Source organism: Temnothorax nylanderi, unplaced genomic scaffold, assembly GCF_030848795.1.
Source record: "Temnothorax nylanderi isolate EJ_2023f unplaced genomic scaffold, tnyl_v1.0 TNYL_tig0380_pilon, whole genome shotgun sequence".
Classification (NCBI taxonomy): domain Eukaryota; kingdom Metazoa; phylum Arthropoda; class Insecta; order Hymenoptera; family Formicidae; genus Temnothorax; species Temnothorax nylanderi.
In genome coordinates, this window is record NW_027249442.1 from 1 (window position 1) to 144,179 (window position 144,179).

Below are 144,179 nucleotides of genomic sequence, written 5' to 3' on the forward strand. Positions count from 1 at the left end.
AAATACATCTTTAAAAAATCCAAATAGCAATAATGTAAAAAGAAGATAAAATTGAATAAGTTTATCATCCTATATTTGCATTTTAAAGTGCATTTCAATATTCTTGTAGTTTTAATAATATTGTAGATACTGAAAATGTACTAGAAACAAAAAATTGCTTTAACACAGAAGTTAAGAAGCTTTTAGATTAATATAGATACTACGTGATTAATCAATGTTATCATAACTCTTGTAAAGACTCGAAATTTACTCGGAATATTTTGGATCTGCACAAAAAATAGAACATCCAAGAGATCTTGAAATAATAACAAGAAGATGACTAATGATACATGCGTACCTTTTGGCAGGAATGATCTTCTTTAGGATTACATTACCGATCATCATCCAGTCCCAATCTTTCTCCGCATAAGCAGGAAACGGAGAAGCCGAAATGAGAATATTTGGTTGAATTTTAAAAAATTTTAAATGCCCTCCCTTATCATACTCTTTTAATGATTCTGATGTTATCACTGTGTAACGCGTTAACATCATTAGTTTCTAAAAGAAAATGTTGATATATAATATATAGTATAATATTAACTTTTACATAAATATCGAAAAGATTCCTCCAGTAGCAATACTTATATTACGTGTATCGTTGCTGTATAATTATATTGCATTACATTATATTGTATATAGCAAATATTGTATATTTCACTGCAAATCCAAGTGTGTTATTTTAACTGAAGCTCTTATTACAGATTTCTTGTCGTTTTAAATGACGTCATTTAACACGGTTGACGTGTTAATTTAACACGCAACAAAACATGTAAAACGAGCTTCAGTCGAATGTGTCATTTTTAAACGTTTATGCGTGTAGAAATAATAACACACTTGGATTTACAGTGTTATTTGCATTATAAATAAAAAGATAAATAAGCATTGCTTAAACAATCGGATTTTATATAACACATTGAGAGAAAAGAAAAATTTAAAAGTAACTTAATTACCCAAGCTTCAGCATCAGTAATCAAGTCTGCTTCTCGTTCGCCGATAATATCATATTCTGCTCGTAATAAACGCAAAGTAGACTTCCGGAAATATCTGCGCAATATATTATTTTAGTGAATATATTATTATTTTTTTTATAGATAATATAAGAACGGGATATTAAAAATTATTAGATACATACTCGTTCATCCAAGCGGCAGCTTCGTCACCGCAATCAACATATCTTATTACAATCCAATGTGTTTTTAGTTCTGCCACAATTTTACCAGTTTTACTGGTTACTTTGTTTAAATCAATGGTTAAATCGGACATTTCTGCAGTATGCATGTTCACTAAGGGTTCGTTTATCTCTGTACATATCAGCAGTATATCTTCCAGATTATCTGAGCTTTGCAATTCTTTGGTTTCCTCATTGTATATTTGGAACATTCTAACAATATGTAATAAAAATTTAACATTATTTTTGGCGAGTTGCGTAATGTACAAATTTCTTTTATCAGAATTGATATAATTATTTTGATACTTTTCAATATAAATAAATTTGTTATTATATTATATTAAAGTTTAAGTTGACTATGTTTCTTCTTTTATATGTTTAGCTGGCTTATCAAAATAATAAGTATAAACAGTAAAAGCAGTTAACAGGTAGCTTAAATTAAATATTGAATATTATATACTCAATACTTTGTACTGACTTATAAGTAAAAAGCGAAATGATATTTTCTACTAACCTATCCCAAATAACCGAGTTTTCTTTTTCCACAATTATCCCATGGTTCGTAAATTTTAATGTAGGATAGGATACTTTTTCACCCGAGTTCAGGGGTTCTATATACAACCTTTCGACATGACCGACTTTGATCCAGTTTGGGTTAGTTAATACGTATGGTTTTCCCAACCAGTTTGGACACAACCATTTTGGACTATGGTGCTGTGAATCGTCTTTTTCTTCCTTTTCGGCCTTGCGAAATATAGCAAAGTTAAACGGCAATTTCTTAAACGTTATCTTCCGTCGGATGAGAAACGTTATAAGTACGCAGCCAGTTATCGTGATTATCGAAGATAAAGTCTAGAATCATAATCATTTACGAATTATTGATAACTTTATCCTATATAATATTATTTGTACATTGTTCATACCTTTAATAGCGTCATTGTAAACTATTTAATGTTACTTTGACTTGCAGTTCTTTGATCTATGTATTCAGCCAAAAAATCCAATCTGCAGTTAACATATATCACATCATCCACGAGGTTTGATCTGAAAATTCTGAATCAATATCTTAATTAACCCATGAAGTCTTATGAGGCTTTTATATGCGTTTTTTTTGTTTTAAATCTTTGCAACTCGGGCCCTATATCAAAATTTTTAGACTACAATTGGTGTTTAGGAATAAAAAAAGTTGTTTTTTCCAAAAATTTAGTCGACAATGGAATAGGAAAAAAATATGAAGGTTAAAATTGGAGGCAAAAGAAGCAAGTGACCTCTGCCTTTTTACTGACAAATATTCAACTAATCAATAATTTTATCTATTCTTTTAGTAGAATTTTTTTAGCTTTGTAAAAGAATAAAGATTGATATATACGCACGTATATGTGTGTATTTATTAAACATTTTCTTCCATTTTCTAAATAACAAACAAAAAATACAATATAATAAGCTTATACATACCGAGTTGGTCTAGTAGCTAAAACTTTAAAAGAAAATTCGACTTTGTCAACTCACGTTGGTTGTATTCGTTTTGCTTATTTACTTCTTATTCTATAGATGGTAGCATTTATAATAGCAAATTCACACACGATATCTAGGATTACAATTTATGTAAAATATTCTCTTTATTAACGAACTTTAATGCTAATCTGGTTCACCTCTCTTCGGTTAAGGGAGCTGTGACAAACGAAACTAAAGTAAACGAGAATCGCCGATCGTGCGTCCTTATTACATATTATCCGACGTTTTTTCTAATGTTTGCGCTTTCCTGTAGCTATACAATGTATACTATGGTTGCGTTTCAAAACCACGCTCTTAACGCTCGAGCGTCGTTCTATCTTTGTTATTACTTACGGAAAGTTGAACAAGGACAGAGCTTATAGGACGCCCATAGCGCTAAGATCGTGGTTCTGGAACGCAGACTATATCATGAGTTAATTATGCACGACTAAACACTTCTGAAGGTTTACAGGCACAAACTTGTGCAAATTGTAAACATTATCGATATTTCGTAAAAGTATTGATCTTAATGGTATCGTCAGATATATTGACAAATGTTTTATGGAGAGAATTTCACATACACGTGAGTCTTAGAAAACTGTTACTTATTTAGGTAGTAAGATCCAAAAGGTTCTGACCCATAAATAAGTCGAATATGAAGTCAGGTACTACTACGTCGGTTATCCCTACCCTAGGTTCTAGTTATGCTGTGTTTGAAATTTGGTACCTGCACTCCTATACTAATACGGTGGAGCCGAGACAAGACCTATTGTTTCGTATTCTAAAATGCACGACAATGCGCCGCTGCATATATTTCCGTTGCTACAAAGGCTGTTTCAATCATATGGTTTTCAAGAACTAAATCGTTCGCCTTACAGCTCCGACTTAGCTCCTAGTTATTTTCTATTTTCAAAGTTGAGGTCTGATTTGCGTGGAAAAGAATTTACTTATATAGATGAAGAAATGATCTCCGCAGTGTTAAACCATTTTAAAGACAAAAATTTAGAATACTTTTTAAGTGGTATAGAAAAATTAATTTATTATTCTAAAAAATGTACTGAAAAAGGGTAATTGTATTGAAAAATAAAAATAGTTGTTTTATTTTATCACTATTTTTATGTTCTTGTGTTGGCAATTTTTAGACCTTATTACGAATGATATAGTTAACATAATTTAACGGCATTTTAATACTATAATTATATATTTTCTATATAGCGTAATACAATTATTCTAAAAAAATTATTCGTATAAAACTCGTAACAGAAAAGATACAATTTATCTACCACTTTTTGATACAATGTTCAAAATTTAGTACGATATAAAGTATTCTAATAATGTGATGTATAAAATTACTAGTTAAAAATGCTACTCAATATTTATGGTATAAGTAATTATATTCCAATATGTTAACTATATGTATTTATAATAATTTGTAATTATTTGTAAATAACATTGCCGATTTGAGCAACTGATATTTTCATTGATTCGATAACTAATTTTCTATCGAAACATGAAATATTAGCTATCTTTGTGATTGGCGGTATCCACGTTGTGGATCATTATAGGCGGAAAATAGTTGATTTAAGTTAGGCAGATAGTAGTCCGGGCAGGTATCATCTTCTTTTTGTGCCTGTTCCAGCGTATCGTATCCCGTGCCGACAAAAAGCTTTATAAATCCGCACATCGAGGCAAACTTCATGTCCTGATTAGCCCTACGTTTATATTTCCGAATCAATAAAATATTTTTTTGCAGTATAGATTCAAAGATAATTTTATGGATGCGACATAATTTTAGTATATAAATTTTGAATAATTATAAAAATTAATTGAATTATAAAATGAAATAATTATAAAAATTTGAAGTAAACAGAAGTATATTTTGTCGTAATTTTCACTCACGTGTCACCGATGAACAAACATCTTTGTGGATCCGTCACGTTGCATTTGTCTAAAATATAATCTTTTAAATTTTGACTAGGTTTGCCACATGAAATTGGTTTTTTTCCGCTCTGCGTGCTGATAATGTTCATCAATGGTCCAGGACCTGAGGATGAGAAAACATGATATTCTTCTTTTCTTTTTCTATCAATTTAAAAAAATATTTAAATATACATTGATTCGTATAATTCTTTTCTCTGCTAAATACACTTATTGTATTTTATTTATAATTATACATCGATAATAATATAAATATTTGTGTAAAAAATATTTTTATTGTTTAACAATACTTACCTAAGATTTTAATTTGAGGTGATACTTGTAACCATTCCTCTGTTATTCCTGTTATATACAGTACGTCCTTACGTTGGAGGCATGATATAGCTAATGCTAGCATTGAGTAATTGCAATTGACATCAAAATCAACAATAACAGCTTTAATGGATGGCCGATCCACCAATTGTTTTAAAGTTGCAGCTGGATCTGTTTGGAAAACTTTTGGCTGCAAAATAAAAAGTTAATCAGAATTGACAAAATAGACGGTTGACCAAAAAATGATTCTAGACAAATTAACTTCTACAATATTTTAGCGTTATTTGCATGAAACTCATTCTATTGAAAGAGTTTATAGAAAAGATGGGGGAACGATTTATTTATTTACTTACTTACTTACTTGCTCTGTTAATCGTATTCCTGCCTCTCTTAACATTTTCTGAGATATATCCGAAACGATAGCGAAAACTTCGTCGCAAAAATTAATCTTCTTTAAGTACCAAATAATTAATTTTATGGTGTTGATTACGCGATCCTATATAATACAACTGATTAATAATTGTTTTTAATGACATTGGTTTTAACATTTTGTAAATTATCTATGGTATTTTACGTTCTACGCGTTGATATGTGTGACTAATTTTATGAAGAATTTATATATTGCTAAAATATAATTATTGGCAGCTATTTTTTAAGTATTTATTATCAATTTATTTAAAAAATTTCATTTAAAAAAATATTTAATATAAATTTTTACGCTTTGCATTGCGTAAGAATAGTCTCAGGGTGGACAAATTAAATTATGACTATACATCTAACTTGAAACATTGATTTTAAATTACAAAAAAAATCTGTAGATGTTTGTCACTAATCCTTTTTTCAAACTTTGCTTAATGGACTATTCATGAATCTTTGAAATAATTTATTTTAATGTATCCTCTCATCAAAATACTCTATTCTTTTCTTTCTCATTCTTATTCTCGTCTTTAAAAAAATTGATTAGGTGATATGAAAAGTGGTTTAAAACTATAATTTATATTTTTTTATAATTCCTATTACTAAAATATATAATTTAACTTTATAATTTTTTTTAACTATTTATGTGTTTATAATGTAAAGTGATAATAATATATAAACTAATCAAATATTTCATTAATACTAAAATATTTACCGAACTTAAATTTAAACCGGCATGTTGAGCACTTTCAATATAATTTTCTAATGTCTTTGTACTGTTATTCGTCACCAGATACACCTGTTTTCCTAGGTTTTGCAATTTCGCTAAAGACTCAGAAGTACCCTCAATAGGTTTATTGAGTTGCCATAGAACTCCTAGAGAATGCATATTGTTAATTTTGCGAAATTTTATTTATTTATAATTTATTTAATCCGAAAAAATGTGTTCACAGGCATAGATGTATATAACGATTATAACGATACTAAAAACCGATTACAGAAATTTATTTTGTAAAACTATTACATAGTTCTACAAATATTTAGTTATTTTTATATATTTTTATAAAATATCTGATATTTTTATCAATGTATTATCAATTTTTTAAATATATCAATTTTTCCAAAATCTGCATAATGCATCAGTCGGTAGCCATATTTTCCATCAAAATTCTTAGTTTTCTAATTTTTAATAATTTTCTAAAAATCAATGACTTATAAATTAACGTAAATACATTCTAAAACGTTTCTACAATTCGCACACGCACAAATTTATTTAAACATTATGAAAAATAGAATTTTATTGCCCACCGTCGATGTCGCACATCACTGTGTCGAACGACATTAGAAACTTCCGCAATTGTTCAGCTGAGAACTTGGTAATATCCTTGGTTTTAGACATGATAGGTTGTCTTGTAAACTCGTTTGATCTTAAGTAAGTTGCTCTTAAAAGTTTGGTTTTCGGTCCTAATCCAAGTGGCGGTCCTAATCCTATTCTGTCAACGATGCGAGACTTCCTGGACGGTCAAACTTTCAGAGGCTACTTTTAAGAACTGTCACACTATATCTAACCGACGTATCGTGAACCTCTTGCAAATGGCAAGAATACGAGTCATAATACTGAGTGTTTTCGATAACATCGTTGACGACCAAGTCTATACGAACACTTATACAACTTTTGCGTTATTTATGTCTGCGACATGCGCGACGTAGATATATTCTTGACGTCACCAACGATAATCTCGCGAGCTAAGTCGAGCTATTACTTGCGCATGCTCCAACAGCGCATGCTGTGGAAGATGTGAATTGCTATAATGAACGAGAGGACACGTAGAAAGATCATAATGTGAGAGAAATATTGGATCTATTTATTATCATTATATCAACAGCGTTATCAACAAATACATATATAATTTGATGATATATGTATCCGTTGATAAATCTATCTATCGATATTGATATAATGATAACAGCAAATCTCGTACATTCACAATGTTCCTCCAACATAAAATTTTTTACTTGTTAAATTTTTATAGCTCATAATACAATTGCTGATAATTTTTGCTGATAATTACTTGAAACGCAAATTTCCATATAAACACAATATACATACATGCGTATACAAGAAAATATGTATACATGTGTATCCCAGGTAGCACATACACGTTTCAGAAATGTTTTATAAGCGTTTTTCCGAAACGTTTTATAACCGATTTCTAGAAACGTTTCTCATGAGTAAAAATGTCTATTCGAAAAACGTTCGATGGAACGTTTCTTTTCCGATAAAATAACGTTTAAAAAACTATTATAGAAACGTTTTATTTTAATGATAAAGACATTTAAAATTCCTACTCTTCACGTTTTTTACGTGTTTATGACGTCTTTGAGACATGCGTGAGAATGTTCTAAAATTGCTTTATGCATGTACCATCTATGACGTCTATTCTTTTTCGAAGAAATTCCTGAACTGGTGCACATTCGTGCAATAAGTTAAAGTGAAACAAAATACTTGTCTCACTCTAACTTAATTGCATTACTGATGTGCACCAGTTCAGGAAGTTCTTCAAAACGGAACACACGTATAAATGTTCTTTCAATGGCCACGTTCAGCAGAACGTTTATTTTCCAACTGTTGGAAGTTTTCTAAGCTCAGATTTGTCCGATGACAAATAGATTAAGACCGGTAGGACAAAATTAATTTAAGTAAATATTTCTGACATAATGCCTTAATTGCCTTATTTTGACTTTTGAACGCTGATAGCGCTTAAACGGTCGATTATTGTGAATCTTGCCCATTATAACTTTCAAACAGCATCATATAAACTATCTATTTCTAAAGTTTCAGCCAATTTCACCGAAATCCATTGTTCCACAATAGTACTGAAATAACACCTTATTTTGACTTTTGAACGCTGATAGTATCTAAACGGTTGATTATTGTGAATCTTGCCCATTGTGACTTTTGATCAGCATCACAGAACTATTTATTTCCAAAGTTTCAGCTAATTTCACCGAAACCCAATTACTATAAGGATATATGGCGGGGTTTTATTAACGCAAATTCAATGCTAAAACAATCATCAATGTTCAGCTTAAGAGATATCGATAGTATTTAATACTATCTCTGCTGCTTTTGGAATTATTGACATTACTAACATAGAATTTTAATAGAAAAATAACTTCCTCCGCCAGTGATTAAAAATCAAAATTATTCCTTTATTCTCGACTAACTGGCAAACATATAAATAATGTGCACTACATTTCGACTCTAGGTTTGAGTCCTTATCAAGTGCAGTCTAATTATCAATATATCAATATTATCTTTTGATTACCACATGACGAGTCAATTTTGATGATTAGACTGCACTTGATAAGGATTCAAACCTAGAGTCGAAACGTAGTGCACATTATTTATATTTTTGCCAGTTAGTCGAGAATAAAGGAATAGAATTTTAGAATTTTAAATTGTTTCGGAGAATTTAAAGGTCTTCGCACAAAGAACCGATGTCGTACTACATCCGCCGTTTTGCAGCGATGTATCTTAAGACTGACATGCATAAGCAGGGACACGATCTATGTAAATCAGTATAGAAAGTCGTAAAGCGAAAATGATGTATTGAGTCGAAATGGTTTACATAGATTACAAACGATAATAATAAATTTTCACGAAAATTGACCTGCTGTATCTTAGATACATCTAATTATAAATAATTAAAAAAATTATTTGCAAATAATTTCAATCGTAGTTCGTACAATACTAGCATGCGGCTTACCTTTCATCTTTTTACTTCTTCATTCCTCGATTTCTTGAGTCATGTTCTGGGGATAAAATATAGGCGTAAATAACAATCGAACGCCTTTGGGTTAATAGAATTTCAATTTATTAAGTTTCTCTTTTCCCTAGCCCTCAGTGTGTCTTGATTCTCATTTACAAAGGTATTATATAGCTGTAGTGATAGTAACTAATAATCGGTAATAATAATCGTAATCATAATAATCGGTAATCGATAATAATAATGACAAGTAATAATAATAGCAATCAATGGCGATACATTAATATGGACAATCGCATCATACGTTTAATCATCGTCCTCGTCGTCTTTCGACGTATGGAAATCATCATCAATTTCGTCCGCTCGCTCGGGCTCTTGACGAACAAAAAAAAAAGGATATCTTACGTATTCACAGCGATAAAAGTGAAATGACTAAGTGACAAATTTGTTTATCCATAACCCTGACTAGACAAGAGATGAACCCCATTATATTCCTACACGGCGCGATTCGCCGCACAGCAATTCGTAGGCTATCGGGTTAACATTGTACACGTACATAGAAACATTCGTCGCGCAACAAGCGTGGAAGCGTGGAGAACGTCGCCGCAATTGATGGATGTGCATTCTGTAAATTATACTTTGGATATTCTTATTACGTAATAAAATATCCCATGCAAAAGAACGAGTCTTTATTGATATATTTCTATAGAAGTGACAATATATTAATAGTTAATAATATTACATTAAATTATTCAAAAGAAAAATTAAAAATAATGAAGTTAGAATATTATCTTAAGTCTTTTTAAATTATTAGGGGACAAAATCAATGTGTATCATGTGCATAAATAACATATTGTATCATCAAAAGCGATTATAACGTGGAAATATTATTAATTCTGATATGTCGTACTTAATCACTAAGAAATAGCGCACATATTTGTAATCGATAAAACGGTAACGATAAAATAAGAATTAATTGAAAAGTAGCGTTGAATTTAAATCAGCGATCATTTTTGTTTCCATCAATTGGCGACGATTACGACACGCTTTTTCACAAAACGCTACGATTTCCATCAATGTTTTGTGAATCCACAATTTATATATCTTTCATAAATTACCTCCCCAGCGCGCGTCAAGCCCGATAATTGTTTTATGTAAATGCAATTTGTAACATCCCAAGCCGGCCAAGGACATTTTGTTTGCCCGAAGAGACTCGTGCGACGTAGGGAGAGATGGGAGAAGGGAGGAGGCTTGAGATCGGTTAACTCTGATAAAGCCTTGCATTGATGATATGACGGACAATTGTCGACAAGGTCGACCATCAACTGGCCGACAAATTCATGTTACTCATGTGAGCGTAAGAATCATTTCGTCACGCAATCGCAAATTATATGAATTTCGCATTATTCTTGAATCTCGATAACGAACAACATTTTTGTTATGTACAAATTATCTTTAATTAAATAATTTAATTTCAGATTAATAAGCTATAATTATTGATGACAGTTTAATTTAATTTTGGTTTCGATTCTACGGAAAATTATTAATCTAACTCTTACGAAATTATTTATACTCCTAATTTTCTTTAAGCAAACTTTCTTATTATATTTCCAGCATAATGTTAAATTTATCGAGACATTTTCGAATGACGTCAGCTTTTCTCTCTTCCTCCCTCTTGCCGACATTATCGAGTTAAAGTGCATCTGTATAAGAGTGACATAGTTTCTTTCTGAGTATATCTTCGCTTTGTTTTTATTTATATGGTTATCCATGATAATCATGATTATAGGTAATCGTCGCGATGGTCGTATAAAGATGACAACGATACATATTTGATATAGTACAGACTAGAACACAACAATGCGCGCACCATTTGTTCTTGAGGGTTCGCATGACAGATTTTTCTCAATATTTAAATAAAATTATGTATTATTAATCTAAATATATTACATTATATATCCCTATAATGGAACGATCGGTCAAAAATTTATCATTGACTTACGCAAAACTTGTACTGAATATATTGATCTTCGCAGTTGAGTTCGCACTTGAGTTCGGATAGTTATCTAGTTAGACATTTTAGATACACGCATTTTTAACATTTGCATTATAATATTGTTGTCTTAACAGAAATGTAAATGTGATCGTCCTCCTACATAAAATGTTAAATGAATTATATCCATTGCGCATTCTGGAGATTTAATTTAATTATAGAGAACATAATACAGAAATATCAAAAGATTTGAAATAGTTGCACAGTTACAAGTAACTAAAGTTAAATATCAGTATACTGGATAAAGCTCGCGCGCTAAGGGCCGTAATCATGTTCACTCGATATACGAATCACTCTATTCATTTTTACAGTTGAGCTACCAATGATCATTGGATAATTGAATTTTTAGATTTACTTGTTTTTTTTAGTTTGTTACGTAGAAAGTATAGAAATTATCATAATTTAAAATGATATTTGAATGCTTAATTTGTACTCATACGTATTGATTATTATTGATAAAAAATGGAATATTTATTAACTCAATTCTACTTGCGGATTTAATTCTGAACAAGGGACAATGAAGTACGCGATAGCGGAATATTCGTGCAGGAAACAATATTACATTTTAATAATCCGCTTTCCAATTTTTCCCGAGGAGATAGCGATCTTGTACTTTGATTGATGTTCTAATGTAACTTAACACGATAAGCGGCATATTAGACCCGGCAGTGATGATAATGCCAATTACTATCAACAAGAGACATTATCTAAATGTCCAGCGGCAATTTTTCTATCTGTGAAATATGTTATTAAATAATAAATAAGTGAAAATGTTATTAAATATTAAGATCCAAGAGATACTTCCAGAGATCTTTTTATGTTCAATTAAGTTTAAGTTTGAAATAATCTCTTCTAAAATTTTGAAACTAAAATCTTCTGGTGATATCTTCGATGCTATTTATTAAATCGAAATTGTTTTAGAACAGTGTTGTTCAGTTTTAACCGTAAAGTCAAATAAATAACAAAATTTTTGTCTCGTGTTTCTTTTTATAGAAAATATCATTTGTTTTTCCAAAATATATTAACTTTATTAGAAAAAAGTTATAACAGTTTTAATTGCAAAAGCAATTTACTTATCTTACGTGTATAATTTATTAATATATAATAAATTATTATATGTAAAATTATTCAAAAGCGATACATTAATTCAACGCTTATTCTAATGTTATATGAATTTCGTCTGAAATATATTTTTGCCGATTACTTCACCGCAACAAATCATGTTTTTAGAGTTGCGATAATTCATGATGCACTTATATGGCATCATACTAGATTTCGTCGTACAGTGATTGTTATCAGCAATATTTACAAAGAGTTTTCTGCGATATCCTATTCTTCGAAAAATATGTAATCAACTTGTTTGAGCTAGCTTCGTAATTAAAAGTACTATAATATTCTTCTAATAATATTTAAATAATTTTGCGAAAACAGAGGGATAAAAATTAGAAATCAACACGGAATAATAATTTTATAATTTTTTTTGGCTTTTTGATCAAAACTAAACAAATTTTAATCTAAATTTTTTCAACGCAGTAAATAAATTCACAAATATTGTGTCAAAAGAAGATCTTAGCTTTGAAATTTTAGAAGGTTATTTCGCCTTCTAAGCTTGCAATTATGCATGCGTAAGGAAAGGACAGAATCTCTTAAATGTTTAATAACATATTTTAAGGGAACAAAATTGGACAAATTGAACAATGTCCCTTGTAAGTATTAGTCTTCCCGTATAATAGAAGACACGATCATTCCCCACTTTGTCAGGATAATGAGAGCAACTTCCATTAGTTTTCTGTCTTAGACAATGTGAAGGTGATAGAAAAGTGAACGAGGAATAGTAGTTCCCGATAGTTGATCTCTTCGCATTGCACAACAAGCGCTTACTGGTAGTCGTTGTAGTAGTTATTTGTGGTACTGATTAGGCATACTATTAATCAAACGTAACAGTATATCTTTTAATATTAAATAGAGCTACGAAATTTCGAACGCTTTCGATTACTGTCAATGCTCAACAGTCTTGACAATCTTGACTATCGAGGCTGTTACCGATTGCGTACAGCTTAATTATTTCGTAATCATAGTGCTTTCCATTTACTGACACAAGTCTCGTCTGTCTTTGTTACTCATTGAATGCCAAGAAAGATAGAACGATGTTTGTGTCGACTTGTGTCACTAAATGGAAACCAGTCAGTAATATTATTCTTGCACTGATAGTAATGTTGATCGTATGAGGCACGCGTAAAGCTTTCACTAGGCTGCACAAATGACTCGAGTTCATCACCGTAAGGTGAAAGGCGAACGGATCAATTTTCCCCTTGAAACGTATCCTCTCTCTCTCTCTCTTTCTATTTATGAAGCCGATTTTTAATACCATTGAGGGAAAAATCTATCTTCGTTATACTTCCGTCCAACCTTCAAAGTGGACCGATTAATAAAATATTTTCGTCGTTTGATTTTTATGTCATCGATTAAGCTACGGCCAAAGATTATATTATTTTATGTAAAACATATTCGTGTAGATTGAGGAATTTTCGGAACGATCTTATTGACTCTTTACATAATACGGTGTCGAGTTCGTGAAGAGCATATTTGTCAAGTCCGTTTAAGGGGTCAAGCTCCAAAATAGGCGATAATGAATGTGTTATGTACATAGAAATTCACTATGATAAGTGAATTTGACTGTCTATCGCCGTCCTGATTTTAGGTACCGATTTATCTATCGATCTACCTACCTGATTTATCTGTCTAAAAATATCACCTTACTAGATGAATTTACAAATTGCTAATCTGAAGAGGCCGACATACTCTCTCAGGTGTAATTCTCATTATGTGAGGTCAACATTTGGTATATGTTTATAATCGAAATTATTATTCGTTATATAGAATTGACTCGAACGTTTGATTGATGTTTTTAAACTTTTGAATACTTTATATCGATGATTTTATTATTTTCTAATGTAATGGTAATTTCTTTCTTTCCAAATAATTACATCCGTGCTAATACACAAATCGAAATAATTATCGCCGTTTGTAGCAACTGTTGATTTTGCACGTATAATTTTCACAAAATTCGCCTTTGATTAAGTATTATATACAAGGAACACATAAGATCTCGAAATCGTACAAAAGGTTTTTCGCGTCTCTTTTTGTCTTGGCGACAAGATTTCCCTCGATTTCTTACTTCGTGGAACAAAGTTATATTGTTTCGAATTGTTTCGAATACACGTCTTTCTTTAACAAGAGGTCGATTTCTGTGTTACTTATTTATTGACTTTATAAAGTATGCAGCACTAATCATTTAATTCTATTGTTCTCCATCGTCAACTATCATTCACCGATAAATTGGCGTTTCGAAAATCATTTACCGTTTATACTTACACACGTATATTGATAATATATTAAGTCACATGTCTACTTAAATTGTAGACAATTGAATATTACTCGAAGGGCATAAGGCAAAAAGAATAAAATATTTTTTCTCTGTAATTAGGATTTACTTCGAAGAGAGATAACATTAAAATATTTGAACGAAATAAAATCGCAATATAAAAGCCAATTATATTAAAAAGTTAATGTCTTAAGATATTAAATTCGTATTGTAAAATAACTTATTTGATATGTTTAATAAATTACGTTTATTGATGCTTAACTATATGTCAATGATATGAAGTAAACCGATTGCGCAGTCAAACGATGATATGATGAATCATGAAATAATAATAAAAATTAAGCGACCTATGATATTATAAATTTCTAACAGAACGTAAGATAATTGATTGTGGCACAAATTACTTAAATATTTAAATTATGGCAAAAAAATATTGTGCTGTATAAAATATCAATTATACTTATGCCCTTCGTGATAAGCATCGGCTACATTGCGCCGTTTGAAACAAAAACGCTTCATCGAAAAGAAGACGATTTTCATAGAAAATAGCCGGAACGCGAACGACATCGTCATACGAAATAACATAACACCGGCAATGATTTAGCGCCTCTTTGACTATTCTCCCTTTCCCATCGTTTGCTCCATACGTAAATTCGTACGATTCAATTTTTTTATCTTGTGTGTAATAGCTAAGAGCATATGATTAATCGTTATCGATCGTTTCGCGCACGTGCGCGCCCTGGTGTATGTGTATTTGTTGTGTATTTAATTAATTATAGTATATATACATATATATATTATATTACATATATGTATACATACTATATATGGAGGGGTTAAAGCCATAGTGGTGTAAGTCAATTTTTTTGACCACTTTTTTTTTCTTCTTTTTTCAACATATCTGCATGTGTAGACTGCATCTATGAACTTAACTCGATAGGTTAAAAAAAGTGACTTACACCACTATGGCTTTAACCCCTCCATATAATATATATTTGTCGCGCGCGCGTTCCTATATGGTACTATAACATTACAGGACTATATACAATCAGAATAACAGTGTTATTTATTGTTATCGTTATATTATTATTAATAATATTAATAATGTTTATTATATTATTATAATTATTATTATACTATTATTTTTCTCATTTTCTTCTAGCCTAATCCTTCTTTTTCAATAGATCGGCGTGTCTGCGTTATCACGCTACGTTGCTCATGCACATGTACGAAGTGCTTAAGGCGCAGAGTACAACCCGTTATATCCCATCATTAAGATTTGTCAGTAAGATTTGTCAGTAGAATCTGATGGAAGTCCGTGAGATTCTATAATATGGATTAGTTGTTTTATAGTTTGCAGACAAATTGTCCTAATATTTTTACGTATGCCGTTACTTAACATATAAAACAAGAATGAAGAAAAATTAAATTGACTCTCTTCTTCGTTTTATTTCTTAAGACACTGGCTCATCTTAATGCATTTCGTATCATCCGATTGAAAAGGTTCATCGCAAAATCTTATACGAGAGTTTGAAAAGAGTGAGATTCTCTATTTTGTTCTACTAACAAATCTATCAGTCTTTCATTGACTGTTCCAATTCCGAAAGAATTTGATTTTGGGACATAATAGCTCATCTCTAGTTTTCAACCGTGTCTATGTGTGTCTATATGTGTTTCGTGTGTCGCTTGCCGTCACTCATATTCTTTCAGCTCGAATTTCTCCCTGATTCGCCTGATCACACTTTGTTTCTTCTCCTTTTTTTTCGTTATCTTTTTCTTCTCTTTCAGAAATATCCCCGTCAATTTTTTAACTTCGTAAATCACGAAAATGGTTGCAAGATAAATGTACATAACTGTAAAATGTGACTTGTTTTTTTTAAGACAATTTTATAATTTAGTTTTAATTATTTTGTAATTATTTTACAGGTAAGTAGCTGATTGATTGGTTGATAATAAGTCAACTAGAACTGTAGCAAGATCTTGGCGAACTAGATGGTTCAGAGTAAAAGAAGATCGTAGAACACAAGCAAGGACATTATATCAAATCAGGTAATGCTAGAATTGAGTTAAAGACGAATTGGCTCAGGACGCCAATTAGACTTGCTATAGTTCTAAGATTATATTTTAAGTTTCCAGTTTCTAACTATTTGTTCCGATGAATTCTGCAATAGTATCGCACGTTATAAAAATTACACAGAGGATACAAAACTCGCAGTATGTGTTTAAATGTCACATAACGAAAGATAAAATAAAAAATTAAAACATTGAAAATTGAAACATTTTCTTGTATCAAAAACAATAATAATTTCTGATGAACAAAGTATTAAATTAACAATGAGTTAAATATTCCAAGATGTAAATCGATAAAGGCTTTCTTTATTCTTTACCTGCACAAAGAGCCTATTTAGTTATCAAAATATTGAACGTTAACGAATAAAAGATTGCGACAAATGATGGTCCCTTATATTAAACTTTTACGAAGTAAACTCGGTTTAACATGATTTAAAATATATTTAAGCAATTAAAACCTATATTGAGATAGATGTACGACATTCTCTCTGACAAGATAATGGTAAATCGTATTTCAAATTGGCAGCATTTTTCAAACTTCTAAACATACAATATTGTTTCGTATTGTCGTGAGTAACGTATAGCTGACAGAAGTTTGATTTTAGCGCTTTTCTATATTTTTTAAAGGCTCTCTGGATAGATATTGTAATGTTTAGTTATTTCATTCGCAAATAATGACAATAGAGTTGACAAATTCGAGCCGGAGAAATAATGTCGACACATTTTCCGATCTCTCTCTCATGTTTTCTTTTCCTTTTCTCCTCACACATAATTGTCCGTCCGGTCACGACAAAACGCGGTGGCATCGCTCCGATCCAAGTAGTCGATTACAAATTAAGTGGTGTTACTATTAAATTATTGCACATTGAATGAACAATTACATTGAGTCCTCAGATTTGTCAAGATCCCTTTTTCTCTTTTTAATGAACGCAAATAGCGGCCTGGAGATTAGTTAAGTCCTACACTTAATAACGAATTAACTCCCTCTCTCCTATCGTTTCTCTCCGTTGTGTCCATGTATACATGTGTACGTTCGTACGTATCCTCCGTGTGTTGCATATGTATTTATACACAATAATATGAATATATATATGTAGGATGCCCTGCTTCTCTATTGTATCTTCTTTCAGCGAATCTTTGGTAAATTTAATAATTTTTAAATTACAATAATTCAGACGACAAAATTTTTGTTTATATATAATCTTATATGTGAATATTCTTTGTTATATTAATATTCTTTGCTTTAATATTTTAGTTAAAAATGTAATTATGATAGTGAAAATATAGGAGCTACTTTAAGTTGGTCAAAGAATTTGCAAAAAGAAACGACGTAAGTGATAGAGCGACTACATATGCATATTCATTTATTTATTTATATATATATATATATATGTTTCTCTCATTAGTGCCTATTTATTGTTAGTCAAGGAGGAATGTAGTTGTAGTGGTCATGTTGGGTTGAGCGAGATAAAGAATCGTTCAAGCCGGCACACATCCGGTTTTCATCGTCCGGTATCTGACTGACAGGAGTTCGAAGTTGAATGATTACGTTTAGCTAGGCCCTTCTTTATGCGATTACAGCTAAGACGTAATTTCTAGAATTAGGTGGGGTCGTGTCCTCGCCTGTTTTCGCGTTTCTTGATTATCTCGGTTAATAATTAAGATCGCTTAGGCTATTGCTCGTAGGCGAGTTGCAAATGCCTAACTTCTGGTCTGCGGTTATTATTCGGCGCTACGCTCGAATTATTGTGATAATTTCGAATGTCTATTAGATAGTGTCTACGACGACGTCAACAACCAGCTCGCGTTTACGCGTTGATGTGAATCGTGGATGTTCGTGTTTAGGGCTTTTGGTTGCTCTGAGATCTGTGAATGTGTAAAATGATGCGGCAGTCAGTTAACATATTAATGACGAGTTGCTGAAAGAAAGAAAGAGAACGCAAAATGATATTTTTTTTTCAGAGACTCGGTACTTTCTATAATTATCATTAACTCGTTATATTAAATAAATAGCGATAACAAATTAAGTTTTTTCCAGGGGAATATTCATCGTATATCTATATCGTGAATTCAATTCACACGCACGCGCGTTTTGCTACGAAAAATTACCTTACGTTTAACTCTGCAAGAACCAACTCTATTACAAATGCACACTTTGCGAACGGGCGAAATGCTGAATTACGGCAGTCTTCCTGCGGAACTTAGCACCGAGAGAGAGCTTAATTATCCAGCGCGGACAAGAGGTTAAAATCCGTTAATTTCGCGCATTTCACGGATCGCAAAATGCACGTAGGAAAAGTCTAGGCTTAGCCTTCCGTCGTTTGGGAACGTCGGAGTAGCGGACATACTTGATTTTTTACCTCGTGTGAGGACATAGGAAGGGCCACAAGGGCCCGATCTTTCTACGATGGCCTTTTAACTACAGTATGCAATATATCTACAAAATTCGCTCTTTCAATTGACATTATTCCGTAGAAACAACTATGATATAAGAACTAAACTGTGTTGTGTCGTTTAATTGTTACTTACCACCACTCTTAATTCGATACCTCGATAGTGAACAAATGTACCACGTAACGATGCTAGAAATTCTTTTATTGCTATACTGTGAGTTAGAAAGCTACTCTGCCTCTCGGTGGCGCATTCCGACACCTCATTCGAGAGCCGTGAATCGAGCATAGGTCCGTCTCCTGCATAGGATGACTAAGGATAACGTGGGAATCGGATTAAGCCGAATCCTCAAAAGATAGACTGAATTTCTCTTTGGGTTTAAGGATCGCGATCTACCCTATTACCCTTAACGTACTCTCTCCCACACAAGCGTAACTATTTTTTTTATTGCCGGATACGCACGCTACAATGATTGTATATGTTCCGGGGCCTCATATCGCTTATATTGTCACGAGATATGATCCTCCATAGTGGATATTTCTAGCGTAATAGAGCCACCCGCGTTATCATTGGCGTTTGACGATTGACATAGTCAGTGCATTCGGTTGGAGATATCGATGGATTCGCGGGAATTACTCATATATAGTACACGGTATAATATAATACATACGTTTTTTTACTTCTCTTTATATGTATATTATATGTATATAATATACATATATACATATATAATATATACATATAACATGCATTATTGTGTGTCTCCTCCCCTCCGTCGGGGAGTCACGTCAATGATCCTTACGACAAACATATATATCGCCCCTGCTTTGCCATCGTTTACGTACATACATACATACAAGTGTTTATGTGGTTTAGCGGAACATCAACAATTTACTTTATAAGGCCCAAATATTGTGCGCTACTTGTTCAATCAAATACGCGAAAGGAGCTTTTTCTGCGAAAGCGAATCTGCGCTCTCGGTTCGCTCGATCATGCTCGATCATCCACGAAGGACGCGCGACTTCGATCGATAATCGGTGCTGAAGATCAACATCATCAAATAGTTACTACGAATCTATCAATTCGTGTGAATTCGAGACGTTTCTGTTTGGAGTATTCAGAAATTTTCTAGCTATACGCAATTATTTATGACACCTACTTGATAGTCGTACATTACGTGATTTATTGCGTTTATGCGTCTTGTTGCAATTTTGATAATTACGTGAAAATACGACGGTACATTGTTTACGCTTGGTATGATCTAATCGTAAAAATACGAATTGCAAAATATGCAGTACTTTTTATCCGCAAATTAGTAAGCTTGTGATAGGTTCCCTTAAATAACAGTTTTGCGGTCGTTTCATTGTGATCGTCGCAGAGTTTATGTAAGGAAAACAATCACATTTATAAGCAAATTTCGTTCGTTTTTGAATTGCATATTACGTGACACACCTCATAGAAGATTCACAAAAAATAGCCTTCAACTCTTTGATGTGTACACTCTTATTCGCTCTTATTTAAATACTTTAGCTTATTAATTCTAATTTATTCGTATCAACAATATAAAGTTCTCTTGTTATATATGTAATGTGCTTTAAGAAGTTACAAACAAGTTTTGTAAGGAATCAATATGTGGGCAATATCGCTTTCAGCGGAAGTTTACAAACGAAATCAATTTAGATTAACCTGCACCTTTAGCTCGGTGGAACCACAGGCTGTGTTACATCTATATCATATTTAATATTTTGCAAGTTGATCGTCGTGCGCAAACTCTTGATGCTGATTCTAAAATTTATTCCCGCACCGATTATCTCTCGAAGAACGATTAGCGCCGCGTCTCGACGCTCGTCTGGTGACGGCGACCAAAGGCGAAGGCCACCGCGGCTCGAGCGAGCGATTCAAGCGGAAAAGCGAACGTCCTGGACGCGTACGCGCTCTCAGCCATAAGCCCGGCCCGCGGCTTCTGTTCTAGGTTCGGATGTCAATAACGACTACGTCGATCTCACCCGCAAACGACTCGATCGCAAACGAGACGAGGCTTGACAGTATCGGCGATCTGGATCTTAGCGTTTAGAATCTGGAGCCTAGCGGGACTAGGGCCGAGGTCAGCGACGCGATCGTCGATCTAGCTCCGTTGATTAAGTATTGACCGTTATGCTTCGGAATTGCCAAACACGAATTCCGGAAACAGGCTCCAGAAAGAGGAACGAATCTTCCTCGTGGCAACGCCGGGCGACGCCGATCCTCCGCGAGCATCGGCCGTACCGCCAACAATCCCGTTTCTGCTCTTCGCGAACTGTCGGTCTCGTTCTCCCCCTTTTCGTCGACGATATAATAGACGGGCAACGCGCGTCGGACGACCGGGAGACCCTTCGGGTTTCCCGTCTGGAATGCCTTGCCAAGTGTGTCGGGTTCGTTCTTTTCTATCTTCCTCTAGATCCACGGCCCTCAAGTGGCGCTGTCAAGAACCATAGATTTCCTTCTGTCCTTGACAGTAGCTGGCGACCAACCAGCTGGCCGACGGCGGTTAACCAGCTGGCGAATTTGCGTGGGGACGCTCGCGGGTGGTAGATCAGGTTCCTCGATCGTTGAGGTTGCCAGGGCCACTGCGAGAGTCGGCGACGACGACGATGACGACGACGAGGAAGAGGAAAAGGCGATGGCGGGACCGCCGCGATGATTGACGGCGTTCGACGGCGGGCCGCGTCGCGACGTCGTCGACCTGCCGCCAATGGACGTCGCGGACGGCGTTCTCGCCGTCGTCGCCGACGGCGCCGCGGACCGTTCTGATGTCGTCGACGACGTCGTCGAGCCTCCGACGTACTGTTGGTGTCTCGTGGTCGGCGACGCTTGCTGCTGATGCTGCTGTTGCTGCGATCTGGCGGCATGATAGGCCATGTCTGTTTGCTGGGCCTGCGACATGACCGAGATGTGCGAGCCCGTTGCGTGACCTTGCCCGAGATCGTGGGGGTTGTCGTTGCTGATGCTGGAGGATGACGAGTAGTGCGAGGGCGACGAGACGGGGGAAGTGGTGCTCGCGACGGAGGTGGTGATGACGGTGGTGATGGTGCGTATGGTGCCGGGGGTGCCGATGACCGCTGGTAGAGCTGCTTCCGGTGCACCGTTGACCAGCGACTGGACCGCAGGGTCTGGTGGATGGCGTACGAGAGGCTCAGGAACAGCGACTGGAGAATGTTGCTGCTTGTCGTCGCCCAGATCGCCAGCGCAGCCGTAATCGTAGCTGCAGCAAAGCTGCCCGTCCTACGGAGAGGTTCGTGGGAGACTCGGTTAGCCACGGCGGAGAGAATCAAGCGCTTTTTGTTCGTAATTGTCGACTTAGGATTGGAAAGTTTTGGCCAACGTGATTCATGAGAGCACGCGGTACCGTCGTAAGAATGACACATCAAAAGTGAAAAATGCAATTATATGAAATGACATGAGTGTGAAATTGCTTTCCGATCGTGTATTATATATACAGTATTTAAAAAACGGAATATTTCCTGATTCCTATTTGAAATTATTCTTTGCGGTATTTAGAATATCAATGCGTTTTATGCTAATCTGAATTAGCTTCTAACAAAAAAAGAAGTCTTTTCCATTCTAATATTCGCACAAAAAAGGAAACTTTTGAATCATAAAATTCATAATTAACCCATTCCTTGTAACTTTTGCAATATATTAGAAATTTTATCGATAGATCAGATTATTTCATCAATACTTTTTCCAATAAGTGCCATTCTTTATGTTCTTGTTACATACGTGTACAAGAATTTTTATTTTAATAACAAATGGATTTAAAAATTTTATTTTTTTTCCACATACCACGGACGTGGTATTTTAATAACGAAGGGGTTAACTATCAATCGATTACTCGGCGCGCCAAAACTTTCCAACCTGTAGTAATGAGGCAGGTACTTGTCCATAGTATGTAATTCATTGTTTCGTGGAACAATACCGCATCAGTTCCGCCGTGGCGAGATAATAAACCAACGTGCAAGAATCCAACCCCCGCTTTTACTTCCCTTTTGAAACTTCCCTTGCGACGTTCCTCACACCCGCATCGGCGGCGCCCTTTTCTCTCAGTCAAGAAGACGACTTGTAAATGGTCATGATCACAATTACAATAACTGTAAGGACACTCATGCTGACATTCGAAAGGGGGCAAAACAATGAATTTCCATAGTATGTCTTTGATACCCGGCGACAAATCTCTAAGTTTCCACTACTTTCCGCTGCGATCCTGGCAGGACACTTTTATAGCATGTACACGGAAAGAAAGGATTAGTTACTATAGAAAATCTAGTCGTAAAATGTAACATGATAATTAACATTTATATTATTTACATTTATTGTAGGGATAATTAGCATTTTTTGCAGCAAGAGCTATAATTTTGCAACAATAGCAAAACCTTTTGTTAAAGTTTTGCTGAACTTTTTGCTCCTTAGTTTGCAAAAAGATTTTGCTGCTTGTTTCGCTACTATTGCTAAATTATAGCTCTCGCTACAAAAAATGTTAGTTATCCCATATTTTACGACTAGATTTGCTATAGTAGCTAATCCTTTTCTTCCGTGTATGTAATATGCATGATACTCGCACAATGTTTATAAAATAATACTCGACAGCTTTAAATATTTCAATAAGAAAATTTAATTTAAAGTCTAACAGAGTCTGAGATTTTACTCATTATAATTTCTTGCTGCATTCAGTATTTTATTGTTCGCATTTTGCATTTTTGTGCGAGTCATTTTCGTCTTGCCAGAATCGGCGCTTGATAAGTCGATACAGAGAAAGAAAGAGACCTCTTGGTGCGTCTACCGAATCTCGAATGCAGATCAGAGGAGGGTGCAGTGGAGGCTTAGGTGCGACAACGACTCTTTTAAAAAATTAAAAAAAAAAAAAAGAAAAGAGAAAGAGACATAAAAATAGACATAATCGCGGATCCAAGACGCAGTCCGTATACGTATATGTGTGTGTGCACATGTATGTGTGTATGTATGTCACATGTGTCTGCCACCTCGTGCGCCATGCTCCTCGATCGACACGAGAAAGATCCGCCGACCGAAACGATCGCCTTCTCTTATATCTTTTTGCATGAACGACCGTGCGTCTCGGAGTGTGCGTAAGTAAAAAAAAAAAGGTGAAAGAGAAAAAAGTGAGAGGGAGCAGTGCGCAACGTTGGGGAGTAGGAAGTAGAATGCGTGAGAGGTGCGTCGACGCATGCAAATTTCAGAAACGTGCAATCGATCTTCCCACGGACGAGATAAAACAATACGTCGTATTCTCGTTCGATCCGTCGACGAATTTATTTTACGCGATAAAAGGCATGCAAATTATTTCTTTCGCGGCGTGTCACGTGCAGACGCTATTTTTAGCAACATGAATATTTAAAATGAGGAGTTTAGATAAGGAATTAGCAAAGCAAACGAATGGATACCGTTAATCAACTGTCTGTGTAATCGGAATGATAAGATTAGATCGTAAAGATGAACTTTTCCCAGCAGCACGATAGTTAAATGTCGAATGGTCAGTGATTTTTAGTAGATACATGAATGTCATAAGAAATTTTGTCGAACTAATTAGAAATCCGCTCCGCTCTCAAATCTAAAAGATCGTCAACGTCACGTCGAGAACACTCTCCTTCGAATGCGACCAGATGCACATGCTCCGTGCTTGCGATACATTTATATTATTATATCCATTGTTATTATATCCATGTCCATATATATACATTATATCCATTATTGAATAGTGATAAAGCTTTGGTGATTAACGTGCGGCGATTAACGTAGTGATAACAGGTGACAGATGTTAACAGATCCTAATAAGAAGAGAAGAAAAGGCTCAGAAGAAGAACTACTAAGTATCGAGCGAGGGTGCAAAATATAGAAACTTCAAAAAAGTGAAAGGCAGCAGGAGAGAGAGAGAGAGAGAAAAAAAGTCAGGATTAACAAAAAAAACAGGATCGTCTAAGCAGGTAGAATAGAGGAGAGGGGGGGGGGTGGGCAAGAAAGCACTCGAGCACTCCGTTAGTCGTAGTACATTAATCAGCACACAATAAAGACAGAAGAGAAGAGGCAGGTAGTAGAGATTATAGGTGAGATAGAAGTGACGTGATTACCGATGCACACAACACGCGCTATTGCTCACCAATTGGGCGCAGTACGGCACCTGCAAGGATACCCATTGTTAGGCTATATGAGGTTAGTCATCACGGGCAAGGTGGCGGGGTTAATTTACAACAGCATAGTCACAGGCAGACAATGTTTCCCCGGCCCAACTCTCCCCTCCTATATCCCTCCCTCGCTATTTCTCCTATGCGTGACCAGGACCCTCTCTGGTGCGCCACGTCGATCCACATTCGCGATCGTCGCGGCTTAAAAGATCGATATGATTGGCCTAGGCGCCAGCGGAATCAGTCGAATTCCACTCCGGTGGTCCCCGGCCAATCGTTGCCAATGTCATCCACTGATGAAATCGTGCGGATCGTGCCCGCACACACACACACACGGCATTCAATCCCCTTGATTGAACTTGCGGCACGATATATACTAGACTGTCGTCGACCGGCGATCAGGCGATCGCGAATCGGATCGGCGGGGTCAAGGTCGTGGTGCACGCTCTCTATGAGGTCAGGTCCGTTTTCTATTAATCGTCGCCGGGCGGTAAACACTAATAAAATGATCCATGCAGGGCCGACCCGAAGCACGCGCGATCGTGAGATCTCGGCTCAATCTCGGTTTGGCGTATATGAGGTGTTCCGGATTTACCATGTTATCTATCAGCCACACTTGGAGAGGGAGAATTTATGATTGATATTTCGATGCCGGTGACTGGGAATTTAATTATTGTTGAAAGCAAAACAAGGGAAATTAAGCCGTAGAAGTAACAGAGATCGGATCTTAATTAATTTTCAAAAAAATTTTAATTAAATAGAGATTTTTCAATTTATATCAAGAAAAAATCGCGAATTCGGATACTTTTCACGGTCTGAAAGATAAAACGATAAGTTGAAACACCATATATATTTCATCGTCACCCTAATTATGAAATCTAAAAAAAAATTATAGAGATTATACAAAAGTGTATGTGTGTATGTGTGTATAAGCTTAGAATTTCTTAAGTTTTATAAACAATCTAAATTATAAATTGTTAAATTATTGTTAAAACCATCCGTGACAAACCATATGCTATTAATGCTATTATCAATTTATAGTTTCTGCAACTGAAGTTTGAGTTAAGCAGAGATTTCTGAAATACGGATATTTCGTCTCATATATTCCAGATAGCAATAGGATGACGATGAGCGAAGCACTCGGCGAAGAAGCGAAACAATGAGTTCTCTCGAAATTCAGCGTTTTCTTTTGAGATTTGATTATATGTATGAACCGGGATTCTCACGGCCATGGCAGTATTCGATCGCATTCCATATCTACAATGTCTATACATAAAAAGTAATTCTTTTTCATTGGAAAATACGTAAGGAATTATTCTGCAAATCATGCTCTTCTAGATTCCTGATTACATCTGCATTCAATCAATTGCAGTATTTTTCTTAAATTTTGCTGATAAGATTATTGACATTTCAGCTTTTTTTTTTGTAAAAAGATATGAGGAGAGGGTTAAATAAATTCTCAATGTTTTGCGTTATAAAAATGTGAGCCTTGAAGAACAATAAATCATGATAGAATTATAAAAAACGGATTTAAAAACGGTTTTAGGAAGAGACAGTCATTTAATAATCTAAGATCTAAGATATAGATTTAATAATCTAATATCTGTTTCTCCTCTCACACATGGAGAAACGAACGACGAATGCTGCCACGTGCAAGGCAGGCAACGAAAAACAAATAACATTTATTTTAGGCTAGCTTAGGGACGCCCCTGGATGTGTCTAACAATATATAAAAATAGGAAGTTTGAATAATTTACAGTGGTGAGTACAGCGCTGAGATCGTATAATGACAAGGCCAGCACGACGCATTAGAGCACGCTGAGAGAGAAGATAATATTGGTTACAATAATATTAATACTGTTTATATTAATATAATATTATATATTTTTTATATTATATATATACATTTGCGTTCCAGTTTAATTTGGTTAGTTAAATTCATGCGCATGTGAAGTTAGATTTCCAACATACGTTATAAATGTTATTCCTCTTCTCTCAGCGTACGGTTAATAAAATTTCAGCGTTTAGCTTTGCAAAATCGATTCGCGTTAATATACACCGCAAACAAAACGGCATACTGCACGAAAAAAAAGAACAGTCAGTATGTACCTTGTACTATTCGAGGATTACCTACTGACGACAAGTAAAACAGACAGACAGAGAGTAAAGAGAGCGAGTAAAAGTAACATGATAAATGGATGCTTGTGTGTATAATTTCATGTTTGATGGCGGACAATTTCGATCGTATGTACCGAGAAGGTGGAGACTTTAATTTAATGGATTGTAAAATGTGCGAGTATGATTCGGTAGCAATTGAAGTAAAATTAATCTCCCGTTATTTGAATATTTGAATATGTTTTTACAATTAAGGAATATTTCTTCGTCTTAAGAGAAACTAATACGCAGAGTTAACACGTAATTTGGTTGGTGATTTAATGGATGGTATTTAAGTGCGTTAGAGTAGAGTAAAAATCATTCTGTTACGAAAATGGTAACGTTGATGGGAATAAACGCTAATTTTCATCGCGGAAAAACTCAGATACGAAACGAACGGAAATGAAATAGATTGATACGATTTGCATTGATGCTCCGCCATGTATATGTACGTATACATATTCTGCGATGGACGCCTGCACAGCAATTTTCTTGCATCTTACGTCGGCATAGTACAGCGAGCGCAATTTAATAGGCACATGACAGATTCACGGCTAAATTGAGGCAATATTTCCTTTCATTTACTGACCTTGAGCTCTTGAATTCGCGAGAGAAGTAAGCGCGATGGGTACCAAGATCTCGTTGGGATGGTCTGCGTTTCAATATCGTCGTTGTTTAAATATTGTTTGCGTTGTTAACAATTAAAAGCCGAAAATATACATCACCATTTTATGACCGGGACAATCTCCTTGCGGTACCACATGAAAAATACATTATTTTATACTATATTGAACGCGTGTAAAAAAAAAACGTGAGACTAATTGTCATCGCACTGTACGACATATTCCGTATTATCGAGATTAAATAGAACGCTGTTAAAAATTTACGGGAATATGGAAAGGACTCGGCAGATCTCTGCGGACGACCATCCTCACTTCCTCCGTGCCCATGACGTCGTCCTTCTCCGGCGAATTCCCCCCTTTATCCTATCCGTATCCTTCGGATCTCGCATGGGATCGGGTTCAATGACCGATCGCGGGTCCTGCGACGTGACGGACACGCGTGATGACACGTCCGATCCTTCTTCTTACCTTGCACTCGCACGTGGTGCACTTGTCGTAAGGGTCCTGCCAGGAGCTGCCGCTTTCGTGGATGATGCCGGCGTAGCTGCACGGCCGGGGACGACTAGGAACCGTGTACGAGGTGCCGTTCGCCGGCACCTCACGAGCGCAGGGATCGTCCTCGCAGCGCGGGCAACAATCGCCCTCCTCGGTCACGGGATTCGAGCAGGTCACCGGTGGACACTCCATCTGCCAGCAGTCTATTTCGCCGTACTGCAATAGACCGTGTGATAATTCAGTTATTGTAATTTTTTTTGTTTTAAGAAATCACGTTCTTATAGTGGAACTACGATATGGGGGGGGTTTGAGAGCTGAAGGGTTTGGTTGCTTAAAATATTCTTCTGATTCACAAATCTGTCGTGCTTGCGGTCAGATGTATATCGTAGCTCGGACAGGTTTATTACCAGGCACTCGCAAGTCTGACACTGGTATATCCAACGTTCTCCGCTTCTGAAGACTAGGTTATGGAGTTCCTGATGCCTGCAGGACGCGTCGGGATCACATTGAGGACAGCATTTGTCCTGGCGACTTTCCGGGACGCTGCAGTCACATATGGGATCCCTGCAAGTGATCACACCGTCTTCGCATATGCATCTCCTGCAAGGATTTCCGGATGGCACTAAAGGGTCGCCATTGTTGACTTCGCGACCTTCGAACCAGCAACCTAGAATTATAGCACAGCAATGTAACAATTTTTTTGCATACTCGGTACAATTTCGAGTAGTTTTACTCTAAGAGACAAGAGCATCTTTTTAGACGCGACGAATGAACTCACTGAGTTTGCATTCTTTTCCGGACTCTTCCAAAGCCATCGCCGGCGGGCACACGCACTCATAGCCGCCCTCGGTGTTGACGCACTTCGCGGTAGGATGACACGTGTGCCTCCTCTCAGTTCGATCGTTGCACTCGTCGATGTCGACGCATTGCGTGCCCTGAGTACTGTCGTGCAGGGCGCTCCTGTAGCCAGGTTTGCATCGGCAGTAATACCAGCCGGGCATGTTGAAACACGTGGATGACTGATGACATCGATGCAGATCGCTGGCACACTCGTCCAGGTCGAGCTCGCAGCTATTGCCGATGTAACCGCGTCGACAGGAGCACCTTCCGGGTGCCATGCATTCGCCACCATTCTGGCAAGTCTGATTGCACACAGCTACAAAGACAAGATAAGTTTTACTTTGTAGTTCAGACCTTCTTTCTTTAAAAAAATAAAGGTGCAATTATCTCCAATGCCATTTTTTAATTGAAATTAAATTAACATTTGATTTTTAATGAGATTCAACGCAGTTTTATTATCATTTAGTTTAGAAATAATTTCTTATTTCTGTGAGACTAACTTTCTCTGAGAATAGAAGAGGGGTTACTCAATTCGTATTCGAATAACCAACCTTAAAGAGCGATCTTTTTATTTTCTCGCTTCTAGTTTCCTTGCGAAATGGTATGTCGGAGAAGAATAAACATTCTCCACTTTAACAAATCTTCTTTCACCGCTTTACTCACGCGATGAAAATACCGTTGCGATTGTTTGTGTACACATTCACTCGGAGAGCAAATTTTTCAATAAAGATATTTGATTCTTTTCGATTTCTTTTCTATTTTCAACATCGTAAGAGTCTTTAATAGATTGGCATGTTTACTCAATAATCATTTCACATAAATTGCTCACAACTATATAAATTTGTTTGTAAAATGGTAAATATCAAATTATATAGATTAATTAATATAAATTTAAATAACATAGATTATTATTTTATTCGCGTCTTATTGCAGAAAAATTTGTTTCTTTATTTAATACATTTATTAATTTATTAAAACGGAGCAAAAAAAATTGAAATAATATTGTAATCACATCGAATATCAAGAAATTATTGATTAAAATATTGTTATTGTATAAAAGCGATATACTGTACGTTTGCATGTGAAGCCATCGCCGATATAGCCGTCCTTGCAAATGCAGTAGTAGCTACCGTTAGTGTTCACACATGTGGCGTGCTCGTCACACAAGTGCTGACCAGTCGCGCACTCGTCCAGCTCGGCACAGTTGAACTTGTCCATTCTATAGTAACCCGGAAGACACTCGCACGTGTAAGAGCCGATCACGTTGACGCACTTCGTGTTCGAGTTGCAAAAGTGACCGTTCGATCCACCTTGCTGCTTGCATTCGTCCACGTCTGAGTGACGAGACGAAAAGAAAGCGTCATTGATCATATAATCAACGAAATCGTATGATAAATCGCATTATAAATTATAATTATATTTAACATCTTCCGAAAATGTATTAAAAATAAAATATAAACTGGTTAATTACAACATGCGAATTCACAGGGAAATAAATGACATTGGAAAGCAACATGTACCAAGTTTCATAAAATATAAATGATTCATTTGAAAAATTAAGTGACCACGAAAAAGGTACAACAATTAAAAAGATAACAGTTTATCTTAAACTCACTGAAACTCGCTTTCAAATGTGTACTCATCTATTAACTAACAAAAGTAGATAGTAAAGCAAAAATACATATTAAAAATAAGAAAAGTAGAATTTTTGAACACTCGTTTTCAATTAAAACAAGATAAAAGTTTTGCGCAAATCATGTGAAGATTTGACTTAACATAAAGTTTGCATGCTTCTCGTACGAGAGCAAGTCCGATATACGTTACGGACGATTAATTGCAAGTAAAGTTAGGTAAGCGTTAGGTACCGTGACAGTTATGGCCATCCCCCTGGAAACCGGTATCGCAATGGCAGGCGAAGGTCGTCTGGAGGTTCATGCAGGAGGCGTTAGTATGACAGTCGTGGCCCTTCGCGCAGTAGTCCACCCCTGGTTAAATTGTGTTAGCCAGGCAAATACGTAGGACGGTTAGAAGATTTAATTAGCGATCTAGCGGTTTTAGATAAAAGACTGTCGCTCGATTTGACGTTGGTAACCCTCCCATGCGTATTAGATTATAATTATTATAATTATAATTAATTAGTAATAGAGATCATCATAATTAGTGATAGATATCAATATAATTAATTAGTAACAAAGAGTAGCAATTTCATGGATTAATGTTATCTCATTCCACTTGAATTAAAAAATATTATAATATTATATACGTGTTCAATAATCTTATAACTTTTAATTACTATAATAATTGAAAATAATTAGTATGGGTAACATAAGTAGTTATTATATCCTTTTTTATATTGTCTCTATACATAGCGATTTATTTCTCTTAATATAAGCGTTTATATGAGCGTAATATAATATGCATTTATTCAGATTAGCGGAAGGGAAGAAGGCTTGAAAGAAATTTCATGCACGAGAGGGTTACGAGTTAATGATACACGAATTATGCGAACCACGCTTTTGCTGTCGCTTTTCCATGCTTGTTATTCTTTCAGATCCAATATTATAACATGCGCCATAAATTTATCTGCTAAATTTCAATGTCTACAGATGTTTGTAATTTTTTTGTTCTTTTTTTTTATAATAAGAATCTGTGGATTATAAGAAAGAAATACTCTCTTGACGAAACTATCAATACTGACTGTTTAGAATCGAGTTAGCACAGCACATATATGAAATATCAGATGCTTTGTTATTTCGTTTTGGAAATGAGATTTAAGGACGTTCTCCGGTCCTTATACTAGAGAAAATCGATTTTCTTAGGATTTTCTTGAAACTGTAAATATACGTCAATTTAGGTGTGCTTTATGCGTGGTATAAATTTCAGTACCTCTTCCGGTATAAAAACTAAAGATACTGAGCCTCAAAGTTTCAACTTTTACTAATGAAAAGGTTTTCCAGGCCAAACGGTAAGAGATACGAGGTTGGCCAAGAGGACCAAAGTTGCTCCTCTCGTCGAGTTCTATAAGGAAAAAATGCCAAAACTAAAAAAAAATTAAAATTAAATTTTTTTTTGAAACTTTGAGGCTCAGTATCTTTATTTTTTGTACCGGAAGAGGTACTGAAATTTATACCACACATAAAGCACACCTAAATTAACGTATATTCACAGTTTCAAGAAAATCCTAAGAAAATCGATTTTCTCTAGTATAAGGACCGGAGAACGTCCTTAAATGAATATATATTCGTTTCCACGTGTAGCTTTCCAAGCGAAAACGTACCTGGGCAAAACTTGCAGCATTCCTCCGCCACGCTGAGTTGCTCGCTGGGTGGACACGGTAGTGGTGGGCATTTGGTGTCAGTGTCGAATCTCGTGCAGGTGAAGATACCGTCGTAGCACTTGCACTCGACGCACTGCTTCGGTGAGACCCTCTCGCCGTGATCGTAAATTACGCCGTGCAACAAACATTGTTCTGCGGAGGCGAACATGAATGGCGAGATAAGTAACGTGAGGCACGAGACGGAAGTGGTCGACTGAACACGAAATACTCTACGTCAATTAATCAGTCGGTTGCGTGTGTGAAAGTAAAAGACGGATTCATGTGAAAGCGACATTAGACTACTCAAGAGAGTTGTCCTCTCAAATGTCAAGAATTTATACGATGTTCTAAAGATAAGAAATATATGAAATATGAATGATAAACTGTATATACTGTGCGCTAAGCGAAAGACAAGAAAAAATCCTAAATGTTATAGGATTCTTGTCAAGCTTTGAAGTTAATTATTTAGGAATCAATTGGGATTTAATAAAAATATTTTCTTATTAAAAACTATCACGGATTATGGAATGTTATAAGGAAAGACATTTGTGAATGGGAGATAAAGGGACGAAAAAGACAGAAATATAATGTTTCACTTACTGAGACAAGTCGGGCAACATTGTCCCTCAAGAATGACGGGATTCTTGCAGGTGACCGGAGCGCAGAGCGTCGGCCTGCACTCAATCTCGCCATGGACGCAGGAACAATGTTGACAATCCTTTACCCAGGTTGCGCCGTCCTCGTGGACGGTACCATTCACCCTACAGGACTTTTGGCACTCGCACTCCTCCACTTTGCTTATCCTGCCCTCTGCAGCGGCTAGCTGAAAGGAAGGATGTCCATGAACAAAAACAATTTGCCTTATTTATACATTTTAGAGCAAAAAAATAACGACATGTTTAGCATTCCTTTATTATACTAGAGCACTTCCTAGGAAATTGAAGATTATTAAAGAAAACATTCTGTACATAATTATACAATAAAATTATGGCAATATGTGCGTATAGGATTTACATAATTTGTACATCAACTTATGGCACCGAACTGAATCTTGTATCGCTTTAACACCAGTTTGTGTAAACGTACAAATTACTTACCCTACGAGTCAACTCGTTGAGATTGTGCATTAGTTGTTCCACGGTAGTCTGTAATATCGAAAATTGACCGCATGTGGGGCAGGATGAGTCGAGCTGAGGACACTGGGAAAGATAACCGTGAGGTCCTGCTATTAACTTGACGTCCTGTAAAGCACCCTGCGGCGCGAGAATCATACGGAAAGCTTAGTTCGGGGTGCGAGATCATCATGTGTGAATATTACAAGAAATACTAAACTAAACAGAAAACGGGTTGTGTTTTTACTGATACAAATTGAATTAGCAGGAGTATATGCTAATTTTATAAATACTAATTTTATAAATCAAATTTTATGACTGACTGACATCAGTCTTGGATGCTGTAGCAACTAAATAGAAAAGAAATAGAAAAGAATACGGAAAGACGTATGCTGCAGTAAAACGTGCGGCTTCACCTTAAAGAGAAAGTGCTTGACGTTCCTCTGCCCTACCCAGAGCTGGAGCTGCGGCAGGGTGAAATTGGTGTCAGGTGGACCAGGTCTCAGCAGTCGCCTGTACAAGGGGTGACAGTCGACTAGCAGCTCGACCTGCGAGCCGCTTATGCTCAGGGCGACCCTGTGCCAGGCGCCATCGGCCAGTCGGAAAGGAAACGCCTCGACGTGTACGGTTCCGTCGCGACGTGATACGTAATGAAGTCGAAGCTCGTCCTTGCGTCCGCTGCTCTGCAGCTCCAAGTACCTGACGCACATTATATTCTATTTATTGCTGATGATTGTAGACATTATATGACTATTCAGGATTTAATCTAAAACTGTCATAATATATAATATCGCAATATAATGTAACGTAATATTTTAAACTGGATTAAGTATCGTAATTAGCACATCTTTTGTAATATTATTTATAATATTATCTTGTTGATTAGAAATTTCTCGGTTCATTATTCTGTTAGTAATATCACAATAACATGACGATACTAATTTTGAAACTCTATTAAGAGTGATTTAATTTATACATTACAATCCGGGTTCACGTGTTTATCGCAAGAGAATTAAATTATGCTGTCGCCGCTAATGGCATGTACTTACAGGTGGCGCGTAATTAAGTTCTGGGAAACTTATTGGCCTTTAAGAAGCTTATTGAGTTTTCGTCTATATTAATCCGAGTTGCGGCACATTAATTTATACCGTGCAATATACACGAGCGCAAGTCTATCCAATTTGTGTCAGCTAGGTGAAAACAGATAGACCGCATTCTCGGAGTACCGACGAAGGATGCAGTATTGAGCTGAGCGCTCCTTCACTCTCGCTCGACAATTGACACACTAACTTCTTTTATAGCCGATGCATACCGACAAAGCTATAGAGCTGAGAAATAAAACTGAGAAGCAATTTTTAACAAAGCGCGACGAGACGAGAAACAAAATGCATGTAGCATACGGTACAATTGTTTGACAATCTGGCCACGACAATATTATTCAACCGTAAAGACTTTTTATTGTCGAGCGGGTAATAATTCTTTGTCCTAGTTATGTGTGCCGAGTAATACAGACGTCTTTATTTCAAATATAAACGACAGCGGAATTATTGTGCTGCATTAGGGCAGGATGATGTCATCAAATAGTAAAATGCAGAATATTCTACAGTTACTCATGAAAGATGTATTGTATTGCAACCGTTTCACTCGTGAATTCTAATAGTCCGTAAAAGTATCATCTCATATTTCACGCACAAGTATATATATTTTTTGATATATTCTATAATATAAAATAATATGCTCGAAAGAGCATCAAGTTGCGCTCTATGCTCCTTACTTTCTTTAGTTGATTTATTGATCGTCTGAACCTTTGATACTTAATTAATGCGAAAGATTCTTCTTCTCCATGCGGCTTAGATCTATATCACTCTCGGCGTTTGAAATAGGTCACAGCTCGTCGTTTGTTCCAACTGTCGAGTTGGAACAAACCACCCGAAATTCTCGAAGGGCGTTATGAAACACAGGGGCGAAAGAGAGGGGGGGGGGAAGAACTTTTCGGTATTTCGTACCTATTGTTCCCGTGCGAAAAGGCGACGATCGTCCCGGAATTGGCCTCCTCTTGGCGCAGCGCGGCGGCTATAGTAAATTCCGGAACCCGCCGGAGTAATGCGGCCGCCCGTTCGAAGTTCTCCTCGTTCAGTCGGAGCTCCCTCTCCTCGCCTGGAAGTAGTAAAACACGATGATCGGTGCGGCAAGACGGAATACGCGACTGACTGCGCTCTGTAGTTCTTGACTGTATATATTTTACACCGTTCTTTTCCTGCAGGAATTCGTATCCAACATATATAACTTTTTGACGCTTTCCAAGTTCTATTCTGTGACCCCAATCAGATATATTGAAGCGAAAACAGAAACAATAAAGATGTTATATATTGCTTATACCCTATTAGAACATGTATATGAGAATTTTGGGAAGTTAAATGCAATCTGGTCTTGTAGAAAGGCCTGTCGCATGCCGTGCTCGAAATCGATGCGGGGCTGATTTGAATTTTTAACCTGGCCGCTTCCAGGTAAGGTTAAACCGCCTTCCGGAAAGTGGTCCGCCTCGAATTTAGAGCACGGCGAGCGACTATTATTTACGTGGCAATATTATGGGGGAAGATATGCTTCTCAGTCGTGCAGGGAAAGGAAGCGATATTGAAATTTAATAATACAATGATAAATTGAGCGAGTACATGTGGGTTCTAGAAGGTACTGTTTAAATCGGAGTTGCATATATTTGTGGCTACTGTTCATTCTAGAATTTATTAAGAGAGTGTGTGTGCGTTATTTAATATGTAATATAGCGAGCGGTCGACGCTAAGAATTAATTATATAATATCTCTCTCTAAGCATGTATCTTCTAAATCTTCTTGGACAGAGGTATATAAAATACCGTTCAATATTACTAATATTCTTTTTAACTTAATGTTAATATGTTTCTCACATGAAATTCAAATGTTCATCAGATATTGTGCAATGAATAGTAATAATATATATGAATATATATATTCAGTTAATTATTCAGTCTGCCTTTTAAAAAAATATAGATATTATACTGAGTACTAAATTTCTTTGGTACACGTTTTTTCACACAAACGAGAAAATTTTACGAGAACTATAACTTCTCTATCATGTTGCACTATATTTTCTTTAATGCCTGTAAGCGAAGAAATAAACAGCAAAAGAATTCCACCCACCAAGTTGTTGTGAAATAACAACACTTTTAATGTTACGTAAAACATCATACGTTATAGCGGAACAGACGAATCGCCTGCTGACTGCAGTAATGCGAGAACTGGACTATCGACTCGTCGACAGAGATTATAGCATAGCGATGTAGGCCACCCCGAATTTTTGGAGGGTAGTTGGAGATTCTTTGCGCACCCGTTACGTAATCGTATTGACGTGAAATTCTATTGTTCGCAACTTTCATATTCCTGTTTACGAAAACACGTTTAACGAAATGAATGATCCAATAACAAAATCATTTAATAAAGCGGGATATTCTATAAATAATTGCATGTTTAAAAGTCAGCACTTTTTTTTATTTTATTATAAGGAACATTAAGATCAACGTAATTTAATTATAATTATAAATGAGAACATCACAAACTTATAAAATATTTTATTCGTCATAAATATGTAACTTCCGTTTTAAAACAAAAAACTAAAGTTCCAAAAAAATGACATTATATTTAATAGAAAGGCATTAGAAATAGTCTAAAGTTTAATAGGTATTGTCTAAGTGTTCTATTTCGTGGATAAAAAATCATTTTCTATCATTACCACCAAGCTCGCAATGTGCAAATCGATCATAGCCATACTTTGTGGATATTCAATTAACACGTCGCGTCCAAATGGTTACTGCTTGTCCGAGTAGCTATCCATTAGACAGATTAATACGGCCATTTGGCAAATTACACCGCAACTAAGCCACTGCAATCGACAATCCTACTGTCCGTCTATCGCGGCTTCAATATCATTGTCATTAAGCTCGTGTAATGTGTCACGTACAAACGAGAAATCCCGCAGCTGTGCACACACAAATCAGAGGATGAATATAATAGGAAATGGTTTATCTTTCGGAATTGGGTTTTTAAATTTTCTACATTCATCTATTTCTCTTTAAATTTAATTGCATCCACGCGTACGATGTTAATCCTAACAATTAAACTTTCAATCTCACTGTCGTCGTCGGTTTACCGAATAAATCAAGATTTAAATTACAATTAAAAAAATAATTAGCCCGTTTCTCTTATATTCGTAAAAAAAAATTAATTTTTCTCGAGATTTTTGCGTTTACTTTCTTGACGAAGGTTTAATGGCTCATGGCTCAGTTTTAACGCAGCGATGCTTGGTTTCCTTCACGAGAAGGAGCTGTCCAAATAAGGGACACCTCATTACACGACTGCCGCGTGCAAAATGCAACGGACTGCCGCTGGCTGGCTTCTCGCGGCGCAAAGTGCGCTTCGAATTTCAGATGCGGCGCCGGTGTGTACAGAGTAACGGGATACCCCGACCGATAATAAAACGTCGGTGCCTTTCTGCCCGTGGGTCTTGCCACCTACGACGACGGACCGAGGGGCCGTCGATCCGCGGCTACAACGTCGTCGAGCAATTACGTACGCGCACGCTTAATTATAATGTAATACCACCGGCCTGGGTGAACGGAGGAGAAAGGTTAGGCCGATCAGCGAGAAAACAGCCCCTACCGGGCGCTGCTCGTTCGCCTCGAAGGGAATTGTTCCGCGCGAATTGGCACGCACGAGCCAACCCTTGCACTCGAGCTGACACGGGCAGAAACCATAATTTGACCGTGAAATTTTGTTTTCGCTACGCGAAGACTGGCTGCAGTTTCGAGCAGCGGAAAAATGATCGTTTCCTGTAGGGTAGTTAGCCAGGGTTAACGTTATTTACCCTTCATGCATTAGCGCATTGCGGAAATAAGGAAAGCATTCGAAATGTTTACAAAGAACTAAAATGTCTCTTGTTTCCGATTTCGATGAAACTCGACAGATTCGAAGAGCAAAATAATTTTAACGTTTTTTTGTCGCTGAAATTTAAATTGCGCTATTATAACGTTAGAAGACATATATTTTGCATTAATAAATTAAAAATAAATTTTTATCTTTAATAGATATTATTTGCATGTGTGCAATGAAACTTTTATATTATTATTACTAGTATAATAACATCATTCCTTTACAAGTCGGAGCAACTTATAAAATTTACAAGCAATCGATAGACATCGTCTAAACGCGACAACGCAAAGCTCGCGTGTCTCGATCTGATCAATTTATGATAGCGTCGTAAAATATTTATAAAACGATTAAATCTCTCTCTTACTCTTTCTCTCGGTCGGCGTCTATGTTCTATGACTCCATCGCGAGAATTGAATAAGCATCAAAAGGAAATATTTATTGCTGATATGAAACATCACCTTATTCCCGATATCACAAAGAATAGTCAAAGAAACTCCGTGAGTGGTGACAAATAAAATATGAATATTCGTGTCAGAGAGAGAATTTCGTGGTTTCCTCAATCGAATCGCCGAAATTATCAGATCGTCCTACCCCTTGTCCAAGCATAAAGGAGGGTCGCTAGATCCCATTTTCCAAATTCAGAGAAAACTCCGATACGTGTCGCTGTATATCATTCTAGTCCTTTGTCCTGCGGCGAATGCTCTTGTTAAGATCCAACGGTTCATACGAGATAAATCTAATCCCAAAGAAGTTCCTCTTCCCTGTGTGTCCGTCCAGAATGATCGAAATGGGGTGAGAGGCTTAACTGGGAAAGCATGCGGCAGCGAAAGATAAAGATGTTACAGGGAATGGGGCGAATATTTCTTCATTGCTATCGCGGCTTGTTTTCGATAGATAAAATTATGAAATTTCTTCAGAAACTTGGTACTGTTCGCAATAAATCGATTTTTAATTGTGGATTTTAAAATTAAACTAATATTGCAATTTTGAGTCTAATTTTGTAAACGTTTATTGATTGTGTTATTAATATAATAGTATGATTGCTTTTGAAGCAATTCAGTTAAAGTACAAGATAATACAAATAGCTTTGCTTTTAATCTCGGCAGGATGCTTTTAATTCTTATCAGGAGATAAATCTCATCTCGTTCATTAACTGAAGAGTTCAGTCATCATTCTCAAACTGTGATATAAATATTCGTCATTCGTCGCTCGTCATCTTTTCAAATCAGATAACGAGAATTCGATGGAATTAAAACAAACGGCATGGGCATAAGAAAGAAACTATATTACGATTACATCTGGTATCCCTCTAATATGAGGGGGAAAACGTGCGTGCGAGAGCGAACGGAGAGAGGCGACAGGAGAGTAGGAACAGGAGCGTCAAAAACTCCCAGACGATATGAGGAACAAAAAAGGATTCCCCCCTTTATACATTCCCGATGTTGCGAACCACGAAGAGCCTTTGCCTAACTTCCACGAAAGCGTTTCTATGAGGGTGCAGCTCGAGGAAGGGCGTCGGTGTAATTGAAATTTCTTTCGGGGAAACCCTACTCCCGCGGCACGACTTCAACTTCCCTCCCTCTCCCCGCTTCCAAGTCCGCTTTCCGCGGCCGTTGCACTGCCGCCCACACATCCACGTGGCTTGGACACCACCCGCCGCCGAAGGGCGCGGGGATGCCCCGATATAATTGGATACACCATGTTACGGGGTTGAATAGACGACGTGCTCGTCGATGTGAAGGGTCGTCCATTTAACAGGAACATCGTTTAACTCTTTCGCGAGCGCGGTCAGTTTCAAAAAGCATATACACATGCCGCGTCACGTGCAAAAGTAACGCATAAAAAAAACTAACAATGGTTGAATAATTGTTGTTTATATTATATGTCAGTCGTATTATTCTAAAATAAAATAAATGTTAGATATTCATCGGCTGTCGAAAGTATTCTGAAACGAGTAACTTCCTGAAATTCGAGGGGACAATCGATATACTCGTCACAGGGGAATACCCTCTTGGCGTCTGCGAGCGGAGACGACGCGTAGGCGGTGCTATCAAACTGACCTTTCGCAATATCGATTAATCGCACGTTGCATAACCAGCATCGTGTAATGAGAGGCAAATGCATCCATCAAAAGGCAACGTAGCCTGCTTGTCGTTGAATTTTTGTTCGTCATTTTTCAAGCAACTAATTTTGGAACAGGATTCTCCGTTGAATTGCAAATTAATCGTAAATTTTATGCAATTTGTTACAGTACTACATGGCATTAAATTAAGAAAATGCACAAAATTTAACAAGAAATTATAGATATAAATATATATTCCACATTTTGTGAATTGTTGCAAAATGCATAAACTTTTTTCTAAATGTCATAATTTCGTAGTATAAAACGTGATGCCATTATTTATGATATCAAATCACGAAAATTTCTATGAATTCTTATTTCAAGATAATTTGCTTTGTACTTTATTTTCTTTTATGCCGTCGTTCTCAACTTAATTCCTGGGGTGAATTTCGTGGCACGGAGATAAGTTTCGTGGGTTATAACTCAAAGAACGCAAACATCGTCTTTACGAGACATAATAATTGCAATGTGTGCTACACGGAGGAGCGAGAGGAGAATCGCTCGCGTAAAGAACGCCTCGACGATATGCAAATTAAGAGAGTATTCAGGTTAGGAGAGCATTACCGAAGTGGCAGCTTCGTGTACGAGCCACGATTTATCGCGTAATATATATTACAGCTCCGAGGGGGTGTGAATCAAGTAAAAGGCTTTATTTCCTCTTATATCTGTAGCAATACTAGCGTGATTGTAAAGCGTGCTTAATCCATTTCTTACTATTTCAATTATGTTTTTCAAATATTAAAATTTTTGTAAGATAAATTTTTAAAATTGCATCCCTTCTAAGGCAACTTCTTGTCGAGAAATTAAATTGTCTGCGGGAAATTCAATTAGAATCCGTAGAAAAGAAAACATGTGATGTTTGATTATTGATTGATTCTTTTCTACAGAATATCAATCATTTAAGATTAAAGTCGCTATCTCGCGATGTCCGAGAATTTTTTTTTATTATCATGCAGACGATGATTAAAGATTTTGAGAATATCTCGAATAAAAAGTCGAGCCGGGCCGAAAATACCGAACAAAGTTGACTCACCCTGAAGATAATAGGCTGGTCTCAGTCTAACCAGACCCGGCACCTGCGTAACGCCCTGCCGAGTAGTATTGTGAAGCTGTAGGGCTGTTAATAGATCTATACCTCCTCCAGGGTCGCTCCCTGTCCTTGTTCTCGTGCCGAGGACTATGGTAGGTCCTTCTGTGACCGAAGATACCGCCGTCTCTTCCTCTTTCTTATTCGTCGTTCCAGACACTGAAACAGTCAATTTAAAATATCTGTTATAACAATCGTTTGATTATTGTTATATCACTGCTACGCAAAAACTTTAATGATACGACAGTGACGACAGTCAATTATATCAAAGATGACAATTCTATCCCACTTCTAAGATTTCCGCATTCATGTTTTATGTAAATCGAGCAACATCACATTGTTTCGATCCAATATGCAAAATTTATCTCTGCGTGATAAAAGGACTTCGAATTTGTTTTGTTCATCGGATAATTATTCATTTTTCTTCTTTTTTCTCAACTATTCGATTTCGGTTACATTGTTAGCATCGTTAGTAAGGAAAAGTCCCCCAGTAGAGTTAATTTCCCGATGAAATTACAACTAATCTTTCATCAGATCAAATCAAAAAGACGAGGAAAAGGAAGAAGAAGAAAAGAAGAAGAAGAAGAAGGAGAAGAAAACGATCATAGATGACGTAGACTTCTCGAAATGGTGGTATTGATCGACTCTTCACAGCGTCGCTCGTTATCGGCGTTTCCGTGCTTTTCCCCGTTCCATGAAGCCTTCAACCCCTTCCGCGAAACCGTCCGCCCCGTAAACAGCCTGTTTTATCTATCGCATCTCTCTCTCTCTTTCTCTCTCTCTGTATAAGTGAAATCCATTCTGTCTCTGTCGCGCCGACTTCACGTTGATAATGATTGAAGTCCCGTGAAAAAAAGTTTGCCGGTCTGTCCGTTTTGGGCGGACAACCCCTCACAGCTGAACTGGCTGCTACTTTCGCGATGAGCGACAACCCTTGATGTTCAGTTACGTGAGACACACGGTCGCCACGAAAACCTGGTCTTCCCTTCTGACAAAGACTGATTGGTGGAAAGTCGAAAGAGGACGTTAATGGATAAGATGTGTAGAACTGATACGACGAAGTCGGATATTTATAATGGGGTATCCCATGTTGATAGAAAACAAAAAATTCTTTTAAATCTTCTTTTAAATTTGGTTCTTTCAAATGCTTTTAAATTGTTTAAATTTTTTAAAAATAATATCTAATATAAATCTTTCATTCTTTTACAAAATTCATTACTCTGAAAAATTCATTTTCTTAACATTCCTTTCGTAAAGAATTCGAATACATTCGTGAATGAAATTTTATTCTGGGGTTGCAAAAATTACTATTTCTACAACGTAAAATAATTCTGACATATTTCTATTTTATACTTTTATAACTTATTTAGCTTAATTCGACTAAAGTAGCATAATTAAATCTAATAGATAAATTGTTGGCTTGGCTGTATGTACTAGTATAAAATCAATTAAACATTAATAATGACGAAGATGTGAATACTTTTCCCGATATCGAATATGATCCGATTACAACTCTTTCTAATGATTTAAAAATTAAGAACTTTTGTCCCTTCTGGATAATAGAAATGAATTAATAAAATAACGATGTCAGAGAGATCGGCAATGAGGGTTTTTCAATCGATTGCATTCGTTGTAATAATATCGAAGACAAAAACAAGTAGATATGCGGAGGAAAACGCGAAGTTAATAAATCAGAACATAAACAGTGTTGGCAACATTCACCGCCAACAGGAAGGCGTGCGTCCAAGAGTACGATTTGTTTAAATGCAGTCACCGAAATCTAGAATGATATTTTTAGCCCGCGTTAAGAAAACACCAGGCAGGTGTCTGTAAGCAGGTTCACCGCCGATCATTTCGCGTCCTCAAAGTTTATTTACGCACATATGCTCCTCTTTGAACACCACGAGATTCACACATCGCTAGGCAAACACATCAAACTAATGTTCCTTTACATCATAAACGATAGACCCAATTTCTTACGAAAATAATCTGATAATACATGTTCCTACTCTTTGATTGAATACAATAAACCTTCTTAAGAGAGACATAATAATTATGCCTAATGATAATAATGCTTAAATTGAATAAAATATTTCCGTGCAAAAATAAATGAAATGTTTGATTAATTTAACAATTATATTTTACGAATCTTTTAATCAATGCCATGGCTAAAGCTCATATTATTATATTTTATGTAAATATAGAATTATATTAAAGTTTTATGTAATACCTACATATTTAAGGGGAGTACATAACACGATTGATTATTACAATGATTACATCATGTACGGAACTTCCATTTGTAGATATTATCTTTGTTACATTTCGAAGGCCTATTATTGACTATTTTTCCTATCTAATATAATAATGACAATTGAATAGAAGTGAAAATTAAATTGTATTATGTCTTTTTATTAAAATTTTTTTTATTTTTTATGTAGCTGGAAATATAGTAGAATAATTTAGTCATATGATATTATATTATATGTATTATTATCACATTATCATTTTTATTATTTTTATTGTATTTTGAGTTAATAGAATATTTATGAAATATCTCTTTCTCTAGTAATATTATAGCACTGATAAAATTGCCATTTGTAACTTTCTATTAACCGAAACTGAAAATGGTGGCGCCTATGTGACTCGTTACTCAAGAGATTTCGTCGGTACTAGAAAACGCGTAAGCGTCTTCTAAGACGGGATGACGTTGGGTGAAGGATGGACGGAACAGTGGCAGACTGCCGGGCGTCGCGACGCGCGACGCCCGGTATCGAACCGTACGCGGTATTATCGTCAAATTCGCGAGAGGGAGAGCGAAAGAGTAAGAGAGAACACGTGACACGTGGTGTCTCTCCTGGCACGACCGTCACCGTCACATTTCTGGCATTCACAACGACTGCTACGATTACATCGATAAGTAAGTACGTCAAGTCGAGCGACATCATCGTTCTCATCGTAAATAAAAGTTTAATTAATTTATAAAATTATACCTTTACGCTATATGTGTCGGATCACATTGCGCGATATAAAAATTAAATTGCCGTTCTATAAATATCTATAATTCACAAGGATGAAAATTTAATATATAACATTTACGTTAGAAATATAATTCGAAATGTTGATAACTCTATCGAGATATCAAGCTGACAATTACCGAAATTATGTTTTTATTTTTGTACGTTTTTCGTGTTTCGCTTAATAACTCGTGCCGAGAGCAATCCTATCTCTGTTACCGATCATACCCATTCGACATCAAGTCGTTAAATCGCACCGGCTGATCGTCGCATGACCGTGTCTTTCATTCACGGCGACGATAAAGCGAGGCGGTATCGAATGCCAGAGACTGTGTGTGCTCGCTCGCGAATCGATAACACGCGACGGTCAAGCCGCGCGGAAACCAACCCGTCCTCGTACACGGCACACGACTCATCGATCGACACCTTCCGTTCCTCCGCGACCTCCGGTCCCCCTTGGCACGAGTCTCGCGGCCGGCTCCTCGAGGGGGTCGCAGCCCCCGGAAACCCGGAAGCCCGGAACCGGCAAGACAGACCGGGGGGAACACCGAGACGCGCGGCGATGAATTTCGTCAGATACGCACGAGCGCACGCATCGAGATGTTCGTTCTTCCATGCTTTCCGCGTTACAAGACTTGGCAAACTTTTTCACCCTGAAAACATTGCCGCCGGAATTTTTGTGTAACGACAGGATCTCCTTGTTTCTTTAACTCTCGAGGAAACGAGTTTTGTCGGTGACAAGTAATAAAATATGGAATTCATAGTTATGTTAAATTGTTATAAAGATTTCATTACCTATAAACTTCTTTTTATGTCTTGTTTAAATTGATCAACTGATTAATTAATAAGAATGTTACCAACAAAATAATAATAATAGTAAAGCTGCGATTATTTTATAAATAATTATTTTAAAACAATTGTTGAAGTGGAGTTTAATACATAAATATGATAAAATTTTAATTCGTAAGTATGATAATATGATTTTGATAAATTAGAAATCATGTTATTATATATATCTTGATATTATTAGATGGAAGTACTCACGTTTGGAGACATCTTCCTGTTTGTCAAAGTTTCTTATCTTTAACTGTCCCGTTACTATTGTCACAAGAATAAGAAAACACCAAGATAACACTGTTCTTCTCCACGCGAGAGACGACATAGTTATTTTATAATCACATGACGATTGTTCGCTCACTCTCTTTAGCTTTTTATTATATATTACTTGTTACATATTTGATGTAATTCAACTTTGATCAAAGATGTGTCTTCAAAGTCGATTCAACTTATAAGTTAAAATTAGAGTCCTGTTTGAAGGAAATGTGACCTGGTTGTATTACTTAATTTCAATCTCATAGGCGATATGACTTAATTGGTCAGAATTACCTAATTTTTACCATATATAAGTCCTATATGTTTGACTTGACTAATAGGGAATATTTTAGGCGCGAAATAGACTTCGCATTTCTCTATATATCGATCCAGCGATCTCGACTTCATAGTCAATCTAACTTATAAATAGGGAAATCGGACTTATTAGTCAAAATGCCTTATTGATCGACAAGATGACCTCAAAGTCAACGACTTTGAAGTAAAAATGCCCCGATCAAGGAAATCTGCCCTCAAAGTTTGGTATTTGGTTTTCACAGTAGGGGAATTCGACCTACAGGTCGAAATTCAGACGAAAACGTTAAATCGGCCATTATTATGAGAACTAGTATGTCCGCCATGATACGCCAAAACGCTTTCTAAAATTAGGCATTATAAAATAAATTATATTATATCTCTCGGAGTGACTAAGAATTGAAAAAAAATCTATTTCACGATACTTTTCACGTAGGTGCGAGATTAAAATATTTTTATTGTGCTAAATGCAAAACTTATTATTGCTAAATAATTAACGATTAATTATTAATTGCTTAAATTATTTATTTTCGACATCGCGTTGCTTTTAACGAAGTAAAATAAAATTCTGTACAGAAAATTTTCTTTCGCACTTATATTTCTGTCACATGTCACACGATATTCAGTTTCAAACCGACGTAGTGGTGGACTCTGTTAATATTTTATTCTGAGTTTCCATGGGTGGTTGGAACCATATGCTATGACTGTAGCATAGACATCCGTCTTGGTAGAACTAATATGGAATATATATTTTTTCATGATGTGCAGCGCTGCCATCTACTAGATGTCTCAAAGACAAAGGTTAGGTCGAAGAGGGGGCACAAATTGGTCAAAATTACCAAAATATTACCAATAAATACTTAATACTGTCCGTGCTCTCTGCGCTTATGTTAAAGCGAAAGACATAACAAAAGAAATTGACAAAGGTATAACAAATTCCGTTGAGATCCAGCTCGTCTATTATTTTCACGACCCCATTCTGTCCACCGGCCACCTCAGAACATCAATGATATACACCGTGTGTCGCTCATCGCGACAAACCGTGATCGATCGCCGCGGCGAAATCTGGCCTTTGCTGCACCATCGAGGTAGTTCACGATCGACTGACTTCGTCATCGGGGGGGGGGGGGGGGGGGATTCTTCGATCGCAAGCCAGAAATCGCCTGGCCGGCCGGGCAACGGTATTTCGCGGCGTCAGCGTAAAAAAGCGACGTCTGGTCTCGCACACGAGCCGTGCGATGCGACGCGGACGTCCGCCGCGTGTTCGATTTTCCCGGCAGTGGATCGTCGAATTTTGCCGGCGCGATAATACGGCGGCCGCCGCCACCTCGCGCGTGCTCATTCGATCATCAAACGGTCAAGGTCGCGGCTCTAGTTGGTCGACGACTCGCCTCACGCTAGAGTTGCCCCTCTTCCCTCGATATTTTCCTTTTTTTTTCACGTCGCGGAGAAAAGCGAGAGTGAGAAAGAATCTTACGAGAAAAGCAGATAAGAATTTCCGCTCGAATAACTTTTTTTTTTTTTTTCAAAATCTCGATTATTTTAAATATATATTTGCTTTCTAATTTAAAATCGCAAATTTGTTCGATGCGTATAATTTGTTTTCCGATATAGTTTTGCGATATGTTTCACACGCGACAGTTGATTAGTCGTGAAACAATGCGGCGCGTTGCGATCGGTGTTTCCGCGTAATTCAATTTTGCATTAAATCTAATTGCATTCGCGGCATCCGTTTTGATGCGAAACGCCCGCGGTTACGGCCGCGGCATCGTCGACAAGGCCGCCTCTAATGAGAGCAATCTACAGTAATCGCTTTTGCAGCCTCATAAAAGCCGCAACGAATCACCCAAAGGCCAATTTCTCCCTCAATCACCGATGCTCTTGCACCGCGGCTGTTCGATTGATGCATTTACACATAGAAACAACTGTCATGATTCATCGCACGATTGTTGCCCGATATAATCCATTTTTATACGTAATCTATTATAAAGTGGAAAATAGTTTTCTACGATACGTGCAAAAAGAATCTCACCACGATTGTGTAGGAAAGAAAAATATTTTGAATTATAGATTAAGTAGAAACGCAATGAAATTCTCAGGACGTATTACAATGCATTCCCAGAAGAAAGCACGCAACATTATGCATGCAGGTATAACTTGGCATAAGCGCTCATCTATGCTTGTCTGATACTCAATATTTCAACGGCTGAGGAATCTGTCACACGTCTATCCAATATAGCGCATATATCTAGCAATATCAAGTACGTACGGGGGTACATGAACATGTCATACGTCTGTCACGCTGAACGGTATAAGAATATAGTCTTGGAGAATCCAATATTTACGTTTCGAGCTGCACGCGTTTAAAGCTAATTATCGAATTATCTAGCGGATATATTTCGCGGTTGAAAACATTGTTCGATCTTAATTCTATATTCGACGTTTGATATATAGAAGGAAGAGTAATTGACGTGACGCAATGCGGATGCTGGGTATACAGATTGAGCTTGCGGCTCAGATTATACGATTGTGCAATGAAATTTATACGACAGATTATATACAGGACAGGATAAATGCGAAGCGTAACATGGCGAGCATCCACTATGAAGGGGAGGCCTAATCCTCTATTACGGCGCGCACACACACACACACACACACACACGACCCCTTTATTAATACGGCTGCCATAACGTCGGCCATAACGACCGAATAACAGAATATTATAAATAAGCCAATATAGCGCATGGATTTTATTATCATACGAATTGCTACCCAACAGGCGCTGAAGACACAACGATTCGCCATGTTGACCTAATCGCTGTGCGATAACGCAATCGCTATATCTATGCACGTTACCGCACCGTATATGCATCATATAACGTTACATACAAAGGGAAATTAATATAAAATTTTTATTCAAAATTAATAAATGTTTATATTGAGTACCATTTAATTTCTTAAGAATTTAATTAATAAGAGAGACAGTATTTTATTAATCGAATCTGCTTTTCTACTTTTGAGAACTTTTAAAGAAATTCAGATGCATTTTTCTTACGATACTCAAGTGCATCTCCCTGGTGCCAAAAGGTATACCAAAGGCTGAAAAGGTGACAAAAGGGATTACCGCTATCGCGTTATGCATACACACATCGACGGGAGGCAGCTCGGAGCTACCTTGGCTCAAATAATCTCGGCACTGAGATCCCGATGAGATAAGCTTGCGCGACTGGATAAGGGCGTAATGGGGAAACTATGCGAGGAATCCATTAGTGTTACGTTCGCGCCGCGAACAATGGTGTTAACGCGCTGCGTCAATGTTTGACGCTCCGGCTGGCTCCCTTGTCTAAACGAGATTAGGCTATTTTCCACGCTCTCTCGCGTGGACATCCCAGTCAGTCAGGTGCCGCGACTGAGTGCGGCGCGAGGATATCTAAATCCGCCCCGTTCTATTCTTAATAGAGGTGCCGCCGCGATTCTCTCCACTTCTCCTGCTCGATCGGCTTTGTTCGAGCGGGGGAATTCGTTCTTTATGGCGGCATCGAAGGCCCATTCTCTAAGGAAAACCCACGCACGACATTGACTCGTTTTTCTTCTGGCGCTGTCCAATTTTAATGGGACAATGCTTTTATGCAGAAGCATCAGCCCATGCAACATCTTCACGTAAAAGACATGACATCACCCGATATCCGTCTAGTTCAATGCTATGCTAAAATTTAATAGGCAGTTGATAATTTTATTTATTTGATATCGCGAACGAATAATATTCTGTATTTTATATAAAAGTATTTATACAGCATTGATAGAGGAATATAGCTGGCGCTGTTTGCGTCGTAAACATTCAAAAATCGGAAGAGAAATATCAATATTTTAGTACGGTGGAGAAATAATGCATGCATCTCTATCGGATTACTCGATCAGCAATTTAACACGCGTCACGGAATGATTCACTCGTGTAAACAGGTGAGATATAAAATCACAATTAGGAGTCTCGCGTTATTTTTACGCGCGTCAGTTCTTAACGCGTTAAAATATTTAAGCGCCAATCGCGAAACGCGGAGCAACCGAACAATTTACGTTCCATCGCAAAACCATCCCGTGTATGTAGGCTATTGATCAAGCTCATCGAGCCAGAGATATTTATTGGTATATTCACAGATATTTCCCATTATCGATAAATGCATTAGTAAGTAATTTTACGTATTCGAGAATTGATACGACAATATTATTGCAATTATTTCTTTAAGTTTTCTAGAATAGCTAATCTCCGAAATTCATAAAAAAATGTGTCGTTAAACGTTAATGTAATGCAGCGCTTTTGTATATAATAAATTATATATATATCGTTAATATGTTTAAAAATTCATCAATTAAATGGTTTTATCTCAACATCGTCGACTGTCATATTCCAGTCACGTATATCTACTTAGCTAGATAAGCTTAAGGAATCGAAACTCGATGAGGATTATGTATTATGGAGGCGACCCCTTTAATCCTTGCTTAATTAAAGGGATGGTCGCGAGGCAACGGCTGTATAATTCGCTTATATCACTTCTCGATTCCGGCGGTGAAGGAAAGTAACTCCGTACTGCGTTCATTGTTGTTTAGTTCCGACGATTTTTCTCCAATCTGATCATCGAATTACGCGATAAAAATAAAGACAAAAATAACTATGAGAAATCAGAGCGCCGGTTTGTTTACATATGCAATTTATACGCGAAATTTGCTGGAAATTCCCTATAGATGTCTTAAAGGTCACGAATTTAATGCTATTAATTTATATGTATAACGATTGGCAGTTACGAAGCATATTATGAAGCATTACGAAAGTTACGGAAGTAAGAAATGATTATTTCTAGTGATATTTGATGGCATAATTGAGGAATTAAACATATAACCAATTTACTCAGAATGTATATGAATTTAGTAGCTTTTACAGATGATAATAATCGAATTCAAAGACTCTGTAAAGCGTCGCGCTATTATATTAATAACGCGACAAAGTGATACGCAACAAACATACAATGATTGTATAAACAGCTCAGCTTCTCCATCCGCAGAAATATATCCTCATTTAAAGGGAATAAAACGCAGGAGACGCATTTTCTGCTCCATTCCCGAAATAACGTTGTCACTCAGGCACGAATATTATAAGCCGCGGTACACACTTCGGTAAAGCGCGGGCGTGTCGTGAAGCTAATGAAGGGTTAAGTTGTCAGGTTTCGCAATGGATTATAGCAAAGGGGGAGAAGGGAGGGGGCAAATAAAAGGGTGGCGGGAATGGGAATAGGGCGCGTTTCACGGGCAACAAAATCACGCGTGAAGCTTTACGAGCCCTCCAAACTACTATTTTTGCGACAACTCGTAAGCCGGCTGCAACGATGCTGCTTTACGAGGCGAGCCTCCGTGACGTGCTTCCAAAATGATGGTTCGCCACGAGACACGTGAGAAACGCCCGCGTGTCTCCGCGATGTAAATATCTCTACATCGTCGTGCAGTCGCATCGTTAAATTACAGGCATAGATCTATGATTTGATATATCGTAACCTTTTTAGATTGACAATCCATTGCTGTGTAATTCGAGATTCCTAGGATCAGCGGTTTGATCTTAGACCGCGCTTTTATCGTGTCAAAATTGCGACTCTTTCGTATTCTCGTCTGTGCTCTTTAAGTCGCTCATTAAATTAAGAATCTGTTTAGTTCGTTTCTCCCCTTTAACGATTAGGTAATCTTAAGCGACGAGAAGGGGAAGATGGCACCCTAAGTTTATTCCTGAACTTCCGTTATCGTCCCGGGATTAATAGTCGTTTCATCGTTTCACAGCGAGTTCGTATATCGTGGTCCGTCACGATCAGACTGGATGGAGTCGTCGTCGGTTTGACGAATCGCGACGATCTATATTCCAGCGCGTCAAGTGCACACGACGTTGTAATTGGTTGCCGCTGCTGCGGCTGGCTTTGCTCCTGTCGCGGACACGGTAACGATATCGTAAATCCAAGCGTCATTAGCAATGAAACTAGTGCTCCGCTTTATGCCGAGTGCCGTCGAGGCGCGCGAGGAATGATATGATACGTGCGTCAAAACCATTGTCATTTGCGCCGCGCCACGCGTATCGCGTGTTGCCGAGGACACGCTCGTAACAAGTATTGCTTCACGGTCATAATATCGTCATAATATCGTCATCGTCGATGCAATATATTACGGAGTATTATTAATTGACTGTTTAATATTTCACGATCATGCAGACTTCCCTGCGACCACAACATTATCGCGCAAAGCGACGCACAGTTGCTTGACAAACTGAAATCGTTAAAGCGCTTATCGATTCGCGTTAGGGGAAAATGAGTTAAGTACACAAGCCAACGAATGTGTCTATCAAAAAAAAAACAGACTTTTACTTTAAAGCCGGTAAAATTTTTATTTTTTGTCTCCTCTATTTTTTAAGTAAATATTTGTTGAAAAAGTAATTAATTTGCGTAAAAAAAGTTAAATCAAATTATTAGAGAAAATAGGATCAACTCTTGCTTGCAAATTAATAAAATCGCTTCTTCTGCAATTTGAGCGGCGTTTAACAAATGCAATTCCCATATCTGGGGATTAATTGCGACTTAAGTACGACGGAAGGAAGGATTATAGCGAACTCACGAGACATCAACCGATCGGTCGCGCAGCGTCTCGACGCCTTGGCGCCGCTCACATACGAACGCGTTCATATAATCGTGCACTATACACACCTCTGCTGAATAAACTGTAAAGTCAACTTCCCGGTATTATATTGTAGACTTATTACTTTTCTTTTAATCATTTTTGTTGTTTCCTCTGTAGAAGAAATTATTTTTTATGTTATATGTGTTGCGAATATTATCGAGAAATTTGAAATATAACATCTATTTTTGTTTTACTATGATTTTTTGAAAATTATAATTTTATACATAGCAATATAATTTTCTATTATTTTTATAATTTATTATATCAATTTTCACTTTAACATTATGAGCATTAAATAATGTCAAAATATGTATATTTAATGGTAGTGGTATACTGTTTATTAAAATTATTACTATATAAGGAAGTATTTCTATTTTGAAAAGAATTTCATATACTTATTAACTCATTTATGCGTTCAATCGCGCACACAAAGGGGGGCAGTTACCCCCGAAAAGATTTCCTTGAGATTACAGCAGAAGCTGCATAATAACCTTACATAACCGAGGAAAAACAATGTGATACGAGCAATTATTCATCTCCAGCCTCTCAGAATTTGCGTGTCTCCGCTGGAAAAATATTGCAAAAACAGAAATATAATAACGTTCATGCGTCTTGGTTGACGCCAGAGTGGAAGGAAATTGCCCGACTGGAACAGGCGCCAGTCGGAGAAATAACGAGAATGCGAAAGGAAGAATAAAGAGATGAAAGAAAAATGGATAACTGAGATATAACTCGAGAGACGGTATGAAAATTATTTTCGACGAGGATTTATAGCAATGTTTCCACTCCGTGATCAAAGCCCTGTTCGCTCGATCGCTTAACCCTGCTCAGATCTCCAGAGAACATATTCCCATTTGCCACTTTGATTATATAATACTTGAACATTTGAAATAGGTTTTGTGTTTTTTTTATGTAAAACAGAATTTACCTGAAAAATATTAGTCCTGAAATTAACTAAACACTTGATTTTATTAAAGGAGAAAATTCTGTTAAAGAGATTTTTATTATCTTGTTAATGAATGCTTATATTTAATTCAGAAAATATTTGCTGCAGTTACAAATTATTAATTTGCAAGAGTGGTCCCAAATCTGTTAAGAACGTGTATGATTAATTTTTGAAACGCTACATGTAATATATTCCGCGATAAATCACGCCGCTGCGGTAGACACAAACTGCACAATTGTGCGAGATTTAAGACTGCTCACTTTTCGTTTAATTCGTTGCGAGAAGCGCGAAGCGCAACATTAAATGCGCCAAGTTAAATGTGTATTCGCTGAGAGTGCTGTGTAAATTTGCGTCCGTCGTAAAGTCAGCATTTCCGAGTGAACGAATTTATTTGTCACGTGCTAAGGATCCGTCGCTCGATTTGCATGCGTCATTGGAAAGATTGATTTAACGGTGATGTTAATGTCAAAATTCTTCCGCAATGCGCGATGCCGAGAAATTAATAACTTCCGCGAGGAATTCGATGTCAGTTCCAGCCGTTAGATTTACAGGTGCATTTGTCGCGGAGCATCTAGATATATTTCATCGATGCGAACGTACGCTACTGTCTTTGTTGCGAACTAAATTAGTGTTTTAAGCTGCGTAAATCATTTGATATTTATGGCCACGTGGTTATCGATATTTTTTATCCTGCGGACAAGTTCGCAAGTGAGAATCGGTTACGTGCGAAGCAAACGTCATACGATTTGTCATTTCTGATAACGAAAGCGGAAATAGAGATTCCAAAAGGATTATTTATTTTAAGTACTTGCTGCAAAGCAATACATATGAAGTTTAGGATATGTAATATCAGCACTTTCAAAGTCGAACGTTCCTAGTACGAGCTGATTTTATCGACGTCCTCGCACGAAAGCGCCAAGGCACGAGACTTTCTCATGAAAATGGATATTTTTAGATAAAATTCTAGTAATGCGGCCCACAAGAAAAAGGAATTGATTAATGCATGAACCTAAAAATACGTAAGCTTATACGAGAAGTTTACACGAAATCGCAAAGCGCTGATTAAACATTTATTCTCTTCCGTTTTCGAAAATTCTGTAAAATATGATCGTTTCCATTATGAATAATATGTTATTAATTATGTACGCTATGTACTTTATTACTTATAATTTTTTCTTATAATTCATACAATACTATTAGTCACAGTAGTAAGTCCAAGTTCTCCGCAATTCTTTAATATAATTTAAAACATTGTATTTATTTATATATAATACATAATATTACAAATTATCACAGATAATTGACTAAGAATTTAAATTTAAAAAATTACTTTAAAATATCTGTAAAAAAAAAGAGCAAGCTACGGTAAAAGGGAAATAAAATCTTTTTTTTTTTAATTGCTTATGTATAATTATCTTTAACGCTACTATATATTCTAATATTAACAACACTTGGAAATTCCCGATTTCTTTCCGATCCTTCATGACTCAGCTTTTCATTTCGTCGGCGCACCCGCGTCTCCAGGAAGCGCAATAAGGAAATCAGAATGCATTAAGCCGCGACCCCGTAGAACGAAGCGCAGAGCCGCGTATCGACAGTCATTCTCCTTTCGGGTATACAGCTTCCGGCAAAAGGGGTGCAAAGGGTCGATCGATAGAAGAGGCCGGCGGGGGTGGTTGCCGCCGAAGGGTACCGGCCCGGCTTAGAGGGAAGTGAAATACGCGTGAAGAGCTGCACTTTCGTAAATTCGTACGAATCACTTCCGTCGCTACACTCCGCCCTCATCATATATATGGGCTAGAAACGCGGGGGTGACTCCGAGACTGGATTGATCATACGCGGCGAAGTGGAGGACGAATGCAACCCTTGAATCTAACAAGCAATTGCAACGAAGTCGCTGGAAAAGTTGCATTATGGTTTTCGGAGATGCAAGGAGGCGCAGTTCGAAAAAATTTCTTAAAGAAATTAAGCAATTTATTCAAGAGAACTACATCTGTATAGTAATTGATTGCTGAAAAAAGTCAAAAAATCTTTTATCATACAATTTATACGTAACGCTATTGGATTTTAATTATTGACTTCCTTTTATATTCTATTGATGTCAAGATTTAATATCATTATCACGGAAAGTAAGCAGAAATGAAACACGCTATCCACTTCCGTTCATCGATATCTGCTAACTAATTAAAATGCCCGCATATCTATACAGGTGTACCTACACCTAATCGCATTTGAATTGCGAAGCACATTCATCGACCGACATATCTGCCAGTCATCATTTCTACCACTACAGTCGATCGAGGACAATCGACGAGGCCTAACGGCCTTTCGAGAACGTCGGAAATCGCGAGTCGCCCTATAAATAATCCACGAGATCAAGCTAGAAATAATTGATGCCACCCTTATGAGAGTCATATATCGGCTCACGTTTTTAGCGAAAGTAAATTACCGCGCAAACAATTTATTCTTCTCTTCTAAAGTTGAACGGATACATATGTAATGCAGGCTTCCACTGATCGAACCAGAATTGTGGAGTTCGAAGGTCCGAAGGATGAGATCCAACATTTATGGTGCGACAAACGCGGATTACAAATTTTTTAAATACTAAAAATGAAGTTTGACATTAAATCATTTTTAGAATATTCGTTAACTTTTCATTATCTAAATATAAGATCAATATATACTAAGCGTTTCAGTAATGGCAATGTTTATTTCTCAAAAGATCCTGACCTAGATATTCTAAGAATATTGCGATATAATGAATATAATAAAATTATCTAATATATCAATAGTAATTGTGCATAAATTTATTCTATTGAGGCTCGAGCTCCATCAGCGCTATTATATCCAATTTCTTTCACATACTGGAGTGTTATCATATATAATTTTAATTTACCATTCTTTTTGATTCATAATAGGCGTAAACGGCGCCGGTGACCGCCGTTAAGATTCCGCCAGGTTTGCGACTAATGCGACCGAATAAGGGCCCGGTCCGAGAAACAACCTAACGAACATACGGCGTCCCTTCTGGCAAGCGCATGTGGGTCGAGTCGGCACGCGTGTGTGGGGGAGCACACAAAAGGCTGAGAAATGGTGAGCGAATTGCTCATTATCGAGTGGTCAGGACGTGCAAGGGGCGTCGAGGTCCCGTTGGGATTTCACGGCGGCTCCTCCGGAGACAGGCACGGTGGTGTGGCCCCGCTTAAGGGAGCCTGGGCCAACCCCCCCCCCCCGAAATTGCGGATTCGCCGAGGGCGAGAATGAATCGCGCGAAAATTGTCTCTACCCTCGGTCGCCCATCACCCACACTTTTCATCTCCCTCGGGATGTCGGCTTTTTCAAATCTTGCTCATTCGAACCTTTTGTAAGTCTTAAGGGCTGTTTAAGCGGTGGAAGCTCCGCATTTCTGGAAAGCGTAATCGTCGTTGATTGCGAGCGCTTTGATCGAAATCGGGGTACGATGATAATTTTCTAGAAAGTGCTATTAGAGGGTGTTAACTATACAACAAACGTGAGATGTTATTCAGAAACTAAAGTCTTTATCCGCTATGTTTTTGAGCCAGCATTTTTAATTTTTCATACGGTATATTTCAAGATGTTAACTTATAATCAATTGTTATTAAAAAATTATGAAAATTATGAAAAAAAAACTCAAGAGAGAATTATTAATAATCCGACGTAACAAACGAGAAACGGGCTTTAAAATTAACAAACACTTCCAGCTCGATCCTCATAACGTCTCGAAAGCGAATACCTAATTACGAGTAAGGGGATGCTCCCTGCAAGGCACTTCGCACCTGTCCCAAAGGGGAACTATGACAGGAGCGTGCCGGGCTCTTCGAGGGAAAAAAAAAACGGAAGAAGGCACGCGCCCTATCAAGAAGGAGCAAAAAAAAAGCAACTGAGAGGCGCCGGTACGTTAATTCCCATGTGGCTCTCGACGAGCCATAGTGTGTGGTGTGTAGTATATACGTGTGGAAGAAGGGCGCGCCATGTTGTCTGGCCACCCCGCATTGCGCCAGTAAACTCGGCGAAATCCCGGACGTAACCCACCAGTAGTATCAGTCCGTCTCCATTTCTCCATCTCTTCGTTTGTCCTGCTGCTGTCTCCATCCAGAATTATCGCCTCTCGAATCCTCTCTTCTTATGGGATTTTCCCTTGAGTTAGTATTTCGATTTTCGAAGTTTTTGCGAGGATAAAGGGTTCGAAGAAGTCGGACGAAGTTTCGTGATCAGCTTGGTAATTTCGAGTAAGTTCCGTTATTTGTTTTCTTTTCACCGTGCGTGGGCGTGTATTTTACGATGAAACGGAAGGATTACATGAAGCTCCGAGTGGAACTGAGTGGAGTTCCATACCACATTGTTATTCATCACCGTACACCATTTCCAGAATAATAAACTGCGATCGTATCAACATTTCTATTTCGTTTGTAAACGCCAAGGAAAGCACGGAAATATAGTCACGAAATCCAATCTTATGTTGGGAACTCCATACGTTTCATTATTTCTTTCGTTTAGGCATTTCAAATTAAATTATTAATACATACAAAAAATACCTATTCATTATATTTATATTAAAAGGTTGAGTAAGTAAAATGACAGTTAATAACAGTTAATAAAACCCTGAATGAGACGCAAATTAATTCCATATTATTTTAAAAAATGTGATAATTACAGTTAAAAAAGCTACTATTTAAAAATAATGTGTATACAAATATCTAGTACACAATAGATAGAAAATAAAGAAATATCCAAATACGATAATTGTACGTGCGTATGATCACCCTCGTATCAGCCTCGGAAAATGAATTCGACCAAAAATAGTGTGCGAAAAATTAAAAGCGATAACCCAGCAATCATCTCCATGATCTCATCAACATACACATGTAAGTCTAGATAAAGTTGGCCTTTTTTCAGAAAGTAAGAACTAAGAACCTGGCTTGTTCGCAATTCTTTTACTTTTTCACCGCTGGAGATTACAGCTTGAAAAAGCTGTTAAAATTTGCAAATATTTTAGGGATCGTGCCATCATTCACATGCAATATTTATTCGTTAAACTATCTCTAATGCACCATTGAAACAGTAAATCTTACGAGGAGTTTGCAGCAAGAGTCTTACTGCCTACTTCTCTCGTCGTTTATCTTCGTTTCCTAAATTCTTCGAGTGATTTGTGAAGTAGCTCTCTACAGATACACATTAAATAATAACTGATTGAAGTATTAAGTATCGATTTTTTTTTAATTTTATGAAGAAATAAGATTTACGAAATTGCAATAATGTAAAATTCTTGTTTAATTAATTTTATATGAGTATAATTCTTTATATTTTTGTTGTATGCTTAAATGTATATACTTACAAAATGTTTTCTAAGTTCTCAAGCTGTTTTCTCTTATTTACGGATTTACAACAGCTTTTACTCGGAGACAAAAATTAAATAAGTTTTCTGAGAATCTCTTGTCTCGTATCTCCAACGTTCATAAAACGCCATACAATACTTTTACTAACTACCCTTAATATGATGAACAGGAGAGACGTAATAAATGTAAAATGCCTTGATAGAGATCATTAGATTCGTTATCCTTTTTTTTATTTTCGCGGTAAAACCTACCACTCCGTGGTCCGTTCCGTAAGTGGTAGCGTTCCACTTAGAGACCAGAAATAATGGAGATAGCCTTGACATCCTAGAGAAAAAGCTGTTGTCATTAACGTTATATCATCTCGCAATCCAACAACTTGAAGAAAGAAAAAGAAAAAAAAAGTAAGATGCACGAGTACTTAGAAAGACAAGTAACTTGATGACCTATCCTATACATTACACCGAAGCCTTCACGGCGCCCAACGTGAGACTAATTTAAATTTATTTTACCGTCATCCAAACGCCGTTGCTTCGCAAATTCGACGCATCAAGTGACGACCTGTTAATTGGAAAACCAAGTTCTCAGAGCTTTACGACGTTCGTGGGAATTTACTCAGATACCCCATGTTCTCCATTCGTTAGCACTTTCCCGTTACGAATGCGCTAATTGACGGAGACACGCTGCGGGTCTCTGATACTGCCGAAATTATTAATTCGCGCGTACGAGTCGTACGACATCCCGTCGTATCGCGTTCTCGAACTGACACTCAACGCGGTCCGTTCTTAGTAGTGTGTACGCTACGTAGAACGTCATATGGGGGCAGGCCAGGTGTCGGCGTATCCGTGCGATCTACCTGTCCAACACCTGCCTTCGCAGGAGGTGCGCTCTTGGAATCCACATGAATTAATGGCATGTTACATATAAAGCATGGTATAGAATACATTATAGAGAAGGAGAAATTCGGTTACTTTCGATGATGTTACTTTTAATATTAATTTAAAATATCAATATTTAAAACAATTTACGAGGCTTTCTTAACATTGTCGAAATTTTATTTATTTGTGTAAAATTCAAGCATTATGTAATAAACAAATAAAATAAGCTGTAAGTCGCTGTTTAACTGTGACATATCAATTATCATGGAGAACTTAACTTAATTTTAATGATCATGAGAAGATTCGGGGCTTCCTTAATTTGAGACGGGGAATTTAAATAGGTCGCAGTTGCAGAGTTATTCTGCGGCGCGGAATAATCCTAGCTTCCTCTTTCAGAACTCTCCTTTTTCCCTTAGTTCTTCGCTTCAGGATCAGGCGAGAAAAAGAAACGGTTAAATTCATTATTTCCCGTCTCCTCGTTTCCAAGTAATTGTATTCGGCTTCATTGGGCCCTAATTTCGTGCAGCCGACTCTCCCCGTGCGTTTTCAGGGCGCGTCACTCGTTGATAAAATTTCGGCCACCATTAATCAGGAGCGAGTCAGTCAGTGACAATTAGCTTCTGCAGTGGGTACGGTCTTCGCACCTAATGTCAATTCCTATAATCTCCTTTTGCTTGTCACATCTGATTATCGAGATTGTAATTCTCTATACGCATCAAATTCTGCGTTCTTAATTTTTCACAGTAATAAAATCTTTATTTTTATAAACTTTCGATATTTCTTTCCTAATATAGTAATTATTTTTATTAAGACTTATTTAGGATATATTTTTTTATTAAGATATATTTTTTTCTAATTACTTGTCCCCCATCGAGTGCGTCTCAAAAGACGATAAGCATCATCATGATGTATTCAACGTTGTTGTTGCGTCGTTCACAAAACGGCGCGCCCTTCGCCCGGCGCCGACCTTCGCCGACGTAAGTCACCTGTTTCACATATAACTGCGTAGCTATCAGTTAATTAGTCCAAGATTATTTGAAAAGAAAATAAGAAAAGGAGCGATCTTGAAACGAGCGCGCTAGAGTCGCGACAAATTACATCTGATGAGATCTGTATTTACCTCATCAACTCCGTCGACCGAGGTCCGGCCACGCACATCTTGTCGCATTATCCGGGATTGTCTTCCGCCGTCCGTGAAAATTTCACTCGACGATCACGGAGATCGTCTCTGACGAGAGCAGACAAGGCCGTTCGAGGGTGCCACCAGCTGTTGGCAATCACCGTTACCGTTCACAAGGAAAGGCGAAATGATTCTTGACGAATCTCCTTTTGCCGAGTGCAATAAAATCGCTGGCGTGAATTGCTGCTCTCGTTATCACCGAAGCATGACTGCTTTTACATGAAATACACCAATTAGGCGACGCGCCTCTTGCGATTCTCGTTGTCGCAGAGCAATTCTTGAGAGGATTTTCTCTCCCGGAGAAAGATGCAACGTATTTGTTTTTTTGTTTTTTCTTACATCTACGAACTCTGCGTTAAATCTCATTAAATCTTTACGTTATGAAATAATTATATGTATATCGTCAGAATAATTAAATACGTTATTCGCACACTTTGTGAATAAACAAAAGAGTGATTTATAAAAATTACTACACATTACTATACAGAAATAAACGATTCTTGAAAATTAATTTAATTTCGTCTTAAAATCGATGTATCGTAATTTTTCGGCTGTGACCTCCGTCGAGTGTATACGGAGAACGCGACGCGTTTTCGTCGTCGAGGATGGAAACGTTCGTATATTCAGAAGAGGACACCTGTCGCCCATCATTATTATACGCATCGTCTCGACGGGATTACTCATATCGCGCAGTAGGGGGGAAAGAAACTGGAAAGAAAAGGGGAAAGAACGAGTGGAGAAGGGGGGGAGCGAACAAGCGCGGGAGGAGGTGGTAAACGTAGAAGAAGAATCGTCGCAAATATGTTTATCGGTCGCGAAAAGAAAAATTGCTCGTTTCTCTGGCGCCACTCGACGAGAGAAATCGGCGACGTGAGACGAGATATCAGGCGACGTCGTCGACGGCTGTTGCCTCATGTAGAGCTTTCGGAATAGCTTTCGTCATTTCACTCGACGCCTCTTTGCATCTTTGCTTTGCTCCGAGCTCTCGAATCGGGCCTCTATGCAACTCCGTGCAAGGTGCACAGAGTCCTCGTTGTGAGCGAACGTTTTCCTTCTGGCCTTTGTCCGCGGGAAGAGTTGCTCTTGGCCCTTACGAGTTTTGTTTCCGCGTCTAGCACGCTTATTTTCGTTCTACACGACCGAGAGTATAATTGCCACTTAGTGATGTTAGCTGCTGTAAATTTGTAGCTGGCCTGTGTTGTGACAGCAAGAGAGTACGAGTATTATAAACAATACGTTTTCAACGACGTTGACTTTTGTCAGAAGTAGCTAAAATCGGTAAATTTTTTATTGTAAAGTCGTAATAATCTCTTTCCTGGATTAAATACTCTTGATGTAATACAATCTTTCATCGCCAAAGTACCTCAATTATTAATTGAGAAACGAGTAATCACACACATGATAATCCGTACTGTTAATCGAAGATTGTATGTAACAGGTATCTGTAATTGCTGCGATTATTAAGCGGCGGTCGCAACGCGAGTTTATATAAGCGATCAGATCGGCCATTTACACCGACAAATATAGCTCCTTTTTACACTCGATTTATCTATGCGACTCTGACTCCGCGCGTCTCTCGCGTCTCCGCTTCTCATTCGCGTCCCCGTGTCTTCCTATACGGCGCCGAAGCTCCAGCGTGGGTGCCGTTGGATTTATCTACGTTAAACGATCCGCGGTTCGTCTGGCCGGCGTCTGGCAGCCCGTCCCACTCGTAAAGTCACTAGAAAATAATCAAGGTGTCTACGAGCCTCGTCGAGTAAGATCACTCGTTCGCGAACGATTGTATCTTTTTTTATAGCGAGACAGAAGTGTTTGGAGTCGCGGCTCCCCGGTACTAGAGTAAGCGAGTAAAAAAGAATCAAAGGGGAGTCCACTTCGAATTTTCGCTGCGAGCATATAAACGCGCGTGCAACAAATACAAATGGATTAAAAGTAAATTTAGTAAATTTCCAAACGAGATTCACACGTATATAGAAATTCAAAAATTTTGTTCGTAAAGTGATAAATAAATTATTTCATAAAGAAACATCGTAAATAATATAGTAAATAATACAACGCGCTAAAGATTCACTGAATTATCAGAATACTCTCCTAGTTATGATAATTATGTAATAATTATACAATGAGACCTTCGAGAACTTCATCACGCGACCGCATTATCGTTCGCAATAAAATAAGACATAAATGGCTAAAAGGGGGCCGTGAAAAATTTACGTGAAATCGATGATGGCTCGTGCGGATGGGCCACATGTAAAATTGATCGACAGCTGCTAGGACCTCGCTGAATGCCTACGGGAGGAGCGGAAACATCGTCGATCGAAGGACCTCGACTTACGTAAAACCCTTTGCTCGATCGAATTTCCCGACCGGCCGGCCACCCGGCGGTTACGGCGGAGGCGGCGGCGACGGCGGCGGCGGCGGTCTGTACAGTTGTGCACGCCTATTACGAGTCCGTTTTACGATCGTCTCGTAAACGTCCGGATCGGCGAAATTGATGGACCACTATACGCGACGGCGCCGAGCACATGCACGCACATATGCGCGCGCGTGCGCGCACAAATTATCGCGCCCCGATCCGCGTTACCCTCAATGCGTCCTCGCGTGAGGCCGATATTCCTACATTGACGGTATTACCGTTCATCCGATAACGAACGTCAAAGGATTGTGAAATGCGGAAAGCAAGAGTTAAAAGAACCTTTACGCTCAAAGATAATTTCAAACGATGACAACGAACGTTAATTTCTCTGTCATGCCCTACCGGAATATTATTTTAAATAATTCAGTTTTGGATTTTGAAAAAATCTGTGTTAAATTTTTCTGTTGAATTTTATATACTTTTTTATTAATGAGTATTGTGTCGAATTTATTGATAGGATATTTTCTCGCTTTTCGTTGAACGCGTGAAATAATGAGAGGAATTTGTGTGCTACATTGAAACAATATAAGTAGAAGATTCATTCTATAAGAAATATTTCTGGCAGGTTAATGGTCAGCGATGCGTACCAGGTGTTCGACTGTTCTTCATCGCGCCAAGCATGATGCAATATTTTCTTTCCTTTCGCAACTTTATATCATACTCGCCAGAATATCATACTCTGAGGAATCAGAATTTCTTATTCTTACCGCTGTCATTCTGTTCGAAATAGAGAATTTATTTCGTACATCACGCGCGATATAAATTTTACGATATACAGAACGATGATTTACATTCGCGAATTGTGCACGCACCGGTGCGAAAGAAATCTCCCAAATGCGCATTGTCGACGGTCAGTTTCGCAAAATCCACGATCCGCGCGCGAGGTGAGTGATATAATGCCATGCAGGCATCACAGCGCGGCCGTACGACGCGCGTTTGTTAATCCTGCACGATTATTCCCCTCTGGTCGTGGGCGGGTGATCCGCCAGATCCGATCTTTTAAATATCCTGCACTAGGTGGTCGCGCAACGGTTTCGCCGTCGCGGCCAGCAGCGTTATTACTCCCGCCGCACCCGCCGCACCCGCTGCACCGTTACTCACGCATCGTTGCCGGTAGAATGTTACGATGTTTCTGGGTTACGACCGAAATTTCCGGCGCGAGCGCGCCCATAGTTTCGTATTTCATATTTAAAGGAGCTATACCGCGCGGCTCTCACGTTGCCTCGCGTTTAAAAGGCGTGTCTGCGCGCACTGACCACCCTTCACATTTCGCGTTCGCATTCTTCATGTAGCGCATTGGCGACACGGTCCAGAAATTTACGATGTAAAGTTTTACCGAAACCGTACCCTACTCCGAACTATTCGAACTGTGTCGTGCCGAGCTCGGACGTTTGTCTCTCCCTGTCTATTTAGAATGGCCGAAATATTGTTATGGCTAACTATACTATTGTTTGTTGAGAAAGGCGCAAATATCTTACCGCAACGGCGCGCGGCGCGCGGCGCGCGGCGCTTTCTCGAGTCGTGCTCGGCGCCACGCGTGAATTTCTTCCTTTTAGTCATATACTTCAGGGAGTTTCAGGGCCGGTCATTTATCTCGGATCTCTCAGGTCTGGAAGATCAGAGCGGCTCTTATCGCGTAGACGGTCGCGCGAAACAGAAATATTCGAGAGAGATGGAGAAATCGAGCGGGACGGAAAAGGGAAATACGCAACGTCTAGGCCTATTTTCGGTCCTCCGGTTCTATCCTTCCTTCTTTCCTCGCTCGTCTGTTTCTGTTATTTGCCGGTTACTCTTTGATTACCCTCCTCTGGCCTCTTGCATGAAGGCTCATCGCACGGATATAGTCATTATTCAAATGGTAGTCTTATCGGACTGTAATCTAGGTGATTACTGCGGATCGAAAGGTTCCAGTTGGCTTTAAATTCGGAGCTTCCTTCGACAATGTCTCATGCACGAAACGACCTGGTTCCTCGAGCGAGATACAACGCGCGATCGATCGACCGTATCAGGCCGGTAAGGGTGCTCGAGAAAGAATCGAATTGCGGAACGTTCAGACGCGATAAATTTCCACATTTTTCTCTGATTTTATACAAATAATAATATGTATAATATGTTGAATAATAATAATACAATATGCGAAATAAAGCCTAGGATTTGTGATAGTAGACAATTAAAATAAAGCCTAGGATTTGTGATAGTTGACATTTGAAACCTAATTCTAATATTTCTTCATATTGTGCGTTTGTCGGCTGACAGCCGCAAGGCAAAGTGTCTTTTTTCTTTATTTTTTTAGCGACCTAGCCACTTGCAGACTCTCATCGCTAAGATGACGCGAAGAGGAGGATGAGGAGAAAGCGGAAGCGGTGCGAGACAGCGCGTGTCAACGAGAGTAGAATCAACCTAGTGTCAATAAACCCACGGCGTCTTTTATCTGAAAGATGTGCTGTCATTCTCGTTGCGATGCAACATGAGCAAATAATTGTGGCCAAATACTTATGAATTCCATGTTCAATCTTGACTGGAAACATCCGTCGTCAAGCGCAGCGCGGAGAAAGGAACAGCAAAGAGTAATGCATCTTCGGGATTGAAGCTGAATCTTGAGGATTCCAATGAGAGTATCGACACGACTTCGCTATTACAGCAATTATTTACACCCATGTTAATTAATAAAGATATTAAATATAGAGTTTAAGTTGAAAGGGAGTTAAATGTTTAGTTATGTCTGCAATCTGTCTCTTAGTTATTAGCACAGAACCGACACAATTATTAAGAGAATTTGTAAATTAAAGAAAGTTCCACTAATTCTCGGATAATGAATAGAATCTAATCAATTTCTCTCAGACAAAAGATTTTTCGCGTATATATATGTTCTATATATGAATAATATTTTATATTTAGAGACGTGCAATTATATATCATTTTATATTAAATAAGTTTACGTAAATTTTATATTAATTTTCTGCGTGCATTTTATTGAGAAATAGGCGGATATCTGTCTAAATCTCGCGTCACCGTCAAATCTCGATTCCCCGCACAACCCGATGAAGGCGCGATACCTCGATACCCTTCGGTCTCGCGCCGTCATGCCGCGTCGCTGCGCGGATATTCTGCTAATTATAGATCTACTGCCGTCGACGCTGCGGCGCGCGTTCACGCCGCCGCCGCCGCCGACGACGACGACGACAACGACGACGGCGGCGAGAACACGACGACCACTTCGAAGGCTTGGACTTGAACCAATCCTGACCTTCCCTGCCGCCGTGCCGACCTAGAAAATTGCGTGCGCCGTATCCGGGCCATGTATAGTACATGACGTTGGGGGCCGCAGACCGGACGCTTCTCGCACTGCACTACTCTCATAATCCGCATAATTAAGATGCGAGTTAAATGTCAGGAGCGCCCTGAAAGGAAAATTAGACGAGAAGGCGAGAACTCGATGCGGCAATCGCGCTACGTGGAACGTGTCTTAAGATCGTCAGCCTTGAGAGGAACAAAAATATATTTTTCCATATTTTTGAAAGAGACAGTTATAGTTAGGCTATTCTGCGCGATTTCTTTTATACGAAGCTCGTTATCGGAACAGTTTCGCAAGATTTCAGTTGCGAAGATTACATCTATATGGAGCTGATTATATAATAGTAATATTAATAATATGACGGAAAGTAAAAATAAAGTGCCAGCCTAGAGATCGAAGCTATGCGTGTGTACAAGCGTTTTTTTTTAATAGCAACATAGCAATCAGAATTAAGAGCCGAGTATTTCTTGCAAATTCTCATTCTCGCTACTGGCGCTCTATATTGATCTGGACTTCGTGTACGATATATCTCCAGTTCAAGTGGGCAACTATTTGAAATCCGCTAAAGACTTTTAATTTAGCGCGCTACAAGTGCAAAGCTTAGAAGAAATGCGTTTCACCTTTGTACTCTTCAGTTTGCACCCCGTGTATACTTATCGTTTTCCGGAGCTAGCGTCTCGCGTTACGTTCTCTAATATTATTCGCTGCAACATTCAATTAAGCAATTATCATCGCACTTTGCGGACGCGGAAGTCAAAAGCTAAAGTCGTATCGCTCGCGAGCGGCCCTCTCCCGATATCCTCTTCGTTACATATTCATAGCATGCACATACACACGAGGCCTAGGCGCATTTGGAAAGGTCAGGGCCGTAACGAGACCTCTGAAAATTCACGAACCGTGTAGAACCTCTAGAGCATTCGGACTCGCGCACCCCCGCGCCGGTATGTGCCGGTGCTCCATTCCAACCCAATTCCTTTTCTTTCATCATCGTTCTGGACGGCTTCCAAGCGGAGCCCCGAGCGGAAATTAATATCCCCGGGAAATTCGAGGGAATCGCGGAAAGTAGCCAACGAACGAAAGCGTGGAATCGACCGCTCGCCGAAAGAAATGCATCGGTAAATCTAATTGGGGTGGCTTCACCGGATTATCGTTGGATGGAGCTCAACGAGATTGAGGAAAATCGACGAAGGAATACTTCGGTAGTAAAGTAATGAGATCGAGGGAGAGAGGAGCGAAGATGACGGGACGCGCGTGCCTAAATGCAATTTCGTTGAAAATTGGAAGGACTCCGAAGGGTCGAGTCCTTGTTAGAGATGGTCAAAGTAACGCGAAAATCTAAAGAATTGACAGAAGAAGTCAGGATCTTGTCCGCAAGTTAATTACAAGAACAAGAAGAATTACGGCGAAGTCGATGAAGTTTAATGCAGTGTCATCAAAGAAAGAAACATTTGATTAATTAATTAAAAATTATTGGAAGCCATTCTTAAAGAATAGGAATATTTTAAATTAACGATTTCATATTTCAAGTGAAAAGGTGTTATTTTAATATATCAAATCATTGTAAATTTGTATGCCAAGTTCACGTCTACGTCAACGCTCTCAATTCATTATAACATACATGTAACAAACAGATAACAGAGAAATGTCGCTTTCACTTTTTCGACACTGGCGGCGCAGGTATCGCCAGTTTCGATATTGCGCGCGTATTTCGATCGATCTAGTAGGTAAATTAAATTAGGTCGATAGACTTATCGGTCAGGAGGAAGATTTCTATTTAGGTAAATTAGGTATATATATATAATACATATTGAGTCAATTGCTTCATGTTTATCTGGAGAGATTTCGTATCCTTACATCGTATTACCACCGCTGCCGGAAAAGAAGGAACCCTACGCTTGGCAGAAAGTGCCGCTAGGGAATTTTTAAGTCGATTCTTATAAATCAAGCTTGAATTCGATGTCTAGGTATCCTAGGTTGCCGATGACGAGGTCCAGATAGTGCGCTTCATAGTTTTCGGTGTCCAGGTGTAATAATACGTTGAATTCGATGTCTACGTGTCCCAGGTTGCCGATGACGATGTCTAGATAGTGAGCTCCGTAGTTTTCGGTGTCTACGTGTATTAATACCTTGAATTCGATGTCTAGGTGTCCCAGGTTGCCGATGACGAGGTCCACATAGTGCGCTCCGTAGTTTTCGGTGTCTACGTGTATTAATACCTTGAAATTGATGTCTAGGTGTCCCAGGTTGCTGATGACGAGGTCCAGATAGCGCGCTCCGTAGTTTTCGGTGTCTAGGTGTAATAATACCTCGAATTCGATGTCTACGTGTCCCAGGTTGCCGATGACGAGGTTCACATAGTGCGCTTTGTAGTTTTTGGTGTCTAGGTGTATTAATAACTTTAAATCTGAATGTAGGACACGTAGATATCGAATTCAAGGTATTAATACACGTAGACACCGAAAACTACGGAGCGCACTATGTGGACCTCGTCATCGGCAACGTGGGACACCTAGACATCGAATTCAACGTATTATTACACCTGGACACCGAAAACTATGGAGCGCACTATCTGGAACCCGTCATCGGCAACCTGGAACACGTGGACATCGAATTCAAGGTATTAATACACCTGGACACCGAAAACTGGAGCGCACTATGTGGACCTCGTTATCGGCAACCTGGGACACCTAGACATCAAATTCAAGCTTGATTCATAAGAATGGACTTAAAAATTCCCTAGCGGCAGAATTAAAATTATGTCATGACATAATAAAAATCCGCTGAATTAAATTATGTCTAGACATAATAAAAATTGGACGAATAATAGTAACCTTTCGAAAGTAGAGGTTTTAAGCTTGAAATTTAAATTTTATTCATTTTTAACAAAGTTACCGCTGCTCGAGTTTTGCCTATTTTTCAAGATAAATTTAGTGTTCCTTCAATTTTTGTGAGAAATGTATAATTTACTTTTACTTAAATATTATTAATTTTTATGTATTTGTTGTTATTGCTAATTTTGTGAATAATTAAAAAATAAAAATAAAAATGTTTTGCAGATCCTTGCTTAACACTACAAAATAGGTGATATCAGTACAAAATTACCTTTTTCAAAAAAGGTAAAAAAAAGTGCCAAGTACACGCAATGTATTTTGTAAATTCAATCGAAAAATTATCTCACAAAATTGTCTCACAAAAATTGTCTCACAAAATTGTCTCACAAAAATTGTCTCACAAAATTGTCTCACAAAAATTGTCTCACAAAATTATTAAATTACAAAATTGTTATTTTATTCAATCCAAGTGATATCTACCTCGAAAAAACCTAAATAACAAGTGGTATCTATTTAAAAAAAAATACGTGAAATTATTTAATACTGCGCCAATTACAAAGAGAGAATATATATATATACCTTAACAAAATTATTTTTATATCACGAAATTGCGTTACCAAACTCAATCCAAGTGATATATACCTTAACAAAATTATATCACAAAATTGTTTTACCTAACTCAACCTAAGTGATATGTTATTTCAAAAAAATATATGAAATCTTTAAATTACGCCAACTACAAAGAGAATATATATATTGCTTTGAAAAATAATTGTAGTGCAACTACTCTTAAAAAATAAAACAAAATTGTGTTACCTAACTCAACCCAAGTGGTATGTATCTTTGTATTCCTGAGGATCTTTCTATCAACCCAAGTGGTAGTAGTTTTAATTCTCCTTGATAAAATTATAATATTACAAAGAATCATTTAATCATTTTAATCACAAAGAATTAAAGAGGTAACATTATAAAATAAAAATATTTAATTAAAATAAAATAAATAAATTTTTCTTGTAAAAAACTTGGCGCTGCTTTTTTAAGATTAATCTAGACAAACTTGCATAGGTGCATAAGCATATGCATAAAGAGATGGATTGGTCTATTTCCTTTTGCACATATATATGAACCAATCAATTTCTTACGCTTATGTTTATGCGCGATGCAAATTTGTCTGGATAGACTTTAAAAAAGCAGCGCCAAGTTTTTTACAAGAAAAATTTATTTATTTTATTTTAATTAAATATTTTATTTTATAATGTTACCTCTTTAATTCTTTGTGATTAAAATGATTAAATGATTCTTTGTAATATTATAATTTTATCAAGGAGAATTAAAACTACTACCACTTGGGTTGATAGAAAGATCCTCAGGAATACAAAGATACATACCACTTGGGTTGAGTTAGGTAACACAATTTTGTTTTATTTTTTAAGAGTAGTTGCACTACAATTATTTTTCAAAGCAATATATATATTCTCTTTGTAGTTGGCGTAATTTAAAGATTTCATATATTTTTTTGAAATAACATATCACTTAGGTTGAGTTAGGTAAAACAATTTTGTGATATAATTTTGTTAAGGTATATATCACTTGGATTGAGTTTGGTAACGCAATTTCGTGATATAAAAATAATTTTGTTAAGGTATATATATATATTCTCTCTTTGTAATTGGCGCAGTATTAAATAATTTCACGTATTTTTTTTAAATAGATACCACTTGTTATTTAGGTTTTTTCGAGGTAGATATCACTTGGATTGAATAAAATAACAATTTTGTACATCGTAAGATACGAAAGGACGATGAAAGGAGAAACTAAAAGCAAGAAATCGAGCTTCCGTCTTTGAAAGCAGCCGACCAGTGACAACGTGAAGAAAGTGACTTGAAACGAAAACTAATTTTAATGAAACCGAGCGATCTCGTTCCAGGCTCGACGACCAAAAAGACACCAAAGCCGAGATGGAAAGCTGTGAAAATTTCCTATCGCGCCGATAAAAGCCCCGTGCCGGAAAGAAAGCGAAAATGAAGATACCAAAGAGCAATCGGTATCCCCTTTCAGCACGATCCTGTGTAAAGAGGCGGAAACGTGCGCCGAGGGAAACGCGCGGCGCGGCGAAGATCAAAGGAGGAGGGGGAGAGGGGCGAGGGGCGACATCGAGTGTCATCCCGAGATCGCAGAAGTTAATTTCGATGGAAGGCCGGCTCAAAGAGGGGGCCTCGCGCGAAGAGCTTTATCGCGCGCACACGAAGCGAGCCGAAAAGCCGCGAATGAAGATGAAGCGAGAGAGGCGAGGGCCCGAGGGAGAACGACGGAGGCCAAAGAGATATCGGAGCTTTCGGAGGTTTTCAAGGGGATGGAGAGGCAAGATGGCAGGTGCGGGTGATTGGGGGCGATCGATGAACCTCCGAGGAAAAGCCCTGGGGTGGTGGGTGCCTAGGAGGCAAGAGGGAGGGAGAGGAGCGCCGTGGGGCGGATGCTTCGAAGGGGATGGCGAAGGGTGGTCGGTCGACGGGCAGGGGGTGTTGGGCCGGGGGCAGGAGGTCACACGAGTTCGCGAGTATGTGATACGTAGCTCTCTTCCCCCTCGTGTGTACACTCTTCCCGTATTCGACGTTGTGCAAATAGCGCGACTTGCACGTGCATGCGATCGCCGCACTCGGCCGAGAAGAATAGGGCGAGAGGAAGAACGAAATGAGAAATGCGGTTGGGATAAGACGCGGGTCTTTTAGCGCCGGCTAAAGACGAGAGGTCGATACGTTTCGACCTCGCCTCGTTGAGAACGGAGGCTTTTCTCAATACCGTGTGGAGGCTTTGCAAATGATAGATATATTGAAGTCACGTGCGCGGTGAGTAATATAGCGCGGGGAATCGACGATGAAAAATTACCAATTGATTGTATCAAACACGTGACTCTCGTCACGATTATATCGGGATTGCACCAGTTCTCTTTAAAAAACATAATATCAATAACTTGATAAGTTTCGTCATAGCCGTCTCTTTCAAAACAATCGTGAACAAAATATCCTCCCGAATAATGCATGTAACGGAAAGCATTCCCAGGGGTTAATCTGCAATTCCAAGAATTCCCCCAAAGGAACAGACCCGACCAAATGGCCCGACCGAACCGGTGCGGTGGGGCCATTAGGAACAATCAGAGCGAAAACTCGGGGTCGAATGAGCAGGATAAATGTTCAAGGAGACAATCGAGCTCGGTGTCCTCCTTGGATGTCATATTACTTATTGATTTCAAAGGAATTCCGCGTAGAGGTTGCCGGCCGGCAAACGCTCTTAAATAGCGATAATATTGGTCCGGAGGCCGGGCCGGTCTTTGACGGGCAATCGAACGGCTGCACCGTCGTCAGTTGGTGGTAAATCAAATCACGTCTCACTCGTCTGAATTCCGCGCGGATGATGTCACGTTTCGTATCGAGTCGTGAGAACACCCGAAAAGATATATGACATAGATAAAGAGAGAGAGAGGAGAGGCGCGGAACGTATCGAGACGTATCAGCGAAGGAATTCGGCGCGGTCGAGAAGTCACCAACGACGTGACGCGAGCGATTAAATTAATAAACGGAGGAGCGGGCACGCCGATAAACGTCATACCACGCCGACAGAGAAGGGGAGCGAAAAGGTAGCGCGATAGTACGATTAGGATTATCGGCGATCGCTTGGCGCGGCCCTTTTGTTAGCCCCGGCGATTTTCAAGCGTTCGATTAGAACCCGGGTGTGGTAACGGTCGAGAAAGGGTATACAATGGTTCCGCAGGGGGCACGAATTTCGGTGCACGTTATACGTTATGCGAAAGTTTCTAGAGAGAGAGCGATTAATCGCGGCGATTAATTCTTGGAAGCAATATTGCGAGAGAATGGAAGCAATATTGCCATCTCGATGAATTCTTGGGAGCAATAAGCCGGAGATATTTCCCATTTGAGTTACGATTCGTACTTATGCGTATCTTGGCGTTCAAGATTGTGTGATTCAACATATTCCGTCTAGAACGAGGTCTAGAATGATAATCTGTGTAAATAATGTTTCTAGTCTTTGTGTGATGATCTGATAATGCTGATCTAATCTCTTTTTCGGAATAAGTTATAATTATTATAATATAATAATAATATATTATTTGCTATTCTCTTTCTCGGGAACACTTGTCGAGGCTAGTTTTAACTTTACCTATTTCCAGCCCGTACTTCGCGACTTGGAGTAATTCATGATCATTTATCTCTGTTGGGCAATAAATGGGAACGATAAAAATGATAATATGAGCGGAGTGGATAGAAAGGGAGATTAAGGACTGTATGCAGTTGCATGCATAGGGAAGTCGAGTCTTAGGACATTCCTCCCGTTACGTAACCGACTTTTCGCTAAACAAAAACTATGTGCGGGGGATCGATAATGATAAATGATAACTGTTACCACTGTTGGAGAAAATTGCGTCAGTATATTAGCATAATGCACAACGTGTTCTGGATAGCTGGTAATATAAATGAAATACAGACTCATATTATTCTTGCATTAATAATTATTTGAAATTATAATGAGACTTTCACTTATTATAATTATCGATCCAATGTACTAATGAAATAAATACATTTTCTGTGAGATAAATGAATATTAACTTAGCTATAAAATTAAAAGTAAAATTTTATTTAAACCAATACCGAGAGACTTCTTTTTTTATCATTTATTATCTTATCATTTATTAACTATTTCATTTATGGAGCAATAAGGATTCTAACAGAACGGAAATTTCATTCTGTCCGGTAAAAACAATTTCGGACACATTCCGTATGATCGTGCGCGTAAATTATCGCGTGCATTAAAACTAGACAAACAAGAGCAACGGAGCTGATAACGGCGGCGAGGGTGGAGAGGGAGAAAGCCAAAGGGTAAAGAAACGTAATGCTGCATAAAGTCAACGCCCTGCCAGCTCGACGCTCGCTGCATTATGCAACCCTCCTGAGCGACCAGTCAAAGCTCTCTCTCTCTCTCTCTCTCTTTCTCTCTCTCTTTTTCTCTCTTTCTCCACTATATAGCTATATACGCATTACCACTAGCAACCCCACCATTACCGACACGACCGACTCCAGCAAGGCCACAGTGGCATAGCTATCTAGAACCACAACCACCCCTGCAACTGGATACGCGACTATAGTAACAGGCCCAAACCTATTTCTATATCTGTCGATGAGAGCGAGCATAACCGAATTGATTCCGATGGTAGGAAATGTAAATTTATATCACTTACTTTGGCACACACAGAAATGAACACAAGAAGACTTTTTATTGAGGAGACTAGTGCAAAAACTGGCAGTACGTTGTAATTTAGAATCATGAATAACGTTAAGAGTCGTTAAGACTTGGCAAAAAAAATTCGACTCATTACACAGACGTTCTAATTACCGTAATTATAAAAATTTTGTATACTTTTTTTGTAGCAATGTATTTGTAATATATCGAGAGACTTCTAATGAGTTCTTTTAAAGAGTTCTCCGAAGTCTTAATTTATAATTAAAGATTCAAAGAGATCCCAGTAACTACAGAGAGTTGAAGATTCAGAGGCTAAAGGCTCGTAGTATTCAAGGATACAATACGATAATTTAACAATCGATAGAGCCTTTACGGAACCTAATAAAACAAACAACGCGCTAAAGCTGGCATCGATCGGAGAGGTATCGATACGCTATTTACAACCGCACCGAGATTGCTGATATTAAATACACGTAGCAATCATCGTTAACTTTACGATGCCAGAAACGATTTCTTTATTACGCAGAGAAAAAAAATCATAACTAAAATACTTCTCAAAATGTGAAATACAGAAAAAAATACTTCAAAAAATCTGAATTTTCAAGAACTTAAAGGTTCGAGGAAGCACGAAGCTTCAGAGATTCAGAGGACATTACATGGTAATTTAACAATCAATAGAACCGTTTACGGCGACTAATGAAACGAACAACATGCTAAAGTCGGCATCGATCGAATATCGGTACGCTGTTTACAATCCAGTTGAGATTGCAACACCAACTGCGAACCGTTCCATGTTCCTAACACTGCCCTGCGTAACTAGGGGTGCGGACGCTATTGGTCTGTGCATTCGCGTGGGCGGCAGCGAGGAGGCCTCTGCAATTATGGAATTGAGATCCTATCTGGCCGCGCGAGTGCTGGAATCGACCCGCAGCTCTTCCGTCGAATCGCCAACCTACTTAACAAACGCGATCGAGATGAGGTTTTGACTGTTACCTTTGAAACGAGACTGGAAGAGTCTCGAAGAGCTCGCGGCTAATTATGACAATTTTAAGAAAATTTTAGCTATCGATTGCGACATCGTAATCTCAATATCTCGCAGAATCTGCTTTTGCGTTAACCAAGTCGTTTATAAATATTTTTATAAATATCGGCAGATAAATTGTAACGTTCGGATGAACACGTAAACATTTTCATTGCTATATATTGGCTACGTTTATTTCTAGATAGCGATAAATTATTTTGCACTCTACGATAAACATGATTGCCAAAACCCATTTCTAACATGCGATTGTTTTCGCGAATTTCAACGGAAAATTTATTTTGCATATAGTGTTTCTCACGTTCTTTACACGCACAAAATTTACTTCGTATGATAGGGCGCACTATTATTCTCATCGCATCGTAGCACTGTTAATATTTGACGGATTTGAAGCTTCCTCTTCGTTTGATCAAGAATTTGTTAAGCACTTAATGCACAGAAAATTACATGCATGATAATACACAGACTTTGATATAATAAACTGCATCAAATATTCAATCCCGATTCAATCGCGATTTTCATCATAGCTGAGGCGTACTGCGCTCTCGCAATGCGTCGAGGGAGGATGGTGGAAATGCTCGGCGTGCACCGAGCACATGGTCGGAGCACTACCCGTGACAGCAGCTGTCATATACCGAGCGCACGAACACCATTGTACCGTTTCCATTTTTCTCTTTTTTTTTCGATATCGCACAACGACGCTTCCTATAGGCATCGTATTTGCAGGTGTTTCGCCCTCTTTGTCTCGTTTCTCTATCCGTCTATTTTATGCGTCATTGTCCTTGCAATCTCTCGTGCTTTATATTTTGATTTTCCAATTACGATATAATATTCTGTGCAATTTCGTTCGAGTACAATTCTCTCGAACCCGAAAACAAATATTTTTTATCAATTAATATAAATTCGTGAGCTGATTAAATTTAAATGGCATAATTAGGATAGGATCTATAAAAGAAGCGTTTTTAAAAATGGATGTTTGTCATGGAATAATTAAATATCCTTCTCAAATGTAGGACTTTTAGATTAACTTGTCTCAGATACGATATTTTATATTTTTAGGACGCATCGTGTATTACACTTTGAATTTGGGTCACACCGTTTGAATTAGCGGAAGGGGTTGACCTGCATTTCTTCAAACACTTTGGGAGGAGAAGCTGCATTGAATGCGAATAAAGGAAACTCTATCCCCCTCCCCCTTCTCGATGTAGAGTGCATCCTCCTTTGACGTACAACGATGCTCTCTTTGCAGGAGCAGTGCAGTCTTTTAAATTGTATAGTGAGCCGCGATAGGAAACTATAAACACTATCATGAGATAACGAGAAAAGTTCTACGAAAGTTTCTGTACTGTTTTGTACTGTCGTTGAATTTTGATAAGCACTTCTCATTCAGTCTTTTTATTGGCCGAAACAATTCTTTGTTAAATAGGTACTTTAGGGAAAATAGTGAAAGTGTTTTCAAATCTCCCTCTCCCTCTCTTTTTTAAATAAATGCTAAGATCTTAAAGATTTAAATCAATAAATTATTCCACACTTCTTTAATCGCCATGAACCGAAATTCTGATTCATATTTCAACTCGGAATTACATTAATCGCGAAGCAGCTCGGCAACTCAAGGCATTGCTTCAGTTTCGCTGACGGATCACTAAGGATAAGGCCACTAGAATTTATGCTAACCCGACAGTAATCAGAGCTGGAACATCCGAGAGCTGGATCAACGTGTGGCCTGCCGAAACGGGCATCGTACGATTTTCTTTGATTACGTTATATAATGTGAGAAAGCACGGAGACACATGAACTCGACGACTGCACATTCCGGCCGTGTCATAATTATTACATTCATTAACACGGGTCTTTTTTTATCTTCGTAAAATACGTGGAAAGAAATATGTTCGGCACATTTGTAACAGGCATTTCTCGCGATTCGTAAAAGATTTCCCGTATCTGACATTTATATGCGCGATTAAAATATAAGTATATAAACTCTTTTCCGTAAAAACACAGAATTGCTAAAAAATTTTACTATTTCGAATTAAATAGGATAGTTCCGTCTAGCGGCTCACTTCCTTGAACACATGGCAGTGTCCAAATATACCGGGCGTACTATTTTAAACTACTACTCATTTCTTCGAATTAAATCGTACGAGTGAATCAAAGCCAAGGCAAATCAAGGCCGCTAAATGTGGAACCGGGTACGCTGAGCCGAACCGAACTGCGATTCCACCAAAATCTGTCAAACTATAAATATTATACATTATTTGTGTCAGATAGTGAACTGACGTAAAAAAAAATTACAATTAGAACAATTCATTCAGACGCAATAAAACACAAAGATACGAAAATGAAGTACCCTTTCTTTCTAAATTATCGACTCTGTTGAAAACCGAGATAATTAGTACAATATTTTAAAAAGTATAATATACACGAATATCTTCTTTCTTATTGCATATATCTACATATCTACATCTCGGATTACGATATATATATCCAGTTTCCTTCGGAGGGGACATTGCAAAACTGCTCCTTCACGTATCTCTAAACGGGAGATACGCATTGATGATACAGCTGATCTCGCCCGCGGACAAATCGTCCAAGAACAATGACGAAGATATAGGGGGGGGGGGGGGCCGACTTAAGGGTCAGGAAGGACTTCGAAATCGTGCCGTGGGAAGGGCACCGTGGCAAGCGATCGCCGCGCGCTTCGTTTCATTTCGTTTGTTCGTGAACGCACGGGTGTGCGTGAAGGGTATATACACCTAAAGGGACGGAATGAGAGGGTGGAGGCAGAGCAGCGCAGTCCACGTCATGCCACCCCGAAAAAAACCCTCGAGACAGTGCCGTCTTTTGCGAGCGGGGCTTTGCGGGTGCGTATAATTTCATCGCGCGGCGCGCAGACCGACGACGAGAGCAATTTCCTCTTCCACGAAAATTCGTGTCGTTTATCGAGAAAACGCCCGCCAGACCGATCGGCATGCATGCCGCGCATGCAATTCCAAGGAGTAGTTAACGTAATTCTGATGCCGACCGGATAAAGGCGTGGGGAGAAATTTCTTCGGCCGCCAAAGGCCGATTTAACGTCGACCGAGTCTTTGTCTTCTTACTGTAATAAGGATGATTTATGAATCGAAATGGAAGCACTAAATGATCAAATACTCCGAAAAAGAAGCCAGATATCATTTTTCGTATTACTCGACGATAAAGTAGCGTATGACCAATTACGAAGTAGCCTCTGAAAGGCACAATCTCAGTGCGAACGACACTGATATCTATGAAGCTAAGTCGAATATAAAATTATTAGGGCGAGGGGAGCACAGTGATCGCGATTGTTAATGCGCGTGGAGCCGCAATAATGTAACCGCCGTTTGTCTGGCGCCTAAGGGCGTACAAAGAGAGGTCTTACCACAATATCGGTAAACGCTCAATAATTATGCAACTATTAACGATATGCTTGTTAGCTGTCGTAATAGTCTTACGCGTCTTGGAAATGTAGCGTTAAGCAGAGCCACCCAATATCTGCGTCTCCTTGAACTGACGCATATTACTTACATACATGCGACTTTCCGTACTTAATGAGTATTTTACGTGAAAGTAAAAGATTAATGATAATAAATATTTTTACATATTAAGTAAAGGTTTCCTAGTATATTCCAGAGTTGTTACTTTTTTGTTATCTATATTTTAAATTTAATGTTATATGATCTCTTTTTCAGAATTCTTTTTAATTTCTAATGCATTTTCTTTTTACGTTTAATTTTTTTATTCGTCCTACATCATAAATTTATGTATGTCTTTCCTAAATTATTCCTGATAATAAAAACCAAATATTTTTTACAAATATACGCGTACATAGCGTCGCATTGTGGCATTACGCATCGTTATATCGCATGCAGACCGAATTAACATCTCTCAAGGCCGTATCGTAATATGCATCTGTATTTCAAGAGTTAATTTACATCCAGCAAAACGTTTACACATATCCGAGCACGTATTTATTTGAACTTGAAGGAGGGTGCGAGTCCGGGGTACTCTGGAGTGTGATGGATATAAAGCAACTGCCGTTAGCACTTCGTTCCGCTTTAATCGAAGGCTCTCCTTGAAAATCGAGAGCCATTGCGGTGCCCGCGTTCAATTAGATTTCGAGGCACTCGAAGGCGAGACAATATGAAATCCGATCGCGCATCGCGCGTCCGCGATACGGATCTCGCCATCGACGTTTCGCGTCGCGTGTGTGCGTAACTAATTCACGACGAGGTAAAATCGGGAAAGCAACCGGCGGTCTCGGGAGACAGGAACAAGGGGGATGGCGATGGCGCGTCCTCCTCTGACTCACCCTCGTCATCCGGAGAATTATGGGCGTCGAGTGTGTTCACCTTCTCATAAAAATTCAGAGATCCTCCTCCACGGACACGCGGGAGAATCCCGGAGAAAAGTATTTATTATTACGGCGCGCTAAACACGAGCACTAATTGCTTTCTCCCGGGAATAGGGGGTAACGCCGAAGCTAACGGTTGCATCCTAACGTGGGAAGTGATCTTTCCGTTATAGATCTATAAATAGGTATACCGTACATTGTCACCGTGATGATTTTTAAGCCACGAGGCTCGAGTTGCAATTCTGCGGCGTGCAAGCATCGCAGTTTTATCGTGTTTCTAGAAACGAAGTCGGAGAGACACGCGGCTTTACGAACGCGGACTTTTCTCAGTGGCGATTATTATACGATCATCTCCGCGCGTGGCGACCGGCAGCCTGCTGGTTTTAAGAAGATACCTAAGAAAGAAGATACTTAAGAAAGACGGATGACTTCGCGAAATTATTAATTGCACGACCCCTGCACTTCTTTGCTACACGCATATGTGCGGGAGGGGGGAGGGGGGTTCGCGTTATTTTAGATTTTCCTCGTAAATAAATTCACGAGGAAAAAATATATGAGGAAACGGTTGCTTCTCGGTAGCGCCCAATAATTTGTGGTCACGTGATTTGTAATCGTGTGATATTTTTACGATGAATGACAATGAAAACGAGGGATCACCGGCTGCTGCGGTACTTCGATCCGAGTCTTTCAAGTTTCAATTAAAGCTCGAATCAAAGATATTTTCAAAATTACAAAATAAAAGATTCATGTTTATTTTCATGTAATTTTAGCGCGCGCATACACATCTCTTCTCCCTCCTCTCCCCCTTGTCTTTTTTTCTCGCAATTGTACGTACAATCTCAACTCAGCTAAGAGCAGTTGATGAAGCAGGATAGCTCTTAGAAAGTATCTAAATTTATATATATAAGAAGTGGCACCACTATCTCTCTTCACTCCTCTCTTCGATACGATTTCGTCGCGTGGCCCGTCATCTGCGCTTCCTCGTAACGCGGCGAGACAAACGTTGAGGCTGGAAGAGAGCGAAAGCGATAGTGTGCGGCGTAGGAGCGCGACCAGGGGGTCCCGGGGGTCCCGGTCGCATTAACCAGAACGAGAAACAGAAAGAGAGTGAGAAAGAGACCCCGAGAGGCGGCATGCGAAAAAATACTCTCTTGGCACTCGGCTTCGGCAGACGAGATAAATAGCGTGCGTGGGTGCGCCTCGACGATGTCTACGGGCCACACGCCACGTTTTAAGCGGATTGAGCGAGCGGACCATACGAATCCGTGAGGGGGACGGCGCGAGAACGGAAGAAAGATCGAGAGAGAAAAAACGATGGCGAGCGGAAGGGAGAGAGGAAGGAAACACGCCGGTGCTACACAGACGAGGAGAGTTCTTACTCACGTTTTAAGTGCATCGACGACGTTTTAATGGCGCATCAGGTAGGAGTAATGCGCGTCGCCCTTACGGGATTACTCCGCAGTCCCCCTTTGATTGTCGTCTCGCGGGGATATTTATGCGTTGTCGGGATAAATAGAAAAGCCCGCGACGAACGGGGGCGGTGAATGCACCGGGAGGGGTGGAGGGGGACGGAGGAGAGGGCATAATTAACGATCGAACCGTAGGGGTGCATGCGGCCCCGCATGAGTGATATATGCGCGCGGTCGTCAAAAAATCTCACCTGATTAGCGAAGCTGTTTTAGCTACGGCTCCGTCTCAAGCTCTAACGAGCTAACTTCAGCGACTTTGACGCGGAAAAATATATTTTTTTGTTTAATTGGATAATTATCTCGGTTTTTTGTCGGGCCTCTGCTACCGAATTTTCACTTGCCAATAAAGAGAGGCAATAAAAGAAGATAAATTAAAATAGGTTTCACGAACTATTTATTTCATTTACTTTATTTGATAAAAAAAGAAAAGAGTGCCTACATAACGTGTATTATAGATTTTATTTTCCCAATAGCTCCTAATGTGAATAAACGAACGCAGGCTTTGTATAACTTCTCACATATAGATAACGATAAGTGAAAAAATAAAATAGATTTAATAAATTGTGTACCAGTTAAATGGGAATCGTTTTCGTTTTAAGGCACTGTGTGTGTGATCTCTTTATTGGAATTAATCCGCATTATAGCTTCTGAATTGCCAATTATGAATCATTATACAGCGCGAATCATCCGGTATATCGCCGAAGTGCGACTTGCCGAGTGTGTCTCGTGATTTATACGACGTCGTGTCATTAGCTTACGGGTGGCAAATTACGGACTAACTATAATTTATAGCCAATAAATATAGCGCGTATTGTGCGCAAGGCGGCTATCGTCGCGTATATTTGATGATCGTGAAACGACGATTTAACAATCGAATACAATGACGATTTATTTCAATCTTTGCTGGAAAGCACAAAAGAGATGTCTCTTACATTGCTTTTTCGTTTCTTTAATAAATATCGCAGATGCACTATCTGGGAGATATTAACTTTTAGTAGTTAAATAACTTTCCATTGATTTGTATAATGATGTCATATACTCTTACGGAGTGTATTACACTATTCGACATCTACATCGACATTTTACGAAATATAAAAAAAAACGTAATTTTTTTAACGCAATTCATGCTATTTTAATAAATTCATAATTTTATCAATGATTATTTGATCTTGTTAATTAAGAAATAAAGTAATGAAAAATAAAATTGGATCTTTCAACTTATCAATCAGAAATTATTAACATAATTTATTGCTATAATTCCTTGCATTGAAGGTAACTATGTTACGTCAAAATTTAACAATTTAACCATTTAAGGATTAATTAATTCCTCCTCATACATTTTGAATGTGAAGATCATTCAACTTCTCTCTGTCGTCGAATGGAAGCGGAAATCGAGATGCTCGAATCACACCACCGACACAATTGAATTCTGACGCAATGCGTCATGCGATCGTCGTTCATTTACCCGCTTCGGGACCAGAACGGTCTAAGGATAATATGCCTAGAATCTTGCGGACATTTACAAAATTAAACAATAATTATCCGAAATGAATATCTCTTCTATCAATTTTTAACACTTCTATCGTTACAATTTTTACGTTAGCGATAATAATTTATTTTAGCAAAATGCCGAGTAATGTTCTCTGATCTTTCGACCGGCAGTCGCATCGAGATTTCGACGTCGCGTCGCGTCGACGCGGTTTGTTTCGATACGGCTGTACGGATGCGCGAATGGAATTCTTTGTAGAAGAAACGGACGAATCTCGGGAATCTCACCCCATCGGTGTTTTAATAACACACGTGTCTGCATACTTGCATGTGGACACGATGCAGACGCACGGTATGCCGCGAATATTTGTCTTATTTCCTCGATAAAAGGCCGCCCTGTTTATCTTTCGCATTTCGAGCGAGCCGATCCGGGGCTCTCGCGGGTCTCTTTTGTAAGAGACCGGGGTGAAGTGCGTCGTCGGCCCGGGGTGATCGTATCGCGACGAATTTTCATGGAAATCGGGATACACGTCATCTTTCGATCGTGGGATCTGATCAATCATAGATAAATCCCATGGCCGTTCGTCGTTCGTCGACTGCGCGAGACATACGAACATTCAATCCCGATTCAATTCAATTCGGTTCTGCGAATTGAACGATCGTTGGTGGAAATCGGCTTTAAAGATTACTCCCACGTTGAGGAATGTTTGAAAAATCAATGGGCGACACACCTAATCCGTTAAAGCATGAATAATATTTATTGGAAGCAGTAAAAGGGTAGAAGAGATGCTCGTATCCGAAAATTTTTGTGCTGATGAACGGAGTTGTATCGACTTTATTGTTTTTTCACGAAACTACCTTTTATGGCGCGCAGCTGGATGCTGTTGGAAGAAAATCGACGTTTTCTATTGCCTATTCTTTAGCATAGAAATGTAACTCGGCAGGCAAAGAATCAGAAAGCAAAGTAAAGAACGAGCAGATATTCATCATGAATTAGAAAAGTATTCATCTTGGATTAGTGAAATAATCGACCGGTACCAGGGAAAATTTTTTTTATGAGGTACCAAGAAGGAAAATCTATTTATTGTTAGTAGCGGAATAAAATAGAGAAATATAAATTTTTTGGACAAAATTCATGCGTTTTAAGTTCATCAGAAGTCGAATGTAATATCAAGCAAATTATTCCTCGCGTCTTATTGAAAAAGACACGGAAATAGAATTTATTAAATATTCAATAAAGACCTGAACGAGAGCCTGAAATTATAATGAAGTTCCAATTGCTACTGCAATTATTTTTATATTCTTCTAATTATTCGTGTGAAAAATATTGGTCTCTCCGTTTCTCACTTTTCGTGACACTAACAAATTCTCCCTCGCGAAAGAAATGTACCCGCGACAGAACTGTAAAATTGTTTCATCCTTCTCTCACGCAGGTGCTACGGAACTTTTCTCTGCCAAATTAAAGCAGCCTAAGACGTTTCCATTCTCACTCAACGTGCATGTCCTATATATTTAACAAAGCTCGATATGTTGCAATCGATCAGGATTTATATGTCGTTTTCATACCTGGTGAGACGGCAAGCGCGAGAAAGGCAGCGGCGGCAGCGACGTATAGTATCCTGAGCGCATTTCCCGAGCCGCGCCGTCTTCTGCCGGGCCTCTTCTGGGCGGCACGGCAGCGGCAGGAGTCGTCGTTGCAGCACACCCTCGCCGCGGAATCGCCGTACGATCGTCGGGGTTGCACATCGAGAACGACGTAGGCCTCTTCCTCCTCCTCCTCTTCTTCCCCGTAGGACTCTTCCTCGCCATCGGCGTCCTCGGGCAGGTCGGCGGCCGCCGATGCGCGACGTCGATGCGGCGATCTCGCCCGGCGCGGGTCGCCGGCACTGCGGTTGCCGCCGCCGCCGCCGGCACGGTCGATCGCCGGCTCGCCTCGATACATGGCCTGCGGGTGCAGCGACGACGACGGTGGCCAGCAACGTGCCACCGGGGTCGGCTGCGCTCGTCAACGTATCCTGCCCGCGGTGCCCGCAACTACACCCGCGCCAGTACTACCTTCGGCGGCCCAGTCCCTCACCCTGCCTGCGACACCGTGCGACCTGGCGACACGATCGCTGCTACGAGGCATTACCGCTACCTGGGCCGTCCGAGCCGAGCCACCACTAGCCACCGGGCACACGCAGCACCAACTAACCAACCAACCGACCGAACCGAACCGAATCGAATCGAACCGATCAACCGATCAACCAACCACTGACCTCCAGTGCCGTCCGCTCTCTCTTTCTCTCTCTCTCTCTCTCTCTGGTCCTGGTCGAGTTCGCTACCGATCACTGTATTCCCGCCGGCGATTATATCTCGACGGTTGTACTATCCCTGCGGTAAACGCGTATCGCGAAATGACAGCGGACGACCGCGGTGTGACAAGATAGTCCGTTTCGCGAGAACGGACGCGCTCCCGTTCTCGAATCGGCCGTCAGGACGACGACCCTGGCGCGCCGCGCTGCTCCTTTCACGTGACACACGCTCCGGAGTGCCGTAGTACCGTGACGCGTGACGCACCGACGAGGGTGAAGGCCTCGAGGAATCCGCGTATTATATCCGCCGCGTCGGAGGGAAGAAACCCTCCAAACGTATACGCGCTACGTATTAGCGATGACACGCGTCGAGCGCGGAAGGAAAGAAGGGTTCAACTGTCTCTGTCCCCTTCAGCACCCTCTCTCTCTCTCTCTCTCTCTCTCTCTCTCTCTCTCTCTCTCTCTCTCTCTCTCTCTCTCTCTCTCTCTCTCAGTCTTTCGATCGTCTTTGTCCCCTTTTTGCTTTTCTCTATTCGAAACTCGACGACCACCCTTGCTCGCGCAACGAGGAACTACCACCAAGCGCCATCGGCACGTTCTTCCTCCACCCTCTCTGTCGAGAAGCGAACGACTGACTGCTACAGCTCGTGCGTCGTCCAGCGCGCCTGGACACTACCACCGTCCGGTAGCAAGTGTCGGCTGCCACGAGGTGGACACCTCTGCGAGGTCTTGCCAGCGGCGGCGGTGGCGGTGGCGGTGGCGGCGGCGGCGGCGGCGGCGGCGGTGGCGGCGGCAATAGCGGCGGCAGCAGCACCGGCGGTGGTGGTAGCACCGTAAAGACGGTAGTAGCGGCGGTGGCAGCTGCAGCTGGTGGTGCACCGGCGCGTCGGAGCAATTGTGCTCCGCTCGTGCACGGTGGTGGTACCCGAGTAAATAGCGTATAGACCAAAAATCAGTGGTTTTAGCGTTCGTTTAAGCGGGATCTACCCGGTGCGCGGGGAGCTTACCCCCCTTTCTCGCAATTCTATAAAGTTTAGTTCGTACAATTCGCCGGAGTTTGCGTTCGCAACTCCTTCACGACGGCCTCGACCGACAATCCAGCCCCCTTTTTCAGCTGGAGTCTCTTCGCGAAAGTCCGGTCGACTGCCCTTTCTCTCTCTCTCTCTTCCTCTTTACTATCTTTCTCTCCCTCTCTTTAAACGGTGCGCTCCGTTCTCCGCTGTCTGCAGAGGAGCAGACCGCGATCCGTCACCGTGAACTCTCGCTCGCGCACTGCCGCGGCTCTCTCGCTTCACTGACTGGGGGGTAACGCGCCTTCGCGCCGGCTACCAGCAGGCCAGCAGCACGAGCAGTGGCGAAGCTCTCTAGCACACGGCCAGCTACTAAGCAGCACCACGCACGACGGGCAGCCTCTCGACTGCCCTCGACTGCCGTAAGTGTGTGTCTGCCCGCCCGCCCGTGTCGGCGCGGTGCGGCGCGGCATGGCGCGGCCTCGCGCGCAGGCGGCGTCGGCGTCGGCGTGCGTCGAGCGGAACGGCGACGACGCCGTTAGTCGGCGGAGCTACGAGCGAGCGGTTGCCGGCTAAGGTAGAGGCAACGAGTGGTTCTCCTCGCTCTCTCGCTCCCTGCGACGACGACGACGACGACGACGACGACGACGGCAGCGGCGGCGGTGGTGGTGGTGGAGGCGGCGGCGGCAGCAGCGCCGCCGCGACGCTTGCGACGACGACGTCGCGATGGCCCCGCGGAGGAGCGCCCCGTCGATGCCATCGGCCTGGGCCGAAATCGATGCCCCGCAACGAGGCGTCTGAAACGCGGCACCCCCGCGACCTGTGCCACACACCACCGCCACCACGACCACACACGCCTTACCCCCGGCGCGGGGATACCGGGTGTCCTATTTTGCCCCGCGGCGTTCTTCGGCTTGCACGAAGGCCGCTTAATGTTTGAAAATGTTCCGAAAAGTTGCAGCAGTCCTTTCTTCTTATTTCTTTAAAATTTAATAATAACTTAAAATACCTTTTCAATTGTATAAAACGGGGTTTGAAGAAGATTCCATGCTAGGGATCTAGAAATGCATAGAATAGCTTGTGAAAAATGCATATCTGAACAATCGTATAATTTAAACTGTAAAATGGAATAATTGTTGTTATTTACTCTTTCTCTCTATTTAATTTTAATATAATACAGAGTATAATATGAAACACCCCAAACTTTCCCGAATTACGAATTTCTGATTCTGCTTTATTCGTACTTCCACTTTTAGAAAATATAAATCTCTGGTTTTTTTTTATAGAATTAAAACACCCCGTGCATACAATCTCGTGCACGAAGATCGTGAACACTACTTGATATTATGTAAACGTATATTGCACAAACATAAATGTACATTTATGGCTATGTGTAAGTTTGGTCACGTTGTACGTGTCTAAAGTGTTACACAAGCATGCGGCAATACAGTGCACACATTATCCCCATCGAAGTACTCATACATAAGTATACTCATACATAATCGAAGTCGGACGCACGTACAAATACACGGATCCGTTGTAAGTGTTGGATGGGAGAGACGTGCCAGGAGACGAGATCCTGAGGAAGGAATTTCCTTCGATTTATCGGTTGCCTTTAAATATGCATTGCCTCGTCCTACATGATGAGCGTATTACTCAACAGAAATAGAGAGTTCCCCCTATATTTGTCAAATAGAAAAGCCCCATCTTTGAACAGATATAAAAAGAAATATTGTCGATTCACGCACTTTTTGTCTCGAATTATAGATTCTTGAATTTGGAATCCGCATATATGTATATTGCGCAGATATGTTTAAAATATGAACTTTCTTCCTAAAAAATCTATAATATGCGCGCATACATACATGCGGGTAATAAGAAGTAATATACGCAGCTCGCGCAATATTGAGTCCGGAGTTTACAGGAAAGTTTTTTTCATTTTTTTTCCATTTTTATCGCATCGCGTGAATATGCATATAGGTGGAGCGATAGAATTTTCTGAAACTATAGCAACCCTGCACGAGGCAACAGAGAGTAGAGAATGCAATACGGTTGCATTTTAACGGTGATACGAGTACCCCTGCTGTGACGACAAATGTAGAACGTTTCTGTTTTTATTTCATTGCGGGTAATTCGATTTGAATATTCAGGATATTTCTGATCGACCAGAATGATACAGTAATATAAAGATAAAATATAAGATAAGAAAGTAATATAAGAATAATATCACAATTTTATATTATATATGATGATGTTTGCTTATTTTCGCAATCTACTGAATCGTCCTACAGTTATTCTTTTATTCGTACATTTTTGGCAACATTCTTGTTACACGTAAAAGAAAAAGAATCTGTCTGCAGACAGCGAAGATTCTTTTTAACTGAAAAAAATGCTGTATTCTATGAAATATTGCCAGCAAGAATTACTGCAGCAAGTCGAAAGTTACTCTCTAATTTAAACTTCTCATAAAGAATGAATTAAGCAAATTAAAGAAGTAAAGAGCTGAGTGGTTCACTTAATGATATCCAAAGTTAAATAATAATTGTTATAAATTGATTCATGTGGATTTGAAAGTAACATGCCTTTATTTCGTTTCTACTTGCATGAGACCTTGTCGAAGCACCGCGAACCAATTCCGTATCTTATATAAGATTTAGTTAATAAAATATAAAAAAAATTATATGAAGCGTTGAATTCGCTGAAACGTTCTACATTGAAAAACAAAAAACATGATGGTACTCCGACACGCGTGATTACAAACGATCGCAGCGGCGACCGAGGGCATTTCCCGGCTAATTTCGGACTTCCAAAATTCGCATGGGATTCCCGTTCCCTCGAACGGGAGTCAATAGACTCTCCGTTGCGGCAGATGTGCGTATCGATTTCGGGATGTCGTCGATTCGCGCGTATATCCCCGAACGAACGCGATATCGTATGCCTCGTTCTTTGAGATACCGGCGACTCCTCGTGCATGCTTGTCTTCGTCCCCGCTTCACGTTGCGGCGCGCGGCGGCGGCGGCGGCGGCGGTGTCAGCGTCGGCCAGCAGGCACACGCAGCGCGAAGCAGGGGGTTCTGCAGGGGGAGCACCTGGAGGGACCACTGGGTGGCCGGCATCACCCTCGCCAGGTGGCTGCAACTTGTTGTTGCGGGACCCCGCGACCTACGTGGGCCTTCTTTCTCCCTCCTTTATATGCCCTCCTACCATCTCTCTCTCCTCTTCGTACCCTCTTTCGCGTGGTTCCACACTCACGATTGTGTATGTGGACACTATAAATCGGTATTCCTATTTTTGCGTAAAAGCGAGGACATCGGGTTTTCCATTTTAAATCGGAAAATTGAAATTTTGTCGAAAGGGGGGTGGATGTGAAGAGGGCGATATAGAAACAGATGGAACTACGATTGAACGAGCAGTTGCGACCAATATTAAGTTGCATCGCAGCGAATGAAATTGTATATCATAGAATTTTTTTCCAATCTTATTTTTCAATTTAATCCTGTTTCTTAACAGCAATAATAATGAAAAAATTTATTTATTTATTCACAACGGTAACGTTCAGTTAGCAAATTCCTCTAAACATGTTATTTTTGCATTCCAAAGTCCATTTTCGCTAACGCCTACTTGTTTTTACTTTTCGTCTCTTTAGCGACATTTTTCTACAAATAATTTGACATGATTTTATTTTAAATCGTCGCGAACATGAATAAAAGTAGATCGCTATCGGAGACGGAGAGCTCGAAGGACCAGCTGCTTTCACGCATCATTTACGGTACCCGCTGCCGTTATTCTGAAATGACACCTCCTTCAGGTACAATCACACCGCTGAAAGAAGTGCGTGAAACCTTGTGTCACGCGATCTTCCAAAAATAAGGAAGAGGATACTCTTGGAGTGTGGCACGCGCCATAACGTCCCCTTTCCTTTTACAGCCGTTGACTTTTCAATCGAGGATTCAAGAAATGTTTCTTGAGGTGTAGCAACCTCCCATCTCTCTCGTTTTTAAACCCGATATTTATGCTCACATGTACACATAACTCATTCGTGAGTTTTTATTGTATAATAAGAATTATAAACAATATACTTAATCTTATAATTACATGCATTCTAGACTATTCGGAAGCTTTAATTATTAAAATGTTATGTAAATCATGTTACTGTACCCGCATTGACAGAAATGACAATGAGGTTGCGAAAATGTTCAGCTTTCACCGTAAAAATATGCATATTGTGTGCATTATAATAAGTCGGTAAAAGTAGGGTCACCTATTTAAAATCAAGCAACGTCTAAGCTAATGAACTTTCTCTCGACAGATTTTTTTCTCATATAAATTAACACAAGCTAATAAACTTTCTCTCGACAGATTTTTTTCTCAAGCATGTTGTAAAAAAAAATTTGATCGATTCGCTCTTCGTAAAGCGATGAATAGTCGACAAGGTCCGTACGAGTACCAGATTGCTGCAACAATCTGTTAAACTGCGCGAATACATTATAAGACATCCGCGAAAAATTTAATTTCCGTCGTGGCGAACATGTATGTGTGTGCAAGCCTCGGGTGAGTTCCATTTCAGCATCGTCGCCGAATCGAGCTGCATCTCGACAGTCTGCAAAAGTACGAGACGACGGGAAGGACTTCTCGGAGAGGGGGGAGGGGGCAGTTTCGAGAGGGGGCGGTGAAGAATTGTGCGTCGGGGGTTACTGAAACAGAAGTGGGACACTCGCGTGGCGAAAGGGGTTGGCCCTCGCGCACTGTGACAACGGCAAAACTCGAAACGACGTCGTCGTCGGACTTGGCTTCCGGCCATTTCCCGGCTATCGATCCACGAAGCGTTACGACGAAGCTGCCCCACGTGCAATTATAGGTGTATCGTGTGTATATAACACGCACCGGGCGCATTATCCTCGTCCCGCAAGGATGAGCCTCACAAATGCGTCGCGCAAATTAGCCTTGTAAAGGCTGATCCTTGATTGATTATACAAGGAGGCTTTAAAACTGTTCGATCACTTATATTAGCAAAGTTATTTTATCATTTGAACTTATTGTCACACTCAGCCACAACGTTTTCCGAGAAATAATATTGTAAACTAATTGCAATCCAATAACTGATATCTTACATTTGTTTTCGGACATTCCATGTTTTTTTTTGTTACGTATTTATGATGGTACAGTGACATTAATAATATAAATCTTCGTAACATTGACATTAACATGAGCTATATTAATATATCGCTAGTCGCATGGAAAAGAGACGCCAGGCTATTCTTGGCGCGAGATAAATCGGTGTGAACGACTCCAGGTGCATACACCGAGGAAACCCCTCGCAATCGTTCGCAAACCCGTAGCCGGTGAACAGTCGCAAACTGTATACGGTCGGAAGCGACCCAAATGCGAGCACAAACGTAGATTAATAACGTCGCTGCGATAATGAAACTGTTCACGTGACGCGTGAAATTTGCGGCCGCGTTCTCCCGCGTGACGTGCCCATCGACCCAGAAATCGATTCAGAAATCTTCCCGGCGCGATCGAACGATAAGTTCGACGTACTTTTTACGTTGCTATTCTCAGCGAATTCGCACAGCACGAGAGAGAGAGAGAGAGAGAGAGAGAGAGAGAGAGAGAGAGAGAGAGAGAGAGAGAGGGAGAGAGCGCACGAAGAGCCAGATTTGCCAATAATATCGTTGTCGTAATCGTTCGTTTCGGTCAGGTGTAAGGAACACGGTGAGAGTCCGTCCTACATGAGTATACGACACGAGCGTACGTTTCCACGTATGCGTGGAATCGATAACTGGGAATTAGTCTGCCCGGCTGTCTCCCAGAATTAAATGCGAGCGTACGGCAAGAGAAAAATTTAGTCGATCGCCCTTGGGGGAGCCGTGTGTATTCGCGCGAGTTCTGTTTATATATCATTGCAAATATCGAAAGAAACAATCGATTAACATCATAATTTAATTTCTATTCGCAAAGCTCTTTTTATAAAATATGAAAACGTTATATAATGCTTTTCCAGTATCTCGATTGCCATTAATAGTGGGAGGAAAACTGTAAGTTGTGTAAATAAGACAATTCAAATAATAACAAATAATGGACTGAAACTTGAACACGAGAAACAATTTCAAGAGAAGTGTATAAATACTATAAATTATCTAGGAGTTTGAAAGTATCTATCAAGAAGCGTAAGTATAGATATTAATTTTAGATAGAAATTTTTTTATAATGCAACTTAATGAATGAGAGAAAATAAATTTAATTGTTTGTATTCTCTGCATCGTCTAACAATCGATAATTCAGCACGGTGAAATATAATATTTAAGAACTATTTTCTCAACTGAAAAAAATATGGCAGATTTTTAGTTTTTAAAGAAATATAATATTTCTAAAAAATATAATATATAATGACGAAATACTTTCAATAGAATATATATTTTTATTTGAATTTATTTTTCACAAAAATTTTATAATTTTGTCAATATTCTATTTGTTTAAAGTACATCGAGTTAATTCGGGTTTATTATGAAGAACTTTTTCAACCCTTACGTTACTTTATATTAAGGCACATATACAAAAAAATATGTGTCCTTTATTAACTATACATAGTCTATCAAATATTCTATAGTAATTAAAATCGATGAGAAGCAGTCTAGAATCATTTTTATGGCCAGTAACATCGTCAGCTATCATGTGTATTGTAACATCTCTTTCTCTTCTCTTTTTCTCTCTTTGCTTTAATATACCATATATATATTCGGAAGTATTGTCCCACAATGGACATACGCGTAAGGAACATGAACCGTCAGGAAAGGGGTGGCAAAGTAAACGCGCGACAGAATAAACGAAAACGTACCCGTACGAGAGGCCAGAGAGAAAGAGAGAAAGGGAGACGGAGAAAATATCACTATAGACGGTACCGAGGATCAATACGTCACGAACACGGTCATAACTATTCGTGCATACACACAAGTGACTACACCCAATACTGACCATCATATTCTGAGATAATTTTTCTGCAAATTATATCATAATTATGCATCATCGACCGAGTCGGCTCGCTTCACATAGCGCGTCAACGTAAGATTAAATGTTGCGAGATGAAATATATACATTGTATTTATATAATAGCTTAATACACAAGACAGATCAGAGAGACCGACAATCTCTTTCTCTCACATTTATTTTAAGGGTTTAGGCATTCCTGATTCTTATTACATTTGGTCCAATAGAAAATTTTCGCAATATTTGTGCGTTATAAATTATAGATAAATCTCCTATTAGATATTTTCTGTCTTGTACGTTTATGTAAATGTATGTCCAAAAATGCATCGTTTTCACGTTACGGACATGTTTGAGTTGACCCTCAAGAAGACAATTACAAAGCGTATTATTTTATTTTTCACAATACAAAATAGTAGAAAATACAATAAATCTTAAAGCAAATGTTTCAAGTGACCGCCTCCAGCCAAAATACACTGCCCGCGTCTTCTTAGCGATTTTCTTACTCTTTCACAAACACCCGTGTTGCGTATTTCATTGAACCCGTTTTCATTGCGCTGACGAAGATCATTAATGTTGTCAACAGGCCGAGAGTAGACAATTTGTTTTAGATGTCCCAAAAAACATGTGGACACCAGGGAACCACTGATGAACCATCTTTCGTGTCCCTTTAAACATGACTGTAACGTGAAAACGATATGTATGTCCAAACATTTTTGGACATATATTTATATGATTTTTTTGTTTTTTTGATGAGTAGAATACCCCTGAAGTAGCGGCCCACATTTATGTTACACCCTGTATATTGATAACCTAAGGAAGTACTTAAACTACTTTATCTGTTTTATATTGGTAAAAACTATACTTACTTTTTACACCAATCATGATCAAAAGGAAGTATTTAATTACATTAAAAAGAATTATATATGTATTATTTCCTAATATCTGTGTCGTCTTTTTAACATTTTTATTATTAAAATCATTCCGCTTTTAATTGTATCATTTAAAGATAGATTTTCTAATAAAGGAATATTAATTCTCCTATAAAGAATTTCCAGATATAAATCACTATCCGATCCGATAAAAATATCATAAAAATTGGTAAATAATCATGAGTGATTATTCTACTATATAAAAAGGGGAAAAAATTGGAAACACATGCATGTACATGTATAATTATTGCTTTTACATGAAGCAAAATAATCTTGATGTACCCACCAAAGAGATATTCTTATCGACTAAGCCCTAGTTAATGCCCATTTACTGTATATTATGATACTGTTTCATCTTCGATTTCTTGATTCAAAAATATAAATTTTTGACATTTAAAAATTGATAAGTATTCCTATTTTGGATAAGTATTTAAAAAAGTATTTTTTCTTTACAATGTTCTTTTCAATGTTTCTTGTCCCTTTTCTTGCAGATATGACAAATATCATACAAGTTTGTGAAAAAATAATATTAGTAGTAATGAAAGTAGAAGTGACGCTTTCAATCAGCTTTCAATATCATTTAGATCGGATTTATTCCTTTGTGAAACACTAATTACTTAGGACAACTCTAATTTGATGACATTCACCAAAATATATTGTTTGCCTACAGTTTTTTTTTATCTCCGTGCTTGAGAAACGTTCGACCCAGAAATTTATATCTTTTACATATTATTGTGAAAAAATAGTATTATTATTTTGAAGATGGGTTTCTTTTTTTCAATCTTAGTTTGCGTTTTTTTCGCTCAAAATATTAGTTGCCATACTTTATATATATATAAAACTTCATATTTATATATAGCACTTCCAGTAAGTTTATCGTGAAACTCATTCTCCAAGTTTGCGAGTATATTAGTTGAAAAAGTCTTCAACTTCCGTCAACTCCCTTATTCGTGCTTCATGATGGGCCCAACGGTCTTCTGCCAGTTTATCAGATAATCCCCATTTGTCGTGATAAACGCGTTGACCGCAACTCGGACATTTCTTACCCCCTACAACAAAAAAATAATAAAAGAATGTTTTCTCTATTGTTTCATAATATATCTTGATGTCTAAATGAAAATTTTATTTTTACCATGGAATGGCGGAGTCTTCATGTATGTCACGAGACATTTTAAATGGAAGAGATGACCACAGTAAAGTCTTTCGGCGTGGAAATCCGCATTTTCGTCGGTTACAACCTCTTCTGGATTCGTTGGCAAGCACGTTACTTTGCAGCGTTGACAGGGTTCCAGTGGAAAGGCTTTCACACTCCTAAATTAAAACATAGTAAAATTAAAAAGAACTGTAATGGCCAGTCTACAATGAGTCGTTAGTCGTTAGTCGACTAACGACTCATTGTAGACTGGCCATAACAGCTAAAAATATGCTTAGGCAAGAAAAAAAATTACTTTATGAGAAAAGAAACAACTGTGTTTAATGATGGTGACGGTGTAAACGGCTTTTGTTGCTTCCTCAATGGTGGATCGACACATCGCCTTGCTAATTCCCTTCCTTGTCCAATTAGATAGCGATTGAACAGCGGTGGGAAATTTGTATCAACATCACCAAAACTGCAAACACACAATGTAAGTTAGCCACATTGGATATTAATTTGTTACAACTGCATTAATTTTGTAGAAAAACACTGAACGTACGTCACGCAACCGGTGGGATAATTATCCGGCACTTCAAGCTTGGCCTTAAAATGATACAAATTTTGGTGCAGTGTTAAATTAATGGAAGAATTCTTCTGCTTTAACTTTAACTCATCCTTATCCCTTAAAAGCTTTTTCAGTGTTGATATTTCCTCATAGCAGCAGATGAGAGGATTCTCCTCGATGAAATTTCTAATAAACTTCAAAACTGGCAAGACCTGCAAGTGCAAGAACTTTTGGTACAAAATGTAAATTTTTAACATAATTGTTTGCTACATATAAGTCCCAAGTATAAACCTGTGCTTTATTCAAGAAACGCTTGCACTCCTTTTCGCAGACCCCTGCTAATCCATCGAGCAACTTTGCAGACAGAGTTTTACTCTTTAACTCGACAAACAACGGCGATGCGGGATAATCCTCTTGGAACTGAATGCACATAACAAGTTGCTTGAACGGTGTCTTTCTGCAAAATAAACAAATCACAGATAACAATGTTGAGAAGCGATTTTTGACGTTAGCTCGAGGTGGAGTTTCTTACGTTATTTCGACGCGGACCATGCTCCGCACGCAAGAGACGAGGCGGCTTCCGTCGACGACATTGTGACAAAGCTGTGATACTTCTTGCAATTCATCATCAATAAATCCCATGGGCAAGTGAAGACGCTAAGAAAAGATCCTCGATAGGGTTTTGGCCAAGTGAAAACGATCAAAGAATCGACGCAATCATGACATAACCTAACGGTCGAACTGCGAGTCGAATTGCGTGGTAAATAATAACGGTAAATAATAAAACGCGATCGGTTTTTACGCGAACACGCAGCGTTATTAATTAAGAGATCACTTTTCAATCAATTTCCTTCCCCCTTCGACGTTTTTGCAAGAGATTACGGGATTTGAAACCGACTGAGCAAGTAAGCATACATAAAAAATACACACAACACACACACACAAAATTTCGAAATATAAATACTCCTAGAGATGTCACGTGACACTGTTGTTGTACTATTTTGGAAGCGATTGAAAAGAAGGACGTTCACCGGTCTTTATACTAGAGAAAATCGAAATTCTATAGATTTTCTTGAAACTGCGAATATACGTTAATTTAGGTGTGCTTTATGCGTGGTATAAATTTCAGTATCTCTTGCGGTATAAAAATCGAGATACTGAGCCTCAAAGTTTCAATTTTTACCAAAATTTAGTACAAAAGTTGAAACTTTGAGGCTCAGTATCTCGATTTTTATAAGAGTTGCTTGGAGAAACAAGAGGAATAAATCGAACAACCGAAAATATAAAGTAATTTTTTTTGTCCTTGTTTCGTATAATCTTCAGTATTTTTCACTATTCTTTCAACAGAAGAGTTGGAAGTATTGCAAAATCTAAAGTAGTCCGATTGTGACCGACAGACACGACAATACGCCGGCGGCCGGTTGTCGCTCTGCCATACCGAGGTAGTAGCGTAGTAGCTCCATCTGAATTAAATATCTGCGAGACCTAACCTACTCATATTACCACGTGCTCATACCGGTTCGTATTGTTCACAGGCGCAGTTGGAAAATCTAATTGAAGACAACTCGAAGGAGTGACGATATCACCCAAGTGACGACTGACATTCGTAAAAGAAGAAGAAAGAAATGACAAAGTCGGCTTCAGCCGGCCGTAATCGACATTGATACAGTACAGTACGTGTAGTGTCAGCGTGGTGTCATAAGAACTGCAAGACTCTCTCTCCAAGATGCACCGAATAACCGACGCGAAAGAAGTGATCCTGACGAGCGACGCCACGGGGGAGAGCTGGAGCGCCGCAGTGTGGGATCCCCGGAACGGTTCCCTGCTGTCCGCGTACAAGCACGCGACGGCGCTGGGACACCGGAGCCTTCAGCTTCTGAGCGACAGCTACGTGTTGGGCGCGGACGCCACGAGGCCTCGTATACACATCTGGCCGCTGAACCACCCGACGCCCCTGCCCAACGTCCGACTGACCACGCCGGGCAGGGTCAACGCCTTGGCCTGCACACCGAACGGCTCCTACATAATCGCTTCCGTGGGCGAGAAGCTGTTCGTCTGGCAGACGTGCAACGGCAGGCTGCTGGCCAATCTGGCCAGGCACTACCAGACCGTCACCTGTCTGGCCACCACGAGGGACGGTTCATTGTTCGCCAGCGCCGGCGAGGACGGCCTGGTGTTCGTGTGGTCGCTCTACAGCGCGCTCAACGACGCGCGTTGTTCCCCCGTTCACGCGTTCTCCAACCATAGCCTGCCGGTCAAGGATCTGCACTTCGGCAACGGTGACGCCCGCGCGAGATTGTACACGGCCTCGCTGGACCGAACGGCGAACGTCTACGAGCTCGGCAGCGGAGCTCTCCTGCTCTCGGTGGTGTTCGACGCACCGCTCACCGCAGTCACCGTCAACGCCCGCGAGAGCGAGCTCTTCGTCGGCTGCACGACCGGCGAGATATTCCTGTGTAATCTGCACGAGCCGCCGCGCGGTGTCGAGTATCACGTTATGGTGAGCTCGAGCAACGTGGACAAAGAGAGCGCTGTGTTTAAAGCGCACAAGTCGAACGTGACCGCCCTGTCGGTATCCCTGGACTGCTCTACTCTGCTGTCTGGATCTACCGACGGTGCGACCCATGTCTGGGACATTGCCAGCCGGCAGGTGCTCAGGACGCTCGAGCACAAGGGACCGGTCACCGCCGCCTTCTTCGCGAGGGGATTCGACAATTTTCGCGCCCCTTTTCTCAAACCGCGCTTGCAGGTGCACAATCTGCAGAGGACGTCGGACGACGGTGGTAAGGAGAGCGTCGTCGAGGTCGTCGCCAGAGGACGAAACCCGGCGGAGATCTTGAACTTCGAGTCCTATGCGGAAGGCAGCGGCGATTCTCGAGGGTCGGAGGAGACGTCGAAGAAGTTGGAAGATCTGCAGAAAGAGATTCAGAAGTTAAAGAATAAGAATGCCACCCTATATAAGTACTGCGTCACGCATGTCCTAAACACATCTTAAAGATAATCGATTAATAGAGGAAACATTGGATCGCCGGATTTTATATATATTTTTTTTGCGAGACTGAAATATTAATTTATGTTCTGTAAAATATACATATAGGATAATATAAGGATGATATTAGACACGACTTTCTTTCTACGAAAATAGGTTTTATTTCGTTGAAAGATAAGTGTATGCACTAGCTTACAAATTGTAATAAAAAAAGATTAAAAAATACAAATTAAAACATTGTTTTTTACCCGAAAATATTTTTTATTTATAAATTGTTTTATGTTTTCAACAAATTTAATAAATGGATAGATTTTATTATTTACCATCTATACTACGCTTTTTATAACTTTTGAAAAGAAATACTTATAAATATTCATTATAGATTTACTCAAATATAGATTAAGAAAATCTATTTTAGATTAAATAGTCCAAATTAATTTTTCGAGATATTTACGTTTTCCTATTATTATCTGCAAAGGATGTAGTTAATTACCTGTATTAATTACTAGACCGGAAATTAATATCTCTGACGAACGATCCGCCAAGAAGCTATTCTTCATCAACCCACTTAAAATACGATATTATAATTAACCTTTTATTGATGCGCAACAAAATTAAGGCATTGGCGAAAATAACATTTTATTGCCAAGCTCGAAGAGATACTTATTGTTTCCTGCAATGTTGAATGAACCCATCGGCACGGTAGAGCAATGTTGTTCTTCGCCATCTCTTCGGCATTTTCCTTTTTTCTTTTGTAGTGATATAAAAAGTTAGCGGCTGATGAAAAGCGCAATCCTATAAAAAAAAATTTAAAAAAAGCTAAATCTTTGAGAAGCTCAATCTGCACCACTCTCTTTGCTCGAAATAAATTCACTAAACACATGTCGCATGTCACCATATCTGCCCCTATTCATATCCGTGTATGTGTATGAGGATACACGTGTGTACAATTAATTAAATGGTAAGCTGGTGATAAACGTTAGATACGATCCTCATCGACGCTCCTTTATATTTAAATGAGTCGTTATGCGCATACAAATGAAACGCTCACTAGCAGTACGTGGCGCGTACATCGCGGATAAATTAAACTGCGAGACCGGAATCTTCGCACACGAGACAATAAGCCATCAGTTCATCTAATTTTCCGGTATGTCGTGACTTCGCAAATGTTAGGCGTATCAGTCGCACCATGCTTTTATTTATTTTTCCGGAAGGCAGTCATTAGATAATAAAACCGATGAATGACGCTCACATTTTCGTTCGAAACTACAATCAACTGCAGAACGATCATTAATCTTTTTGTTTCTCATACTGTTAGTAAATTGATTTTTCACTTATCTTCGAAAAATTCTTCGTAAAGCGAAATAAATTTTCCTGAGAAAAATTCTCACGGAATAATTTTTCTATGTATAAAGACTATAAAGAATTTTTCGAGAAATTAATTTATATTATCACCTGTGTAATTTAATATATATATATATATATTTTATCATCGTTTACACGTGTCAGTTCTGGAGAAGGCAATAGCACATAAATTAAATTATTTATGCCTTACCTAAAGTTATAAATTCCTAATCTTCGTAGGGGTAAATTGGCTTTGCCGGTTGACATTTTTACCATTCATTTTTGAAGAACCATGTTCCATTCCTCCATCGAGTCGGATGTACCCAACGTGACCGGATGTTGCAGAAATAGCGCGAAAAAGCATCGCGAGAACGTTCACACACGTTAGGGATTATCCTGAAACGAGAAGATCGGGAAAACGTGTCGAGAAAATGTCACGCACGATAATGCATCATAATCTGTCGCGCGACAATCTTATCACGCGTTTATAAATCTATATATTATCCCGCATCATCATAATGCAGTCTCTTTTTACACCTACGTCAGCATCGACCGAATTACTGTAATACTCGGTAATTGACGCATGCGGCGTTTTAGCTGGAATATTTGAAAGTGCGTCTAAGGATCAATACTTTTTTTTTTAATAAATAGGATTCTGAGGATCGCGTGCTATATCAAAGTCGACCGTGTCGTGAAAATTAATAATATATATCTTCATACGACTGTGTATATAAAGTAGCGATTGCTATATACATATATGGGACACGTGTCAACGAAAAGTTTTCGGAGATCAGAAATGTTGTAAATACTATACTACATTGACAAAAAAAAGATAGACTTTATTAGTCGTTATGGAAAAAATTTGCTCGTTCTCTCGCATGAAAATATCCTTGTAATGTAGAATGTATTTTTTATATTTTCATGTATCCCATATCTTTATATATTCCATTCATATTTTATAATTTTATATGTCATATGTAAGGCCAATCAAGATGATTATCATAACAGTGTTGTAAATGTAATACTGTAATACTAACAATTTTTATAATAATTAATGCTATAAAATGAAATTACATCGAAATTACTGAAAAGCTTCCGACGAAATCTTATTATTTTGCCAACTTTAAATTACGTCCGTAGTATGTATTTATCAAATAAGAATTTATAATAATTCAGCTATTTTTATTATTATTATCATTATCATTATCTATCAGAGTCTTCGCCATATTATTTATTTTACCTTATTACTTTTTTTTACTCTGTAAGTATTATTTTGGTACATGCTGATTGTGTCTTTATATTTGATCAAGCAAATCGGCTCATTGTCTTTATGGCAATAATTTCGCGTTTTGTAAATTCTGCTATTAACCTTCCAGCGAGCGTGTGAGGTGTATTTTACACCCCAGGTTTTTTTTCCTAACGAGTGTTCTAGATTTATTTCGATACAGAACCGATTATTATCGAAAAAACATTAAAATTAAAAAGTTTCAACTTGTTTTAATATATATTTTAAGATATGTGCAACAATGAACAATATTAAACAGAAAACAAAAAATATTAATTGGTTTAATATTTATAGCATAAAAAATGTGAGGTGTAATTTACACCCTACGCACGCTTTTACGTTTCAAATTTTCACGCGTTCACTAGAGGGTTAAATAAAAAATTTCTAATTATTCTCGTTTTGGATTTCGAAATTATGAGATTGATGAGATTGAGATAATATTGATTTTTTACTTGGAAAAGATCTAATGGCGTGTTATGCAGATCGTGAAAAAGAGAGCATCTCGATATAGCGCACATTATATATAATAAAAAATATATATGTATTTATGCATACATGTACATATGCACGGATATATGTGCACATAAACGCATATATATTATACAATTATACATGTATAATGTGCGCCAACGGGACGCTCTTGCGAAAAATACATTGGTCTCGCAAGGAGTAGGGGTTTGAGAGGACACACGCGGACGCTCTGCGACAAGGGGTTTGAACTGTGGGGTGGCAACTCCGTGATCGGGTGGAGAGGCGCAAGGTATAAAATCGGACGTCGGGTAACAGGAGGCATTCAGTGTCGGTGCGATTCTAAGCTTCACACATCATCGCTACTTAGAATTTCGATCACCGGGAGTCATAGAAATGCAGGACAACCGGTTTTTTATCTTCGTGATCCTTCTGGCATTTTCTACGTCGCTAAATCGTAAGTCAATATCGCGAATTTTGCAATTAACTTAAAAAAAATATTTCCTCTTTCGACCTTTAGTCATTAACGTTTGGCCCCATTAAGTCGTACATTTTAATAGAAGAATCTGGAGAAACATTGTTTTTTATATCAAAATTTTCAAACTTGATTTTTTTTAAATTAAAGATACTGAATCTTTATATAATACAACTTTTTGAATATTAGCTAATTACTTTTATAAGTTACATAATTAAAAGTTAAAGCGTCTTGATAAATTAAGATCAGCTTAAATTAACCGACAAAATCGATTCACCTGGTCCGGATACTAAACTCGGATTTTAACTCGAACCTTAATTCAAAATAGCTAAATATATAGAAATATATAGAAATTGTAGAAACAGTCGATTCAGTGTCAAATTGTCATTAAAAATGATTGATATCATAGAAATTGTAAATGAAAAAAAAATGAGCGACAGCAGAAAACTTCTGATCTAATATTAAAAGTCACAGTTTTTATTCTCTTGCGAATAATATGTTAGATAATTCATTCTCATTGAGGCCAAACAGCAACTTGGACGCAGCAGTTCCCAACGCGAAGTAAAAATGAAATAGGACGGGGAATTAAAGTGCAAAAAAGCCGTAGCGCCGAAAAAAAAGTATTATACTGAATTCCCGCAGGAAATCGTTAAGCGCCACGAGTGCGAGTGTAGATTAAATTGTTAGGGATTATGATGTCCGACTTTTGATGGAAAAACGTCGACGACGTCCTATTTATTTTGCAGTTGCCAAATGCTCGATCGGCCAGCACTACGAATCCACCAGAGGCAAGAAACTCGCATGAGTGTCGCATACTTTCATAATTTTGTGGCATTTTTTCTGATATAAGTTTTTATGACTAGTTTTTCTTATTGTTTTATACATAAATATTAAACACACACATACACACAAACGTTCTAACTACTGTCACAATCAAAAGGATGTTCTCTTACTCTTTTAAATTTTCTTTTAATGTATTTCAGATGTCTTTTAACTTCTTGTGACGCTTGAACGTGTTACTGATTGTGACATTAAATTTTTTTTAAATTATAAATACTTAGTAATTATATCTTTATTCAAATATATTTATATTTAAATTATTAAATTTTTATTTGAACTTTTAATAAAGAATATAAATATTTGTTTTCTTTAATATTGTCATTTACACTTCCAATAATTTTTAATATATTTCACACATTTATAATATTTTTTATCCTTTATGTAAAATATTATTCTTAAATGCTTTTTAGTGAGAAGCACATATATGTATAATAGCACACGCACAAAATATTTCGCTTTAATTATTGTATAAATCGATTGTGAAAATAATTTATTCGGTAAAATAATAATTCTGCAATGTCTTCTTTTTTTATACCTTTACACATTATTGTATTATTTGCGTAATGAGAAAGTGATTAGATGCATTAAACTTGGATAATTGATTGTTAGCACAGAAAGAAGAAAAGATTGTTATATACTTTTCGAAGAAAATACAGCAAAATAATTTCGAACGATTGATGTTCTAATCGGTCAGTCTCGCTTTACATTTCAGAGGGCCAGAAATTGAAAATCAACGATAGACGATCTGCCGGATTGGTGGCGTATCCGAGAATTGGCCGAAATTCGGAAATACCGAGCTTTCCTAAAACGGAGCGTACTTTCGGAATAATACATAAGCCCAGAGTCGGACGATCTGATGAATCGAGCTTGGGCAATTTGAATCGATTTCACGATTTACCGGCCGACGCTGACATCGAGTTCTACATTGCACGCGACATGGAGCCCGAAGTTCTCTTAAATCTTGATTACGAAGGTGTGGGGAGCTTTATAAGAAAATTTCAAAATATTACAAAGTATATTGAACCTTTAAGAATTATTTCATATGAAGATTATCGGGAAGAAATAATATCTTATAAACGAGAATTACTAGAATTTATAGGAATAACTTTAATAATATTATTAACAACGAATTTTTTTTAAGTAAATTGGAAGCTTGACGATATTGCCGCAAAATATATTTTAACATGCAAACGTCGGATGCACCGATGTTACCGTAGAATAAACGTTTAACGCATTTCACGTCAGATCAATATCCGCGCGATGCCGTTATTAATTAAAACGGCTTTTACCGGATTGAATAATATTTATGGAAAAATACGAGCGCGAACGTATACATATGTACGAAACAATGCAGCATTATGTGGCATGCGATTGCAGTTTTTAATGAGTTGATTTGAACGAGACGCTTGCGGCGGACGATCCCGCCTCAGGATCTCGTTTATCGCTTTTTAAATAAAGCGCATGCAACGAAACATATATAGACATAATTTTTGTCAAATGGGAATTCATTTGTTAACTCCTTTATGCAGACTATGCGGAGAGACCGATGGCATTTAAACATGCTGATAAAATTCAGAAAGACGGCTCCTGGTTAATGCCCGATCACGTACACGGATACAAGGATCTTCGTTTCGCACAAAAAATCGACGAGCCTCGATCGTACTACTCTATTTTACGAGGTATGAATGAAAGGATCCTATTTCCATTTACCCTTCATTACGAAAGTGTTAATTAAACCATTGATTCAAGTTAGACCGTGATTTATTAACGTAATTTTTGCTATTTAAAATTTATGAAAATAATCAATTGTTCCTTAAATTGGACTTTGTTAAAATTGAAATTTTGAAATTTTTATCTCTCAACCCTATATATGCATTGTTTAAAAGACTAACAGTACGTTCGCAATAATGAACACATCTTTAAATGTTACAGACGGTATTGATCACATTATTATCGCTAAATTAAATATATTCTCTAGGAATACTCGGGACACGTCGCTATGTCGAATAGATATCGACTGTCACATGCACGACGTCATGTTCGTTCTTTGACATTATGCGAATTGCTTTTTCCATAAAGAAACGCGTCTCGTGTGAGCGTCACTGCTTCATTAATCCTTAAGTGCGAGAAATTTTAGACGGTCCACGTGCGATTTTTCCGCTCTCTGTCACGTGATTGATCTCTTTTCAGGTTCTCGAAATAGTCAAGGTCAAGGAGGGTACACTCCGAGACTGGGTCGCGATAATGAGCACGACGCTGCGAGTTTCCTGTAACTTGCCCCATCTCTCTGATCACGATTCGCGCCTCGCGGATTTGACGGACGTTGACTCGAAAGGCAATGGAAGGAACTTTTACTGTCAAATACGTCAGGAACGTAACGTGCGGTGCTTCTGATTGTTTTTCCCCTATTTGCATAGGCGACCCACCTTATCCTTGCACTTTGTACGCAAGTTATGCAACACAATACATAATCTACACTTAAATACTGCAGTTTATAATCTTACATGCAATCCTCTCGCCTTGTATCGTCACGAAATAGCAATTCTCGGAGTTGCCTGAAGCCCTGGCGAAGCGGCTCGATCTTGATGTGACTCGGCATGCTATTCTACCCAGATTTCTATCCCGAGATACTCAATTTAATGTTCGTTTTTATATGAAAATAATGGAGAGTGGAAATAAAAGTTTGATTCACATCACGCTGAGATAATTGATCTGTTTTGTACATATTTTTTTAGAAACTCAATTAAAAATGGTGTGTTTTGATTTCTCATGATTACTTGATTACATATAACAATTTAAAATTTACAAATAGATTCTACTGCTAATGGTAATTGAAATTTGGTACAATACTTTTAATACATAATAAAAACCGTAGCCAATTATATATATATATATTACAGGTAAAGTCTTATAGGAAAAAAACAATCCTCATAGTTTCGTTTTATTGTTAGCGTATAAATTGGGTACAGAAAAACAATACCATATTGTTCCAATTTTCAATACTTGCGTTGATTTTTCCTTTGAAAAAATGCGATTTACACGCCGATGAACATAATACGGTACCATACATCATTTTCGCACACGGAGTGCACAACGAACGTAATAAGACACAATACACAACAGTAACTCGATGTATGTAAAATTCAATGATTTTATTAATTGACAAAGTGTTTATAATGAATATTTCCGTGTATAACGCGCCGGCATGTGCGCGCGCGCGATTTTACAACGTCCAGGTCGCGCGGTGTACACGAATGTGTGTGTATGTGTGTGTGTGTGTGTGTGTGTGTGATGTAATAACAAATATGTACACACGTAGAGAATATGTAACAAACTAGTGATACACTTTGGAGAATGAATGGAAGGGGAAGATAATGGAGACGCGGCCGATTCGCTCGCGCTAATCGAAGGTCCATTCGTCTTGAAGAAGTAGTTGTGAAATATATATACAAACAGTCTCGCCTCGCTTCGCGGGGAAGGGGTTATTGTTAGCAGACTAGAAGAGACTTAGATCCTAAGAGGTTTTCTCATCATGCATCCCGTCAATCATTCACACGCATTCATTGTGGGGCGCAAGCGGCCGCGGGCAGCTGGCCGGACAAGCGGGCAAGGCAGGCAGACAAGCATAGACAGACAGATATTCGATAGGTCGGACAATCGTGGCCGATATCAGCCCCTCGATCGAACGCTCCGTATACTAATCTCGGTGACACGCCGACCGCGACACGGTGTGATATCGATTTTCTCTCTCGGCGCTTTCTCCGCATTCGCGCTGCATGGGAAGAACCATGTCGACTGCACCCGCGGGAGATGTCTAATCACGACTACATTCTCTCGTCGCTTTCCCAAGAGGGTGTCCGGCTACCCGCTGATAACTACCTACGCATGCGATCTGCGAAGTGGCCAACCAAAAATGAGTGCTTTCCATTCAGTAATAGAAATCAATTAACAAGACTTCGTCCGACCTGTCATTTTTGCTTCCCATTTAGTCTATGTCACGAATCGACTCGCACTAATTCTGTTGATAGCGAAGGTGAAGGAAAGGGAAAAAGAGACCTAAACTATAAAAGTAAGAAATCTTTCTACCTTTCATGTAAACAACTACGAGATGAGGAAAAAGTACAGAATCTGAAAATAATATTGTCGTCGCAATCGTTATCACGATTATATTCCGACAATTTGTCAATAATCATGTTATTAGCAAATAATCTTCACTTATCTGTTTAAAAAATCTAAAAATTTGTTAAATTACAAAAAACAAAATAAATATTATATATGTTTCGAGTATAATTAAATCGAGTGTATATAAATAAATTTAAAATACCATTGGAATTATAAAGCAATTTGCCATTATATCGTTATTATAAAATTTAATTAATTTTCTGCATTTTAAGAGTTGCTCGAAACATTATACATATTGTGTATACAAGTGCACTAATTTCCGCGCGTGATAACTTTTTCCATTTATCGTATTTATGCTAATTTAAGTCGAGACAAGTAGACTATAAATTATGTGAATGGAAAACACCCATTGTACATCGACATATGTTGACCATTTCCTGGAAATTGTTTACATATTTCTTGTGTCAATGTATAATGAAATACTCGAGAAAAGTTACTTAGAGATATGCTATACTCATTATATTTTCCTAAACGCAGTACGGAAATCCAGAAGGTGATGAAAAAATATCAAAGACACTTTTACGATGTCTTTTAAATATTCAAGTTATATCTGTATTTGATCATTACTCAGATGTTTGATTGAGTTTGATATCGTCTTTTATATAATTTATATAACAAATAGAGATTAGATGCATAAAAAGTGACACAATTAATATTCGACATTTAACGATAAAACTTTTAATTGCTAAAAGATTATGTAACTTATCTTTATAAATAAATGATATTTCGAAATTTTGATTTGATATAAATGGCAGTCTCTAGAGTTGCGATCAATATTTGACGCTGCAAAATCTTTAATGTCCACTTTAATGATCCAGCGAATGCATAACGCCGGGATCAAAAGTCCTCAATCAATGTGATTCTAATTTGATGTCACTGTTAAATTTGCGACACGTGAATGACATTGGACATATTTTTGAAACTCCACCGAGGAGCGTATACGGATCACTCGTTCGAAGCGATTCGCGTGCATTCTCGAGGAGTCGATCGGTGAGCGATATTCCTGACGCGGTTAATATTACCGCGCGCTAATTGTTGTTATCCAATAATACCCGGCCGATAATGGATATTATATTGCTCCGCAGTATGTTGGGATAACGCCATTAGCGGAATATTATCGATTACGAAATCAGTATTGCGCGACAATACGGATCGGCGTGGGAGAAAGGTTGCTGCTTTAGAGGGAAACGAACTCGTGCGGCGGCTGAATAATCCGCGGCGGTGGCGGCGGCGACAGCCGCAGGTCCAGGTCCAGATCCGTCATGTCCGTCAGCGAGAACGCGGAACTGCCGTTTGCCGTGATGCGCGGCCCCATATTGTCGTAAGGCGAGCCGACGGCGACCTCGGCGGAGCGTAAGGCTCGGCGCGGCAGCGTGGCGAAGCTAGAAACGTTGATCGCCGCTGACGACAAGGCCGCGGTCTTGCTGCTGGCCGACATGGTGGCCGTGGTGCCGCTAACCGCGTGGACGGGGATATCGAGGAGGTCCGGGTAGCAGCGCTCCGATGACGCATCCTGCGGCAGCGACACGGAGATGAAGATGTTGCCGAAGATCCCGGCCGGCAGGACACCGGTGGTAAATTCCGGCGGTGGGGGCGGAAATACACCGGCGGCGGCCGCGCACGGGACCGCGCGAATGGCGTTCACCGAGCTGTCCGCGGGTCGCAATCGTTCGACGGTGACCGCGGCCGCGGCCATCGGGTCGCAAATGGAGCCGCGCTCCGCCAGCTCGAGGTCACCGGTGCTGCACGCCTCGCCGAGGCTGTCGTGATTGCTGCCGCGGTCGTTGCTGTTGCCGGGCGTCGTGGTGGTCACGGACAGATCCAGCAGCTTCTTCTCCTGGTCGCCAAAACTGCCGCTGCTCTGCAGCTTCACTTTCTCGCGTTTGCTCTGCCGTCGACTTCCGCCGCACAAACAAAGAACCAGCAGTATGGCCGAGATGGAAGCACACGCGGCGGCCGCGCCGCCTCCGGCCAGACTCACCCAGAGCAGCCAGTTGTCGCTCTGGGAGAGAGTCGGGGCCGTGTAGACGCGAGGTATCGCCACGTTGACCGTGTCTCGCGCGAGACCGGCGATATTCTTCGCAAAGCAGGCGTATTCGCCGGCGTCGCTGTCGCTGGCATTGTAAACGGTCAGATTGCTCCATCGGTCCGCGACTGTTCTGGACGCAGACTTGTCGTTGGAAGGTATCGCGACCTCGGACGTTGTGTAAACAACGAAAGTCCCCATGTAAGGTTGATCAGTCGATTTCGTAGCATTGACCGGTCCGCCGTTTAGTTGCCACCAAACTTCTGGCTCGGGATCGCCGCTCGTTCGACACGCCAGACTGAGATTACCATTGGTCTCCTCCTGTATGCTGCTCGCCAGAACGAATACTTTTGGCTCGCAGGCGAATTCCGTAGCTTTCACGTCCTCCCACCTGCGGCCTTGCAGTCTTGATGGATTTGAACAGATCTGCGGCGCGGAGTAGAGCTTGCTGGGTGCGTCGGGGATAAGCCAGGTGCGAAAATCTCGCAGTCTGCAATCGCATCTCCATTGATTGCCATCCAGCGTTAAGGTTTTCAACCGAGACAAGCCGGATATCACCGAGGCTTCCAAATACTCTAGTTTGTTAGTGTCCAACTTTAAGAATTCCAAACCGGCTAGCTGGGCGAAAGCCTGTCCGTGTACCTCGGTTAAAGAGCACCGCTGCAGCTCCAGATTCCGCAGATGTTGCAGCATAGGAAACTGTAGATTACGCAAAGTACCGAGCGGATTCCCGCTAAGTATAAGAACGCGCAGGCGCTCGTTCCCGAGGAATGTATTCGGCTCCAGGACCGTTACGTGATTGTCCGACAGATCGATCTCGATGAGTATCCTCATGTCTTTGAAAGAGTCCGCGTGGATACTGTGGATGCCGGCGTTACGCAGAAACACCCGCTGCAGATTCACCAGGCCGGCTAGCTTGAATATCTCCGCCTGCAGAGCGGGTATCCTGTTGCCGGATAGGTCGAGCACTTGCATGTCCGGGTCGAGGGATGCCGGCAGCGACGTCAGGCCGGCGTCCGGGCACAGAGCGGACTTCTTTCCGGAGGTCCACTTGCATCGGCACACCGCGGGACAGTCGGTCCAGTCCGGGAAGGCGGCCGCCCGTGACAGCAAGGCGAAACACCCCGTTAAAAGGAAGAGGGCGAGTAGTATGCGCCCTCCTAGAGGGTGAGGCCTTGTCACTAACATAACACCGTCCTTTTATCGGTGTCTACCCGATATCTGCTGATCCCGTCCGATCCTCTTCTCGCCTCGAGGCGAGAACAGGCAGCTGGCTCCACCGCAACAGAGCGACGACGACGACGATGACGATGACGACGACACTTCTTCGTTTCACTGACGACCTGCGAAACAAAGACTTCGTATCAGCGTACTGCTTCGTGATCGATTATTTGTATACCCGATACTTTGTGGTTGTCGCGACATCTCATCAAAGATTCGCGCTCGAATTTATCGTCGTTGATCACCGTTAGACGAGTTTGAACGAAAGAAGGAGGCGAGTGCGAACTGCTATCACTACCGGAAAATAGGAATTTAATATAGGCGGAAGAATAGAACGTCGGCGTACAAAAGATGTCGCGCATAAAAGGAGAAATATTACATTGCTGGAATAACAGATAGCTCGCGACAGATTAGAGAAGAATCGTTTCGAGCCGGGAAAGAGCTAATACGAAACGATCGTTCATCACGGCCCTCGATTCCTAGCGAATCTGTAATTTCATATCCGAGACAAATTTTATATACAAGAGTTTAATATTTTTGCACGAAAGTTCGTAGCTGTTTAAAACGGATGATTCCGGAATGTATGGAAACGTCGGGCAATGTCGCGCAAGTGGAACAAAAAAGAGAAAACAGAATTACGGGCATAAAGTTTCTCAGTCTTACTGGAGGGTCTCGTTTCTGGCCGTCTAAGCGTGCCGTCCGCGACACCGAATGAGGCCGTCATGCTCGCGTGGACGCTTCCATTGTTTCCCTCAGGAGTATTCATTTCGCAGACCAGTTCGCCGGGTTCCGTCGCACCAGCAGCATTGTCAGCGAATTCTCAGATCTCATCCTGATTAAGTGAGCGCCATAAGCGCGCGCGCGGTTCTTAAGCCAGCCAGCCAGCCAGCCACTCTCCTTTATAACTGCCGCCGCGACTTAATCTGGAAGAAGATTATACGAGTCTTATATAAATCCTATTTTTAACGTTATCGCCGGAATCGGTGGAACACTTACTCGCGTGGGGAGGTACACCGGGACGAGTCTCCCGCGACGATCGCACGACGCTGTTTATTTAATATGCCGCTCACATAAGCGGAGTTGAAATCAGAAAGAGAGCGCGCGTGACAAGCTATCGATTATGCGAGCGATATGAATTTTAAATCCCGCCTCGGTGCTCCTCTCTATGCGGTCAGCATATTAATCAACGACGGGAATATGCCTGTCTCGCCATATTAATTGCTGAATCCGCTAACGGGGCTACTAACAACCCTCTCTCCCCCCCTTCACCCCGTCCACCTCTCCGTCGGCGCGCGTCGTAATCCACACCAGGCGGCTTACTACACTTATCATAAATTAATCGCGAAGAAGCGTCCGTAGTATCACGATTGGCCCTTTCATGGAACACGAGCCTGCAGCCTAGTTACGGCGAAAGAGTAAGTCGGTGTCACCTTTCCGCTGGCTTTCGCAGGCGCGGAATATGACACGGCTGCGGCGTAATTGAGTTGGGCGAAAGTTTCCCGTCGAATTGGCGGCGGGCAGTGGCGGTATAGTTTCAGTTTACCAGAGTCCATCTAGCTCGTAAAGATCGTCACGGCGCGAATTAAGCGACGTCGATCGCGATTGCCGAGCTTCGGGCCGATCAACTGGGGGGGAGGGGGTGGACTGATCCCCCCTCGGCCCCCTCCTCCGCCTGTCCCCCTTTCTCCCACGGTGTCGGCCCGATCTTCGGCTGACCTGACGAACGCGATGTCGGTCGGCCATCAACCGCAGGCCCTCATCAGTTTACCTCAGGCACGTAAACTCGCCTCGTGAAACGCGAATTAGCGCATGTAACAGGGCGAAAAAGATTCCCGCGGACGCGTTTAACCAATCACGGGACCGCTTACAGCCTCCCACCGACCTTAAAGACGAGCGTACACTGTGTTCTCACACCCTCGAAATTCCATCGACTCCATGTCGCGCAGCCGTTCTTATTCCCGCAGCTTTCCGCTTCTCGGTCCAGCGATTTCTCGTAAACTTCGCCGATTGACGACGAACGCCGCGATCGCGCGCCGAGAGATCAATCGGGAACGACGAGCGATCTTCGCGGACGCGACTGTCCTCGGCGTCGGAACTCCCGTGGGAGACGGAGGAGCGAACGCTCTATCGCTTCTTTCCTCCTCCGAAACAAATGGCGATGCGTTCCGACGTCGCTGCACGCACTCGACGACGTTTCTCCTCACCACGCGCGTATCCTCCGCCGTGAACTTCTCCGTATTCGCTCTCACGGGAGGGCATCCCCCACCTGCGCCACGAGGTCGTCGACTGACATCGATGTCCTCCAACGCGCTTTCCTCTCTTCGCTCCGATCAATTAATCTCCGTGCCGGCGGAGCCGCGGCGACAACGGGCGTCCGCACAAGTCGCTCTGATCAAATTCGATCTCTGCCGAGGGACTGCGCGAGGGACGTGACAGAGATCGCGCGGAGATCGCTCCATCATCGGAGCACCTCATCATCCCTCGGCATCCGGGAGGGAACGGAGTCTTGGGTCTGCTCGAGAGACACTTCGGGCGACACCGATCGGACGATCGCGAGAAGCGCGGCCGGCACCCAAATCCAGGCCGGGTGCCCTGATCCCGGTTCGATCACTCGCTTTCCCCGTCTTTCGACGATCAGCCGCGGAGAGCCGCAGATTTGCCGCAGCGGCCACCGACACGACGGATCTGTATCCGCGTACCCGTCCCTCTCTCGCGCACGCGGCGCCCTCTCCTCTGCGCCCTCCGTTCTCCACCCTCCACCCCTGCGTTCACCCTTTTCCCCTCCACGAACCTTCCCACTTTGCGTCCCTCTCTCTCTCTCTCTCTCTCTCTCTCTCTCTCTCTCTCTCTCTCTCTCTCTCTCTCTCTCTCTCTCTCTCTCTTTCTCTCTCTCTCTTGCCCTCTCAGTGCACCCCCGTTGTGTGCCATTCACCCTTTCCGGTTTCCTAGTCGCATAACCGTTTGCGGGCAGCACCGTCGAATTTTGGGTAGCGGTTCAATGATAGTAATATCCTCCCTCCCCTATATTCAAGCCCCTTCCAACTTGCCCCTTCAACATTCTTTGAGACCCTTCATTGCGCCTTGATCTCACGCGAGGGCAAGGATTCCGCCAAGATTACTTCACGTACCTCAGCGGAATCGGTCGCAGTAAGGACGACAGAGGCGATGGAGGCGCGACAGCGCGGAATCCGCTGGAAACTGATAATGGTCTGACTGGTGCAGGCGCAGCTACTTCGTTCAAGGGAGAGATCGATTTTCCCTTCGGAACCGCCGCGACATTAAGGCTACGTTTTGAACGTCGAGCTAGGATTAACCGGGTTCTGCCCGCGGATTCTGCGTTATCGACTAGGCGCACTCACGAGTTCAGGTCCCTGCAAACTTTGACTTCGGTCTGACCTATCAGTAGCATCACTACTTTGCGGATAGCTTCGTAGTTATCAACAATATCGAAACTAGATAAATAGACAGCTATTGTTTAGGTAACAAAATCCATGAGAGGAGTAAGGAGAGTCGATGATGGCAGAATAGGAAATGGACTAGTTAGGAGGTGATAGAGGAACTCAATCGCGCTAGTCAAAGTGCGACTTGTTCCGCGCTTCCGAGCTTCTATTACAAAACATTTCCAGGATATCGATGAATAGCCATTGTTTTTAGACAACAGATTTAGCGCGCGGCGCGCGATGAGGATGAAAAGAATCGATTCCTTCACAGAATAAGAACGGCTAATTGGTTGGTGAAGAAAGAATCAAGCAAAGGCGCCGGGAAACATCTCGTTTTCTGCATTTTTTTCAAGCTTTTATTACAAGAATATAGTATAAACTTTTGCTCGCGATAGCGCTCTCCGTTGCGCGTGAATTTTTATACATATAATTGCATCTCTCAACTCCTCGCGCAGGCCACGATAGTCATAGCTTTTTTTCGATAGTTTACCGATATATATATAATAATAGATCTTACGATTAGCTTATCTCGTCTAACTTGTGATCTATAGGTATATTTGGTTTTTCTTCTTCTGATTTAACTGGAAACATACTTGGCAATTCACGTCTAATAAGTACAACGAAGCATTTTTTTTTTAATCTCGACCTCAACTGTGGCGTCGTCGGTCTTCTTCGCGCATTCTATCTGCTGTAAATTTTTTTTTGTGACCCGGCGTCACCCGCCTGTAATTGATATGTCAATTTTTTTCCTTACAGCGAAGTTCCAGCTCGTTCCGGGGAGAAGCGTAGTTACTGCGAATGTCGATTTCACGGCAGTGCTGGGTATTATTTCCAGCTATTGGCTGAAAAGGCAGATAATAAGATTTTAATGCAATCAGAGAAAAAATGTGCTTTTTTATAAGTTGTGCCAGTTCCTAAGCAAAAAGATTATATTGATAATCCAGTAAAATTTTTCATAATTAAAGATAAAAAAAATTGTGGGCGATTTTTAAAAATTTTGCGACGATTGGAATGTGGTATATAGATATTAACTCTATTATTTATGTCTGTCTAAGAGTCTGCGATTAATTTTGTTTAATACCTTTGTAATATATGTCCCTGTTCATCGTCGGACAATTCTTCGGACCCTAAACACATGGTATAAAAATTAGCGCGATTATTCTTCTAATAGAGAAGATACATGTTGTGCTATTATGACGCACCTGAACATTGAAATCAATGTTTGTCCGAACGGGACGATGATGAAGGGGTTGTGGTGGTCTAAAGTTATTCGCAAGTGGTGCATTTGGCTGCTTTTCGTCCCCTTGCATTAATTGTCTCAGAGCGTGCAGCTGTAATAATTATGAAAATGCAAGAATTATAAAATAAAACGTAATATAAATAACAGAGTTTAATATTTTCGTTATTGTTTTTTTTACAGTGGATTTGGGGTATAAAATGAGCAAAGAGAAAAAAATACTGTTAAATAATTTAAAATAATATTTTGAAATAAATAAAATATAATTTTATTTATATAAAAAAATTGTATTTAACTATACATTTGTTTTTTTTTTGTATTTATGATCACAAGTAAGCTTGGCCATCATATAAATATTATGCTTAAAAGATAAAAATAAAAATTACCTTAATCCAAATCAATATTCGTTAGTGAATAACATGGTATGAGGTGCAAGTGATTTTATTGCCTCGCCGAATGCGATCAATATCAATAATAGCAATATTTGCAAGTCTGATGGGACAGCTAATTTAAATACATGATCGATCAACACAAATATTATTATATGACTGGAAAGTTGCTCAAGTTATACAACATAAACAAACATTTACCGTTTACCACGCGAAGCTATTTTTATAAGATCTCTCATAAAACTCAATTCTATTAATAAAGTCACCTACTTTATTAACTTGAGAAAAACAAGTAGCAACTCGATGAATTAATTATGTATTCGCCAATATGCATATTTTATGCATTATTAAAACAAGATTATCGCAAATAATTAGATTTTATACATTTCCATTATTGTTATGACATAAATGATTCATTCATTATTCTTAAAGTCAAAATGTCTCTCCTTCAATTTTACGCTTGACAGAACAAACGAGTAAATATAAAATACAGCTTTTTTCTTAGAGATTCCCGTAAAACCCGTCGAGTGTGATTTATGATAGCATTGCTCCAAGATACGAGCTTAGTAAGTGCCTCATTTCCACCCTTATTTCGCAACTTACTTCAGCTACTCGCGAAGCACGGCGTTCCTCCGATGTTTCAAAGACTCTGTCCTTCTTAATGATCGGAATTGCATAATTGAGTGGGGGGGGGGGGGGCCGCCGTACTTCACGTCGCGCGCGCGAACGCGCTCGAGTGCGGGAGGGGCGGGGGGAGGAAGGCGTGTGGATGCATTTTATATAAAAGCCGGCAACGGCGATACTTGCCTGCTGCTTGGTGATATATATAGGCTTGTTGAGGATGATCCATGTGGTGGTCTCGTGACACGCCGGCATCGTGGTGGAGCCGTCGTACGTCATGTAATGCTTCGTGTCCGGCAGAAGTTCGCGCACCCCGAAACGTTTAATTTCCATGGCCTGCCCTGTGCAATTCATACGATCGATAACGTCAACTCGGTTCACGTACACGTATGCATACACGTGCGATGTTGTACGCGTGTTATACTGCCCGATTGCCGCCCGACGCCCGCGGTACACACAGCTGATACGTATATTGTTACGTATATCGCTAAAGTTATCGCGCATACCGCTCGATCGTATTTGCATACGTCAAGGAACACTCGCGCTCCCTTAAAGAATGATGGTAATTATCGATTTATCTTCCCTCGAAAAAGTTGGCGACAATACCTCGCGCGAAGTTTTTAGAAAGTTATAACGCATGCCGCCATCAAACTTTCGAAGGTACATCAATCTTGCAACTTTTTCATTCAAATTGTATTTTTATATCAAGACATAAATTTTTTAAGAAGAAAGAAGAAGCAAGGACACACACGCATACATATGTGTGCGTGTGTGTGTGTGTTTCAGTCTTTATTAATTATTAATTTGCGGAGAATAATTCCTCGTTAAAATGTTATTTAAATTAAATACATCGCTGTTCGGTATCAGTGCGAAAAATGATATTTTATAAATATATTCGTCCGTCGTTATGAAAGGAAATATAATCCCGCGTTAATTCATTCGATATGCTAATCTTGACTGATATGGGAACTCTCTGAGAATTTTTAAACTCGCGCGGCTAAAATTCGCCAGCTAAAACTAGATTATCGTTTTCGCTAAATTGATCGCTACTCCCCCGCGTCGCACTGTTACCCCAGAATTCGTTACGTTATCGAATCTCTCACCTCCGTATTTGATTTTATCCAGCTGCTGCGTGAACGTTCTCAGCTCCGGGTTCGAGAGGTCGCCCAACTGAAAAAAAAAAAAAAAATCGAGACGGCCTCTATGACGTGTCGCTCATTCCGATCTTTATTCGACGTGTGATAAGGGCATCTACGGGAGAGATTGGGCATGTACCTGCAAAAGGAGCGATACCGCCACGATTCCCTGCGCCTTGTGCAGGGCGTCCGAAAAGTTGTTGTAGAGCTGCGAGTTGAAGCCGAATATCTGAAGCTGCGAGAACAAAAGGGGCTTTGAAACGTATTTAGAGACTTAAGATTAAAGAACTTTCTTGTCTTTTCAACAAAACAGTACTATCCTTTTACTTAACGCATCAATGAGAATGTAATTTGGATTAAATTCCTGATTTTCTACAAACAAAAGCTTTGAAGTTGGAAACTGAAAAGATCGCGAGGAATGTCGGTACTTTTTTTAAAAATATTTTGTTTAGGTTTGTTGTCTCCATTCGTTTCCGTACCTCGGCGGGAAATGCGTGTCCGTCGACGGTGTGCTCGCTGCCGATGCGATCGTCCGCGCCGAAGTGCAAATGAATCTCGTGAAACTGATAACGATAACTGAGCGGACCGCCGGAAATGTTGACGGGATGGCGGGTGTCGTTCTCCACGGCGAATACGACGCTGTGGCCGGTGTTCGCCAGTACGCCGTTGATTCTGTGCTTGTCGAGATGAAGCGGTTGTAAATTCGGGTCGAAAAGCAGTTGGGTAGGCTCGAGATTGACCGGTGATTGTCTTCGACCTTTGTTACAGAGCCACCATTCCGGGTTGATGAGACCCCAGAAGGCAGGACCTTTGCGATTGAGGGATTTTTTAAGGAGATATATTTAAAATAACAGAGGGAATATTGTCGACAAAAAAAAAACGACGTCGAGAGAGAAATTTAAGAACAACCGGATTCGGATGGCTTACCGGAGATGCCGTCGTACGTCCACCATTCCTCCCAGCTAACGGGTGTCGATTCTGCAAATGTTTTGTTATTAACGAGCGATATAATCTCCATGAGAAATCCGATAATACAGCATAACTTTATGAGAGCTGCACAAATGCATTGTATCGTGCCGAGGGAAGGGACAAAGAACTCTTTGTGCAAATCGAATCGCATTAAGTAAATATGTCGGACTTCATAATCGCTTCTAATAGCACGGACATTACTCATTCATCGAAATATGATCCAATTCCATGAAGCGATAAGTTTTTAATCGCTCGAATTTCTTACTGCGAACATTTAATAATAATGGCGTAAAATTTAATTAGGTGCATATGAATGTAACAGAATTAAAATACAATATCAGCTAAATTAAATAACATTTTATACATCGGATTTTATACACATTTGTTTTATTTTAATATACTGTTTCAGATAAAAAGAGAAGATATTTTTACGGCAGGCATTAAAAATAATATTGTGAAAAGTCGATATAGGATTGTGAAACTTTCAAGATTTTTTTATATTTTGGGGTAAGATTACGTGTTGAAAAATATTAGAGAGCGCATAGCAGCGCTGGACATACGAACCTTTTATCAAAATGACAACAAACACTCCCCAGACACCCAGGAAGACGGAACTGAAGGGGGCCATTCCTAGCGCTGCGCGGTCTTCGTCAATTGAACATCATTCGGCTCGTTTCTGCGACACGGAGAAAAGGAGAACCAGTTGATTCACTGGCTAGGCACGAAAGTGCTCGCGTGTCGCGCACCCTCTCACGTGCCTCTCCGAGGCCCGCGGAGGTCGCGACTTTCGCCCTCTCGGGTAACTTCAACAGCCTGCGAACCACCCACGAGAGACCCCGACGAACCCGGTAACTTTCGAGGGAGAGAAACTTGACGATCCACGATAACGTAATTGATCCGTCAACTGCGTCGCCCCCTCCCCTCGCTCTCCAAAAAAGGAAGAAAAAAAGAAGAAGAAAATCCGCGAACTGCCGTCGTCGGGTTCTAATCTATAATCGCTCGGCGTCACGCAACGCGACAACTCCGTCGCCGACGAACATCGACATCGAATTTGCATCTCCGACGCTCGTTCCGCACGAGAGGGTTATCGCGCGGCACGATAACACTCGCCGGGCGATCGTCGTTCGTGCGAATTCTCGCGTATCGGCGTGCCGTTACAACGAGTTCGAAACCAGATCGGTCATCCGTTGTCTTCAGTAAGGGAAAAGCTCTTTCTCTCTTTTTCTCTTTCTTGCAATGCTAATCGCGATATTCTCGTGGAACGCGAGCGACAAAGAAAGTACCGAGTGAGGCGCAAGTCCGAGCAAATGCGAGCAAGAAAGAAGAGACAAAATCCGCAGTCATCGTTGTCCGGCGTCGTTTAAACGGGGGCGGGGTTCTCTTCTCGTTCGATCCCCCACTCTGGTCCATTCTGGAGTCCACTCCACCCCGGGTTCCTCCACGGCACTCGAGCCGGTGTATTCTTAGGTCAGGGAAAACTCGAGTGCGCGGCTCGCTTCGATCGATCGATCGGATCTCCACACGTCCGTTCACGCGAAGAAGAAAAAAAAGAGAAGAAAAAGAAGAGTCCTGCCGGAGAGAAAGAGAGAGATAGACAGGGGAAAAGAGAGAGAAAGAGAGAGTACGTGCTCTCCGTGCGCTCGTGAATTTCAAAGGGTGGCCACTCTTCGTCGTCGCCGCGTCAGCCGCGCTACTTTCTCTCTTTTTCTCTCTTCTTCCCTATCTCATCTCCTTCTATCCCTCCCTCCATATCTCTCTCTCTCTCTCTCTCTCTCTCTCTCTCTCTCTCTCTCTCTCTCTCGCCTTGACTTCGCCGATGTGTCTTCGAGATAGATACTTTTATCGCGCATCGAAACTCGCCGCTGAAATATCTCAAGCCTTCGCGCCCATCGATCGTGCTTCGCACGTAGCCACTTCATCCTGCTTTAGTCGCCTATCGACCGATACAAACGGACTTTCTCCCAAAACGCCAGAAGTTTGTGCTCACTGTTGAATTCTCATGGTTCTCGTCGGGAGTAAATTCAGGAGACACGAGTGCAACGAGAAAATAGCAGCCGTTCGTTTACACCAATTGGATTAGTTAAAATTATAATTAACAATAAACTGATCCTTTTGCTCGGTTAAAAATATTGTATAATATCCTATCTATATTATGGTATATTATAATCATCCATGATATAAATAGAGAAAGGGAATTAAACTAGTCTGGGTTAAAAGCAATCCTTGCATCGATAAAACCGGCTCTCTCTAATCACCGCCATTATTTGACGCTCTTTTTTATCTCAACGGCCGATCATTTAAATTTTTAAAGTGATACGCTTTAAAACTGGCAATTTGATATTATGACACAATGTTATGACATTTTTCAAATGTCATAGCATCATGTCATTTGATGCTATGACATTTTTTTAAATTTGTTATCATCATATTTATTTCTATCAGATAAATAATTCAGAATTTAGAGAAATGTCAGTAACATTTGGAAAAGTAGATTTTTTGGTTACAACTTAGTTTTTTCTAAAACATTGTATATATTATACGACTGATACTAATAATAAAATACAAAATTGATTACTCAAATTTTGACGAAAATGCAATTTTACAAAACCTATCTATATCATTTTCGGCAGTAACTATTGAAAACAATGACAATTATACTTATCATTACATTGTATAATTAATTTTGTGTGTAAACCTTTTATTTTGAAAATCAATTATAGATGTATAATTTCTTTGTAAGATATCACGTTCATAATCAGAAAAATATTATGCTATGATATCATTTAATCTAATTTGGTCAATTTAATTATTCACTTTACTCGTGCATAAAGAATATCCAATTATCGCTCTATCGTTCGAATTAATTAAACGACACTTGTTACGCATTCAGCCTCGTTGGATTTTATTCGGTGACTCGAAAGGGATCAACTCGATATTTCGTGAAGGTCCGACGGACCTACGGGGAAACGACGCGCGTAGAGGAATCTTGATCGATTTACCGTATTAACCAGAGCGCAAGCATTCGTCTCTTGTTGCTTCGGCGTTTCCAGGCCGAGCGAATAGCCAAACTCAAATTGTTATCACCGCTAATCGATTAATCGAACGACGGTACCCACCGCGCCGGCGAGCTTCTCCATCCTGAGCAACAAACATTCCATCCGCGCGTTCCGAATCCCAGACAACACGGTGGTAATCTCGACGACGTGGGTGTCTCGTTCGCACAGAGAGAAGAGCGTGGCAGCAACGGTCCTACCTTTCTCACCGGGGATATCGATCGTCTCTCTCTCTTTCTCTCTCTCTCTCGCACACATCTCTCGATCGGTTTCCGCTTCGATTGCTTCCCTCTCGTAAATCGCAATTCCTTCATACCTTAATCGGCTTCTGCTTTATACACGCTGTATTCTCGCACACCGCGTTCCCCCCCCCCCCCACACGTCTCTCTCTATTTCCCATTTCCTCGTACCCCCGTTTCTACTTGATGACTTCTACTTATACCTTCATGCTTCAATTGCCCGTTATCTCATACCTGGATCATTTTGCCTTCTCATATCGCCTCCGCGACGCCGTGCACAGTCACGCGACCAAGACACATCCTGACGTTATCCTGTCAACGGTAACTAAAACCGTCTTCAACACATTTGACACGGAAGCGAGCTACGGCTACTGATCGAGGATGATTGAGAGGTAGAGGGAAAGAGAGAAAGAGAAAGAGAGAGATAGAGGAAGAGGAAGATAGAGAAAGAGAGTAGGTACACGCAGGTGCGACGGGGGCAGGAGCGCGCGCGAATCGATCGCAGGGTCCGCGACGCGAAACGCCGCGACGCGGCGACGAACGAACGGTGCGGCCGAAAATTCGCGTGACGAGAACGCGAAATGGGGAACGCGCGCGGCGTCTCCCCTGCGGAAATCAATAAGCGGCGATCGCGGGAGCGATGTTTCCCCGTGGCCGTCCTGACGCTTCCCGGTCTCGGTCGTCGACGAGTCGATCTCGCGCGCGCGAAGCCGGCGAGAGAAACTCTAGGTATCCCCTGGAGAAAGAAAGAGAGAGAGAGAAAGAGCGAGCCCCCCCTGTGTTACGGTACGCCTCTTGTTTCCCCCTTAAGGCCGCTAGGGGATACTGACCGTGGACGACGAAAAGGACGTCTTCCTTTCCTCCTCCTCCTCCTTCTCCGCCGGCGCACCACTTCTTCCACCGATTTTGCCGTCGACCGCGGCCACGACGACGCGCGCCACGCAGGCCGGTGTCCCCTACGAGGACGATGCCGCCGGAGGACGATGCCGCCGTGCGCGTCGCGGCAGGTTCGCGGCGCCCGGCGTCCGAGAACTTCCCGCGCGGATACTCCCTTGTCCTTTTATTCCCTCGATATTCTCACCGCTTCCTCCGTTATTCCTCCACTTCCACCTGTTCTGATTTCTTTTTTCCCCGATCACGGAATAATTTCGTTATAAAAGCGCACGGCGGCGAAGGAACGACGAAGGAGGAACGACTGCCCTACGAGGCGACTGTATACGTCCCTCCTCGCGCGCGCGTCCACACCCCCCGCACCCCTTCTCTCGCGCAATCCTTTTCTCTTTCCCGCGCACGCTGGCGATCCTCGGCGGTCTCTCTTTCACCCCCAACGGGTATCGTGGCGCACGCGCCAGGTGTGTCCTTCCTCTCTGCCTTCCGCGTGCGCGTACTCTCCGTCCTCTCTCTGTCTGTCTCACCTTCTCTCTCTCCCCCCCCTGTCCCTCTTTCTTCATCCTCTCTCGCGCGCGCGATCTATTTCGTATTCGTTCCTCCTGCGCGTCCCGCTCAGCTCGCTCGCTACGTTCGCGCTTGTTCGGCCGCCGCATCGACGCGTCCGGACACGGGGGACGAGACTCCCTCGTGCGCCTCCGTTCGCTCGCACGCTCGCTCGCAGCCATCATCGTCGTCGTCGTCCTCGTCGTCCTCGTCCTCGTCCTCGTCAGGACGTTTGCGCATTCGAACGCCGTTGCTGGCGTGAGTCGGGACAAGAGAGGAATGAGCAAGGCAGGAAGCACGAAGGGAAAGGGACATCTCGAAGACGCTTCTCCGCTTCTCTCTCTGTCTCTCTCTCTCTCCTTCAGTCATGAAGGAATCCCGCGCGAGCCGGCTCGAATTACGGCGAATTGACCTATTTGCCTTAAAGGGGGTGGGCTGCGCTCCTTCAGCAGGAGGAGCGAGCCCGTTCTTGCGAGAAGCGTCCGGAATCGTAAGCCGGATAAGGGCGCAATGTCGTAGAGCGCGACCTCGAAGCCGCTCTCTCCTCAATTTCCCTTCCCTTTGTATGCAAGCGGCGGCGCTCGATTGCACAAAAGGGAGAGGGATCGAGGGTTGGAAAATCTTGGAGCATATCCCTCTCTTCTTCCTCTCTCTTCTCTCTCTCTCTCTCCTTCTCGCCTCTACCCTTCGTCCCTCTCTCACCATCGAATTCGCGTTTCTTTTCTTCTCGGGACTTACCGCGCGTAACCAGAGCGCGCTATTATATCGGGCGTTCGGTCGGTCGATCCCAGGGTTGCTCCCGCTTTCCGGAGAAGTATGCCAGGAATTTATAGAATCCATCGGGGATATCGGCAAACTGATCCCGTCCCGCCTGGATATTTCTTGAACCACCACAAACGCAGATATACAACTTTGAACGGATATTTGAATTATAATTATCGCACTGCGGAAATTAAATTGATCGGCATGGATTTATTAATAGCGGGCGTGGATTATTAATGTGTTTTTGTACGTACCTATATGCTACGCGACACAGATTATAACTATACAGGATATATATTAAAGGGTAGATTCTCTATGAAAAATATTACAGATATATCTATGATAAATGTTACAATTGCATGTAGGCACGTATTTTGTTACTAATAATATTACCGATACAGACATTTGATACTGATCCACATTTGATGTATTAATGGGTCAGCACAAACGATAAATTTAAAAAAAAATATATATATATACATCCTGAATACATTTTTGGTGCATTTTACAAAAGGTGATTTTCGTTTTCTAAATTTTGCCGGTATGCCCTGAATAAAACAGTTATTTAATTCCACGGTCCAAGAATATCACTGAAACGGGAACTTCGCCGAAGCGTTTCTATTTCCGTGAATTTCCCCGCGTTTTCTCCCAGACTCTTTTCGGCTCCTCCCCGGCAGGAATGTAGGCGGCATATCGCCTAGCGTTAATCCTGTCATCGACATCGGTTCCGCGCGGAACTTTACGGTGGGCGACTTCCGGCACCGCCGGTGAGTATATCGATAGACACATCGGGGCGAAATTACGCTCGGGGATCCTCTGGTGTTGGCGTTTCGAGGTCACCGGGCGCCCCCGCCAGGATCTCCGGCGCGCGGATACACCGAAAAGCCCCTGACTGGTCGACTCTACGCGGAGGCGCTTATCGATTTTCAAAGCGGCATTGCCCCCCGCGAACGCCACTCTCCAGCAGGTCGCCGTCGCCGTCATCGTCGTCGTCGTCGTCGTCGTCGTCGTCGTCGTCGTCGGAACCACTGTCGTCCTCCACGCTCTCGTCGTCGTGCACGCGAGAGACAGAGGCGAGGAAAGAGGGAGAGAAAGAGGGAGATCTTTGGGGACGATCGTGCAACCGGCCAAATCGATGAGACGCGTCCGAATGTCCGGATGCACTCTCGCGGCTGCATCTGATTGCCCGTTGCACGTGCATGCCTGTTTGGATATTGGATTTGCCGCGAGACTTATGTCCGAGCCTAGTGTCGGCACGTTCCACAACGACGACGGCCGTAGGCGGCGGCGGCGGCGGCGGCGGCGACGAGCGAGGACGATTATGGGTTATCGATATTGCGGACTTAGCTCGCCGCGCGCGCGAGCCGGGACGCTCATGGATATGCAAAAATGTAAAAAAGCGCTTCCCCAGACAACGTGGGCGGGAGTGTTTGGCCGGCGATCGTGTCGCCGTAGCGTGAGCAAACTAGTTTGCCTCTTTCGGAGAACACGTCGAGAGACGCCACCGGGGCCCGAAAGCCTATGGCCATCGGACAAATTCAGGGCGGTGTTTTTGGTCGATGTCCGATAGTCTAACGACGAGAGGCGGCATAAAAAGAGGGAGCTGCGCAGGAAAGGTGTCGAGAGGAGGAAATTTATGGAACTATTACAAAGCGGAAACGGATGTTGAAGGAGAGAAAATTATGCAAACGTTTTGATGCGTTCACATAATTTTGATACCTACGTAAAATGTGTACTTAATTGTACAGGAAAAATAGGTAGATAATTTTTTACATATAATATTTTTTCCATAAATAAAATTGTTCGAGCGAAAAAATTTGATCGAGAAAATATGAGAAATAAACGTTTGCGTGAAAATTATGAGTGCACGCTACTTCTTTGTATTTATCATAGGTGCAGGTTCCTCGGCTTCGTCTGACTAATGCAAGACTGTTCCACTTACATGAGAGATAGCGGTTCATCATTGTGAAAATGTATAGAGGCAATTAGCCGTGTCACGTGACATTATGTTCTGTCAAAACTTTAGGGCAGCTTTAGAACCGTTATTAACGTTTACAACGTTTCCGTATCGTATATATTTCGCCAAGGTTCTAAAATGCTACTATATGATTACTCAAGCCGAAAATATGAGTTTAAATTGGTGATTACCTTGCAAATTTTGGAAGTTAAATTAGGCAATTCATGCATCCTGCTTTTCCGCCGCGGGGGACGGTAAATATCTCAGAGGGCTTTCAACTCTTTAAACGATCGTTTGAACGCGTAATTGCTATAACTGAATGCTACAAGCATGGCGCGGCTTATGAATAGTAATTCGTGCATTATTATTAGCTTTGACTGCAACGATCTAATTACTATCAGTTTCCGATATCGTACTTATTAATAGTCATCCAGCGCAGAATGCAAATATGAATTTCGCGGATGAATGAGACAAAGAACGGATAAGAGAAGGATAATGACCTCAGCGTGAAAATAATTCATTGTATCTTTTTTTTCAGACAAAAATTATGTAGACTGTCTTACAACGTAAGTCTTTTAAATCGCGTAAAATTTGTATTTATATTTTACTAATTGTTATAAAAAGATATTTATTTTGACCTGCAAGCTGGAGATATCATATGGAAATAGCGTAAGAAGATCAAATTTATTAAACTAATGATAATTATAATATTCCTGAAGTTTTTCTATCTCAGTATTAAAACTTTAAATATTTTATAACTCAAACATTAATAAGTTACATATCTACAAACTAACTTTGCTAAATTTAGACGAAACCGAGCAACGACATTTTATAACTTAAAGAATCAATATTTTACATTGTACGGGTAACATATTTTTTTCCGCTTTTAAATCAAAGAGTGATGTTATTTTTATTCTGAACTCGGATACCAGAAGCCAGCCGTTAATCGAAGTCATGGGTAATGTCCGGAAAATTACCTAGACATCCAGGATAAGATCCGAAATATCTTGATACGTGCCTGTAGACAGCACGCTTCCCAAAATATTCCCAAGAGAAGTTCCAGAACAACTACACAACAGATACAAGTAAACAATGAATTATTATGGTCCATCTGAATTCAAATAGACTCGGAATTTTATACAAAAATTGCGATATTTATTGCGGAATAGCTGACAAATAACGTTCTTCGAAATTTCTTTGATTGACTTTATATTTGCTAAAGAATGCATCAATCAAAACAGAGCAGATTTCGAGATGCTCTGATAATTTAAGATCATCAATTTTCATAGAAGAGGTTTTATCAGTCGAGATATTTGCATTTTACTTTAAAGATCAGAGATTAAATCGGTGCATGTACAACGGCTTTAATATGCACCAGTGCGCACTGAGTGCATCCAATTGAATTCGCTATTAGAAATAAAAAGGTAAGTGCGTCGGCAGAGTTTCTATAATGACTCAAAAATTTTAACTACTTCACCGCTCTGTGGAAAAACTCGCGCAAAACTTGTCGCGACTGCAACCGTTTTGAGCGCAACGAAACATTTTGATGCAATACTTGAAACGTACAAGATACAAAAGTTGTGAAGCAGCAAACTTGGGCAATTAAATTTCTCGCTCTCGAGCGCGCTATAAGAAATTATCTGGCGGTTGGACGACCATAAAGAGCAGACTCCGCTTAGCATGCCCACAGTCTCCAAGCAATATTTGCTGTGGCAAAACTACAAATTTTAATTTGCGAGAAACGAATCTAACGGTACGAGCACAAGATTTCTGTTTCCGTTCGCTTTGACGATAAAAAGGTCATATTGAAGTAATTTATATATAATTCTTTTATATCATTTTTTTATTGGCCTATAAATAATTGCAAAACAAGCCCGAAGAGCGAAGAAAAATTGTTGTTTATATCGCGCATGACGAGTTTCCTGCAGAAAAAAAAATAATACGCGCGAATATATTTTGCATATCGAACGGACGTTTGCGAAAACATCTTAAGAAACTTCCACGGAAGACTGAACTCGAATTATTTATCGGATCTTCGTTCGCAGCGCGGAACTTCGCATCGCGTTGCAATATTCATTGATGCGACTGCTTCTTCCGACGACGAGTGGAAACTATATGTGTTATTGCTTTAACATGAACAATATTTGAGCGACATCTTATTAAATATGTCCGTTGGATGTATCGGGTTCATATTGAAGTTGAATTATAAACATTTATTTTCTTTCCACGGCATCTTTCCCCTATATACGTTCCGCAGTCGTATATTTGAAGCTCGTTACTTCGCGTGTAATCAGCTATGCCACTTTTATCGCCCCTCTTGATAAGTGACACGAGTGCACATGTTTACAACGTTGTAATATTTTAAGTAACGCTTAACGACTTCATGAACGGTCTTTATGGGTCTCAACTTGATAAGATCTGTACGATAAAAAATGTTCACCCGGATTTCAATGATATCGGAAGCTTAAATTGTGCGGTACACGTGTAACCCGATACACGATGTATATATATACGAACGCGCGTTGCACACGGTTAGTGTAACACAGTTATTACTGACATATAGTTACCTGCACGGCTTTAGTTGCTTTTCAATATGCGGGTACGTGTTGTTCGTGTACACGGATTTTGTAATACACGTGAGACCTGCAGTCGCGTCAGATTACGGCTGGCAAAAACGGGAGAGATATTCAATAATAAAAACGTACACGTTGGTTAAGTAACACGGTTTAACGAGCGGCCTGAATCCTTTGACCACTATACCAAATAATTCAGATTTTTTTTATGCATGAAAGTTCGTTTAATACGAAACACACGTTGCGAATACGAGGGGAAAAAACCGCATTCATTGAAAGTATACAAATTTCTGCTTCGCCTACGAATTTTTTAGCCAATTTACACGAACAACTTTTTTAGAGCAAAATATATTCCACTCAATGATTTTTGTTAACTAACATCCAATTCTGAATCCTCTCAAAGTATCCTCAAATATCCTCTCAAAGTAGTAAAAGTTGGTTTAAAATAGATTGAGATTAAGTAAATAATTAATTGAATTATATTCTCATTTGTTCTTACGTAAAAGTTATTATTAGTTAGTGTTATCGGCATTCCCTCGTTTACGCAAAAGCGACTCCAGATTGATTAAAGCGTCTCGCGCATGTAAGAGCGCCTACGCGGGGATTCCAGGTCTTACTACACACGCGTATCTGTCGTGAAAAGTCGAGAAGGAGATAGCGGAATTTACTACTCGAACTAATAACGAGGAATTCCAACCGATAATGGAAGCAAGGTTCAAGCATGGGAAACGCGAGAGAGAGAGAGAGAGACGAGGAAGCAAAATGTGATAACGTCTATCGCGTTCCAGATTCACATGTGCTTAGATAAAATGACGCCCCTTTGACCCGTTCGTTAAAAAATAAAAAGAAACGATACGTTTTCGTCGACAAGACGAACGCGAGACTTGGTCGAGAAAGCTCTCGCATTTACGTCTCGCCGTCGCTCAAAGAAAGCCTTCGCCACGGCTGCGTCCCCCGTGAATAACGTTCGTTATTCGTTCTGGAAGTGAGTTTATTACATTGTGAGCGGACACTACGCGGGGTTTTACAGCTAGACACCGGCAGGATATAAAACGTCGTTGGCATACAAAGTGCAAAAAACGTAACCAGGTAGGGAATCCTTTCTCGCGTACGTTTGACGTACAGTCCTCTCCTTCAGCTTTCTTATCTTCATTTATCTAACACCTTCGTTTAGCTGAAACTGAACCTTCACCGCTCCGAAGAAGTGGCAATAATGGATCGCTATATGTTGTAATTCTTTAACAAATCGATTTCTCCTAAGAGAAAATTTAATTACTTGTCAATGTCTGCGAAAAAAAGATTGCCAATCTCGCGTAGTAATCTTTAAATTATATCAAACGTCAATTCAAATTCGCGATAAGATAGGGTCGAATTCAAATTTAATAGTTTATTCAAGAAAATTTTAAATTTTGCAGTTTTTATTTTTAAAGCTGGATTTACTAAACTCATGTAAAATTTATTAAAGCATTTTCTAAATAAATATTTACTTAATTATCAATTGAAACTACATCAAGAATAGGTCAACTATAAATATGTCAAAAACTGCTGTGGTGTTGATTTCTCCTTTTAAAACCCTCGGCACGTAAGCCTTGATCGATATCTCGCGACGCTGTAATTACCATTACTGTAACGCCGTGATTAAAAAAGTAAGCTGCTCGGAGCAAAGTGAGAAATTCTTCACGGTAGCATTCATTGCTTTTAGATCGGTTCTTGATACCAAATAACGCAGAAATGAGACGAATGAATAAACATAAAGTCTCTCAGAAAATGCAAAATTACCGATTACGCTTCGTAATCTTTGCGAAAACATGCGAATAAATTTGAAGTTATCTCGATGATGCTCGTGTGTCAAGTTTTGTTGCATTTATTTTTCACACCATGCTTCGACTTAACGCTGATCTGATTTCTGAAATTGTTTATTATTCTAAGCAATATTTGGACATGATTATGCTTTGCTATTCGAAATTTTAGATACTTTTAATACTTGGAAGAAGGAAACAGCGTTAACTGAGAAGTATAAATGTTAAGAAAGCACGGCAATACACAATTTTATGTATTAACATCGATTGCGTAACATATATCTTGCGGCTCAAAATCTGTTTTCGCGAGAAGACGGACGATATGCCACAATAACATTCGGTTTCGCATTACAGCGCGTTCGACGGCTGTATTATAATACACAGAAAGTACACGGTGTGCATTATATTGCATATATAGAGAATCCGCGGGCGAGACGAGACGAGAGAGCGCAATCGCGTGACTAGGCGCAGACAGGGGCGAGGAAACATTATTGAGCACGTGCACATAAATGTTTCTGAACAGGCTCGTATTTTACTTCATTCCGCACGATAAGAACCTTCCACCACCGTGATCCGAACAACTCATTTCTGACAACCCATTCATCGTTTTCCGCGGCACGTAACCTACTATCCACGATTGCGCACCACTTTCAGACGCAGTCGGAACAGATAGAAAACGGGGGTACACATTTTCTATTCAGTTATACGTTTTCTATTATTTCACTCTTGTCGCAGTTACCTCCAAGCATAATTACAAATGTTGCAAGTTTGCAATTTCTGGTTGTACGGCATATTACGACAGTTGTTTTGTTATAGTATAAAATTCCCCAAGTTTTCGACAGCAAATTTTTGTAATGCAGAATTTTTCAATTTAATATAATATTTAATATAATCTAATTTAATATAATAATGTAATATATTTTCCTTTGCTATATATTACACAAAGAATTTTACATTCGAGAACCCTCGGGTACCCATATTATTCCTATGTATTAAGAAGCTCGAAATAAATTGATAACATTAATCATATCACGGTTACTCAATCTACTGCTAAGAGTGTTTACAGATGTTCGTATATAGCCATTAGAGTATTCCGCAACTATCGCGCTATTCCTCTTGATTAGGAAACTCGAGAATAAACTAAGAGAGACGATTGTTGTTTTAATGTTGAAACGTCGCGATAACTCATGACTCGCAAGAGTTCGAAATTAAAGAGTTTAAAAGGGGATGTAAATAAACAACAAAATGTTAGACGACAGATTTTTCGACGTAATACTATAGCGGAAATATCTCACGATAACGTATCCGAATGTGTTTAAAGTTTGTTTAAGGTGACAGTTCTCCGCGTCTTCAAGGAAAGATACAGAAATGAGATTTTATTTCCCTCAACGTTTTCCGAGCGTGCTCCTGCTGCTCGTTGCTTTGACGTGCGCCGCACAAGCCGGCAGCCTCCGAGGGAAGCGTTCTGTCTGGAATGATATCGGAAACACATTGAACAACATCAGGCAGACAATCAAGGATACCGTGAAGACCAGAATCGACTCCCTGTTCGACCACCGAGACCAACATTCGACCACCGAGCCCGAAATGATCCCGCCGACCTTGGCACCGGAATGGAACGAAACGACACCATCATCAGAATGGAATGGAACGGACTTTCGGCAAATCATAACTGTTCCTATCAGATGCCCGCCTAATCATGTAGTAGTGAAAAATCGATGTCGGATAGAAGGTCGTTGACGATGAAATTCCAGGTTTCAGAAAGTATCAAAGGATCTTTCACATTTTCATGTGTATCAATAATTCTTAAGTTCTAAAATCTTCTTGAATTTCTCTAAAATTTGGAGATAATTATATTATTAAGGAATAAAGATTCATAGATATATTATTTTTTCATTCACACACATTCATGATCATAATAATTTCAATAATAGAAAATATTTATCCATTCAGATCGCATGGCTCTGAGAAAATTTAATTATTCGCGGTAAGCTATGACTTGGCAATCGTGACTCGTCTATCATTAAGGCCTTTAACCTATATTCATGGAACAAGATATAACTCATTCTTGCTATATCGTTACGATGTACTTATCGTGACATGTCAAAAAGTAACGTAATTACATGTTTTATGATGATGTTAATATCACTTGACGTGCAAAAATGTGTTGCTCATTAAACAATTATTCGTTATTCTATGCAGTGCTTCGCTAAATTTACAACACTCGTAGCTACTTCATATAGTATATTAGTATGTTTATCAAGTAAATCACGATGTCGACATCAGTCTTGAGTAATAGCGTATAATTATACACTTTATAAGCGCGGTAATGTTATGTCTGCTGACACTTTGACATAAATTAGTAATTAATTTTTTTCAATTGTCGAGAGGGGAACAAATGGTATTTACTGCTTAACGTACTACTACACTCGCGGGACCTAATTCATTCCGAATATGTTTATTGCCGTCTCGTAATTAAAAATTATTTCCGTATTATTTATGCTTGCCGCTCACGTCTGCGTAAATATAGCGCGTAAGCTCCAGCGGAATTTCGCTGCTGTTGTATAGCGTTTTCTTTTACGATCCCCGGGTGATATTTCGCACCCGAGGTCCGCACTAAGTACCCGTTCGATTTCTAAATTACACCTGTCACGAATATAAAACGAGAGTTACGGGGGTACGCGATAGATCGGGCGGTATAATAATGACGCGGCGATACATATCGAATTCTCTTTTAATGACTGTATCGCGTGTAAACTGTAAAAACGCGATTGAGAAGGTAGATAAGCGTATACATTTGTAGGATTAATATATCGTTTACTTCCCTATACCGCGCAAAGCGCGCCGCTGCGCTATTGTTTCCCTTATCCGCCGCGTATTTCCTCAATTATCAATTACCAATTATAACGTTCATGACACGGCTCTCCACGCGCACAAGAACCTACATACTCGCGACGGAAGTGCATACATACATATTAAACAATTAACATTCCGCATTGTCTTATTACATTCGTGAATAAAAATCAATCAATGAAGCAGATAATACTGGTATTTTTTAGTCATATGTGTATGAAATATAATTATTTGTCTTTTTATAATTCTTTCAATTGCAAGAAATAATTGCATATCCGAATTTATTTACATTATTACAAAGTTTCAAATTTGTAATAGTTCAATATTTTGAACTCAAGTACAATATTTTGTACTTGTCAAGTACAATATTGTACAAGTACAATATCAAGTACAATATTTTGAATTGATGCTTCGGTGATCTTTCCTTATTGTTATCGATAGACAGCATTGCACGAATATTTTATGAAAAGTTCCAGCGTTGTCTTTCAGACATCGGATATCGCTTCTGTTATGTTACCGGAACATTATTTTATCTTTCATTTTACCGGCTTTCCCGCCTCCTAACGTAAAACGTACTTCGGTGAAGACAGGGCTCGTTCGGAATGACTGATTCAATTCGCGCTCCACCACTACGTTTCTTACACAACAATGCGCTCTCGTGCTTCGCGGCGCTTTCGACTCGTCGCCTGCTCGTGCGATATACGTACGAGTGTCGAGGGGGGACTCCATATAGAGTAGAGCTGTCGCTGAATGGAACGAGACCTGAATTTGCGTGATCGCTAATTGTGACTGCAATGCCTCTTTGTGACCATCAGCGCGGCGCGCTCCTACACTCCCTACTTGCACACGTATCTGTGCAGGAGAGCCGGCCAGATTTCCTGCTCATTGTCAGAAGTAGACGGCCCTCTCGGCACTTGTTGCTCGCACATCGACATTTGTCTGGCGCACCATTATATCGCGCTGCATTTCACTTCCGACGCCCACAGTCTTTGTCAAGTTAGGCTCGCGCCTCCGCGCTCCGTGCCGCGCATCGAATCCGTAAATGTGCACTCGCGTGTTTTGTCTTTTCAAGCGCGGAGTCCGGGAAGAGTAGTATAGGTGGCTGCTGGAAGGAGGAAATCATAAAGGGACATTGCGCCGCGGTAGCCTTATGTACGGCATATCGACCGGTCGTATTTCCGAGCCACAATTAATACTTCAGAAGTTAAAATAAATAAAATCAGGGAATAATACCAACGAAAGATAACTCAAAGCGAAATAGCTTATAGCTCAAGATATTTCAAGTCAAATTTTGATTTTTATTTCTTTACATGTATAAACACTATGTTTATAAACAATGTAAAAAAAGATAATGTTGAAAAAATTATTGTAAAAACATCTTTTGATTAGTACGTGTGCAAATTATTTGAAGATTGAATCAATGGCACGCGAGAGACATTATGGCGGCAGAAATCGTTGGACCCGCTCAGTCTTACATAAAATCGCAGCTTAAAAAGTCATATTTTTTTTTTAACGTTCCAAGAACGTGACGACGTTCTACCGTTATAATTCGCCATCGTGTTACATCGTGCATTATTCTCGTCGGTATGGTAATCTTTTCTTTGCCTCGCTTTACCAGCACCGTCTTTATTGGATTTTCGCGACCGACGACGTTTCTGTATTCGACTCCTGAAAAGAATGTTTCATCGCTACTATTCGAAGAAGTAACTTCGAGAGGCTGTTCCTTCCCGCTCTCTCTCTCTCTCTCTTTTTTTTATTGCAGCTACTACTTGTTATTGCCGCATGTTCGGGCGGATCTCACAGCTGGGAATTCTTGGCGAGACGTCTTTTGTGGTAATTTGAAATTCAAATAGAAGGAAACATAATGCTTATAAACGATACGAAAATAAGATGAAATTCAATGTGTGAACTTTTGACGATTTTAAAATTGAAAGCGCAAATGTATAAAAGTAGCCTCTTCTTCCTAAAACGTCCAATACATATTTTACCAAATAGCGCAAAGAATATTGAGGATTTCGTGATTTAACCCGTTTATATTTAAACATGCACTTTACGTTTATTTGTGTACGACGGCTTTACTGTGCACCAGTGCGCACTGAGTGCATCCAATCGAATTCGCTGTAATAAATCGAATGATTTTTACTCTTAAGTATGTAATGCTCTTATATTTTTAGTAATGCGTTATAAATTAAAATTATAGGCCTTTTGTGGACGAACTTGATTAAAATCTCGTTTTCCACGGCAGATAATTGTATCAACAATTTTATTGAAGCGTTCTAATTAGAATAAACGATCTAATTTATTTCTGAAAGTCCATGGTGATCAAGAGATTAAGTTGGCGCGATGGCAGACGGGGTTTAATTACGTTAACCTTAATTTAATCGCCCCAAGTCCATCGTGTTTCATAATTATGTGCTTGGTAATGACCTTAAATTATGGGACAACAAATCAGACTGTTTAAGCATGCAATTTACCAATATTTGCACATATCGATCGGCGTCACCTAGGGCCATTTATATCGCCCCCGTGCATGCCGATGCAACTTCCGAAAAAGGAAATTGCATTCACCGAATGACAACGTGGAAAGTTTAATTCCTCGCTCGGTGCTTTCATTAAGTCTTTAAATAATTTACATTCACGCGCTCGCAAGTCGTTAGGATAATTTATGCGCTTTTTATACCGTAACGGTCACCGTGGCAAATATTTCATCCATGTTGATCGTTCCTCAGAAACATAAAAACTTATATACGGCGCGCGTGAATTTTATAGCGACGAAGAGCAGATTGATTACAATTTTCGCTTCTCATGTTAGCGCCACGTTAATTCCTTCGAGGATACATATTTCATTTATAAGGTTAAAATAAATATTTAGTTAAACTGGAATATTTTTATCAACGGAATTTTATCAGAAACATATATGTTAAATAATTCCTTCTCGTTCTCTCGTATTACACGAGTTAGTTTTAACATCGCGAAATTATGATACCGTCGAGCGAGGAATTTATGTCTAGTTGCACGTGAAAAATTCGCCGTGGCAATTATCGTCGTAGTTTTATTTCCGTTAACAAAGTTTTTATCGTCGTTTGATCGCGTCTACAGTAGGAAACGTTTTTAATGTATTCACGCGTGACTCTCCTCCACGTTCATCTCCACGCGCAGCGGGAATACAGGCGAGTGATTTATAAAAGGGGGAGGATACAACGCATGCGATAAACTTGATTCTTCTCTCGGTGAAATCTGCATGCGGAAAAAATCCCAGGCAGTTAATCACTCGAGAGTTAATTAGCGCGTGATTAATTAGTCGTATGTCAGGGTATCAAATCGACCAATCTCCCGGGGAGTTCGCTGACTCCAGTTCGGAACTTCGGGTTAATTAACCTTTCGTCGATCTAACGGGCAAATTACGGAAATCATCTTAGCGAGCGAATGCAGCGTATGCAGCTGCAACGTCGGCTCTTTAGCTCATTGTCAGATGCATGCGCGAGGTCGGTAGACCGACTTCTGTCTTGTACAGAGTTTATAGAGTTGCTGAATGTACTCTAATTTTCATTCAACCTGTCTTTTTTATTATTAATTAAAACGAAGATAACTCGACCGACTCAAACGCCGGGGGTTCGCTTTCCAGCACGTGGAAACTGCAGGTGCACGTTTATCGATGGCGGAACCTTGCGGCACGGATTCATTATAGTATTATAACATTTTACTTATATAAATTTATCTACTATCGCAATATTCTCGACTGATAGTAATATTATTTATTCATGCTGCAGGAAGTACCGATAAACGATCTTTTTTGTATATTCTAAAAAATTATGTCTATTGACATCGCAATTTTTTATTTTGTTACCCGTTGTTTTATATCGTGTTAGTTAAATAAATGTCTTTACATTATTTATATTATTTACACTGTAATTTTAGTCTTTAAAATTTACCAATGGAGTCTCCCAACTGCTTGATCTACCGAGTTTACTTGAATTGGAAGATGGTAGATGTCATTCGGAGTATCTCATAGCTCTTTCGACTATAATAAATAATGATTTTCTTTTCAATATTGTTAATAATTTTTAGTTTTAATTTTCGCGTTAACAAAATCATTTCTATACATGCACGAAATATTTTATTTAAAAAAATATAAAAAAGACACATTAGTGAGAAGAAAAGCAATATAATCTTACATGTTTTATAAAATAATTATTGTCCTTGATTTCTCTTAATCATTACTTGTAAACATTCAAACGGGATGAATAATTTAACATCAATAATTTAACGTTAATTACACAGTAAAAAATTTTGTGTCAATGGAAGTCCACTCTCAATTTTGTGTTAAAATAACTCATTTATCGTGTTATTTTTGACATTTAGAAATGTTATATCGACATTTATAACATTTCTAAAGGTCAAAAATAACACGATAAATGAGTTATTTTAACACAAAATTGAGAGTGGACTTCCATTGACACAAAATTTTTTACTGTGTAACAAATTTAACATTAATAATTTAACTTTTGAAATTCTAGCTAAAAAATGCTGTATTTGTACACATAATGCCATAATGTATTGTCTGAAATATGTGTTGTGTACACGAGCTACGGTATTATATAACTAGCCCGTAACATATATTTTTCTATAATCTCGACCGCGTATTTATCGCTTACCATAATAACTGCTTTATTGCGATAATATAACCATTTTACGTGGAATTGTTTTACACAACAGCGTATTTATGTTTGCGCATACAAGCCGATCACAATTCCATCTATTAGCACGGCGTTATTATTTTCAGAAATCTCAATTTACTATTTTATAAAAAACATTAAATTTATCACTTCTTCCTATTTATTTAAATTTCCAAACGATGATAGGAATTGTCAGGTAAGTCTGTTTCAATAATATTTTCTCTGTTTTAAAGAAGCGAAATATCCAAAGAAGAGAGATCGAAGATACCTATTTAAAGATAACTTTATAAAAATATGGTATCTACTTGATGCGAAAATTTCAATTTTGTTTTAGTCTGTCGCCGACAAACGATCGATACAACGTTCCATGCGATTAGGAAATTCTCGCGAAATTAAATTTCCACGAGAATGAACGTAGTTTGCGTTACGCTATAGGTATATACTATAATATATCGCGAGGAGAGGAACAATAATCTTGCTATGCGCGTTCGCATCCGCGTTCGCAAGATACATAACAAATTCCCAATTACACTACGCTAGGTATCAAAAGCGGGATCTCTCTCTCTCTCTCTCTCTCTCTCTCTCTCTCTCTCTCTCTCTCTCTCTCTCTCTCTCTCTCCCCCTCTCTTTGTATAGATAAGCAAACAATCGAAATTGACATAAGCGAACAACGTATCGATAATTGTGGACTGAGAGCAGCGATGCAAATTGGGACTAAGGTAATGCCACGAACGCGATGCCATCGTTGTCTGATGCGGGACGTTCCTCTTGCGTGCTCGTACATCTGCGTATGTACCTACGTGTGTGGCTTTGGACATGAACCGCGCACGGTATATACGTATACGCGTACGCACACACGGACGCGGATCGCACACGCGGCGCGATCGCCTGTGTATACGGTATACGTATGATTTGCCGGGATCGGCTTTGCGGTCGACCAGCGAATATATCACTGCAGCTTTTGTAGCTTTGATTCCGATCGCCGACGAGAGAATGAGGGTCAGCGGTGCACCACCCCGGCTATTTTTGTGCCGTAGGTACCTCTCCGAAATGAAGCCCCCGCATTGGCTTTTCCGCTTGCGATCGTTGGCTAGCGGCGCACTCTCTCGAAAATTGCCACTTCGAGCGAAGATATAAGAGGGGATTTAACCCTTTGATGCAGGATTTCGACAGCGCGCCGCACGCCGCCGGGCGTATAAACAATCGTTATCATCATTTTACATTACAACCGGAGAGGCAAAGCGGTTAAGCTCTGCGAGTATTAGGGTTATTAAACGTTGCGTTGATTTTGAATGTATTATTCGAGAAAGCGATAAAAGAAAGGGAACAATAACGATACCCTAATGCTGAACTTGATGTCGCGTCGAAGGATAAGATGAGAATAGTCTGAATATAAGCGGAGAACCATCAATCTCATTTCAGCGGCAAAAGTGAAACGATATAATCCGTTATTCTTGGAAATTGCAGAAAAAAAAGCTGTGAGCCACCTGATGGACTTCTCTCGTTCTCATTTTAAAGCCACGTGGATTTGCATTTAAGTCAGTTGATACAGTCGTACGCATCGAAACCTCGAAATCCCCGTTAAGCCGTCAAGCGAGACGATCTTTTTCTTATTCATAACGGAGGCGGGCAACGAAAAATAGAGCTTACTTGCTAATCATATTAACGCGAAACGCGAAAGCGTTTTCATTATTTCGGTCGGACCTAGCTCGTAACGTTGCCGCATTATCAAATCTAACTACGGTAGTTGAGTTAACAAAGTTAAGCAAGAAATTAAACAACAAGGAACCTTATCTCAAATGGCGCGTTAACAAACATGTCTCGCCGCATGGCCATCTTCTTTGGCCGGGCGAGAGTCATCGATCCACCGCATCTCCACACGATCTCCATTGTGCCCGGCGCTTTAACGAGTGCCGATGGGAGTGATGGGACCCGTGAGCACGACAGCGCGCGAAAGAAGGGTTGAAAGAAGCGACGGCGCCGGTTGGAAGAGGGAAGAGAAGGATGGAGTTAGAAGGGTGACACGTAAGGTGGTACAGTCGTCGGATGAAGGGGACTCCCTTTTCGCGGCCCCGGTATTAAAGCCGTCCCGCGTAACTGGCACCGAAGAGTCTCCCGGGGAAACGCCACGGCATTCGCCACGGCTCCCGAAGGGTTTAAAGAATGGAAAATGGCTCGTGTACCTTCTTCGCGTATAGACACCCCATCGAGCGCGAGGTGCGAGCGAGTTAAGGAGGATAGAGCCGACGGTGTAGCGGCGAATAAATAAAAATAACGTCGCTCCCTGCGAGAGACGGGTGGTAAATGAGCCGCTCCTCGTGGATCATTTGTCACCACGCCCCGGAGCTGAGCGCGCGCCTGATATTACCGTTGTGAGCCGAGGGTGTCATTACGCGACGTCGGTCGATCATCAAGCACGCAGCGTTTATGCGGACGTTAATTGTTGCTATTATTTTGCGTTGGGGCAAACCGCCACGTCGATGCGGTTCGAAACGGCGGTTCCGCATAAATGAAAAATTCGCTTCTATATTATCTTATACATTTACGTATATATCGCCTTGCATGTATATTACTGTGATAAATTTATAATAGAATGTTAGATTTAAAATACGTTACACGTCCACGCAAATTCAAAGATTTTCCATTCATCATAATATTCCCTGATTATTGTGATTATATTGCTGCAATAATTGACGTTTGTGTGACTAGAGCGCATACTGCTGGACAATTTATCAATTCAGCCATTAACGGTAATTATAGTTCACGGGCACCATGGCTTCATTCGTTTCTGGAAAATGTTATTGACAGATGGGTAAGCCGAGTAACTGTGTAACGACGTTCCTTGATCATGAATCATATTTATGCGACAATATATTGAGAAAACAAAGCGATGCAAATATAAAATAATTTCTCGGAGAATTTTAACATAACGTTTCAATTAAGGTGTTTTCTGCTGCATTTTAAAAATCCAAATCCCCTTTACGTATTATCTAACTATAATATATTAGAATTAATAAACGTTGTATTACAGATTAAAATTTTTACACCTACGTGAAGTTAGACAAGTTCGATTAAATACGGTACCTACAGATAGCTGCGCGTTGCGATCCTATTCGGCAACGGCGAATTAAAAGTTCGGGCGGTATAACGACATGTTTTTTATGATGCGCCATGCGGCGGGGGAAACAAGGTGGAACATTTTAGCGTTGCGGAGTTTTTTTCCCACATGACTTGTAACTTTTGCGAGAGCGACTTGGAACTTTCGGGATACGGCGGGATACATGCGAACTGTATGAAATATGACGGGATGCCATTAAAAGAGCTAATGAGTATATACGCTATGTTACGCGTTTCTGCTTTAAACGGACGTACCGCCGGGATTTGACGTTTCGTGCGAGTACCGCGAATACCCGGTGTACTGAAGTTATCTTTGCGTCTCGCATGAGTACGATGAAATCCGCGGAGCAGAAAAAGAGTTCTTTTCTACATTTTTTCATTAAAAATTGAAATAGAGTTACCGGGTTGCACGAAATTTCTAACGATAGAAATGTAGTATTACATCATGTAACTTTTGCTGTCATGTAATAAAATAAACTCAACATTTTGGTGCACTGAAGTCTTCATCTACTGGATTTACTTGAAAAATAGGGCTAGGTTCCAATTAAGCAGAACGATTCTTTCTCCATCAATTAAGCAGAACAATTTTTTTTCTATCAAATATTATAAAAAATGTAAAATAAAAAAATGCACTTATAATTCAGATCTTGGAAAAGGAAAAATCCCGTGAATAAATAAGAAACATTCCTCACTAATTGTAAGATGGATCGAGAAGTTAATACATATGTATGATTGGTAAATCGATCAGCAATGTCGCCTCGACGATGTTAAGTCATCATCGACCCTTCATTACAGGGAGAGGGAAAAACCCGTTCCTCCAAATTGAGTCTCGCACACGTGGTCCACCTCTGTCAGAGGAGGCTCACAGATCGAGAAAGAAGGGGAACCGTTATCGTTCATTCACAGGCACGCTCGCCTTTTTCGCCCCTTCGAGACTCGCCGGCGGTGAGCGCTCTCATTTTTGCGCCTTTGGCGAAGTTCTCGGCGCAAAAGCTGTAGCGGCCTCTCGCCTCTCTATGCGAATGTGTGTTGGAAGAGGGAGCAGAGAATTGTCGGTAAGTGGCGAAGAGATCGGGGGAAAGAGAGAGAGAGCGCGCTCTGTACAAAAGTGGGAAAGAGGATGAAGAAAGCGACGTCGAAAGGGGTCGTTCGAGGGTGGCTCGGTCCGACCAACATCGGGGAACGATTCAGTGTAAATAGCGAGCGAGCTGCTCGAATAGATACGTATGTACAGATAAATCGACAAGTGTAACATGATGACGGAACGGCAATCTGACACACCGCAATGCCATTTCACAATAATAGTGGCTCGAAGATATTTATATGTAATATGTTTAGTTGGTTAAGGTATTAGTTAGTTAAGGTATTAATATTTCAGACATAACTGATAACACAAGTATCTCTTTATTGTTGGAGAGTTATAGACCTTTATATAATTATAATGACTTTTATTTTATATGTGATACTTTGATATGACATTTTATATACAATATGGATATGACAGACAATGAGATATCTATAAATTAATTTCAACTATTAGGACATTCCTTTTTATTATTTGATCTCTTATTATATATAAATAATAAATATGAGCATGTGTTTTTGCTGAAAAAATATTTTAATAACGAAATTTTTCCGAACTATCTATTATCAAGGAATATTTACCATAAAATTGCTTTCGCATTCCTATCATTTTTTTGCGTGTCACGGAAGAACAGCGTGGACATTTTACGCCGGTATCGAGGAGCTCGATAGAAAGAGCAGAAACGAGAGGAGTCGAATGAGCGAGAACGCTCTTGCAAAGAGACGCAATATCCTTTGGAGAGGAGGGTCATTCGAATCGGAGGGTGGACAAATAGAAGGAAAGAAGAACGGGAGAGGAACGGGAGACGGTGCGATCACGCGAGGTCGGCGCGTTCGCGATCGTTACACTCGGAGAGCACGTTTCGCGTACAACTCTCCTTGTGCTGGTAACACAGACGGCGCTTAATAATTTCTGCGGAAGTTAACCGGCGCCCCGTGTACTCCGTGTTTTTTTTAAATTCCCGCAAGTATTTCAGCGGCGGCGAGTTATTGCCGCGACAAGAGCAAATGGCACGCGGACGTGCCGCGCTCGACTCGTTTGCGGCGAGACGTTAAGACTTAACGCGGGCAATTCCCCCGGAGACGGCGACGGTACTAAAGTGGAACACGATCGCGCTTAGGGATATCAGTTTCCGCGGACGTTGCGGGAATAATGTACGATTCATCGAGAATTGTGTATAATGCGCGGATATGTATATTCGCGCGTTAGAACTTTATTTGTGTGAGTCTCGTGTTTATAGATACATTGAATTCATGTATTTTCTTTTTAGGAATTTTTGGCAAAGTTAGAGTATTCTCCTAGAATTTTTAAATAAAAAACTCTCAAGGTTCTTGGACATTTTGACAATTCTTTATATTTTGTTCATATAATAGATGTATGCACATAAATTCATAGACTCACAGAAGAATTAAATTCTATTTAATTATATTAAAATTCTAAAAATGCATATTCATAATTTATAAACTTACAGAAGAATCAAAATTCCATTCAATTATTAAAATTCTAAAAATGTAATATTTTATCAAG

At 39.9% G+C, this 144,179-nt stretch overlaps 8 protein-coding genes across 16 annotated transcripts; 2 read left to right on the forward strand and 6 right to left on the reverse strand.

Annotated features, from left to right (window-relative positions):
• Nucleotides 1–6: 6 nt before the first annotated feature.
• Nucleotides 7–2,802, reverse strand: LOC139781997 (mitochondrial amidoxime-reducing component 1-like). 2 transcript variants are annotated; one of them, XM_071720893.1, is made up of 6 exons: nucleotides 2,663–2,802; nucleotides 2,131–2,251; nucleotides 1,722–2,059; nucleotides 1,172–1,420; nucleotides 990–1,083; nucleotides 7–537 (listed from the first exon to the last, which is right to left on the reverse strand). In XM_071720893.1, the coding sequence occupies exons 2-6, from the start codon at nucleotides 2,143–2,145 to the stop codon at nucleotides 247–249; spliced, it is 987 nt and encodes a 328-aa protein (XP_071576994.1). In that variant the 5' UTR covers nucleotides 2,146–2,251; nucleotides 2,663–2,802; the 3' UTR covers nucleotides 7–246. The 2 variants fall into 2 exon arrangements, with proteins under 2 accessions (XP_071576994.1, XP_071576993.1); XM_071720892.1 differs by having other exon boundaries at nucleotides 2,131–2,260; nucleotides 2,663–2,800.
• LOC139781998 (uncharacterized) lies at nucleotides 2,574–7,131 on the reverse strand. The gene is made up of 6 exons (XM_071720894.1): nucleotides 6,677–7,131; nucleotides 6,084–6,244; nucleotides 5,313–5,447; nucleotides 4,934–5,141; nucleotides 4,601–4,745; nucleotides 2,574–4,413 (listed from the first exon to the last, which is right to left on the reverse strand). Exons 1-6 carry the CDS (start codon nucleotides 6,765–6,767, stop codon nucleotides 4,224–4,226), a joined length of 930 nt encoding a protein of 309 aa, XP_071576995.1. The 5' UTR covers nucleotides 6,768–7,131; the 3' UTR covers nucleotides 2,574–4,223.
• Nucleotides 7,132–9,229: 2,098 nt separating this feature from the next.
• On the reverse strand, nucleotides 9,230–87,280 carry LOC139782006 (protein kinase C-binding protein NELL1). 3 transcript variants are annotated; one of them, XM_071720907.1, is made up of 14 exons: nucleotides 85,131–87,280; nucleotides 41,867–42,079; nucleotides 35,757–35,907; nucleotides 34,167–34,449; nucleotides 33,736–33,891; nucleotides 33,239–33,461; nucleotides 32,600–32,791; nucleotides 31,188–31,307; nucleotides 30,396–30,656; nucleotides 29,261–29,638; nucleotides 28,890–29,149; nucleotides 28,456–28,698; nucleotides 25,186–25,206; nucleotides 9,230–22,298 (listed from the first exon to the last, which is right to left on the reverse strand). In XM_071720907.1, the coding sequence occupies exons 1-14, from the start codon at nucleotides 85,504–85,506 to the stop codon at nucleotides 21,486–21,488; spliced, it is 3,690 nt and encodes a 1,229-aa protein (XP_071577008.1). In that variant the 5' UTR covers nucleotides 85,507–87,280; the 3' UTR covers nucleotides 9,230–21,485. The 3 variants fall into 3 exon arrangements, with proteins under 3 accessions (XP_071577008.1, XP_071577007.1, XP_071577009.1); XM_071720906.1 differs by having other exon boundaries at nucleotides 25,157–25,206; XM_071720908.1 differs by lacking the exon at nucleotides 25,186–25,206.
• A 5,988-nt stretch (nucleotides 87,281–93,268) lies between these two features.
• On the reverse strand, nucleotides 93,269–97,891 carry LOC139782003 (uncharacterized). Of its 3 annotated transcripts, none has more exons than XM_071720898.1 (7): nucleotides 97,759–97,891; nucleotides 97,016–97,140; nucleotides 96,775–96,940; nucleotides 96,478–96,695; nucleotides 96,232–96,393; nucleotides 95,916–96,094; nucleotides 93,269–95,832 (listed from the first exon to the last, which is right to left on the reverse strand). In XM_071720898.1, exons 2-7 carry the CDS (start codon nucleotides 97,123–97,125, stop codon nucleotides 95,693–95,695), a joined length of 975 nt encoding a protein of 324 aa, XP_071576999.1. In that variant the 5' UTR covers nucleotides 97,126–97,140; nucleotides 97,759–97,891; the 3' UTR covers nucleotides 93,269–95,692. The 3 variants fall into 3 exon arrangements, with proteins under 3 accessions (XP_071576999.1, XP_071577001.1, XP_071576998.1); XM_071720900.1 differs by lacking the exon at nucleotides 97,759–97,891 and adding an exon at nucleotides 97,448–97,544; XM_071720897.1 differs by lacking the exon at nucleotides 97,759–97,891 and having other exon boundaries at nucleotides 97,016–97,441.
• Nucleotides 97,892–97,952: 61 nt separating this feature from the next.
• On the forward strand, nucleotides 97,953–99,727 carry LOC139782002 (WD repeat-containing protein 18). The gene has a single exon (XM_071720896.1). The coding sequence runs from the start codon at nucleotides 98,210–98,212 to the stop codon at nucleotides 99,476–99,478; it is 1,269 nt and encodes a 422-aa protein (XP_071576997.1). The 5' UTR covers nucleotides 97,953–98,209; the 3' UTR covers nucleotides 99,479–99,727.
• A 3,095-nt stretch (nucleotides 99,728–102,822) lies between these two features.
• On the forward strand, nucleotides 102,823–106,580 carry LOC139782005 (CAPA peptides). 3 transcript variants are annotated; one of them, XM_071720903.1, is made up of 5 exons: nucleotides 102,823–103,026; nucleotides 103,791–103,832; nucleotides 104,597–104,857; nucleotides 105,414–105,563; nucleotides 106,075–106,580. In XM_071720903.1, the coding sequence occupies exons 1-5, from the start codon at nucleotides 102,966–102,968 to the stop codon at nucleotides 106,155–106,157; spliced, it is 597 nt and encodes a 198-aa protein (XP_071577004.1). In that variant the 5' UTR covers nucleotides 102,823–102,965; the 3' UTR covers nucleotides 106,158–106,580. The 3 variants fall into 3 exon arrangements, with proteins under 3 accessions (XP_071577004.1, XP_071577005.1, XP_071577006.1); XM_071720904.1 differs by lacking the exon at nucleotides 103,791–103,832 and having other exon boundaries at nucleotides 102,824–103,026; nucleotides 104,579–104,857; XM_071720905.1 differs by lacking the exon at nucleotides 103,791–103,832 and having other exon boundaries at nucleotides 102,830–103,026.
• A 229-nt stretch (nucleotides 106,581–106,809) lies between these two features.
• On the reverse strand, nucleotides 106,810–114,083 carry LOC139782001 (leucine-rich repeat and fibronectin type-III domain-containing protein 3). The gene is made up of 3 exons (XM_071720895.1): nucleotides 112,310–114,083; nucleotides 111,977–112,236; nucleotides 106,810–111,435 (listed from the first exon to the last, which is right to left on the reverse strand). The coding sequence occupies exon 3, from the start codon at nucleotides 111,278–111,280 to the stop codon at nucleotides 109,244–109,246; it is 2,037 nt and encodes a 678-aa protein (XP_071576996.1). The 5' UTR covers nucleotides 111,281–111,435; nucleotides 111,977–112,236; nucleotides 112,310–114,083; the 3' UTR covers nucleotides 106,810–109,243.
• Nucleotides 114,084–115,083: 1,000 nt separating this feature from the next.
• Carpb (Carbonic anhydrase-related protein B) lies at nucleotides 115,084–123,594 on the reverse strand. 2 transcript variants are annotated; one of them, XM_071720901.1, is made up of 10 exons: nucleotides 123,228–123,594; nucleotides 119,670–119,781; nucleotides 119,064–119,114; nucleotides 118,616–118,944; nucleotides 118,276–118,371; nucleotides 118,104–118,170; nucleotides 117,187–117,341; nucleotides 115,956–116,084; nucleotides 115,835–115,880; nucleotides 115,084–115,595 (listed from the first exon to the last, which is right to left on the reverse strand). In XM_071720901.1, exons 2-10 carry the CDS (start codon nucleotides 119,731–119,733, stop codon nucleotides 115,579–115,581), a joined length of 954 nt encoding a protein of 317 aa, XP_071577002.1. In that variant the 5' UTR covers nucleotides 119,734–119,781; nucleotides 123,228–123,594; the 3' UTR covers nucleotides 115,084–115,578. The 2 variants fall into 2 exon arrangements, with proteins under 2 accessions (XP_071577002.1, XP_071577003.1); XM_071720902.1 differs by lacking the exon at nucleotides 123,228–123,594 and adding an exon at nucleotides 122,632–123,172.
• Nucleotides 123,595–144,179: the final 20,585 nt, after the last annotated feature.

What these genes read in the sequence shown, in the direction of transcription:
- LOC139781997 (XM_071720893.1), bottom strand. An exon ending in AACTCGGTTATTTGGGATAG is followed by an intron (nt 1,421 to 1,721) that starts GTTAGTAGAAAA and finishes ACATATTGTTAG; the next exon opens with AATGTTCCAAATATACAATG. An exon ending in GCTGCCGCTTGGATGAACGA is followed by an intron (nt 1,084 to 1,171) that starts GTATGTATCTAA and finishes TATATTGCGCAG; the next exon opens with ATATTTCCGGAAGTCTACTT.
- LOC139781998 (XM_071720894.1), bottom strand. Translation starts at nt 6,767, where the DNA reads ATGTCTAAAACCAAGGATATTACCAAGTTCTCAGCTGAACAATTGCGG. An exon ending in GAATACGATTAACAGAGCAA is followed by an intron (nt 5,142 to 5,312) that starts GTAAGTAAGTAA and finishes TTTATTTTGCAG; the next exon opens with CCAAAAGTTTTCCAAACAGA. An exon ending in ACCTCAAATTAAAATCTTAG is followed by an intron (nt 4,746 to 4,933) that starts GTAAGTATTGTT and finishes TCTCATCCTCAG; the next exon opens with GTCCTGGACCATTGATGAAC.
- LOC139782006 (XM_071720906.1), bottom strand. Translation starts at nt 85,506, where the DNA reads ATGTATCGAGGCGAGCCGGCGATCGACCGTGCCGGCGGCGGCGGCGGC. An exon ending in TCAAGCACTTTCTCTTTAAG is followed by an intron (nt 33,892 to 34,166) that starts GTGAAGCCGCAC and finishes CTCGCGCCGCAG; the next exon opens with GGTGCTTTACAGGACGTCAA. An exon ending in GTCAGACTTGCGAGTGCCTG is followed by an intron (nt 28,699 to 28,889) that starts GTAATAAACCTG and finishes GGTCTATTGCAG; the next exon opens with TACGGCGAAATAGACTGCTG.
- LOC139782003 (XM_071720898.1), bottom strand. Translation starts at nt 97,125, where the DNA reads ATGGGATTTATTGATGATGAATTGCAAGAAGTATCACAGCTTTGTCAC. An exon ending in GTTTCTTGAATAAAGCACAG is followed by an intron (nt 96,696 to 96,774) that starts GTTTATACTTGG and finishes TTGCACTTGCAG; the next exon opens with GTCTTGCCAGTTTTGAAGTT. An exon ending in GAAGACTCCGCCATTCCATG is followed by an intron (nt 95,833 to 95,915) that starts GTAAAAATAAAA and finishes TTTTTGTTGTAG; the next exon opens with GGGGTAAGAAATGTCCGAGT.
- LOC139782002 (XM_071720896.1), top strand. Translation starts at nt 98,210, where the DNA reads ATGCACCGAATAACCGACGCGAAAGAAGTGATCCTGACGAGCGACGCC.
- LOC139782005 (XM_071720903.1), top strand. Translation starts at nt 102,966, where the DNA reads ATGCAGGACAACCGGTTTTTTATCTTCGTGATCCTTCTGGCATTTTCT. An exon ending in ATTTTCTACGTCGCTAAATC is followed by an intron (nt 103,027 to 103,790) that starts GTAAGTCAATAT and finishes TTTATTTTGCAG; the next exon opens with TTGCCAAATGCTCGATCGGC. An exon ending in GTACTACTCTATTTTACGAG is followed by an intron (nt 105,564 to 106,074) that starts GTATGAATGAAA and finishes ATCTCTTTTCAG; the next exon opens with GTTCTCGAAATAGTCAAGGT.
- LOC139782001 (XM_071720895.1), bottom strand. Translation starts at nt 111,280, where the DNA reads ATGTTAGTGACAAGGCCTCACCCTCTAGGAGGGCGCATACTACTCGCC.
- Carpb (XM_071720901.1), bottom strand. Translation starts at nt 119,733, where the DNA reads ATGGCCCCCTTCAGTTCCGTCTTCCTGGGTGTCTGGGGAGTGTTTGTT. An exon ending in GACGTACGACGGCATCTCCG is followed by an intron (nt 118,945 to 119,063) that starts GTAAGCCATCCG and finishes TCAATCGCAAAG; the next exon opens with GTCCTGCCTTCTGGGGTCTC. An exon ending in GACACGCATTTCCCGCCGAG is followed by an intron (nt 118,372 to 118,615) that starts GTACGGAAACGA and finishes TTGTTCTCGCAG; the next exon opens with CTTCAGATATTCGGCTTCAA.